Source organism: Pseudonaja textilis, chromosome 5 (genome assembly GCF_049901715.1).
Source record: "Pseudonaja textilis isolate UNSWEBS1 chromosome 5, rPseTex1.2, whole genome shotgun sequence".
NCBI lineage: Eukaryota > Metazoa > Chordata > Lepidosauria > Squamata > Elapidae > Pseudonaja > Pseudonaja textilis.
Genome location: NC_141994.1, coordinates 34,193,517 through 34,315,412, shown reverse-complemented (window position 1 = coordinate 34,315,412; position 121,896 = coordinate 34,193,517). Strand labels below are relative to the sequence as shown.

At 36.1% G+C, this 121,896-nt stretch overlaps 1 protein-coding gene across 6 annotated transcripts; it reads left to right on the top strand.

Annotated features, from left to right (window-relative positions):
- Positions 1-4,079: 4,079 nt before the first annotated feature.
- On the top strand, positions 4,080-75,669 carry KCNC2 (potassium voltage-gated channel subfamily C member 2). Of its 6 annotated transcripts, none has more exons than XR_015743821.1 (6): positions 4,080-4,635; positions 5,646-6,393; positions 68,601-69,525; positions 70,629-70,796; positions 71,741-71,899; positions 74,521-75,557. XR_015743821.1 is itself a non-coding variant. In XM_087934461.1 (6 exons), exons 2-5 carry the CDS (start codon positions 5,665-5,667, stop codon positions 74,580-74,582), a joined length of 1,884 nt encoding a protein of 627 aa, XP_087790587.1. In that variant the 5' UTR covers positions 4,080-4,635; positions 5,646-5,664; the 3' UTR covers positions 74,583-74,615; positions 75,582-75,669. The 6 variants fall into 6 exon arrangements, 4 of the variants coding, with proteins under 4 accessions (XP_087790587.1, XP_087790584.1, XP_087790585.1 ...); XR_015743820.1 differs by lacking the exon at positions 74,521-75,557 and adding an exon at positions 73,688-73,787; XM_087934461.1 differs by lacking the exon at positions 71,741-71,899 and adding an exon at positions 75,582-75,669 and having other exon boundaries at positions 74,521-74,615.
- Positions 75,670-121,896: the final 46,227 nt, after the last annotated feature.

Below are 121,896 nucleotides of genomic sequence, written 5' to 3'. Positions count from 1 at the left end.
ACTACTTTCCATGAGTAATTTTCCTAATATTCAGCAGATACTGATTAAGGGTGTTGTGAACATGTACATAAAATATATACAAAATACTGTAACCTATATAGAGAAACAAAGTTAAGAAATATATTTGATAATTTTTTAAATGATAAAAATATGATTATATCTAACTATCTCTTTCCTTCTTTCTTTGGCAAAAAGGCATAGATCATATTCTCAGGAATAATTGTAGACAACTTGGATGATAAAAGTTAAAAATGGCCCTTCACGTTAAATAGAAAGCTATTTGTAAAAGTACCCCTCCCCCCAAAACCTAAAGCTTCTCAAGTGAATTACATATCCCAACCTGGCCATTTCAGAGAAGCTGTGAACCAACTTTTAGCAGTATCTGAAAGAACACAAATACCTCATTGGATCTGAACAGTAGATTTGCTCATTGATTAGAAACAAACAAGTCATAATACAAAAGAGAGACAGATTCAGAAAAATGGAATGGGCATTTCACTGAAAGAAAAGGCTTACAAAGGGACAAAAGACCTGTCCTGCTTTCTACTATATGTGTGGACTAAAAGGAGACAGGAATATATTGGCCCCACCTGTTGTGTCCCATATGTATCTATTACTATCCTTCTGTGCCATATCTTGTTGTGCTGCATGGTTCAGAATGATCTCAGACAATAACAATATCACATAAAGCAGTGGTTGCCAACCAGTGGGCTGGGGACCACTGGTGGTCCACAAGAAATTTTTGGTGGTCCGCAGAGAAATGTCACTCCCAAAGCACCCCCAAAAGCAATTAATCCAGGCTGCGTAGGAACACAACGCTTGCATCGCTTGCATTGCGAACAACACGAGATAGTGAGGGGAGGGGGAAAGGGCAGAGGGGAGGAACTTGCCCCACTTGCCCCATGCACCTGGCCTGGCCATCGGGCTGCTTCTTTTTGCTTCTTTCTTCTGCTTTTGGCTGCATGCAAGGAAAACAGCAAAAGTCTGTCTTTCTCTCCCCCAAACTCCACCAGAAATGAGTCTTTGGGACCCTGCAAGGCATCCTGCTCCAAGAGGCTGCGCCAGTGCGACAAGTCTCACAAAGACTCATTTCTGGCAGAGTTTGGTGGAGAGAAAGAAAGACTTCTGCTGCTTCTGCTGCTTTCCTTGCATGAAGCCAAAAGTCTCTCTCTCCCTTCTTGAAAATGGAGCTGGAAACAGTATCCTGAAATCCCAAATAAAGAATGATCAGCTGGTAGAAAAATGGGATGGGGAATTTTCCTGCAGACTTTTCTGGGGATTTTCCCAGAGTCTCTGGTCCATGGGATTTACAATTATGAGTTTGGTGATCTCTGAGGTCCAAAACATTGGCGACCCCTGACATAAATGGTTTTATTTTTCAACTGAACAAAAATATAATTTATTTATTCAGTTTTAGCATACCACAGTCAATCAGCTCTCAGTGGGTTATAATTCATGATTTGTAATAAAAACACCCACACCATATCATAGTAAACAGCTGAAAGCTAAAAATCAAAAAATGACACCAAAAATATAAGTTCTTACAATAATAAGCCAAAATGAGAAGTAAATAATTAAATGGTCGCATTCAAATATCAAAAGCCTTCTTGAACAACTTGTATTTTAATTATTTCTTAAAACTTTATAAAGTAGAATCTTCATAGTTCCCACTTACTGTGAGGAAATCCATGCCTAAATAGGCAGATGTATAAATAAGGAGCTAGCATGAATAGCCATATCCCCTCATATTGTGTTCACATCCTTATTCACAACTAGAATTGCTCCACAAGTGAAAATAAAGATGTGTAGAAAAATAAGATGGGTAGACATTCCTTTGACAATATTTAGGTGATCTAGTTATAGAAAATGTTATTGTATTGTAGTTAAAGAATTTCAGCACAGGAAAATATCTATTATAAGTTGTAGCCTTAACAGTACATATTTAATCAGTTCTCTCTGCACAATAACGATTGACGTTCAAAAGAAATAAATTATAAGAATGTGAACAGAGTTGTTGGGCAGTGTACAAAATAATTCAATGTGCCTCACATCTATTGCTTCAGTGAGCTTGTGCTTTCTTATATGTAATATTTCTGTTCAGCAAATTTGTGGAGAGATATGAGAAAAGGCAAGAGGACACCACCTTCTCACAGATACTGATAGTTACTGACATAATTCATAGGATGCCTGAGAGCAAAAAAAAAACAACAGTTCTGCAATGCATTCCTGATGTTATCTTTCATAGCAGGAGTGTGGAGCAGATAGGTTTGATCTATCAGCTACCCAGATGATGTGAGTTTTGATTGTTTTAAAAATAGCAGCAGAAATTAGATCTTTGGCAGTGTTGGATTTTTCATGGCAGCATTGTGACTTACATTCAGTCTTGGTATACCAAATAATTTCCTGAACTCAAAATGCTCCACATTTCTTTTCAAAATGTTTGTTTTGCACTAGGCTTCTAGCTTAAAAACAATTATAAAAGAAAATCAAAGTGGACAATGAAGTGGACTATGAAGCTGAACATATTAGGATAAGACATTAGGAAATGGTGTGCGGGGAAAAAAGTTGTATATCATGTTTTGTCTTTTTATTCTCTTTTACTTACACTAATAAACCTATATGTCTGACTTACTTTGTATTAATAGACTTTCACATACAGTTGAAGCAGACTATTACAAATGTACTTCATATTTTAATTTCTTTTCAAATATGAAAAAGTGCTAAGCAAATTCTTTTAAACTATCTTTCAATAACATTTGTTGCTGAATTTTCTGTAGTAGGAGTCTCATGTATTTTTAATTCTTAATGGATTTTTCAAACTGGGGACTGCTTGTGTTTTTTAAAATATATTATGTTTTGATTTCTTACGCACTAATAATAGTGAAATAAAAAACATAATATGCAAGAGTTTAATAATAAGTTTATAGTTGAAAATATAATTCTGAAATCCATTATTAACAGTTTCTTTTTAAAAGAAGTTGATATAAAGAAAGAAGCAAACAAAAAATTCCCCAGGGCCTGACTGGTTAACCCAAAAACATCTCATATACTCACAAAATGTGTTTCTAATAAAAAAACCTGGAAGGAATGAACACACAAGCAGAGATATAAATTTGATTCAAGCAATGCAAAGTTACCTGCATTGCAAACAAATCCCTAGACTTTATTGGGTGCAGGCAGTTTCTAAGGGTTATTTGGGACATTTCTCTCATGGTGTCTCCTATGTATATTTATACTGTCTAGTGAAAATATACATTTCCTTTGATATCCAGAAGATATCAGAGATTATTTGGGAGATCAAACTGATATTTGATTGAGAGAGTATGTAAAAGATAGTAGTGCATTTAAATATTTCATAGTTATCTTCAGGAAGTTCTTGAGATTTTCAGTGACAAATGCCTATCAAGTACAAAAAAGTTTAACTGTTTAGAATCTGAATAGGATGCACACATCTCAACCTGATATCCTTCAGATTCCCTGAACTCTGTTCAAAAGAGGAAATAATTATCAATGAATTGTACTACTTTTTATGATTGCATCTTTCTCCATATTCATCACTGAAAGATATTTTAAAATATAATTGTATGATGCAGTGATTTCTCTTCATTTTCTGAAGGAGGCAGAAGCATTCATCTTATTCTTCATTTCACGGTACTTTTAAAGGATTCTCTAGAACTTTGAAACCATTAAGTGCATGCTACTAAATTTGAATTTCTGAGTATTATGGCAGGGTTGTGTTGATCCAAGTTATTTATTCACAGGGACAGCTAGAATATTATAGAGAAATTATTTTGCAAGATCAGTGGGATTGGGATGTAAAATTATAAATAGATACCTAAAGAAATATCATCATCACCATCCTCACTATTATGTTTCCTTCAGTGTTAAGTTGGCCAGTCATTGAATCTTTGAAACCATTAAGTATTCTGCCAAAGTGTTGAGGTTCTCTGTGTCATTCGCACATGTAGCTAAGTGTCACTTTTGCTGCTCCCATCAGATCAAATTAGATGCTCCTATTTTGGTGTAATCAGCATGTAAAGGGAAAAGAGGGAGATGATGCTTTCTTTAGAGCATTTTTGTATCTATTTTAATTTTTGGAAGATTGTTTTTAATGATTGTGGCAGTTACACTAGCCAAAGAAAGAATTGCAAAAGGTCTGTCACGAACAGTAATTTCTGGAGAGTGGTGCTGAAAGGACAGCTCTCTTCCTCCGACGTCTGTTAAAAAGCGAGGAGCCGCGTTTTCTGGTTCACATTGGAGTCATAGCAGGGGCTAGTTGAAGAGTCGTCTGCTTAAAGCAGCAGTGAGTCTTTCCTTTGCTGGGAGCCCATTCTGTTGATACGCTTTCCATCCCCCATGTTTTTGTGGTGGTTTTTCTCTGCCTGATGCTAAAGCGTCTCATCTATTTTGCACAAGGACAGAAGATAGGTTTCCTAGCAGCAGGTGGGGGTTGCTTTTATTGCGTTCGGAGCTGGCAGTCAAGGGCGCTGGAATGGCCACCTGAAGATGGACGGAAAAGCCACACAAAGAGGAATTCTTCGTTTGATACTGGCACACAAGGAGTCTGGAGGCAACTGAGAAAGGACAAAGAGCGACTGGGACGTGAAGAAAAGCCTCTTTCTCTCCGTCATTAAGGTATTGAGATGGATGTGAAAATGGGGGGGGGGGGAGTGACTATCACAGGATGTTTCTGTTAATCAATTGACAAAATCTGGCGAGGATGTTGGCGATAGGAATCTGCTAGTAAGGTTACATTAAGATTGATTCTGTTCAGGGTGTGCCTAGAGATCGTTGCTGGGGAGGGGCATAAAGACTGTTTTTGCCACCAGTCAAGCTCTGGTGTCTTCTGGAGGTATTTTATTTTTAAAATTAGAAGATGGACAGATGCCACCTTTTAGTTTAGACAACTTGATCTCAAGAATTCCAAAGAGGAAATATGACTAAGGTTGACCAAACTGACCGCTGCTAAAGGAAAACAGCGTTTTAGCTTCGACTGTATTGGAATGGGTGGGCGGGTGCACATTTATAGGAAGAGTCCAGACCATCATTGGAACAGGAAGGAGGGGAGGAGACAGGGATGAGGAAAAGAAGCCACCTGATAATAAGCTAAATAAGGATGCTTTTGCAGGAGTATGAGGACCCTGCGCTGAATTTTGCTCAGGACAATAGCTATTAGGAGTGCCAGGTTTGCTCCTGAGTCGATGGAGAGTAACTTTCTCACTGCTGAGGTCCAATAACCTGCCTACTATCCGCACTTTGGAAAGAACTTTGAAGGAACAAATTAGGAGATGCGGTAAGAGATTGGGTTTGGTCAAGGACAAGCGTGTGGAACGGAAAAATAGGGGAAAGGAAGACTTCAGAGTGGGACGATTTCACTGTGGGTACAAGCAGGAGCTGGATTCCAAAGGAGGTGTCTAAGTTGGAAAGAGGGCTCCCAGTGCTATGGCTCTGGGATTGTTCTTGTCCCCGGGTGAGGGACTTTCCTTTAAAATGCCTTCCCTTTCCCCATAGGGCGCCCTGGGAGAAGGCTCCTTTCTCCTCCCGCTCCCCGCTTGATTGCTTGGTACTTAGTAGTCTGTTGTCTTTTCCACAGGCGGCCTTAAAATAAGTGCCTTGCACATCTCTTCTCTCCTTCTCGCCCGCAGTCATGTCTGAGTCACAGAGATGGGGAAGCTCGAGGATAACGAGAGGGTGATCCTTAACGTCGGGGGCACCAGGCACGAGACCTACCGGAGCACCCTGAAAACGCTGCCGGGCACCCGGCTGGCTCTGCTCGCCTGCCAGTCCCAAGGCGACTCCCCTGGCGGCGGAGAGAAGCACCACCAGCCGCCGCTTCTGCCCGCCCCCAACCCGGCCCCCAACCCTGGAGGCGGCGGCGGCGGCCCCCTGGATACCGTGGGCGGGAGCGGCTGGAGTTCGCGGGCCAATGGCGGCGGCGTTACACGCGGCGGGAGCGGCGCGAGCTGCGAATTCTTCTTCGACCGTCACCCGGGGGTCTTCGCCTACGTGCTCAACTACTACCGCACCGGGAAGTTGCACTGCCCCGCCGACGTGTGCGGGCCGCTCTTCGAGGAAGAGCTGGCTTTCTGGGGCATCGACGAGACCGACGTGGAGCCCTGCTGTTGGATGACCTACAGGCAGCACCGCGACGCCGAGGAGGCGCTGGACATCTTCGAGGCGCCCGACCTGATTACCGGCGAGCCTCCTGGCGACCCCGACGACGACGAGTTAGCCGCCAAGCGCTTGGGCATCGAGGACGTGGGTGCCCTGGGCGCCTCTTCGTCTTCCTGTGCTAACGGGTCTCCTCTTGACGGGAACGGCGGCCGCTGGAAGCGGCTCCAACCGCGCATCTGGGCGCTCTTCGAGGACCCCTATTCTTCCCGCGCTGCCAGGGTAAGCGAGAAGAGCCGGGGAAGGAGGGAGAGCGCACCTAGACAGAGAGTAGGAAGCGCTCCTAATCTTTGAAAGGCCCCTGCTACACCATGGTACATGGGCTTGTTCAAAAGAATCTCCTGGAGGAAATAGAGTTGCAACTTTTACTGTCTTTATTTTATATATCACCATCACAATCACCATAAGAAGCGCTTTAGTGTAACCTTCCCAATGTGGTTTCTGTCTAAAATCTAGCCAGTTTGGGGAAGGCTGCCTTTTCCCCTTCCCCCCATTTATGTAAGGCAGATCAAGGCTTATAATGGTGATTGGATGTTGCATCGGCACAGGTAAGTTTCTTGCCAGCATATACATCTGTTGCCATGTACATTAGCCTCATATATCTGTGGCTATAGTGCTCCAGGGATGGTTATGCACATTATTTTGATATCCAGATGTTGCACAATACCTGTCCTGTTATATTAAGTGGATATGAAATTAGAAGGTAGACCTATCATACAAAGGGAGAGTAACCAAGGTCCCATTCCCTTATTGAAGACTAAGCATCATCTAAGTACATTGCACAGAAGTCCAAATTCTTACATCTGTATATTTGTCATGATTGTTTCCCTAATAGCTCAGATTGGCATATATTTGTGACATTATTTTGTATGATTAGATTATCTGTTCAATTTTTTTTTAAAAAATGATAGTTGTTCGATGTAGGAATACGTTGAAGTCTGGATTTCTCTTGTATGTGAAAGAAGGAAATGGCTTAGTTTTCTAGTATCCTGAAAATCAGGTGTATAAAAGAGAACACTGTTTATAAGAGATACGGTAGGAAAGTCTTAATAGTAAAAACTGGCATGAAGCTATGTAATATTTCACTTACTATGTGTTTAAATAACAAAGTTGTGAAACTTCAGAAGACTCTATAGGCCTATCCACTGAAGCAAGTCTAAATGGGAATAGAGTGTCAAGTGTGTAACAAATAGTATAATCTGATTCCCCCTCCCTTCCTTGCCCAGGTGCTGCGTACCTAGCAGTTCAAAGCGTGCAAATGAAGTAGATTAATAGGTATCACTTTGGTGAGAAGGTAACAGAGTTCCATATGCCTTTAGCATATAGCCATGCTTGCCATATGACCATGGAAAATGTCTTCGGACAACACTTGCTCCCTTGTCCAAGAACTGGAGATGAGCACCACCCTAGAGTCAGGCACAACTGGACAGGGAAACCTTTACCTTTATTGAAACAAACCCTTTGATCCTTAATAGAATGGGTAATTTATATCTTATAGACCTGTACTTATCACTGGCTAGCACACTTTTGCATGAACATCAAATGATAAAAATGCAAATATGCCAAATAAAGTAACAGTCAGTTTATGAATAACAAAGTGGCAAGAGTTTTCCTGAATTATGAAATAAGTACTTCCTCATCTAAAACTATCCACAGAAAGCTAGAGAAGCATTCTGTATTACCCTCTGCCTATAAGTTGGACCTCAGTATGAAGATATATGCTTGTTCAGATGCATTAAAGTGTTGTATCTCGATGTGTAGTCTGAAATAATAACCACTAACTTAGATAAGTTAAAGGATTAAAACTTTCATGGAAACAAAATGCTACCTGAAGAAATCTATTTACAGGCAGTTTATTTTGAATATTAATTATTGAGGTACAAATGACAATGGAGGATTTTTCTAAGAACAAGAAATCAAAAGAATATGACTTGGAATTGAAACATTATTTTAGATTAATTCAATTTCAGAAAGTTTTACACAGAGGAAAAAGCCAGGCGAAACAAAATAAAACAAAAGTATGACCATTTATGTATTAAAAGACATATTAACATAGAAAGGTTAACCCCTGCAGCTAGTTGTTTAATGGATAAGCTGTTATTAAAAGTTATAGAAGTCCCTGATAATGTTATAGCAATTAAGCAGTTTACTTAAATTACAAGAGTCAATTTTGTAATTAAGCCAAAAAATTAAACTAATTTCACTTCCACTTTAGTGTCATAGTCAGATAGGTAGTGTTATTTCCGAATTTCAGTTGATATTTCTGTTTCATTTGCTCTTTACTATAGTGTTCCAGTTGGGACTGTGAACTTTAGTACTTCATTTCTCTACCTTCTAATGGAGAGACCTTCACTGGGAAGAGTTGTCTCAAGGGAAATATGGTGTGAATGAGAAAATGCAGTTTTAGTTATATTAAAAGCCACCATTTATATAAAAGACCTCCAGTATTCCATAGGTATGGTAAATTTGTTCCAAGGTCAATTGTTCTAAGTGTAAGCAATAGGCGCATACAAGAACTATGATGTGCCATAAGCCTAGTCACCCATCTTCCACTTCATCTTCCTTCAGGTAATCTGTTTATTCTTCCTAGCTATGGCTGGATATGACCAGCTAGCATATCCTACATATGACAGGAACGTCTATTTAGAATAGAATAGAATGGCAGAATTGGAAGGGACCTTGGAGGTCTTCTAGTCCAACCCCCTTCAGGAAACCCTGTACCATTTCAGACAAAGGATTATCCAATTTCTTCTTAAAAACTACCAGTGTTGAAGCATTTATTTACATTGTGCTAGTGACTTTGGAGGATGAATAGAAGGGAGAATACTAAGAAATCTCAGTGGTTTCACTAAATCTCATCTCGCCAACTTCCCTGCTTCATTTTTCTGGTACTGTAAAATAATTTTCATTCAAAAAATGCTTGAACTTCACTGTAGAAAGACAGGATGTAGAACAAGGGGGTCCCTTTTTTTTCCAGACTGTGGTTAGGATGGCTGGTGACCTACAGCAACGACCTAAGACTAAAGTGTTGTAAAATGTGTGTGTATACACATGTATATACATATACATACAAAGGTTTAGGTGTGTTTGGGTCTTTCCCGTGTAAGATTAAGACTATCTTGGTGATGTTATACATATACATATACATACATACACTCACCATTGCATGATATGAATAGAAATTTTAAATTACTAAAGTATCTTTTTCAAAAATACCACATATACATAAGAAATAGATATGTGTACCTATCAAACTTGATACCTGGTGACTATGTGGACACATCCATAATTTTCTTGGTAATAATACTATTTAGGAACAATATAGAATCTATTCCATTGGCTTTTGGGGGGGATATAGTTCAGTTTTCGATACTAGACTACATTCTTAAAAATCCCAAGAAGTGCCCCTCCAAAGCTAATTTCAAGTCACAGGTCAACTATGTATTGTTATTTTCTGACTTATGTAGAATATAATAGTTTGAAAAGAATACCATAAAATGTTGCTACCAGTATTAAATTATAGATACAGTAATTGTATTGCTGTCTATTAGCATGATAAATAATATAGTTCAACAATATTATGGGAGTGAATGAAGCATACATTTTAAAAAATGTATATGAATCTCACTAAAAAGTACATGATAATAAAATTACTTAGAAGTTTGATAACCCTAATCAGTATTGCGTTGATTGGAGTGGGATTGTGTTTAATTTGAAGTAGACTTTTGATTAGGAGTTGCTCAGAGTTGGTTGGAAGATGGGAAACAATATTAATTTTTAAATAAATAAATACCATTCTTCTTTAACTAATAACTTCCTGAAATCCTGAAATAATTTTTACCATTCAAAGATAAAAAGATGTGAAAATTATTAAACTGAAAAGGGTTGGTTGGTTGATATAGTTCTTGCTCCTCCATGATAGAATGCTGAAAATTTTAAGAAATATATCAGAAGATTTCCATTCGATTTTCCTTACTGATAACTAGGTCCTATCTTCATATACCTGTAACTATCTTTTTTTCTGCCTTAATTTTATTTCTAGATCCACAAAGATTAATATTAATATTAATCCTAAATACATTCCCTGGAGAACAAATGGTGAACTCAGAGGGATGTGGTTTTGAATAAGCAGATTTAGATTACTATTTATATTGACATAAAATATTTGTGAGATCAAGTTTAATATATGGGTGTAGCACTAAACTAGAAACCTGAAAACTCATTGGGGACCATGAGTTCTACTCCTGCCTAAGGCACAAAACCAATTAGGTAATCTTGTACCAGTCTCAGCCCTGGGAAGCAGGAAATCGCAAACCTCTTCAAAAAACCTTGTCAAAATATTTTTATGTAATTGTCCAGACTGCTTCCAAATATCAACAATGACTTGCAGGCACACACACACACACAAAAGTTCTATTGGGTAAGCCCTTAACTCACAAGATGATTTGTAATATAATTTCTATTACATGTAAAAAGAAAGGAACAAGTGATTGCAGTATATTAGAATTTCTTTTTCCTGCTTTTGAATATGACACCGACCTTAAACTTTTTAAAATTTTCTATGTAGTTACAGTCATCTATATCAGATCTCTTTCATTTGATCTATATGATTGGTATTTTCTAAAGCAATCACAAAGGAAGGGAATAAACATCTTGAACCATATGAAATTAATTGACTACATTTGCCAGAGGCAGATGATGCTATTATAGTTCATGTGAGCAGTTAGATTCACCTCAAACAGATTTCAGGCATGGAAGGTTTCTACATTGAGAATGACTTTAAATAGCAATCAAGCAATACATTTCAATTGAACCTAGATAAAACAAATAATTAATCTCCATGCTTCATACCAAGTATTTAATATTTTTTTTTTCTTAAAAAAAACACAGTTGCAACTAACTGCTTATAATGAATAGCAAAGTATTTTGGATCAGGGATCTGAAGATCAATGTATGAAGGCAGTTGATCCTCATGGACTAACATTTGATTGGGTGTGGGTGAAGAGTGAGCAATTGCTATAGAAAAAACCCAGAACTGATGACTAATTTTAGGCTTCCCATGACTAATACTCTTGCTTCATATTTATTAAAGATACTTGCTTTCATTTTGTAACAAAAGTAGTTTTAATGGTGTCTTTTCTGTCCGAAACACCTTACTCCATGCCTTAGCTATAATTCGGAAGATTTTTTTAAATTATTAATTTTAAAAGCAGAAATTAAAAAACAGCATTAAGCTAGCATTTTAAAAATAGATAATTCTGATTTTTTATAATATTAATTTCAGTTTGTCTAACTCAGGAGATTTTTTTCTTTAGTTTATAATATATGGTTATGTAGACTAAGATTTTATCAGAAAGAATTGTTTCAATTCCTTGATGAAATTGCCCTTTTCCCCATATTTTGCAGCTGGACAAAATCTTTTCTGAAAAGTGAAATCCAAAGTTGTATGTATCATTCTTAGTGCTTTTGTACTACAGATTTACACAACAGTATTACAATATTAATAATTCTACTTTTAAATTCTTTTCTCTAATTAACACAAAAATAAATTTGTCTTTACCATAGCAGTCATTTGTCACTTTCATGCACTTTATTACAATTTGAAAAGATCTTTTAAGAACTTTTTAATTGTAACCATTGGCTGCCTCATTTTTCATCCCTTTTGTAAAATTATAGACGGAATAACAGAGAACAAAGGATTATCTATACCAAGAAGTTGCTGCAATTGATATTGTAGTCTTATCTGCTAATTGGCACTTCTACGTCCTGCTTCCAGAAACGTCTCCAGATGCTTCTTGAAGGTTAGGATACAATCTCTCCATGACAAGTAATTCCTTTAATTCCTTGGTCCAGAAGCCACTAAGACAATGCTTCCATGTAATTCATCCTAAAGTCACTTATCAGTCCTCACAACTTCATTCAAGAATCAGCTGAAGCCATGTCAAACCTTCCCAGCTTTTGACGTTAGACAAATGCAGCTGCGTGTCATTAGACACTTCCTTGATTCACTTAAGTATAAGAAGAGTACAACCAGACTTGCAAGATTCTGCTATTATAGCTACTCTCAATAAAAGTAGTCTCTTTTAGAATTGATTGTTGGTCTAATCTATTTGGTAAAGTAATCAACTTGCAACCCCTTTGTCCAATTCCAGTAAAATTATTCTATCAGGCAGGCCCAAGCTAATTCTGTTTTATAACTAGATTAGAATCCAGATAAAAATGGATCTGACTAATCCATATCTTTAAAAAAACACTAGAAGCTTCATACTCAACAAGTTTTAAATAGTGATTACCTATATTTTCTACTGGAAAATGGTTTTGAAATTGTTCCTAGGAAATGAATTTGGGTACATTTATTTATTCAATTTTATGTATTATGAAATACAAGTTTAATATACATTTTTAGAAAACCATTTTTTCAGCACTGACTATCAACTTTCAATCACACTATTTGACAAAGACTATTCTTTAGAGTTTGTGGCATGAAAGGACTATTATTATATACAACAATGACAATACAAAATATTTATTATGGGTCTGATTATGTTATATTCATATTTTCCAGAACTGGTACAAATTAAAATTGAGGGATTCTTTTAACATTTTTGAAATAGCTTGAGAGAAAGCAATCAGAGGGCCGGCTCTTTTTGTTAGAGAGACGGAGGGAATGAGATTCCTTAGTGCCCAGCATCTCCATTTTCCCTATCTTTGGCTTAACTGTCTAATGCTCCTCTTGTTGTCATGGAAACATATCAGCTTCTGGCTTGTTTTCATCAAAAATAGCACCCTTCTGCCATTTATAGTTCTTAGAAAATATTTCCCATTATTTTGCCATAAATGTTTTGTGGATTATCTACAATGACATTTCAAACAATGGTTGCATATGAATGTGAATGCATATATCCACAATCAACTGTGCTATAATAATCCAGAGAAATACTTCAAAATCATGATTCAACCATAGTTTGCATAAGTCTATCTGGAACAGAACTTGGGTTTAAATGTTCATATAACTAGCTCCAGATAAACAAAATGTGGGCTTCTAATTTGGAAAGCTTCACAGACAATAGATAGATAGATAGATAGATAGATAGATAGATAGATAGACAGATATTGATATCAATATCGATAGTGATATCGTGTGTGTGTGTGTGTGTGTGTAATGGGCACTTTCTCAGATTTTAACACTTGTTTATATTTAAATATTTTAAAATATAAACTCCATGTTAATCAGCATGTGAAATGGAAAGTTCAATAAAAATAACCGAGAAGAGTCTTGACTGTAGTCACAAACCACCATAGTGTAGGATATACCATAATCTTGCAATGGTGGGATTCAAGAAAGGGAAGCTGATGGAGAAACACATTTATTTTGTTGCCAGTGTAACTAGAAATGTGATGCTATAATCTAGAATTAGCTAAGATTTTTTCTAAGCTTCATAAAGAGTGTAGTGAAGATGATGTCAAGTTAAAAAAAGCATTCTAAATAATTAATCTGCTCTTACAATTACTTCTTGCCCTAATTTTAACTACATGAAGTCAATATACTGAAGGCACATTAAAATGTATTTGTTTTACAGTATATCTAGAAGTATTAAAATATATAACCTATATTTGCTATTCATTGAAGTTGGCTATTTCAGAATTCTAGGTACATTTTATAAGTTAGCATATTTGTGTCCTCATAGCTTCTACCATATTACATTGGTCAGTATTTTTAGTGTTATGAAACTTTTTTATAGTTATTTTTACTGCGATAGATTTAACATGGTAATTCCATTTAGATCAACGGTCCCACATTAGAGCAAGGCTGACTGGAGATTTGAACAACATATTGATATTCCACAGAAAAGCATTGCTAAAGTAGTAGAAAAACTGAGGTTGTTTGACATTTATTGAACTGAAATCAGAATGAAGAAAAACATAAAAAGTCATGAAATGTAGTATTGACAATTATAAAACTAGCCTGTTTTCAGGGAGTCACTATGGTAAAGCAAAAGCAAAAATGATTACATATTTGATGTACTGACAACTATAAGCAAACTATTTGGCATTCTACCAAATATTTCTCCTCTTAGTCTACTCTTTAATTGTTTAAGTTAGGAGTTACAATTGGAATCTAGCATTTCATCAGCTTGGCTTTATAATTTATGTATAAAAAGCATTACAAAAGTAATGCAGAATACTGTTATTATTGCATGTCAGTATTCATGAATGACTTCAAACTAATATTCAAGAAATATGTAGTTTATACTTTATATACACATTTAAAAGTTAGCTTTCAAATTCAGCATTTCAAAGATATTTAGACACCTTTTACTAATTCAATTCTGATGTGGTGTAGTTCACTGACATCAGTTTGTACAGCAAATAAATCACTTTACTTAACAATTATAATTAAACTAAAATACTTCCTTCATAAGTAAACATTAATGGAATGGGTAGAAGGTAGATACCATGGATTAATTCTATGAATTTCCCTGAAATGATTAATTCACAAGACACAGATCTGAATTAAATCAATTATTTCTTTTGACTATAGGTAGTCCTCAACTTACAACAGTTCGTTTAGTGACCATTCAAAGTTACAATGGCACTGAAAAATGTAACATGACCATTTTTCAAACTTATGATCACTGCAGCATCCCCATGGTATGGGATCAAAATTCAAACACTTGGCAACCGACTCATATTTATGACAATTGCAGTATCCTGTGGATATGTGATCACCTTTTGCCATACTCTGACAAACAAAGGAGATGGGGAAGCCAGATTCACTTAACAACCATATTATAAAAATATGTTAAGATTTCTAAAATAAATACAAAAACTAAATGATTAAAATGATTCCATAAAAGATAATTAAGGATGCACATACAACCTGGAAAACAAAAGAAAGCATAATAGAATACAACACAAAGTTGTTAATACTATTAATAAAATTATGAGCTATTTGATTCAATAATAAAATGCACTGGAAGTTTAATAAGTGGAATTATTAAAATTCTAATGTATATAGTAGAAAGGAGACATTTAAAAATAATTATGGTTTAGACAGTATTTATTTTCATAGTAAATAGACAGCTAACAAATGAACCACAAGTTAAAGAATATAATAAGATAAATGTATATTCAGTGAATATATAGCAACCACAAATAAGAACCATAAATAGTTAAAAAAGCATAACTTTTGGTAAACTAATGAACTGGGAATGGAACTTCAGGAGGTCACCAAAGGTTAAGATTGTTACTATACTAGTTATCATAGCTGGTTTTTCCTATTCCTATAACTATTGCATTTCTTTCTGAGAAGTCTGTTTTGAAACTGAAGTAATCTCCTTAAGTAATGAGATAGGATATGAATGGCTGCTGAGAGAGGAAAGAATTGCTTTGGAAAAAATTGGAGACCATCTGATTTTGAATGGCTTTTCCTCTTAAAACAGCCACATCCTATACAATTTGAGAAAGACCAAAATCTGGAGAGCGATTTCAAGGACACAGCTCAAAAGTACAGGAACTTATTTCCACATTTCTTTTAAGAAAAAAAATATTTATCTCAATTTATTAAATGCTTTAATTTCTTTTAAGAATTCATGTATTAAATAACTAGATAACAAGAAAGGTAAATGGTAGTTATATTATACAGTATATAGAAATGAAAGGCATCATGGAATTATGTGAAAAGAAGAAAACTAAAACAAATAATCACAAATATACCACATAGTCTAAGTCAATATGAACCCATGAAGCTACCACTAATGACATTCTAAGATTACAAATTTATATATACCCTATTAAGAGAAGAAATCCATTAATTTCACAATATTTCACTACCATTTTAATATCCATATATTGTATTCAATTGCAATTCTAAAATTGCTTGATATTGCATTTAACATCTATCTGGTGTGCAAATCTGTATAATGCAATCATATCTGAGAAAATGATTGATTGAAGCTCTCCCTTATATGCTACAAGAGGTGATCTTTGATTTACAACCATTTGTTTAACGATCATTTGAATAATAGCACTGAAAAAAAAAGATTTATGACCATTTTTCATACTTACAATCATTGCAGGAACCTCAAGGTCACATGATCAAAATTCGGGTACTTGGCAACTTGATATGTGTTTATGACAATTGCTTTGTCCCAGGTCATGTGATCACCATTTGTAATCTTCCCAGCCTGCTTCCAACAAGCCAAGTAAATGGGGGAAGTCAGATTTGCTTAATTACTGCATGATTCACTTAATAACCGCATTGATTTGCTTAACAACTGTGGCAAAGGGATTACAACTCACTTAACAATTACCTTGCTTAACAACAGAAACTTTGGGCTCAATTGTGGTCGTAAGTCAAGGACTATCTGTATCTGAACTAGTATTTGAAAGAAGAGGTTGAAGGTATTAATTCTGTTGGCCTGGGCCCTTTGAGTCAGTAGTTGTTTTGGAACAGTTGTGTGAAGTTACGTAGTACCTTGTGTTTCATAAGGAATGGAGATTATTTTGAAATCTTGCAATTCTATAACCATTTTAATTTCATATTGGTGTACGTTTTACATGGGAACAGCAAGAAGCAGAGAATGTCCATCCAATTCATTATGTACAATAACTTGAATATAGAATTCTGGTCACAGCAAAGTTCTGGTTTTGATACACATCATCAAGGAAAAGTTGCTATTTGTTAAATGGATAAAAACATAAGCATTCAAATTTATGTCTGTGGAACTAGAGATGTGATAACAAAAAAACATCCCTTAAAAAGCATTCATGTTTATCACAAGTCACATTGCCTTCTATAATACATGCAGCTGTTTGAATGACTCATATGTGTGACAACATCATCTTGTTACTTGTGGGCTTCTTATTTTTTGAGAAGAAAAGTCCACAGCTTTGAAATGTGATTATAAAGTAAAAGCACCTGGATTTAACTATCATAATCATCTTCTTAAAGGAACTTTTCCCCACGAAGAGCTTAGCTTTAGTACTAAGTGACCTTATAGGACCTAACAGCATCAGAAAAATACTGATTGATTGAAGTAGCATGAATGGACATTTAGCAGATGTTTTTCGTATAGTTTCTTACATTAGTCTATGGAGTTTTAATTACACAGTGTACTTCCCAACTGAGAAATAGCTTTGAAACTCCAAGCTATAACAGAGAAAATAATATAAGCAGAAATAGAACATGGAACATTTGAATATTGTAAATTCTATAATCTGCTTTAATAGAATAATAGCATCCACTTACAATAAATAATAGCACAACTCTATTTTGCATTATTCAGTCAAAATGCACTGGTAACTGGAATAAAACTAAAACAATGAATCACGTGTCTAGATGTCACAATGCAAGCAATTATGTACTTTTGTGCAGCACTGTCACATAAGTGCAAAAGGGTGGAGCTTTTGTAATGATTTCATAGCACACATTTTGTCACTTCTCCTTTTAGCATCCTTATGTGGACATCCATGTTTGGGGAACATATCTTAGAAGGATATTTGCAAACCATATTGTGTCTAGACAGGAACAGCCAGGAGTCTGGAAATCAAAATCAGTGAGAGATGATTGAAAGAGCCTGATATGTTTAGCTGGAGAAAATAAAATCAAGGAGAGATGTAACAGTAATATTCAAATATTGCAAAAGCTGACTTGTGGAAGAGAAGTTATATGCTATTCCATATAACTACCACAGAAGATCTACAGAACTACAACCAGCGGGTAAAATGGCAGAGAATTGGAATTTGACTCAAAGGTGGAGGAAATGAAAGTCATTATCTGTGGAAATAATTTAAAAAAAATCCTGAACTGACAATATTTAAATTGTGGGCTTGACAACTATCTGTCAAGATAGACTGTTTAAATTATTATACAAACCTTTTTGTTATAAAGTTTTCCTTATATTTAAATTCACTCTAGAAAGTTGTACTTTATACTAATCATTTTTGATCCTAGTTTCTGTGGCAATGTAAAATGTAGAGTAGTTCCTGAGCTTTGTTCCTATGTCACCGTTTTATGTGGTTGAACATTGATATCCTCTTTCTCAAGGCTGAGCATCCCAATTTTTTCTCACCCAAATCCATCAAGCACTTTTGCCACTCTCCTCTAAATCTGTTGTAACATATGCAAATCCTTTTGAAGTGGTTTCAAATTATTCAAATCCTTTTTCTGGAATACACCAGAAGCAAATACCAAATACAAGTCAAGTTGGTCTTACCAGTGCATAGCAGAGGGGAATAAGGCATTCATATTAACACAACACGTCTTATACAGCTTAGAACTGTGCTAGCTTTTCCAGTAACCGTCTCACATTGACAGCATTCATCTTGCTGTCAATGACTACACCCAGTTCTTTCTTGGGAAGTAATATTCCAAAGCTATGAATTCCTAAACTTGTCTCTGTCTTATTTTTTCTTCCCCAGTTTTATTTTCAGTCCAGCCTTTGAAGAGGTCCAGATTATAGTCACATTCCACCTTCCTGGGCATTGGTCAAACCTTCCAATTTTGCAACATCTCCAAATTTTATAAGCAATTCAACAGTCATGCTATCTAGTTCATTAAAAAAGGTGTTTAATGATATTGTACCAAGAGAGACCTACTGGTTTTTGTTTTCAGTTTGATCTAGACAATTACTGCTGAACCTCCAAATGTGGAATATGGTTTTTGACCATTATGGACTCATCCTACCATAATTAGTTGTTCTACTCTCTGTAATGCTGCCACCTGTTCAAAATTAGTATAAATGATTGCAAGGACATTCTGATTTGAGAAAGGACCTGCCAATATCAGAATCAAAATACTTTGACACTTTCAGAATTGGGAGTATTTTTAAGAATATTTTTTCCTGTTGAATGTGTTTTTTACTTAGTGTGCTATATACCCAAACTAACTCGACACTCCTGCTTCACTACGAAACTATGTGGTCGGGTTTAGTTTTTGGGGAGGAAAGTAATGAAAAAAAATTTCTGCCTCTGCCTACCACCATCTACTGTTATTCATCTGGCTAGCATCCTGTCAGCGTGTGAGAGAGTTAAGGGCTGTTTGAAAACTGAAATAATATTTGCTGTGTGAGCAACAAGGAGACAGTAAGGATCCTGGGTGTGGCTTAGCTCAACTATTCTGTACTAAAGCTGGTTGCTGTTGTGAAACTAAAACTGAAACATGGGAACTGAAACTCCTGTCCTCTGCTTGTGTTTTGCATTTGGAACAGAATTCTTTTTGGGTGGGGAGGGGGAGTAGAACTCCTTAGCATTAGAGTATGTTAATAATAATATACAAAATATTAATACTGTGATGGTAATTTCAAAAAATCCTTTCTTAATGTGCACTTAGAAGCCACCTAACATGCCAAATGTCAACTTTGTAGGCTTTACAATTTTGGAGATGATGCGTGAGTGGCATTTCGCTTTTATATATATAGAATACATATTGGAATGTGAGAGAGAAACCTCAGGACAGGATTGTGAATCAGGCAGAAGATGAATTAGATATCTCCAACCTGTTTTGCGTGCATTAAAAACTATCCAAAATGGCCCCATATGCTCTGGGATCAATTTTGTGATAATCTGTCAGTCCACAACTGTATTCTATGTAGCCTTTGAGGTCAGTTCTTTTTATCTGACAAAACTAGTGCCTGACATAAAGCTGGGAAATAAATATAAACTAATCTGCCTTTAACACAGAGAAAGCATAACTATTTCTGTAGGTAAATTGCCTTGAATATGTATCCAAGAACCAATAGCCAGCTGCAACCTGACAGTCTGATTTGAAAGAAGCTCATTAGCTATGATATGTCTTTGAAATCCAAATGAAAAACATTGTAGCCCAAGCTTAGCATTTAGACAGAAATATAAGCAAAGGAGTTATCAAAGAAATAGCTTTAAAGTGGCACAGAGAAGTTCAAGTTGTGATGCTTTGTGTACACAGTGAAATAAGGAACGTTTCATTTTTAAACCTTATTATGGAATGGGGATTTCTTTCTGCATAAATAATATGATTTAATCTTTAAAATACCGTTCCAACAATTCATCCCTTGATTTATTCATGTAGGTTCTTAAAGAGATATTTTTATATTCTTTGTGCATATCTAGGCTGTTTAAATCTCATTGCCTTATACTAAAAGTACAGAGAACTACAATAATTCAAAAAAGTTGTTTATTTCAGTTGAATTAACAGTCTTTCCAGATTATTAAAAAGGAAATAAAAATAACTAATGAAGATACAATGAGAGTGATACAAAAAATGAAATATTTAAGATTTAAGATTGCAGAGAAAGGTATCTTCCCATATTCAAATAATCCCATTTACCACCTCCCATATATTATTTTTCATGAAAAACCCAATTAAAAGTTTGAGACAAAAAATATTTCAGTCAAACCTACAATTCTTTTTAATTTTAATCATTCCCATCATCTCTTTTCCTCCTTCATGTTCTATAATAGTTTTTAAATTAGCAGTAGAATGAGAAAGAAAAATGGTTAAATTTAGGTTTGCTCCATTAAGTAAGCCCTTTTCTCTTAGACTTAACTTTTATTACATCGCTTCTCACATCTGCCACAATATACCCTTCCAAGTAATCTGAGCAGGACTTATTTCAGGACTGTTGAAAAAAGCACTAATGAGGTAGTCCAAATTCTAATAAAGAAACCAATTCTAACAAATTCTAATAAAGAAATTTTTCAGTTGTTGGTGTAATAACAGGCTTGTCTCAATATAGATTTTTTCCCCATGATAATCTGTCCCTAACCTTTGGGTCTTTGGATCTTTAAATGATGCATTCGTTGCCCCCATAACTGAGTCAGCTCACCTTGCTCCTGGCGATTATCTTCTATTTCCTTCTATTTTTTTTTCCAGAATTAGAACCTTTTCTAGAGCATCTTTGTATAAAGTGGCCAAATAGGGATAATTTAAGCCTAGTCATTTGTGCTTGAGTTAGGACTCTGGATTGATCTGTTTGATGAACCATTGGTTTGTTGGGTATCCATTTTATTCTCAGGAGTGATCTTTAGCACCAAAATTCAAAGGGGTCAATATGCTTCTTTGGCTTCCATAAAGTGTCACAGTGAATACTATGGCTTGTACAGTTCTGAACTTTGTATATGTGAATACATTATATCTCCTTAAAAATAATATCCTAAAAATCCTCATTGTGTTATCACAGAGAAAGAAATTAAATAATACAATAGACCATTTGATCTCTTTATTGTTACTTATTTCACTTTTTAAAATTTTCTTGCATACTGTATATATTTAAATAACTTATTAAATTATCCCTTTGCATACTGTATTTGAAAAAGTATTCTGGAAAATACTCTTATTTCCAAATAGAATAGGTGACACAGCCCATAGTTAAAGATCTTTTCTTTCATAACATAAGAAAGAGAAGTATAGCTTCTGAATCTATATGTTTCATATCTATGTATAAAACTGATCTTTACATCTTTGACAGGATTTTTGTTTGATATGGGTAAAATACAATCTCCCATCTAATATATAAAAAGTCAGATGAATATTCATAGGACAAGCCAGCTGTACTGTTATGTCTGTCTTCTGAGAACTCAAATTATCATGCACCAGTTCAGTTGCCTGCTTAATGAAAATAAATAAACATAGAGATAGACAAATGTTTTGGACATGACTGAAGGAAAATATATTTGCTCACAGCACAAGGAACATTTTGTTGTTAATGCCTGCAGTTCAGAGCCTTCTCAAGGTTAACTTGCTGTAGCATATATTCCAACAGGAGTGTTACATTTCTGGTAACTGAGAGTTATATCTTATAGCAGTGGTATACATAACAGATAACAGATAATTAGAGTTGGAAGGGACCTTGGAGGTCTTCTAGTCCAACCCCCTGCCCAAGCAGGAGACCCTACACCATTTCTGACAGATGGCAGTCCAATCTCTTCTTGAAAGTCTCAAGTGATTAAATCTCTCAGTTTCCATCCATTATATCTTGTCTGGCCTTTGGGTGCTTTAGAAAATAGATTGACCCCTTCCTCTCTGTGGCAGCCCCTCAAATATTGGAACACTGCTATCATGTCTCCCCTGGTCCTTCTCTTTACTAGACTAGCCAAGCCCAGTTCCTGCAACCATTCATTGTATGTTTTAGCCTCCAGTCCCCTAATCACCCTGGTTGCTCTTCTCTGTACTTTTTCTAGAGTCTCAATATCTTTTTTATAGTGTGATGACCAAAACTGGATGCAGTACTCTAGGTGTGGTCTTACTAAGGCTTTATAGAGTGGTATTAGTTGATGTTGATTGTATCTCTCTGTTGATGCAATTTAGGATTGCATTAGCTTTTTTGGCTGCTGCTGCACACTGCTGGCTCATATTTAGATGGTCGGCCACTAAGACTCCAAGATCCCTCTCACAGTTACTGCTATTGAGCCTGGTTTCACCCCGTCTATATGCATACTTTTTGTTAAATATGGCCCAGTGTCCTAGTCCAGGGGTCGCCAACCTTTTGGACCTTAGGGACCACCAAACTCATAATTTTAGATCCCAGGGACCACTAACCAGTTCTGTGGTCATGGTCTAATTTGTGGGTGTGGCTTGGTGGTCATGTGACTGGCTGGGTATGGCTTGTATGTAAATATTATAAATATTTATATAAATATTGATTTTTTTATTTTAAAAAAGAGCAACTTTTACCCAAAAACAGGCAAAGCAGGCGGGCAGATTGAGTTGCTCACAGAATCACAGATTCATTCAGAGATCTATCTATCTGTCATTGGCTAGCTCAGTCTGTCACATAAAATTTGCTTGTAAACAAACTCATAAAATTTGCTAGCAAGCAACTCACAAAATTAACTCCCAACACACCATGCATGTAAATATTGAATTTTTTTATTAAAAAAGAGCAACTTTTACCCAAAATCAGGCAAAGCAGGTAGATTGAGTTGCTCACAGAATCATTCAGTGATCTATCTATCTGCCATTGGCTAGCTCAGTCTCTCAAATTTGCTTGCCACGACTCTGCACTGAATTTGCTTGCAAGCAAACCTTCAGTCCTAAGGAAGGTTTGGCTGTGCTGATCTAAAGACTAGCCAGAAAGCAAGAAATCCAACCATTTCCTGCTTCCTAGCTAATCTAAATCTCCTGGCACAGCAGAACAGATGATGGTCGGAAAAAGGAAAAATAGCAATTTAGCAGGCAAGTTTACCGGGTAAGGAGTGAGTGGGCGGGGAGGGTTCCAACGGGCCATGTAGGTGGCGCACCCTTGTGTTTCTGTGCAGCTTGGATTAATTGCTTTGTGAGGGTGCTCTGGGGGTGAGATTTCTCTGCGGCCTACCCAAATTTTCTCCCGGCCCACCAGTTGGTGACCGCTATTCTTGTCTATCAAGATTCCATCTGGATCTTGAGCCTATCTTCTTGGTATTATCTTAATATTTCTAATATCATAGAATACTTCCTCTACTTAGAACAAATATGTGACCTTGTTGAAACATGGACAGAGAAATGCTGAAATTATGAAAGCTTGTAATCTTGAAGATAGAATATTGTGAACTAGCATAACTGGTGCCAAGAGTAAATGTAAATGAATGATATTTTGGAAAGGAAATGTCACATAACAGAAACTGATGTTTTACCGCCATTTTCCTTATTTTTGGTGGTGCCAGTTTTATTATAGCCTGTTATACTAAAAGCAGATGCTTGGCATTAGTATGATCCACAGTAGGGCCAACTTCTGCATTTTTAACAGTCTTCTTGCTGTATTTATTTCTTTTTCTAGTCATATATAGAAAGATATATGTATGTATAGGCTAAGGTTGCCTGCCTACAGTTCAGCCTAATTAAAGCTTAATTAAATATCATTGGATAACAAGGTTTTTGCTTCCTGAACACTTTTGGTTGTATTTTATAGATTTTTGGCTGCTAAGTACAAAAATAACCTGTAATTTAATCAATCCCTTACTGTTTTATAGAAATCTTCTGTTTTTACGTAATGGCAATGTACACTCTTCGTGGTCATGTTGCACTCATGAAAGAAATATACAAAAACATGGATATGTCATTGAAGCACATCCAACACACCAAATACAACTAGAGTAACTGTAGAGATCTAAAAGTAGTGGCTCTGCTGCTTTTAATACAGTTTGGATATACTAAGTACTGTTGTTAAATATGCAAATGGAAAAGCCATTCAAGAGTTGCATTATATTTAAAAAACGGATACTCCAAAAGAATTTTTAAATAGAAAAACATGATACTGTATATGAGCCACTTTTTACACGACAAGGCATTTTCAACAACAGGTGCACGCACATCATCAATAACAAGCAGTTCTAAGATCTGCTAGTGGGAGCAGAGCAAATCACCAGGATGTCATTGAGAATTTTCTTGGCAACTACAGAACACCAATCTACATTCAGTTGGTTGACAAACCTCTTATAGCATGCAAAATCATGAAATATAACATGTCACTGAAGATTTGTTTTCTGCATCCACATAAACTTCTTTCCTGAAAATTTAGCTAAAGACAATGATAAACATGGTGAAAGTTTTCACCAGGACGTTGGCACAATGGAAAAACAGTATCACGGCAACTAGAATCCAACAATGTTGAGTGCCTATTTTGGTACATTACAGCAAGATCCATTGGATACTGAGTATAAACAAGAATTGGCAGCAAAACATTTTTAGACCTGTTGAATTCATGCAACATTTCAGAAACATGATTAAATACATGATAGTCATTAAAAGTTAATTTCATATTTCCCAAGGTTCCTATGTGATACAATTATTCTGAAATTATATTAATTTTCAGTTTGAAGGTGTCTATCATAATCACCAAAAAGTTTCAGGAAGTAAAACTTTAGAAAAACAAATTGTTATCCAGTGTATTTTTATCAGATTTTATGTGATTACAGTATATTGTAGATGGTGGAAGTATTTAATATTTTTATTCTCATTCAAATGATAATTCTGGTACAAACATTAACTACCATATCAACATTAGGCATATGAGATACTTAGAAATTTTGAATGAATATAATTGCCCCCAAAGTCTTAATTCATAACTTAACTCCTTCTACAACACTGAAAAATATGGTTTAATGCTTCTTCTTTGATAAATGTTCTTTTCAGGAAGCAAATTTAAATTATTTCATACTTTCACACCCTTCTAGGTTTTTTTGCAAATTCCATCCCATTCTGCTAACCACAAAACATTTACATCTGAATATGTTTTATAAAATGATAATTATTGGAGAACAAATTTTGTAGGCCAATTTCTCATTTCTGATAATGATCCTGAGCAGGCCAGGCTAATTTTATAGCTCCCAATTCCACCTTTAAAGCAGGCTGAATGACTTTTGTATTCTTCTTAATTTTGTGGTAATAGTAATTTTGGAATACATGAATTCCACTCACGTAGTAGATAAAATATTATGTTGTATGGTTATTATGTTCAGCTGCTATTCCTGACACCTTTCTATATGAAATCTATATTCCCACACTGAATACTAGCCATATTCATCTGCCCAGAAAAATAGTAATCCTGTTTTAGAGGAATGAAATCTGTTATGGGTGTTCATTCATGGAATATGATGATTGTTAACAGTACTGGGGAAAAAACAAATTTTAGCAATCCAATTTTCTGTGTTTTTTTCCATTGCTGTTCATATAATCCTTTATTGTTTAGAATAGAGGTAAAGATTAAACTGTTTTTCAGGAATTTTACCTTATAGAATTGAATGCTGTTACTGGATGCTTGGGGTTTGATTTTTATGATTTTATTTTTATGGAATTACTGGTTTATAGTTTGCTAAATTGTAGCAGCCTATAAGCAGCCTATAAAAACAGGATAGGTTAATAAATAGTTGTATCTTATTTAGAGCTTCCTTCCAGTACACGTAATGCATAAAATTATTTACTAAGTTGGCAAATATAATACCAGTTCAAAGCTATCAGTACTGTGGTCAGATTTGCTATTGGTATAATATTGATATGTTTGGTTCCAGGATTAGTTGGGTATGTATGTGTTAGCTGATATGGAAATGGTAGGGGGAGAATTTTGTTTAGGGTGGTATAGAAAAACTAGTAGTATATATATTGCCTACATTTTGGAGGATTAATATTTTGCACTACAGTAAATGTATTCTAAAATTCTCTGTAGGTGAATCACAAGACAGTGTTAAGAAAAAATACTCTATTATTTATTATAGATTGTTGTGTAGAGGTATATTTAACCCTTCATTTTAAAGGATATTTCATTTGAAAATTAATATTGCAAATTGAAGCAACTGAAAATCCATACTAAAATTCCAATAACCCCATATCTTCTTTTATATATGTAGGATTTTATTTTAATTTAATGAAAAGCTTTTATTCAATTTGAATATAAGGTTAGAATATGTGAATTGCAGTGCCTTTAAAAATAATTCTCAAATGATAATTGTATTATTAGGAAAATTATTACTGTTATTTTAACTTCAGTTTGAGGAAAATTATTACTGTTATTTTAACTTCAGTTTGAGGAAAATTATTACTGTTATTTTAACTTCAGTTTCCTTATATCTAATTAAACCTTAATCAAAACAGATTAGACAAAGATATCTCATTTTCTACAAACTTGTAAAAATAGTAATGGAAGAGATGATGTATTGAGTAACCCACTTCATTTTTATATCAACTAAATATTGGCAACTATATACTGGTATTGACTTGCTTTGCTATATTGGGAAATATGTGTACATATTTACTGTATACAGAGGATAAGTTTACCTAGATATTTATCTATATGTAATTTATTTAAAATATTTATATTTTATGTAAATACAGAAAACTCCCAACCAAGTGATTTTCATATGATATTGAAAAAAACATTGCTAATTTGAGTCTGTAATAAAGCTAAATATGTTCAACTAGAAATGAATTGATAGCAATATGTGGCAGCAAAAAGGCATTATACATTTAGATTGGTTTAAGAAATATAGTTTCTGAATCACTATGTAATTCTCTTTTTGACAGAATAGCATCCCTTTCTGGCCAATTCATTTTAAGAAGAAGCCGGAACAGTTTCAGTGAACAATAAGAAGGATACCAGAAACATTTTTTTGAGGAAAGAATTGAAGGAGTTGGAAATATTTATCTTTTAGATGAAAATATCAGAGATATAATATAATTTTTGAATATATGAAGGGATGTCATCCAGAGGAAAACAATGATATACTTTCCTCATTCTATAATGCAAGATATAGATATAAAAATGGATTCAGTTTACAGAAAGGTGGATTCTAAATGAATGTACAGCAGTGGACTGAACTATCCAAGGGGTTGTGAGCTCCTTTTCATTGGACATGTTCAAATGCAGACTTGAAAGGCATATGTTATAGATGCTTTAATTTGAAGGAACAAATGCACACCAGTATTTGTGTTGAAAAGGCATTGGGAATATTGGTGGATAGGTTGGTTAGAAAAGGTATCTTGGGACATTGGAAGCAGTGGGATAGGAAAGGAAGATATCACAAACAACAAAGAAAAATGCTAATGGAATATGCTGTAACAAAGCAGTGAAAGTGAGAGGGTACAAACTTACCCTACTTTTCCATGATAACCCTGTGGGATTCTTTTAAATTTTGTTTGGGCTGCAAAACCAAAACCAACCAAAAGTTCCAGGTTTGTTTCTTTCTCTTTCTTTCTTTCTTTCTTTCTTTCTTTCTTTCTTTCTTTCTTTCTTTCTTTCTTTCTTTCTTTCTTTCTTTCTTTCTTTCTTTCTTTCTTTCTTTTTAAAAATTTTAATTATAAGAATACAACATGGTAAAGCCATTCTGGCATTACAATTGTTAATGTGGTATGGGCTCGGAGTTCCAGGTTTGTTTCTGATGAAGTATAGTTGATTAAAAAAATGGTTTGGCAGAGCTTCCGAATATGATGGACTGTTTCAGATCTAAAACAAAACATGGTATCCATTTTGTGTTAATACATTAATAAATTTATGAAACTGATTACATTTATTTCACCGTTGTTGTGTAATAGAATTCAGTAAGACCAAGAAGTATATTGAACTAAAAGAACTTTCCATTAAAATAAAGTTCAATAAATAAGTGATTAAATTTTCAGTTATGTAAGTTCGATGGTTAATTCTGATATTTGAGTATGACCTCTGCTTATGTTGCTGTTCATTGTTCAAAGTTAATGCTATAGAATTAAAAGTGTTTTATGATATTTGAAAATCTATATGGATTGGGGATCACATTCATACATTATAAGTACAAACTATGAATATTCACAGATACATACAAATTACACTCCAGATAATATTAGTCAAGATATAAAATAAAAGCACATTTATGGAGCTGAGAAAATGAAAGGAGCCCAAAGTACTGCTACCCTTTATACCCCCCAAAAGGAATAGGCAGAGGTGTGATATCAGATTGTCTAGCTTCTCATCTCATGTAAAAAAAAGGTCATTGCACTTCCTTAACACCTCCCACTCCTCACATTTATTCTGTATTTGAACTGGTTGCAATGTTGGATGCTGCCTGAAGGAAGACCCCAAAGGTGACTCTGGGTGGACCATAGATAGTGTATTATTTTATTTCAGAAAGATGTATCTGGAACACTCCAGAAGATAGGCTTAAGATACAGAAGGAACTTAACAGACTTAAACATTGGGCCCTATCTAACAAAATGAAATTCAGTGGTTAAAAAAAAGTAAGATTCTACATTTAGGCAAGAAAAACCAAATGCACAGGTATCGTATAGATAGTGCCTGGCTCAATAGTAGTAATTGTGAGAGGGATCTTGGAGTCCCAGTGGACAATCACTTAAATATGAGCCAGCAGTGTGCTACAGCTGTCAAAAAAGCCAACACAGTTCCAGGCTGCATTAACAGAGGGATAGAATCAAGATCACATGAAATATTAATACAACTTTATAATGCCTTGGTAAGGCCACACTTGGAATACTTCCTCCAGTTTTGGTTGCCACAATATAAAAAAAGATGTTGAGACTCTAAAAAGAGTGCAGAGAATAGCAACAAAGATGATTAGGCTAAAACATATAAAGAACTGTTGCTGGATTTGGGTATGCCTAGTTTAATGAAAAAAAGGCCTAGGGCTGACCTGATAGCAGTGTTTCACTGTCTAAGGAGTTGCCACAAGGAAGAGGAGAACCTATTCTCCGAAGCACTTGAAAGCAGGACCAGAAGCAATGGATGGAAGCTAATCAAGGAGAGAAGCAACCTAGAACTAAGGAGAAATTTCCCGACAGAACAATTAATTAGTGGAATAACTTGTCTCCAGAAGTTGTGACTGCTCCAACACTGGAAGTTTTATGATGACATTGGACAACCATTTGTCTGAAATAGTATAGGGCTTCCTGCCTAAGCAGGGGATTGGACTAGAAGACCTCCAAGGTCCCTTCAAACTTTGTCATTCTGTTATTGTCTTCTGAATTTTATTGTAAATGAAAATTCAATGTACTTTTAACAAGCAACATAATTTAGCCTCTGGTCATCTGGGTTTATACAGAAAGTAAGAAGCATAGTCTATTTCTTAGACCAGTAGTTATTAGGGAAAGTAATTTCGGCAGCCAACCTGTACTGGTGTTGTGGTTAGCTGGCAGCAGGTTTAGACGGTGGAGGAGACTGAGGACTCAGATGAGGGGCCAGGACCATTAGGAAGTGGACTGCTGCCTTCAGAGATTGTGAGGGCTGGCAGCAGTGATGAGGAAGTTCCCAAGGAGCTTGTGCCAAGTGCACGTGCGCTCAGGATTGCTCGTTGGAGAGAGCAGTTACAGCAGCACGGGCAACTTGGGAGTAAGGCTGCAAGGTAATGGCCCCTCCCTCAAGAAGATAAAAGGCAGGTTTGAAGAAGAGCTCTGAAACACAGACTTGTGGACATTATACTGTAGTTAGTATTTGAAAACTCTTGTAAACTATTTCTTATCTGGGTTTTTGGCAGCCTTGAAAAACAACTTGGCAAGGCTTTTTTCTTGTCAGAGCTAATTAGTTGGAAGCAGCCTTTTATCTGTGAAGAAACAGATTCGTAGATGAAACCTTAAAAGGTGGGGGCTGCTGCCTTTGTCTGGTGTTGGCTCTCTTGGAATCAGATTGGGTCAGAACAGCTGGTCAGCTGATGCATTGTGAACTTTTTTACCTAAAAGGACACTGTCAGTTCAAATAAGCTTGATTGAAGTCCTTCAATGTCACTTGATAGCAATGTAGATCAGTTTTCATGCAACTGAGTTCTTTGGAAGTAGAGTTAAATTTCCCTATAAAGCTCTATTTCAGAAAATTTTCTGTTGTAATGCATGCTAGTAAAATGTCATCCAATTGCTCTTAAAGCTCTTTGCCATATATCTTAAAGAAAGGATTTCTTGAATAATAAACCAGTTTTCAACTACTAATCAACTGCGTCGTTTGGCTAATCCAGGCTAAGCCTAGTTTAATACTTTGTGTCAAGCCCGAAATTAACATATGTGTAGCCATTTTAGTTAGGCTTAGTATATATATTTTTTTCTTACTTTCTCTTGGCAGTCATGGGGGGAAGGGTTTTGGGCTTGCCACATTCCTAAGGGGGGATGAGTGGAAAGAGTTGTTTTGGCTAGGTGATTCTTCTTCCCGTGGGAAAACAAGCTGTCCAGGCTTAGGCCCCTTGAAGTGGAGATTTATAACATCAAGCAATGTTGAATTACTTCTATTGGAGAATGTGACTTTGCGGGGTTGTTTCTAACTTTTAATATTGTGGGGTAATTCCGGGTTGTGTCAGATCTGGAATTACCATGGACTTTGCCAATTTGATGCTTTCCTAAATAAAAGAAATTGTCTTGGAAGATGGACTTTGCTCTTTTCTTTTTAAATAGATTTCATCACTTGGAAACCTGACACCTTGTCTTCCTCATGTGTTAATAAAACTGAAATTGTACAACCTATTACTTTTTGAATATGAGCATTAACACCAAAAACAATTCTTCTTAGAATTTGGAGTTCTGGAGTGCAGATTTGGCTTAGTAAATATTCACAGGAGAGTACTGTGTTTGATTAGGCTTTTTTATGCCTGCTGAACATCTCTTGCATTACAGGTTTTGTTTCCTTTTTTATGTCTAGTAGCATCTTTGCCTTGCATTGCAAGCTAACAGAAACATCCACAATTACTCTCAATTTACTTTTAGCAAGGCTTGCAGGCCATAGTCCCCTCCTTACATCAGGCTTATAATTCTCTATATTGTTTGTCCTTGTTTGTAAGTAGCATATAGAAGTTGCTTTTGAATACTGAAGTTGTATTTCCCTGTCATGCTAATAATAATTATGGATAATCTCATCTTCTTGTGAAAATGTATTAATACTATTCAAAGCCATCAAAGCTAACAGCCATTTCAATCATTTAATATACGTTATATAAAGAGATATTTTCAGACTGCAGCTGGTGATTCACAGCTGTTAATGTTTCATCATGGAAAAGCATCCTGGCCAATCACTTGTACGTCAGATTGAAAGCTGGAAATTTTCTTCATGTGCTAACATTCTATATAGCAATACATTAAGAAAATTCAAGACGATTCATCACCTGATGGTTGTTGACTTTTGGCCTAATAAATGTATTTCAACTCAGATGACTTCTGGGATGTATGTTTCAAATTAGAGGCATAAATTGCCCACTCCATTGCATTCTGCTCAATCAGCTTTTCTGTAACAAAATTTTCAACCCGATCTCATGGCTATTTGCTGATTAAAAATATTATGCTCTTTTAATTGGATCATTTTCCCAGAGTGCGTATGTTTGGACTTAATAAAATAGGAGATTTGCAGCAGATTCTATTTCTCCTGTCATATGCTTTATATATCTTTATATATCTACCCAATCAAAAGTCTGTTTCCCTGTTTCCATTTTTTTAAAAGTGATGTTTGTGTGTTTTACTAAGTTACATTATTAGATTTAGGTAGACAATCCATCCTATATTAAGTACTAAGTTGTTTTATATATCAAATGGGTGGAGCCAAAAACTATGCGTAGTCAACAAAAAAAATTGTATTGGTCTTAATTGATAGGATGAAATTATATTAGCGGCTTTTATTATTATTGCATAAATCTTTTGCATCTTAACTGGATCATAGACACATTAGTTTGTCTGGTAAAAACATATATAAAATACACAATGATACTATAGAGAGAATAATTTTACTTTTGTAGCTACTGTGTTTCTCCAACAATATGGCCTCCACCAATAGGAAGGCCCAGCGTGATTTCTAGGCATGAGGCCTAAATTAAGCCCCCCCCCCAAAATTTAGGCCTATTTAATCCATACGTTTCCCTGCCATTTCTCACATCGTTCGTTAAAACTACACGAAGTAAAGAGAAATGAGGGGGAAGGGGGGGAGAAAACTTGCCTTTAGGAGTGCCCTGCACATAGAATACCCCAATCTATTACCGATAGAACATTGGCCGATAGAAGTTCCCCGAGGCAGAGTCACCAGCCGCTTCTTTTGGCTGGTAGAAGCAGCCTCGGGGTGAGCACCCACGCGCACTCCCCTTGCCACAAAGCCATTTCTATCGGCTGATGGAAGCTCCACAAAGGCAGAGTCACCAGCTGCTTCGCGGTGAGGTGTGGCTGCCTGCAGAGCATTCCTGACAAGAGCGCTCCATGCACACTCCCCTTGCCACAAAGCCATTTCTATCAGCCGATGGAAGCTACCCAAATGCAGAGTCACCAGCCGCTTCTATCGGCTGGTAGAAGCAGCCTTGGGGTGAATGCCCACATGCACTCCCCTCACCACAAGGCCCTTTCTATTGGCTGATGGAAGCTCCCCAAAGGCAGAGACACCAGATGCTTCTATCGGACGGTAGAAGCAGCTGGTGACTCTGCCTTTGCAGAGCTTTCATTGGCTGATAGAAACGACTTAGTGGCAAGGGGAGTGCATGTGTGTGCTCACCCGGAGGCCGCTTCTACCAGCCAATAGATTTCCTCCTCCACGCGCACCCCCACCTAGAGCAGCCCATGAACAATCAACTCCCCACAAGGCCACTTCTACCAGCTGATAGAAGTGGCTGGTGACTCTGCCTTTGGGGAGCTTTCATCAGCCTATAGAAGTGGCCTCATGGAGAGGTGACTGCGCATGGGGCACTCTAGGTTAGGGTGCATGTGGGGATGGAAAGATGTCCTAGCCATTTTTTCGGGGCTTAAAAAAAAAAAAAAGACCTGGCCTTATTTTATGAGAAACACGGTCTCTTACCAATTAGTTAGATTCTTAAAGTGCAGATTCTTGTTGTGAGCTTTAAGGAAACAAATTCCATATTTGTTAGCTATCTGGCCTCTAATTGCTAGCATTCTTATAACTAAGCAAAATCTGAATAAGCCCCAAATCTATTAGGTTTTGTTAGGTCCTACTAGTTTAATTGAGATCCAGGAAGATATACAGCAGCAAGTGTGTACCATTTGATTATATTTGCTAAGTAGGGCATCTCTCCCAGGTACTGCTTAACAATTCAGCCAGGGCAATCTTGCTTTGTTAGCCGTTAGCCTCATTACATTCCAGTTTTGGCATCCTGAATTGTTCTGCTCTATAGGACTGAGGAGAAAGACAGAATTTCTAGCAGTTCTTCACCTCTAATTATTTTTTCTTCAGGAGAAAATATTATCTTCAGTTTCTTCTTGAGGGGTGACACTGATTGTATCCTGTGACTCCTGGTCCTGAAGTTGCATCACGTGCTTTTATCAGAAAATTCTTTGGACACCCCAGTGTACTGATAAGCCCTTTAACATAGAAATGTTTTAGCCAGAGATCAGCAGGAATCAATCATTACCAGCATTCTAAAGGATACTTTTCAAACTTAGTCTTAGTCATGAATATCAGATATAGGTCATTCAAGTACTCTAACAGCATGGCTATTTTGCCATGTCTCCTAGATGTTTCTCTCCCACCCTTCCCAATCTATTTATGTTTATTGAATTTTGTTAACACTGACTCTCTTTTCCCTTTCTGAATACAATTTCCCCCATTCATAATAGTACAAAAAGCTCAATACACTGTCTTCTCAGGATGTTGGATTGTAGTTGGAAATAAATGCAATAAAATAACATTTTAAAAATCGTGACTAAACGTCTATTTTTTTAAAAAATAATTCTATTGGTTTTAACATTTATTATGGGCTTTAATCTTAGTTAACATATTGTTCCTAAAACAGCTATCCCAGAGAGTAGGAAGAGGACTATGGTATGTGGTGAGAGAAGCTTGCAGTTTTTTTTTAAAAAAAGTTTTGTAATGATAATTTTACTTAGTTCTGATAACTTAAAAGACAATGGACTAAAACACTCAGATCAAGCCTAGTCTTGATCTAGTGCCCCTGGATCAAAAATTCAAATAGTTTTTCCTGGATCCTGGCATTTTTTGTCAGGTTGCACAGCAAGTACAAGTTGTTATTCTTTTGTGTTATAGAAATTAAATTTGGATTTTTGGCTGCATGCATTGTGGACTATGTACATTTCTTTATAACTTAAGGTAATTTTCTTAGTCCAATATGAACAACATTTTGATTTATTCAGATCACACTGTATAAACAGCTTTTTTCAAAATAAAAAATATCTGCAGTCTACCCTTTGATTTTAAAATGTCATATGTAGACATGTGTAGATATGTGTTTTATTTATTGGTATATCTTATTTGATAAGAAATAAGCTATATAGGTAGTTCTTAATTTACAATGATTCATTTAGTGACAATTTGAAGTTACAATGGCACCTGAAAAAGTGACTTAGGACTGGTTTTCCCGCTTTCAACTTGAAACATGCCCATGGTCATGGGATCACATTTTGGGCACATGGCAACTGGCATGTATTTATGACAGTTGCAGTGTCCCAGGGTCATGTGATCAGTTTTGTAATTTTGTAAACTTGCAATCTTCCAACAAGCAAAGTCAACGGGGGGAGGAGAGCCAGATTTACTGTACTTAACGACCGCATGATTCACTTAATAAGTATGGCAAAAAAGATTCCCAAACAGTCCCTCGAGATAAGCACCCACCTTTCTCTCCTTTGAACTGCTGCCACAACTAAAGCGCCAAATGAACTATAACAGAAGTTATACAGAAGTACAAAGTCCACACAGAGCTTTAAAGATTAATCCGAACAGAACAAACAATTTTTCTTCCAACAATGGTTTCTTTACCTTTGCCTGTCTTTTATACGTTATGGGAGAGGCCATCACCTCCAAGCCTTACTCCCGAGTCCTCCCCTTTTGTCTCAGCTGCTTTTGTCTTCTAGCAGCTCTGCTCACATGCACACTGGGAATAGGCTCCCCTTGTTCTTCTGCCTCGCTGCTGCCAGACTCTAGAGGCTCCAGAGTCAGCATACCACTCCCAGATTGTCCTAGCCCCACCTTTGCATCAGGCGCAGGACCCTCGTCCGAGTCCTCTCCAGACTCCCAGACTGGTCCCCATTCTTCCCCACTGTCCGATTCTGCTGTCATCTGCACAGGCTGCCAGTGAACATGGGTAATGCATTCAGCTATGTAGAAATACAGCAGAGCTTGAAATTCATATTTATTTATTCAATTTCAACCAACCAAGTCTTACTTATAAGCCTTTAAACAATGATTTTATCAAGATATTTATATCTTTTTCATTAAGAAGCTCAAGGTGGTATAGAGTGCATTCCTAATTTTCTGAGAAGAATTATGGATGTTAGCTATTTGGATCATCATAAGGTTCAACAAGCAGTTATTGCACAATCAAGCGTCTAACTGAATGTTAAAATTTTATTTCTTACATGGGTAGAAATAAACTTGGATTGTCACTGTATCATTGAGCTAAGTATCTTTATTCTGATTCTATAAAATCGGATGAGGCAATGCTGTGAATATTTTCCCCCAATGATTTATGAATCAGGTGTTATTTGTGAATGTCCCAGAGACATCTGCTTTGTTATTGCAGAAAAATACTTTGAAGTGTATAGTTTATGAACTAATATAACAAGAAAAATCTTACCTTAAGAATCTTCTTGTACTTTTTAATATCAGTGCTTTAAAATATTTCTAAAGGCAACTTCAATTAGCTTTTCTTTCATTCATTCATTCTTTTTTTCTTTTAAATATTTTAATGGATATAATTCTTTGGTGTTGTTTCATTTTACATATAAAACACCAAGTACAGGGGAAAGTAATGTTAATATTCTATGCTTATACATGCAAATTAGATGGAATTTCATATTCAGAGTTGTTAGAAGGTAGAGACATCATTATCACTTTGTGGCTTGGTTGGCAGCTGTATATTAGTAGACATCCAAGCGTGATTACGGTTATTTTAGATACTGGAACAAAGCTGTTTTGCAGCTGCAGTGCTCATATAGTGAAAATAATCTGTATCACCAAGTTCTTCCTTTTTTCCCAAATTAATACCCCAGTTCTTTTTTGAAATGCAATTGCACCTCTAATTCAGTGCATAATAAAGTACACTGAAATGTCATTGTTATATTATAATAAGTTTATTTGAACATTAAAGCCTTTGATCAAATATAATGAAAGCATAAGGGATGCACAAGTCAAATTGGAATATTGATGGCTACATGGTCAAGTCCATATAATTTTCTTAGCAATAGTATGGAAATAGTCAGCCAATCCTTTCTTCTGGGATGGTTTTTCAACTTCCCAATTTAACCTACAGCCTTATGATTTTCTGGCCAGCTCAGATTTTTCAAGACCTACCATGCTGCTAAGTGCTGCTAGTGTATGCTTTGTTAAATATGAACAGAATAGCCCAATCAAAACAATTCAGTTTTGTGCTGCAAACTGTAATCTTGCTAAACACGTATAAAACTCTTTTGCTGTACTCCAAATGTTATTGTGCAAGAAATATAACAGTTAGTAAATTTTAACCTTATGCTAAAAATAACATTACTTCATTTCCCTCAAAAGTTACCTGTATCTGTTTATTGTATCAGATATACATCTTGCCTTATTTTATTTATTTATTTTGTTGAACAAGTATTAGATAACAGGTATAAGTATAAACAGGGTTATATGAAATGGATATGAATAAGAACAAAGATACAATAGGACAGGGATGGTAGGCACGTTTTGGTGCGCTTATGCATGCCCCCTACAGACCTCTTAGGAAAGGGGTGAGGTCAATAGTACATCTTTATATATTTATTATTTTCTAAGAATCTACATATTTCATTACTATATTTTATTGTCTAACCATTGATAGAATAGATCCCAAATTTTATAAAATTGTTGATCATCTTGTTTCTCTAATTTCAAATGTCAATCTACTCATTTCAGCACATTCCAATATTTTCTTAATGATTTCCTCCTGTGATGGTGTTTTCTCATTTTTCCAGTTTTTAGTGAATACAATCCTAGCCGCTGTTAATGCATTTACAATCAGGTATTTCAAGTCTTTACTATATATTTCAGGTAAAATTCCCAATAAAAATATCTCTGGTTTCAAATCTATATGCTTTTTTGTCATTTTTTCCAACCACATGTGGAATTTAGTCCAATATTTTTTAGCATCCGCACAAGTCTTAGCAATAGTATGGAAATAGTCAGCCAATCCTTTCTTCTGGGATGGTTTTTCAACTTCCCAATTTAACCTACAGCCTTATGATTTTCTGGCCAGCTCAGATTTTTCAAGACCTACCATGCTGCTAAGTGCTGCTAGTGTATGCTTTGTTAAATATGAACAGAATAGCCCAATCAAAACAATTCAGTTTTGTGCTGCAAACTGTAATCTTGCTAAACACGTATAAAACTCTTTTGCTGTACTCCAAATGTTATTGTGCAAGAAATATAACAGTTAGTAAATTTTAACCTTATGCTAAAAATAACATTACTTCATTTCCCTCAAAAGTTACCTGTATCTGTTTATTGTATCAGATATACATCTTGCCTTATTTTATTTATTTATTTTGTTGAACAAGTATTAGATAACAGGTATAAGTATAAACAGGGTTATATGAAATGGATATGAATAAGAACAAAGATACAATAGGACAGGGATGGTAGGCACGTTTTGGTGCGCTTATGCATGCCCCCTACAGACCTCTTAGGAAAGGGGTGAGGTCAATAGTACATCTTTATATATTTATTATTTTCTAAGAATCTACATATTTCATTACTATATTTTATTGTCTAACCATTGATAGAATAGATCCCAAATTTTATAAAATTGTTGATCATCTTGTTTCTCTAATTTCAAATGTCAATCTACTCATTTCAGCACATTCCAATATTTTCTTAATGATTTCCTCCTGTGATGGTGTTTTCTCATTTTTCCAGTTTTTAGTGAATACAATCCTAGCCGCTGTTAATGCATTTACAATCAGGTATTTCAAGTCTTTACTATATATTTCAGGTAAAATTCCCAATAAAAATATCTCTGGTTTCAAATCTATATGCTTTTTTGTCATTTTTTCCAACCACATGTGGAATTTAGTCCAATATTTTTTAGCATCCGCACAAGTCCACCACATATGGTAATATGAGCCAGGTGTCTGATGACATTTCCAACATTTTTCCGATTTGTTCTTGAACATTCTTGCTATTCTTGTCGGGGGAAAATGCCACCTCTAAAACATCTTATACAAATTTTCTTCATATGCTGTTGACATTGTCATTTTATAATTTTGAAACCACAATTTTTGCCATTTCTCTAGATCAATCCCATATGCAAAATTCTTCCCCCAAGCAATCATAGTTTCTTTAACTTGTTCTTCTTCTAGTTTAATTTCTAATAAATATCCATACAATTTTTTAATCACCTTTTCATCAGTACCTGTATTTGAGTATTGGTCTAGCAAATGTTTTATATGCTCTAGTTAGTAGAGTGATATTACCAGAGAAAAAGCTATGCAGGATTAGGTTAACAACTCTTAATGCCTTTTTGGCTATGTAGTTACAGTGGGCTCTAGCACTTAGATCATTTGAGATGAGTACTCCAAGGTCCTTGACAAAGTTTTTGTCATCAATGTCTTGACTATTCAGCTTGTATTGTATTTTTTGACTTTTTTTGCCAATATGTAAGATAGAGCATTTATTTGATGACATTTGAAGTTGCCATTTGTTTGACCATTCTGACACATAGCCAAGGTCTTTTTGAAGGGTAGCAGCATTGTCAGTGGTGTTGAATAGCTTTACATCATCAGCGAAAAGAACACAGTTGTTCTTAATATGATCACAGAGGTCATTTATGTAGAGTGTGAAGAGAGTTGGTCCTAGAACACTGCCTTGGGGGACACCACTGTTGACAGGTACAGGATTTGATAGGATGCTCCCAATTTTGACCATTTGTTGCCTTTTTGACAGGAGTGCTTCTATCCAGTTATGCAGGTGTCCAGAGATACCATAAGACCTTAGTTTTAGGAGTAGTTTGTCGTGTACCACTGAATCAAAGGCTTTACAGAAGTCTATGTAAATTGCGTCTATTGCTTTGCCCTGATCAAGTTGTGTAGTCCATATGTTTTTACAATGCAAGAGTTGCAGGTTACAGGACAGTTTCCTTTTGAAATCAAACTGTTTGTTAGAGAGTAAGTTGTTTGTCTCTAAGTGGAGGATAATGGATTGGTTAATAATTGATTTCATGGCTTTACAGGTGACACAGCATAAAGAGATTGGTCTGTAATGTTCAACTAGGCTGGGGTCTCCCTTTTTGAAGATGAGAATGACTGTGGCTAGTGACCATAGATTTGGCAAGGATCTGGTCCTGAAAGATTTTTCAAAGATTATGCTTAGAGGTTCTGCTATGGCAGTGGATAGCTTTTTTAAGAAGTAGGCACAAACTCTGTCCAGTCCAATAGATAGGGATGGTTTTAGATTTCATAGTGCTTTTTCAACATTGTCTTCTGTAAAATTGATATGTAGTAGATCATTGCAGTTGTCTGTGGTTCAACTAGGAAATACTGGGCATGATCCATTGCTGTTTACAAATACTGAGCCAAAGAATGTGTTAAAGAGGTTAGCTTTAATGGAGTCATCATTGCAGTCTTTATCATTTGGTTCTTTTAGGGGTGGGATGGACCTTGAGTCTTTTAGTTTGTTGTTTACAAAATTGTAGAAAGCGCAGGTGGAATTGGTGCTTAGAAGGTTTTCCTCTTGTTTAGTGTGATAATTGGTACATTCAGTCTTTATCTGGTGGCATAAATTTTTGTATCGGCTTTAAAAGTTGGCAATGTGACCAGATTTGTTTTTCCGCCAAAGGGATTTCTTTTTGGATTGGAGCTTCCTTATTGTTATGGGTAATCTGTTTTTTTGGGGGGTGGGTGGGTTGGGAGTTGTTATTGGCACATATAGTTTGATGACTCTTTTGACTTCAAGTATAAATATGTTGTAGTGGTCTTCAACAGTATTGCATCCAGTGAATAGAATTTGCCAATCAAGAGATAAGAGATCGTTGTCTATAAGATCATAGTTGCCTTTTTTGAAGTTATAATTGGGGATCCTGTCGTTATGGTGATTTTTGTGAGGACATATGTTGAGACAAAAGTCAATCATGCTGTTGTCACTGTTGGAAAAGGATTCATTTATTTGTATTCCATAAATTGAATTCAAACTGTTGCAGAAGATGGATTGAGGCAGTTAAGTCTAGTATTGTTGGTTACTAGTTGTTCCAGTCCTAGTGTGGTAACGGCATTGTACAGGGTTGTATGAATGGGTTGAGATGTACATTCATTTAGTGTCCAATTTATAAGAGGTAAGTTGAGGTCACCAAGAAAAATGAGAGGGTGTGGGCAGGAGGCAGCCCATGTCAGTAGTGAAGTTAGCTTGTTTGCATGAATTATATCATAGTCAGAGGCACAATAGCAAAGTAAGAAGCAGATTGAGATTTTTAAGGACAGTTCACAGATGATGGTCTCAGGAAGAACAAGCTCTTGTATAATTTGGATCTTTTTTAGATTTAGAGACTTCTTATAGAATATAGCAACTCCACCACCTCTACGGATTTCGCGATCTGACCGAAAAACTTGATATTCTCTTGTAGTGGTAATGAAGTCTGGGAAAGATGCATTTAACCATGTCTCACAGACAAATATAATGTCAAATGTGGTTGAGCTTAGAAGGATGAGGAATTCATGCATTTTATTTGTGAGGCTTCTTGCATTAAGTAGTTTGCATTTAAGATGTGAAGTAGTGGGTCTGGAGGAAGTAAGCATCCCTAATGTTGGATGTTTGGGTGATGGATTTGTGACATGGGTTGAGGCTCTTGCTTTTGATACAGTCAGCACGGTAATCAATGTATAGATTTGTATTACCTAATTCATGTAATCTTTTGAGCTCAGAACGTAGCTCATGGATCATACACGTTGCTGTAAGGCTAGATCATGGCAAGAACGAAGGTTCTTATGGTTGTTGTTCTTTGTGAGTGAATTTATTGAGAAAATGAATTTGCGTTTGCTTGTTTCATTTTTGAAAACAACCCTGCAGAGGCATGGGATCAACAAGCCATCTTTGTTTTTAAGCTCAGGACCAACATGGGAAATATCAAGTATTTCTTCAGGGGAGATGGTTGATGCTTGATTTTCTCTGATGATGTTTTGAACATTAGAGATGTCATCATTGTCATTAACCTCTAGACCAAATAAGATGGCATTTGGTTGCTTCCGTTCACGCTCAACAGCATCCTTTGATGAGGACGGGGATATCAATATTTGTAGGATTTGTTGTTTTTTGTGGATTGGGTTTTGGTTGTGGTTGTTGAGTAGAGATATGGTCTGTAGATGTTTGATGTTTGTTTTTTAGTGCGGTCTCTTTTTTTTCAGGGTTTGCCAATCTAGTTTGTATAGTGTCCAGGGATGCTACAATGGTGTCAAGGGATGTTATCCGTGTTTCAATGGTATTGACTCTTTCAAACAGGGTAATGTATTTTTCTAGTTTGGGTCTGCATGGCAGACAGAAATATGGAAAAGCATTGGCAGATGTTTTTAGGAATAGAGCCATTTGCTTGGGTAATCCTAAGCAATTATGGTGAGCGTAGTTGTTACAAAGAGAACATTTGATGTAATCTTCATTCTCCTTTAAAGATTCTTTACAAACAAGGCAAGAGCAACAGTCTTGTGGTTCTTTAGTAGGGGTTTCTTTCTTTTTAGGTTGAGGTTTGACATTGGATTGTTTTCCTGGCATGGTGGGTTTGTTGAGATGGTTTGTTGATTAGGTTGTTCAATCAAACAAGGTATTGTGGTAATCAATAAAGTAATATTGTGCCAAACAGTCTATTATACTAATCACACTAGTCAATTAATTTAACTAATCAATAATCACTCTAATAATTCATTACACTAATCAATAAACACACTAGACAATTAATTGTCCTAATCATTAATTTGCACTAAACATACTAATCATACTAATATTCAAAATAGTTAACTAAACTAATCAATAACCACTAGTCTATGATAATATATAATAATATATTACTCACTAATGATAAATAATTGTAAAAATTAATTAATCATTTAGTAAGACCAGTTAATCAATTAAACAATTATATTGTGAAAAATTAGGGCAGGAAGAGAATAATGGGAGAAAGAGGAGAAGATTTAGTTTGGATGGTCCGGGGGGGGGAGGGGGGATAGGGAGAGGGCATATATTAGGTTGGAAGTATAGATGAAAGTCTTTTGGCAGAAGGTTACTCTTTACTCGTTTCTTCAGATCTTCAGTTAGTGATTTTGGGGAACCAGATCGGTCTTCACATGAATCTTCTTGTCTTCAGGAATATATTAGGCTGAAGGTAACTATGAAAATCTTTTGGCAGAAGGTTAATCTTCACTTGTTACTTCAGATCATCAGTTAGCGATCTTAGGGATTAGGTCTGTCTTCTCACGGATCCCCTTGTCTTTGGTCAGTGATCTTAGAAATTAGGCTACTGTGTGAATTATCAGGGCTGCGCTCCTATTTCCAGAAAATTTCCAGAAACTCAAAGATGATTACATAGCCCTCTTCCAGTTTTTCTACCAACAAAAACTTGAAAAATACTGTCTGGCGCAAAGTCACCGGGACCTTTTAGGGCTGATAGTGATCCTCAACCTGCTCTCATTATTCCTTTTAAACATAATGTCACTGCACTCTGCTTCAACTAAGAATGTTAGAATGTATTTCAGTACGCCACTTTAATGGATGTCAGTTTAGTGGGCTAAATTTTTTTTTAAATTTGTGAATAAAACAGTCACCTGGTTAGCACCTGAGTTAAAGGATAAAGTCATTACTTGGAGAAGCAGTCTGACAGTAGTTATAGTATGCTAAAAACAGATATGGTTATGTGCATATTTCTTGTTTAAATTCCAGAGAAGAGAAAAAAGATCTGGTTGATCTGCAGGTCCATGGAAAGATCAGGCATATATGTAAAATTAGAGTATCTGTTGATGGGCGAGATACAAGATGCTAAGGAAGATTGAATGGTGTATTGGAGCAATTGAGACAACTGGGATTTAAGGGATGCCATAAAGATGCTGGGAGGATCAGATGGGTGAGTGGTGCACTGGACAAGTAGCTGAAGAGAAATGGAGAGAAGGTTCTGGGAAGTTTGATCAATTCAGAGAATGAACTATTGGGGCTAATGGCAATAAGAGCAATTTATTTCTCCTAGCTTAGCTCTTGCACCAACCAGTTTTTCTTGCTGAAGAATAGTGTGAGAAAAAATGGTCCTTCAATAGTCTTTAAAGCTTATGCTGATGATGACATTCTATTGATGGCTGTCTTTATAAAGATTGCTGGTCAACTTCGTGAAGACAAAGGGAACCATGAGAGAATTTGCAGATAGTTTTGTTTAATAGATCTCTCTTGACTTTGGATGATGTATGCTATTTTTTCATGATGATGGTGGGGGTTGCAGTTGCTCAAAACCTCCCATCTTTTTTTATGTGAACTTTCAGGGGAAAATAGTCCTTTTGCTTGTCATCCAGCAAGATATACTGATAATGCAGATGATAATAATACGGAAGATGTCAGGGTTCCAAGTAACACCCCTAACCGAATAAGATGCTGAGAAATAGCATCTTTCCCTCTAATCTTGGAAAAAGGAAAACACTGATGTCCATAACTCCTGTACCTCTCACTCCCAATCCTTGACCTAATGTAGAAGGACATCTTAGTGATAGTATCAAAAGACTTTTAAGAAATCAAGGCGATCCAGGAGCAATATAATTCTCTTATCCTGAGCCTACCATAGATAATCAAAAAGTATAACCAATGTTGTCTTAGTATTATGTTTTTTCCTGAATCCCCATTAATGGAACTTCAGACAATCAATTTCCTGCAAGATACTTTGAAATTAAGAAGGTTGGTTTCTGGGCAAAACCTCACCACCCTCAGCCAGTGAAGCATCCTTTTTCTCAAACATGCATTCCCTACCACATGCCATCTCTTGCAAGGTCTTGACCAGCCAGGAAAGTGTACTCATCTTTTTTAATTGTTGTTTTTGTAATACCTATAATCTATTTGGTTTTGATTTAACTGTAGGATTCTTACATAAGTTCTTAAGTTATAAGTTCATGTCACTTTGATAATGTTAATACTTTACCAGAGAACATGGTTTGTTATATCATGTCTTTTCATAAGTGCTAAATTTCCAAGTGAAAAGATGGGATTTACGTGCATATTTTATTATGTTCCTTAATTTTGTATTAGAAATTGAGTGAATATGTATGTCATCAGGGTGTGTGCTAATACGATACAGTGTTTGTATTGATTGTTTCCCATTATTTTAATGTACATATGGATTTCATTAGTGATTTTTAGATTGAGAAATCAACTTCTGGAATTATTTTTCCAAAATGAACAGATGCAAATCTAAATTTGTGTATATGTGTATAAAATGTGTGTGTGTGTGTGTGTGTGTGTGTGTAATAAATAAATGAAATTGTGGACTAGCTTAGTTTCTATGAAGGAAGAATAATACTGTACTTTTGCTTAGAAACAAAATATATAAACAAATAGGACTCATATTTTGAAGTGGTAAGTTGAAAATAACTTAAATGTATCTCATCTAAGTCTTAACATTTGTTGATTGCTTCTCAAATAATGTTTCCTCCCAGCTTTTCAGCTGAATTATTAGAAAGTGTAGCATGGCTTTGGCAGCTTAGTTGATATAAACAAAAAAACAAAAAAGTTGATGCAAACAAAAAAACATGAAGAACAATAATGAATTGGTGGAAGGCAGAATATATAATAAGCTGCTCTTTACCAGTTCTGACTTTAAAACAAATAAGCGAGGTCAACCCACCTGTTTTTATCATAGTTGCTGAAAAATATATATTTATATGAGGAGAACTTATGTGAAGGAAATAGTTAAATTATTTAACTTTTCAATTGTGCAAAAAAAAAAAAATTTCCCACGGTATATTCTACTAGAATTAGTTTGGATCCAATAACAGGCAATCCATTTGGGACTTCTTAGATGTATGGCTGATAGTTCAAAACTGATAAACAATATAGCCCTTTTTTGATTTGCCTACTTTGCAGAAGGATGAGTGGATGTAAAATCAGTGGATGTTATATTGTGACTGCCAGGGTTGTTTATTTCCTGTGCTTCAAAATATTATGTTTCTTTTTTTCTTTGTTCTCTTATTATAAATTGTTAAGCTCCATAATTTTGTATTGAAATAATTGTGGTCATATCTAGTTGTGCTAGATATAATGTCTAGAATTATATATGTAATTCCATTTTCTGATGTTGCCTGTCAGCTTCCCACAAGCAAAATCAATGGGAAAACCAGCAGGAATTCAGAAATTGTGGTCATGTGAAATCCTTGCTTAATAATCTGTGCAGTCCTCGCTTAAACATGACAACCAGGACTGCCAGAATGAGAATGTGACAACTTACCACAGCCAACTCGCTGCAGGACAACCTAACAATTCTATTTTATTATTTAAAATAAATAAATAATTTTAATTTTTGCCATTCACTTTTCATTCTGTCCCTCCTTTAGCATCCTTTCTTTAATGATTCTGTTCCACCATTTCTTTAGTATTAGTGTAACTCTTGTCCAGCAGTGGGTTGTCCTGTGGCGAGTTGGCCATGGCAAGTTGGTTGTGGTGAGTTAGCCAAGGTGAGCGGGCGGTGGTGAGTTGGCCATGGTGAATTGTCATAGACCCTGGAACTGCCATTTCTAAGCAACACAGTTAGGTGATACTGAATTTTGACTGATTTCTTAGTTAAGGCAGTTCTGGTCCCAGTTGTCATAATTAACCAAGGCTATCTATAGTGCTCAGTATTGCTTTTTAGGGCTGGGATCATGCAAAGAATATTACATTATATTTTGTGAGATAAAATCAATAAGCAGTGAGCTCTCAACAGCTTAGGTTTTCAGCTGATATATACAGCAGTATATCATTTAGGCACAGTTTTGGCGCTACTATAGAAGCAAAGAAAAATCAGACTATGAAAGACATGGGGACAAACTCGCATCCAGAACAGGGAAGGCTTATTCAGGAACACATGAGTTATCTAAGAAGTTAGGTATACAGAACATAAAGAAATACCAATTGAAGATAATGAGAAATGGTACACTGCAATCTTGTAAGTGAAGAAGACAATTGCATAGTGCTTTGTTTAGTGGAAACAAGGACACAAGAAGAAAATAAAGTGGCTTAGATTCTTCTACTCACTTGTTTTATCTATTCTGTGTTATGGTTTTGGACCACTTGAAGAAGGGAGAAGATTTAAAAACTAATTGATTAGCATGCAGACGGACTGTATATGTGCATGTTTCCATTTTCTAAAAACAATGGTTATAATAAAGACTAATAGCATAGTAGAAATTTTCTGCTCAGTTTGAACCAAACACACACAATTTGCACTAGAATAGAATAGAATAGAATTCTTTATTAGCCAAGTGTGGTTGGACACACAAGGAATTTGTCTTGGTGCAAATACTTTCAGTTTACATAAAAGAAAAGATACATTCGTCAAGAATCATAAGGTACAACACTTAATGGTAGTCATAGGGTACAATAAGCAATCAAGTCATATTAGGAAACAGTCAGTATAAATCGTAAGGATGCCAGTGACAAAGTTACAGTCACAAGTGGGAGGGGATGGGTGATAAGAAGTGATGAAATTAACAGTAATAGTAGGGCAGACTTCGTACTAGTTGAACAGTGTTGAGGGAATTATATGCGGATAAAGGATAAAGATGCATGATAAAAGTAGAACAAACAGTGGCAAAAGTACGAGGATAACCTGCTGTTTTAAAGAAAGATCTAAGATTCTTTTATATCTCAAAAATCTTAAGTTTTTTAAACCTTTCATGTTCCTTCAAGAAAAAAGTAAAACTCAAGAGCAATTCTACAAAATTTGTTTTAATATTCCTCCTGCGGCAAGTACTGTATTTAGAGAGCTCAGGAATACTAAATGTCAAAGGTGTAAATCACAAAGTATCTCTTTTCCTTCACTTCTGAGACTGAGAACTTAAAAGTAAATTAATCAATTTTTGCTGACACTATCTGTAGCTATTTATGGATACTCTTTTTTCCACTGTGGCTTGTCTTGAGTTAGAGAAACTGTTCCTGTTTGATAGTTGAAGACACAGTCACAAGGTTTCTTAACGATGAAAACCTGATTCATCACAATGTAATTTTATTTAATTGATAAGAATCAGGTTGTGTTTTGAAAACAGGAAAATGATTTTGCTGGAGAACGGGTAAAGTATTTTAAAAGTGTTATTTTGTATCCGGTGTCCTCCAGTTCCATAACAACTATTTAATATATTAAAATCTAAATGGCTCCCAAGGGGTAATTTGATCATAAAACCATACAGCTTGAAAGAAAAAGTGTCATATTTAATTTTTGACTAAAAGGTATGCTAGCCTGGCATAAATCAAACTCTGCAGTTCAACAAATTACAATAATATGGTTTGCTTACGCTATTTATATATAGTACTTCATCTAAATGCATATTCCAAGGCAGTTTACAATGTAGTGTTATTATAACTGTGGGGGAGAAAATAGGACTACTATAGAAAGGCTTTCATTTCCTATACTATTCATTTTCCTTTCACTGAGGAAAAATATATATGGTTTAGAACAGGGCTCTCCAACTTTGGCGACTTTAAGACTTGTGGACTTCAACTCCCACAATTTCTCAGCCAGTTTGCTGGCTGAGGAATTCTAGGAGTTGAGGTTCACAAGTCTTAAAGTTGCCAAGATTGGAGACTCCTGGTTTAGAAAATCCCAAAATGGCAGAAGAAAATAAAACCCAGCTGATAAAGTGTCAGAGAACATTTGCAAACCTGGGAAGGAAAAAACAGTGAATGCAAGTTCACATCATTAAGCTCACATAAATGTACCTGGGTTGCTGCTGATATAGATGCAACCAAAGGAGATCCAAAACCACATAGGTGAAATACAGGTTTCCCTCCTCTCTTCCTTTGGAAGAAAATTCTGAATTGGAAGTAACAGTGAACAAGGCATTTGTAAACAAATTACTAGGCTCCCAGAGTTTCAATCTCAGGAATATTTTTCACCCTTTTCTTAATAAGTAACATGCATTGCAAAGTGGGAGATATGTACCCCATTTGTAGCAGCAAAGGTCAACTCAAGTTCTTGCTTTGTATGGTAACAATATGTTTAAATACCATTGGGAACTAAGCTTCCATCAAACATGTAAAATACAATGAACTGACAAGGCAGCAATAGAAGCAGAATTCTTTATAGAAATTAAGCCCTGATGATTTTTTAAAAAAATGCTTGGGAACCTTTTCCAGAAGAATGTTACCTTTTGGATTATGTAACCCAATGCAGTGTTAATCTAGATCCAACCAACTGTAGTATGTATGTATGTATGTATGTGACTTCTTCGGTATGTGAATTCTCCAATCTCAGGTCCTGGGAGTTTGAAGGTTTTGCATAGGATCTTAGCTATTCCTAACACTGCACTCTTCTGGACAGAGAGCTCTGATATTCCTGGTATCTGTTAAAGTTACTTTCCCAGCTTAGGAGTCAAAGCCCCAAATGCTCCTACCACCACTGGTATCTCTTTGGCCTTTACTTTCCACATCCTCTTCCAATTTCACTTTTAGGCCCTGACATTTCTCCAGCTTCTAATACTCCTTTTCCTGATGTTGCTGTCATTTGATACCATTACATCTCTCTCTTTCCCCTTTCCCCTTCCTCCTCCCACTTTCTCTCCCTCCCTCCCTCCCTGTGTGTGTGTGTGTATGTACACGCATATGCATTGGAGTAAAGTTTTAAATATTCATACTAATGTGGTCACTACTTCCAATCCAAAGGAACCTGTGATCAAATTCTGCTGGGTTGGGGACAGAGCGATACAGTTACACACAATATACTTTATTCACATGACCTGTAAGTTTGCTAATGGAGGTATAACAAATCTTAATGTATAAATCCGTGTTTCAGGACATGGCCAACTGTTTTGATCATCTGAAATTATAACGGTAAGTGCTGTCATTTATATCCTAATATATCCTAAAAGTGCTGTCATTTATATCCTTATATACAAATCTGCATTTTACCTCAATATCCATTTGGAACACTCTTACCATGCACAGTAATAGCCCTTGGGAAAAACTACAATAGAAATTAATAATTCCCTGGATATACTGGCTACTAAATGATGAATGGGTACTGTTGGGTATATCGATACACCAACTAGGTTTGGGTGAATAAATATATAAACCTAGGTTTAAGTGTTTGTAGCTTTAAGCACCAAACTGCAATGTAATTAGATAATTAAGGGTGCGGTTACAAGTGGCAATAAAAGGCAGTGAGAGAAACGTAACAGTGCTGGTCGCCGCTGGTCTCTCTGCTCTCTGTCTGCCTGCTGCTTACTCCTGTTTGAGACGTCTGCTTGATACTGTTTGTTGGCTACTGTGCTGGATACCGTTTCTGCTGAACAAAAGGACTATTCCCTTGGTGAGCTGATATCCTGTGTATACTCAGCGTTGTCTTCGAGAGAAAGGTATCGGGAGGAGAAGATTTACAAGCAGATAAGGACATATTACTGACTAGCAAATGGACTAAGTTACTGGATGGATATATTTGTGAATGACATATGGACTGATTGACAATGCTTAAACTCTGAATGTATTAAACAACTATTTAAAACTACAAACAGTTTTTGTCTCCAGTGTGTGTATACTCTTGGGCCCAGCCTCTCTCATTTGGCTGCCTGGCTTGACTGCTGCTGCACACTCTGCTTGGGGGTTTGTCCCCAATCACTAACAGGTACTACTAAACCATATGTCATCAATAGACAAATCAGTAGACACATAGAAGTCAGTCATATTTATTACATTACTCAAAAAAAGAGAACAAAAAGCTAAGATCAGAATGCTTTCCTTGCAGCAACTAACGGATAAGCAGGAATTAAAATCAGACAATCAAGCAGAAAAGAAAATTCTAATCAATGACCTGCAAAGAAGAAAATCACATCCCCATCAAGACTGGAAGAACAAGTAACTGTATATAAAGAGGGAGCAAAGCCCACACTTACACTGGTATTGTTTAGTTGGGTAATGAAACATCTACAAAAACCAAGTTTACAGGGCATCAAGGACTTCCCATATGATATCAAATAATAAAAACTTTTCATTTTAGAGATGGACAAAAGATAAATGTCCTAACTAGTGAGCTTTAACTCCATTCAAAATGAATAAATCAAATAAATTTGCCAGATGTGCTAAGCAAAAGCCTGCCAAATTGTAAGTCTTCTTTTTGGGAGAAGTGTGCAGGAAAATAAACTACATTCTCAGTTGTAGGGAGAAAATTATGATCTTGTAAAAATAGGCTCTTATTTTTATACTTTACTCTGGAACTCAGATTACTATCATAATTGAAGTACGCTGCTGGGTAAATGGATAGTGAATTATCAATATATTTCAATTCAGGTCACATTTGCTTAATTGCCAAATGTAAACATTGTGAGGGAGATAAATACATAGTTATTAGGAAGAAGTAGAATTTAACTCAATTAGAACTGCTATAGCTCAATGGACACATAGAGAAAGATTAATAATTTCTGTTTGTAAACCTGTGGAGATAAACAGATCTAGCCCAGCACTTACTCTGCCACACTTATTAGTTGAAGCACTGATCCATTTTGTCTATCAAATTCTCCTGAAGCAACAGAAAAGCACAACTGTATAATAAAGGAAGTGTCTGATCTTTTACTAACAAGCAAGGCTCCATGAGATCAGGGAAAGATTATATGGCAACAGTATACATCAAGATAGATGATATTTTGCAAAGTTCTGGGAATAGGATTTGAAATCTGAGTCATCTTGCTGGCTAAATAAAGGAGGATTCTCCAGAAATCCTTGCAGTTACAGCTAATACTTGATGACAGGATAGAATCTGCAGATGAGAATGATAAACACTGATAATGAAAAAGAATGCCCCATACATCTTATTCACTGTGATGACTGCAAAAGAAACACCAATGTATCCTTTGCTAATTCCTGGAAGACTGATTCCAGAACTGGGGCTTCTGATTTAGGACTCTTCAAATGGTGGTGGTGTGAATCTGTATTGTGGAGACTATATTATATTCCTGGTACAGGTTTATATAGAATCATAGGGCTGGAAGGGACCTTGGAGGTTTCTAGTCCCCACTCCTTGCATGAGGCAGGAATCCTTATATCATCTAAGAGAAATGATTGTCCAATCTTTTCTTGAAAATATCCAAGCATTTAGATTTAATGTAGCCTCTTCATAAGTGGAAACCAGAATGATATTAGAAATAGAGATATCAGGTTGAAATCAGGTTGGGTTGGGACATCCTTAGTTGATGTTATAATCCCTGTTTCCAGTTTCCATTTGACTCTAATGCTGCTGAGCCCTGGAAGAACTCAAAGAACATACTCTTAAAGTCAGGGAGACACTCTTATGTGAGAGAAATTGCCATTTGTTTTAAGCATCTAAGCTGGTCCCAGGATAATAATATCCCCACTCTGTCAGTTACTTTTGGCTTTAAATGTTTACATGGGATCTTCTCTAAGATGTCTTCAGTCATCTCACTTTCTATTTCAAGAGTTTTTATAAGTGTTAGTTGAACTATCTGCAAGAATGGTTAAGCCTTTGATAATTTCCAGCCCTCTTTCCTTCTGATTTATATTTTTCAATTATGTAGAGCTAAGTCAGTTAAAGCATGGGTCTCCAACCTTGGCAAGTTTAAGACTTATGGACTTCAACTCCCAGAATTCCTCCTCCAGTCATATTAGCTCAGGAATTCTGGGAGTTGAAGTCCACAAGTCTTAAACTTGCCAAGGTTGGAGACCTCTGAGTTAAAGGGACAGGGTTATCTACCCACTCCTTCTCTGGTTGTTGATATCATGAATACATTAGAGCAGGGATGTCAAACTCACAGCCCACAGGCTGGATGCATAACATGCTGGCCCCACTCCCACCCGGTTTAGCGAAGGAGAAAAAAGTCCCAATACATCACATGATGATGCCGTGACGATTTGAGTTTGACACCCCTACTTATGAAGCTGCAAATTGATTCATTGCCTCACTCTGCTAAGCAATGACAAGCTGCTGATTTTTCTTGTTGTTCCTGGGAACTCCTGGGAATTAAAGTGCCTCCAATTGACCCTAAGAGTTTTGCTGTTAGAATTCTCAGTTCAGATCAAATATACATTAAAAGATCAAATTAAAAATAGTTAAATAATTGTATAAAGACTAATTTAATTTTGTCCGGATGAATTTTATTATATTAGTATAATTAACCCTTATAAGAATATATACAAAATATATGTACATAACAGTATATATTAAAAAGTAGTTGAACCAATGAAGGAGAATATGAAATGAAGTGGTCCTTGTGGCTCTCTGAACTTGCTTGTTTTCTTGCAGACATTTCATTACCCAAACTAGGTAACGTCATCAGTGCTAGTCTGTGTCTGTGTCTGTGTCTGTGTGGGCGGAGCGATCTTAGGGATTCTTTGGTTGGGCTGTTTACTGATGGCTTTTCGGCAGTTTCTTGATTGCTTACTCGATTGTTGGTCTGAAGTTGACCAACTTCTTACTAGCACTGATGATGTTACCTAGTTAGGGTAATGAAACATCTGCAGGTGCTCAGAGAGCACTAAGGACCCATCAAAGTAGTTGAAATACTGGCATTTAACACTTAAGCATTTGGCTTCTCTGTCACTATTTATCCTTATTTTGCAAAAATATATATGTGTTGGTGGAAAACATTGTACTGTTCTTTGAATATATTTTAATGAAGTTGGCCATTTTCCATGTCACAATGGATCTAATCGTTGCCCTTTGCTGAATATTGAAAGGCAGGTTTCCATAAATGATTTTCAAAGATGAACCCACACTATAAACTATGAAGGGATACTACTTTAAGACTGATAAATGAAATCCGCTGCTATCCTTCTCCTTCTTTTCCACTACCATTGTCTTTTTTAATAAAAAGAGCAAGTGATATAAATATTATGCAATCTGTACTATTAGACTAGAATAATTCAGCACATTTATTATCAGTTAAAAATGTGAATAATATATTCCATCAGAATATTGAAATAGAGACGACTCTTATAATAAACCATGTAAAGCAGGTAAATAATTGCTTGTTTTCTTAAAGACATTTGGTGTTTTTTTTTCCTTTCTTCATAATGTCAGGTTCTTATATGAATCATCTGGAAATGATGTGCCCTGCCTGTTAAAATAATAAAATTATGATTTTAAAATACAACTAGTAGTCTATGTTTTTAAATGCTTTCTTTGCTAGCCAGAAAATTAGCAGAGAAATTTAAGGATGCTTCCTTAACTTCAATTTAAAAAACTGGATGTTTAAGGTAATCTAATTTGAAAGATTTATTTCACAGATGAAAGTTTACTTTCCTTTTTTTAGTTTCTGAATGTTAGTGAGAAGTAATAGTTAACATATTATATTAGATGAGTGGATCCAGACAAAAACTTCCTTCAGCCACAGTAATTCATTGAATGACTTGGCTAGACACTCTCATCTAACTTACTTCTCAGTTTCAATATTGTGGGGAGAAAATGAAGAGAGGCTGCTATTGTATGCTGCCTGAATTCCTGAAGGAATAGGAACCATGATAGGAAAAAAATGTAAAATAAAGCTGTACACTATTTCCCCTTCCTCTGCCTCTTTCTGCCTGCCCGTAGATTCTCCACCATTTCCCTTTGCTGTTTGTGTTGTCTCCCCACTTCTACATGCAAACTAGACCAACCTAGGGGTGGGGTTCAAAAATCCCAGCAACCAGTTCACTGCCCAGTTGCTGGGTGGGCTTGGCCATGGTGGGCATGGCCTACCAGAACTTACAGGAGGGCCGTTTTTCGCCTTCCCAAGGGGCCGCAGGCTTCCCTCAGGCCTCTGGGAGGGTGAAAATGGCCTCCCCAGGCTCTGGAGGCCCTCTGGAAGCCAGAAACAGGCCCATTTCCAGACTTCCGGAAGGGCCATTTTTTCCCCTCCCAGAGCCTCCGCACAGACCCTGCACTTACCTGCATTGAAAATGCCCACGTGGAGCCTCCTGGGAGGTGAGGGACAGAAGGGGCGGGGTTAGTTAAAATACCACTTCAGTAAACCAGATGCAAATTTAACATCTGGTTCACTTGAACCAGTTCAAATTGGTAGAATCCCACCCCTGGACCACTCCCAGCCTATTGTATAACATGACCACATTTCTGATTCCTATCACTAGGAAAACAATAAAGTCCTCACCTAAAAGTTCATCTAGAAAACAGGAGATGAGAAACCGCAGATATTTTATTCTCATCAAGCATGTACCCTTGACTATCTCAACATGCCACCCACTTCACAATGGAATTTTTACCTCAGTTATCTTGTTACAAAATCACAGTTTTGCTTTACATTAAAAAATGCATTATCCTTTATTTAAACACTTATGCCACTTGCTCAAAATCAGTTCTTTTTAAATTTATATATATAGGCTTAATTTCCAAGAAACTTGCAGGGACCACTTTCCATATGGGTCTTAATGTTTCTTTGACATTTGTATTTGCATAATAAACATAGGATTTTTCCTAGAGGAATTATTTCTAAAATATTTCAAAATGAACTGTTTTCAATATACTTAATTTCTCTAAGGCAGTTATTGTTTCGTAATACTATATATATGGCAACTGCTCTGAATAAAATTCTATTGGCTCTTCTATTATTTTACTGGTTCTGTTTGCCTTTTTTGAAAAAAAAACCATCAAAATATTTCAAACAAAATTAAAGTTTTATTTTCTTACTTCAGAATGCGATTTGGATAATCCATCAAGAGACTTAATATGCATTATTATTTGTATTTCTTGTTATAATCATGTTTCAAATTTTCCTAACTAAATGTCAATTTTGTTATAGTTTGTCTTAATAAATATAGATAAAATGAAGATAAACCTTTATTATGAACCATAACATGTTTATGGAAAGAATGCGACTTCATCACTTCTAGAGCACTAGAGCTGAATTGCATTGTCACTTTTTTCCCAGCTGAAAATTAAATATGAAAATCATTGCACTGTATTACATCCAAACATATAATAATTTCATCATTAACATTCCACGTTAGTGAAAGTTTATCTCATAACAACAGTGTGAGAGGAAAGTTTTCTGGCCTTGCTATGTGGCCAAGAGTTTGGTTTTTTAAAAAGTCGTCCCCCCCCACCCATAAGCATAGAGGTTTTTGAGAAAGCTTAGGGAAACTTTGAATGCAATCTATATCCCCATTATTCCCCTTTTCTCAGAAGTACTTACCTCTATGAAAGGATCAGAAATCTGTAATGGAAGGGTTAGTTGTTAATAGGACCTATCTATATGCTTTAGTAATTTGAACCTAAATTACAGCAGTGAGTGGATGATATACTCAAGGGATAGAAGAAAATGTGGGAATCATCAGGTATTACTTAGAAAGAACCTAGTGTGTTGCATTGATAAAGGAGTCATCTTTCTTGATGGATGTTGAAATCAAAGCATTACTCACTGTAGCTGTGAGGAAGATGGTCAGAGCTGAACAAGTTCAGATTCATAATGTATTGCTCAGATACAAGACTCGTATTTTTAGGTATCACTCAGAAATTAATGAATAAATGATGACACTATGCTTCTTACTCAAGCAAAAAGTACCAGAAATGCTAAATATTTGGACCTTAACAACTAAGCCTATATAATTTCATTTTTCACTGACTTGTTTCATTATTACTGGATCCTCCTTTAAAATCACATTTTTTTTTCTTCACATGTGCTGAACAAAAACCTTGTAGAATTACTAAACAACATGACTAATACTTAAGCTGGCGAGGCATTGTAACTGTTATCTGGAAGACATTGGGGAGGGTTGCCATAAAATGAAATTATATAGGAAGGGAATGATGTACATTGTGGCCTTTGTTCCTATTAGAGAAAAAGTTTCTAAATTTAAGAAGTTGGAAATAAACACTGTTCTTGAAATATTGTACTATCTCAATGTACAGCTACATATATTTGGAGTATAGATGCTGATGTATCAGCATGTCTGGAAAAATTTCTTTTGGAACTGTGAATAATAACATTTACTAATGTGTTATTATACTGCAAAATGATTGTATAATGAACAAGGTTGCTGAAGATTGGAACTTTGTAACGGGAATCTCACAAAGGCCAACAGAGTTTTTGGAGGAAAGTCTTGTATATAGTATTGGTTGGTTGATTATTGCTTGATTATTTGAAGAATGCAATTAGAGACATAAATTCATAAGTGTACATTTATTAGATCTGTATGAATTGTTTGTACAGGTGCTTCAGAAACTCTATTTTCTGAGTATGCCTATGCATCCACAGAATATAATTCTGCTGGGATTTCCTCACATCGATAGCAGAGGTGGCATTCACAGGTTTTTCTTCTTGAGCGTTCTCAAATTGACATACTTACCCATTAGTTCACTCAAACATTTATAGATATATACAAAAAATAAAATAAAAAATAAAATAAAATAAATAACCAAATAAATAATTAAATAAATTAAAATAAAATAAAACAAATTTTCAAAAAAGAGGGAGAGAAAGTTCATAGGGTTCCTTGCCCCTGTGGTGGTGCAGGACCCCAGACACGCCAACTGTCCACATACAAATATATATATTTATATATCTATCTATATACAGTTTCTCTATAACACAGATTCCCTCATAAATTGAGGTATCGAAGAATTGCAATGGCAAACAGAGAGGGCACGGACCTTAGATAAGTCCATAAAAGCTAAGGGCCATCAAAGGCCGCAGAGAAGGATGCCACCAGATGCCAAAAGGCACTGGAAAAGCAAATTGAGAGATGTACTAAGGAGTCTGAAAGGATTTCCCAACCTCCTCCCCCAACCCAGTTGCCTCAAATTCCACAAACTCCAGTGGCCCTAGACTTATCCATGCCATCCAGACCTACTACCACTGTGCAGGCCCCATCAGCTGTTCAGGCTTCAAGGCAGGTCCCAGAGGCAACCTTTACACCAACAGCGGCTGGCCTATGTCAGGAGGAGTTCCTGCCAGATGAAATTCCGGAAACAATGAGAGCTTGGATGGAACTGGCAATCCGCAGAGGAATCGCAGCGGGGGTGCAACAATGATGGCCAGACAGAATCCTCTGTCAGAATGTGATTCACAGTCAGTAAGATCCCTATGCAGAACTGACCTGCAATATCCTCAGGTACCTCCCCAAGGGGAGTTTTCTATCATTCCACACACACAGTCACATGGGGTACAGGAAGAGGGAGAAGGAGAGGATCAAATGGAGCAAATAGATACAGTATCAATTCAAGATAGTGAAGCCCTATAAGGCGGATTCCCCAGAAAGAAGAATGTCAGATGACGAGGGCATCAAACCTGACCAACCTATCTTTACGGGGCTGTTCTGTCCACAACTTTTCAAATCTCTCCTTTTCAAGGGCAAGGCCACAGCTCGTCTCGAGAAGGCTCCTTCTATCCAACAACCTGAATCTCAAGAAGAGTCAGATGATTTGATTTTCTCACAACCCATTAATGAGGTTGGTATCATTCCAGTTCCACAAATGTTTTCAGATCTCATCCAGAAACAGTGGGCCTCAGCAGCAGGTTATCCAGCCCCCACAACATTTGATAAAACATCTTTAATCTAGCTTCAGAATTTTCTAATTCCCTGAATACCCCTGAAGTAAATGAGCCAGTAGTGGCCTTGGCATCCTCCTCCACCATTCCCACCGAAGCAGAGGAGGCCCTTAAGCCAGAGGAGAAGAAAGCCGAGATAGCTCTCCGAAAGGCACATCATTCCGATGCATGGGTCATAAGGGCGGCAACAGCCGTGTCCTTCTTCACTAGGTCCTCCCTCAGATGGCTCCGTCACCTGAGGAACACCATACCAAATTCTAATGTCAAGGCACATCAGGACATTGCCAAACTAATGGCAGCAGCAGAGTTTTCTGTGGATGCTACATACAATTTGGTCAAATTTTCAGCTCGAGCCATAGCATCGCAGGTTACTGCCCGTTGCTTGTTATGGCTTAGACATTGGCAAGCTGATACCAAACACAAATGGAAACTGGCCTCTTCCCCAATTTTGGACAATAAATTGTTTGGCGCTGCTCTAGATCTGCTGCTGATTGAGACCAGAAGCAAAAAGAAGATTCTCCCCTCCCTCCTTTGTCGCTCAGACAACAGAACCTTTCAGCCCTTTCAGAGAGGCTCCTATCGTCCCTATTATCCTATCGTCCATTCTCACCTAGATTCCAGACAGTCCCAGGATATAGGGGCACCCCACAGTCGGATAGATCAGAATTTGCTGACAGAACGCGCAGGGGAGCACAAGGGAGAAGATCCTTTAGAGAAACAGGGAGCAGGGTTTCTGATGCCCAAGATAGCTCCAGGGATTTCGCTCCTATTGGAGGACAGTTAAGACACTTTGCAGACCTTTGGGACTCCTCTACATCAGATTACTGGGTCTGTGACACTATCAGATTTGGCCTAGCTCTGGAGTTCCACTCCACTCCCCCAGTCTTTTTCATGAAATGCCGTATCTCCAGGGATCCTATTAAAAGGAACTTGATGGAGACAGCGATCAAGCATTTATTGGAAATCAAAGCCATCCAACCAGTAGCTTGAGATCAACAAGGGCGTGGGTTCTATTCATTACTTTTCATACTCCCTAAAAGTTCGGGGGGATGGAGGGCAATCCTAGATTTAAAAAGACTAAACCATGCTCTAATCTATCGCAAATTTAAAATGAGCACGTTGCAAACTATTCTGCTTAGCATAAGGAAAGGCGACTTTTTAACTTCCATTGACTTAACAGAGGCTTACTTACACATTCCAATTAGACCTTCTCACACCAAATTTCTCAGGTTCTGTTACAACAACCAACATTTCGAATATATCGCCCTGCCCTTTGGGCTGTCATCTGCCCCATGAACTTTTACAAAGCTTCTGGCAGCGTTAACTGCCCGCCTAAGGGGCACTCCTGTCAGACTACAATGCTACCTGGATGACATTTTGATCTTATCTTTCTCATCTAGGCAGGCAGAATGGGATTCTCAAATTACATTGCAAACTCTTCAGCAACATGGTTTTTCCATCAATTGGGCAAAGAGTCAGTTGTATCCTTCAACTCGATTATCCCACTTAGGCTCAGTAATAGACATGATGGAAGGAAAAGTTTTTCTACCCCCGAAAAGACAAGGAGAGCATTAAAATTTTAGCTCAGAATATCAGAAACCTAAAACGGGGTTCTCTAGCTGATTTATCAAAATTACTTGGGAAAATGATCTCCTGTATTTCTATTATTCCTTGGGCCCGGTTCCATGCTAGATTGCTCCAATGGTTACGTACCAAAAATTGGGGCAAAGCAACTCCAAGATTTGAGTCCTAGTACCTGCAGAGTCCTGGTTTCTCTGCACTGGTGGACTGTTCTGTTCATAAACAAGGGTTGTCCATTGAGGGAGCCCCACAGACTCACCATCACTATGGATGCCAGCCTGTTTGGATGGGGAGCACATTTCCAGTCCCTATCGGCTCAAGGGTGTTGGACAGCAACAGAACAATCAAACAGCATAAATTGGTTGGAGCTCAGGGCAGTCCACCTAGTTTGTCACAGCTTTCTGCCACATATTTGGACAAAGAACATCCTCATACTTATAGACAACGTCAATACAAAGGCACATATCAACAGACAAGGGGGCACTCATTTGAAACAAATCATGAGAGAAGCAGACTGTCCCTTTGGGCGGAAAGGAATGTGGCTTCCATCAGGGCAGAGCATATTTCAGAACTAACAAACACACAGGCAGACTGGCTAAGCAGGGCTACAGTCGACCAATCAGAGTGGCTCCTGTACCCGGAGCTGTTTCAGGAGGCGGTACAGAGGTTCAGCCTGCTAGTTATAGATCTGTTCGCTTCTCCCCTGAACTCGCAGCTTCTGAGATTCATTTTGAGATATGCTTCCCACAGGGCAGAGAACATCAACGCCCTTCGTTGCTGATGGCCACAGGGACTCCTATATGCTTTCCCCACCACCGATACCCAAGGTGATCCAAAAGCTACTGGACAAGAAAGTGGAACTGATCTTGGTGGCTCCATACTGGCCCAGGAGGCCGTGGTTCACGGATCTAAGATTTCTCTCCACAGAAGAACCGTGGAGAATCCCACTGCACAGAATTCTGCTCACCCAGGGACCGATCCAACACCCGACTCTCAATGGCTACACCTACCCATTTGGAGGTTCAGCGGAGATATCCAAGAAAGGAGAATCTCTCGACCAGAGTAATCAACACCATTCAAGCTGCTCGGTGACCTTCACGAGCTGCATATATAATGCCACTTGGAATATTTTCTATAAATGGTGCACCAAATCCAAAGTGGATCCATTTTCTCTGTCAGTGCCACAAGTTTTAGAGTTTCTTCAAGATGGGCTTGATAGGGGTCTCACACCAAACACTTTAAGATGACAGGTGGCAGCTATTGCCTCAGTGGTGACCTAGAAAGGTCTAACATCCATCTCACATCACCCAAGGATAAGGAGTTTTCTTTGGGGCGTCACAAATTTATGTCCACCACTGGTGGACATCATTATCCAACCTGGGACCTCAACAAGGTACCCACAGCGCTCACGAAGGGCCCATTTGAACCGCTGAAAACTACCAGTCTCCATTTTCTCACATACAAGGTAGTTTTCCTCACAGCTATAACATCAGCACGACATATCTCAGAAAAAGCAGCTCTATTGGCCCGTAAGGACCTCTGTATTTTACATACAGACAGAGTGGTTCTCTGTCCAGACCCCATATTCATACCAAAAGTCAATTCTGCTTTCCACAGGGCAGAAGAACTTGTTCTCCCAATTTTTTTCTCCAGGCCTTCTCAGGGTCTAGAACATCAGTTGCACCGACTGGATGTCCGCAGAGCTCTTCTTACGTACTTACATTGAACAGCTCCCTTCAGGAAAACTGAAGCCCTCTTTGTATCTTTTCAGCCATCCACTCAGGGCCATAAGGTCTCACCTTCTACTATAGGCAGATGGCTGAAAGCCACAATAGCCAAGGAGTATGGGAATCAATCATTACCCATGCCTAGGGGCATCACAGCGCATTCTACAAGGAGTGTGGCAACTTCAGCGGCCAAGCCACGCAAGCCCCTATAGCAGAAATATGTAGGATGGCAACAGGGTTTCCCCATCTCCTTTCATTAAGCATTACAAAATTGATGTCTTTGCTTCTGCTGAGGCCTCCTTTGGAAGGAGGGTGTTACAACAAGTCCACTCGGACAGTGGGGGGGCTCCAGACCAGATGGAGACCCTCCCATAGGACAAGCCAAGCTTTCATATGTCCCACTCTCTGGATGCTCGGAGCAGCTCAATGGAGAAAGGGTGTTGGTACTTACCTGATACGCCTGTTCCCAGTGAGCTGCGACGAGCATCCAGCCCCACCCAATATCCGTCTGGGGGGATCCTATTCTGGCCAACGACTAATCTGGAAATATGTAAATAATGATAATAATAATGATAATAATGATAATGGTAATAGTAATAGTAGTAATAGTAATAGTAGTAGTAGTAGTAGTAACCACAAACAAGCAAGAGATTCAAGAGGGCGGGGGTTGCATCACCTCATCTTCACCAAAACTGCGGGATGCTAGGGAGGAGCCAGGGAGGAGTAAGAGCATCCTAACAATTAAGCCCAGCCTATCCGAGCAGAGACTAAGCACCTCCCACTCTCTGGATGCTCGTCGCAGCTCACCGAGAATGGGTGTATCAGGTAAGTACCAACGCCCTTTTGCAGTATCCTTCCCCTGCCACGCCCACCAAGCTGCACCACACCCACCCAAGCTATACCACACCCACCAAGCCACACCCACAGAACCAGTAGTAAATTTTTTTGAATCCCACTGCTGATTGGTAGTAAAAGGTCTCTTCTGCTTCAGACAATAGGAACATGCTCTTTAAATACTTCCCTGAGCTTTTGAGACAACAGAGGGTTTGGCAAAGTACTTGTGTGTGTGTGTGTGTGTGTGTGTGTGTGTGTGTGTGTGTTCTTTGAAACATGAACAAATGATTTGCAACAGTAACATTTAAGTTTTTCTTAGGCCAAATTGCATTTCTCACTTGCATATTTCCTATCATGTTTTTGACTACCATTATTTCATTTGACTACCATTATTTCATTTGACTACCATTATTTCACTTATGGAATTAACGATAAATATTCTTAATGCTCATAATGAATGTTAGCAACTCAATTTGGTATAAAGCAAAAGACAGGTGGTAGTCAACAAATTTGAATTAGAAACCAAATTTCTAATAGGTGAATGACTAGAAAAAGATGTATGTACTGTAGAACTATAGCATCCCCCAAGCTAAGTAAGCTTCTGAATGTGCTTCCCTCTTCCCTCCCACTCTTTATAATTGTGCGAATTAGGGAGGAGCTTGCCAGACGTTTACTAATGTTATTTTCTTGGCAAGGTTCAGCCCCCTTTTATTTGACTATTGCCTTGGTAGTACCTCTTCCTCCTGTCTTTCAAAGCCACTCTCTCCACCTTTTACAATATGTGGAAAAGGACAGTCATTTTCTGTTAGCATTTCCTGTTGCTATATGTAATAACATTGAGATCAAAGAATTCATAATACAATAATATTTTCTGTAGCTTTTACCAACATAGCTAAATGTAGGGTATCTGCAAGGTAATTATGGTGCTACAAGAGTGGAAAGGCTTGATTATAGCAACTCATGCTCTTATCATCTTGAAGCTAGACATAGGCAATGTGCTTAATATTAGACTCAAAAACAATTTAAACAAAGTGGCTCAACCCCTTGCTGGAAATAAGAACTATTTCAATCATATAACACCAGTTTGGAGTTCCTGCATTGGCTTTTGGAATTCAGAATGCTGCTTTTACTTTTTCATGGTTTGGCTCTGAAATACCATCACTTTCATATAGAATTGGCCCATCTTGTACACTTATCTTGGAAAAGGATGCTTAAGAATCCCTCCATATTCACTCAAAAGATTGGGAGGCTTTGGAACAGCCCTCTCTGAGATTCGGTTGATATCTGACCTTGATATAATTTAGAAAAACTGTAAAAGCAATGTTTCTGCAGTCATCTGCATTCTTTACTCTGCAAATAAATTAACCAAATTTTAACAATGGCTAGTGAAGCCTATGATTGCAATCTGCAATTATATTGGAAAGAAAATAGAAATGGAGGTCATGAGAATTGAAGGCAGTGTATTACTCAAAGCTTACTGACTAATAAAGAGAAATATATTTATTAAAAACATCATAGCAGCTTATTGAAAATAAAGCTTTTTACTAATATCTTTATATTGCTATAATAATAACTGATTTCCCCTTGAATATTATCTGAATAGTCTAAAATATATATTGCAGAAAATCATATCCACAAAAGAAATGTTTTTATATGTAGATTTACTCAACATGGAATATGAAAATTATTTAATAATTGCTGAAAAGATAATTCATAATCCCAAATATCAGTAGTAAGTTAACTAGTATGATATTTTTCCAGTTCTTATAAAGAATGAATTCAATCAGGTAAAAATTTTGGAACAGTACACAACATGGCAAAGTGAACAGAATGTTAAGCTCTCTGCTATGCTGCTACTTGTAATGAATTAGGTTGATAATTGGCAAATTAATATAGTTTGAGAGAAGGATGATATTACACATTTTCAATAATTAAATTTCTGCCAAATCTGCTAGAAGGTGTTAAGTTAGCTGCCTAAGGAAATTAAAAGAGCTACCGTTTTCTCCAGCATGACAATTGGAGAATCCACAGACGGGTTGGCACATGCTTTTCTGCCCAGAGACTGAGTCCATAATCTTTGCCACAACCCTTGTCAACTGTCACTTTTCCCAGTTCACGACTCAGTCTTGCCCTAAGAAGTTGTGGCAAAAGATTGGCTCTTATTCTTCGATCAGAAATGCTTGAAGATCAATCTGAAAGTTTTTCAGCTGTCAGGTTTGATTCACAACGTTTTTAAAGGCTTTTTTTGGGGGGGATATTTTCATTGTTTGTCTGTAGCCACAGTTAGCCACTAGCCTTGCAGCCTTGAAAGGAGCATTTTCCTGCATGAGGGCAGCCTGCCACTTGCCTGCCAGATTGCTAGCTGGGCGCTGCTGTTTGAAGCGCCGCAGCCACTTCTCAGCTGTTTTTCAGTTTTTTTAATCTTGCGGTTTAGCAGTTTCTTTACGATCTGCTTAATTTCAGTCCCAGGCTGACTGCCAGCCATCTCAGGGACTCCCAGCTGTTAAAATCACCAAATCAGCCCTTCGGTAGCCAGACAGCTTAGAAATAAGTGTGGCTACAGGGATTGTGTGCTGGCTCGCCGCCACTGAGCCCATTGCAACTTAGCCCCATTTTAAAAAGGGAGCAACTGCCATTCAAGCGGGCAGCAGCCTTTTTTCCTTTTGCAGGCAGAACAGCTCCTGGGCTAAGTAAGCTGTCAGAATGGTTGTACAGTTTCTGTCGGCTGACAGCATGGCAGGACAAGAAGTCTCTTCATCTGCTCCCAGCAGGAAGTCCAGCTCCAGAAGAGGCAGATCAGCCAGGCAGGATGCAGCTGACAAGATTAGAGCCAAGGCTATCTACTCTAGAAAAGACGATCAATGGGGGCATGGATTTTACTCAATTGTTTTCCTCATTCCGAAGCCCTCAGGGGATAGAGACCAATTCTGGACCTCAAAAGGTTAAACATCCATTTGACGTACAAAAGGTTCAAAATGCACTCCCTGCAGTCTATTTTGGATGGATCAGGATGGGTGACCTTCTGTCTTCCATTGTCTTGAAAGAGGCATACCTCCACATCTCCATCCATCCCCAGCACCGATGGTTCCTCAGGTTCTGTTACTAGAGTCATCAGTTCCAGTACAGAGCCCTGCTGTTCAGCCCAGCCTCCCTCCCAGGTCCTTCAAAAAGAGCCTGGCAGCACTGGTCGCACACCTGAGATCCATCCCAGTGTGCCTCCAGTGCTGCCTTGACGAGATCCTCATCCAATCGTCCTCATCCCAGCTTGCCCAGAAGGATCTGGAAATGACAATCTGTGTTCTTCAGTAACATGGATTTTCTATAAATTTGCAGAAAAGTCATCTGGTACCTACCACTCGACTGCTCCATTTTGGAGCAGTGATAGATACCAGGCTGTGTGAGGTCTATCTTTCCCAGGAGCTACAGGACAGTATCAAGTCCTTAATCACTCAAAACAGGACGGAACATCTTGTTCTATTGGCAGTTCTCTCTCAGCTCCTGGGAAAGACAGTCTTGTGTATAGCCATCGTCCCATGGGCCCGATTGCCCCCAAGGACTCTGCAATGGTTCCTCCTACCATTCCAGAGAACAGGGGGCAGCAATTCCAATGCCAAAGTCAGGGTTCCATTGGAAATACTCAGGTCCCTCAGATGGTGGGTGTCCCCAGCAATAGCCAGGGATAGAAGAGATCGGCAGGGCAGTGACATGGTCCTCACCATCTCCCTTTGTGTGCCACTATAAGTTGGTCACTTTTGCCTCTGCTGAGGCTGCCTTTGGGAGGCGAGTACTTCAGCGAGTGCATGTAGTTAGGGGGACTCAGGACTACAACAATCTCCGCCCATAGGGACACCGGTATGTCCAATCCGTGGATTCTCCAATCATCGTGCTGGAGAAAGAGCATTGTCTTACCTGAACGCTTCTTCTCAGCATGGTGATGGAGAATCCACTCCCTCCCTGGAAGGCACTCAGGTCCTTCATCCAGCACAGAAATACTGGAAGAGCCAATGCCACCAACAACTCCTTCAGTTTGCCGTGCCTTCGTCGTTAACTGGGAAAAGTGACAGTTGACAAAGGGTGTGGCAAAAATTATGGACTCAGTCTCCGGGCAGAAAGGCATGTGTCAACCCATCTGTGGATTCTCCATCGCTGTGCTGAGAAGAAGTGTTAAGGGAAGACAATACTCTTTTTCTTATGGTTATATTGCACTTGTCTATTATTATTTTTTAACCTCCCCAACCCCCACACTACTGGATAGTATATTTATTTATTGTACTTAAAGTAACAGGGGAGAGAACCAGTTTACTACACACAAAAAAGGAAATTACAAATAATAAAGGAATGAAGAATGACAAATTAAGTCCAAGAACATAATATAAATCAAAGGAGCAATTCAGAAAGAGCTCTTAACCACAGATATATTCCACATGTTCTAGATAACGTAAAATAGAGGAACTAGCTACTGTATAAAGAAGTATAGAGTTACATTACTTTCTAGGCAAGATTTACTCTCTAGGCAAGATTTCCAATCTTGGAAAATAATAATATTAACTCTTTACTGAGGCATCTTGTAGTTGTAAGATGACCGTGGAAGCGAACAGGTTATAGCACTGTTGATCAATCTGAGATAAGATGCCACATTCACTCTGAAGGTCAAATTACAACAAAGACAACATCTCCAAGAAGAAAAGGGAAGGTCAGGAGGAACTGATGGATAAAGTACTGGTAAATGGAGGTTGCGGTGAATGTTTGAGCTGTTTAAAATTTTTTCCAGCTTGAGCAAAAAGAAAATTTTATATATTGAAAGCAATAAAAGTAATAATGAAGTGACATGCTTGAATATTTTTTATCAGCACAATCTTTTGATTCAATTTTAGAGAGTTATAATACTGTAATACAGTGTAGGAATTACAGAAGTTACTAGTATTAAAATATTTGTGTTACCTCAAACCATGGTTAATTATAAATTGAAGTTAGGAAAACACTCACTGCCAACTCTAATGCCCATAAGGCTAATAAAAGTCTAATATTTTTGCAGAGTTTTCTAAACATAAGAGACTTTACAAACAATTTCCTAAATATAGGTAAACAGCCAATACAAAAGGTATGATTATATTTATTTGGTCAATAGGAACTAATGACTTTTTTGGCATATCACAGTGGATAATCTTAATAGTAGACTGATGTTTTTGGACATTGCACCCTACTGTAGATTGGCAAAAGGTATTTTATGGAACTATACGGAGATACATAATGAATCAAAGAGGCCCCACTATACTGCAGAGAACCAGCTGCTTGCTGGTGGTAATGATTGCAGAGGTTAAGCATTTAATTACATTAAGTAAATAAAATGAATGGAAGGCTCTAGTTTGAATTAATCCCATCTCTGATTCCCCAGATAATCAGGAATAATAAGAATTGTGAATTTCCATTGTGGTCTTACTATCTGTGATCAAGCAAAGTTGTATCTTGAGGGTTTGGAGCTTGCAATTTCTATGGTCCCAGTTTGTGTTTCTAAATCTATAAGTAGTAAACATGCTGGAAAAGATAATGGCAAACCACTTGACACCAGCAAAAAAGCCTTGTGACTACATGATTGCGTACATGTAGTCACTAGACACTGAGCTCCATTCAAGATCATATATACTTTATGTTTTACTTAAAGATGGAATATATTATCAAACACCAAATAAATATTAAATTTGGTTCCACATGTGAGGACTTTTTTGTGTGACTTTGTCCCACTGTTTTCTGTTAGCCAGAGAAAGAAAGTATATAATACTAGACCTTAACATTTATCCTAGTTCCATTTTATGGAGTTATTGCAAGACCTTCCAACAAAGCTTCTAAAGAAAAATGGTAACGTTAGGAAAGAATGAAGATTCAGTCTTGTAAACATTCTACTTTGATGTAAGCTTCAGTGAATTTAATAAAAGACATGTCTGTATATATTATTGCATTACTACAAAATATTGGGTTTGCTTAAGTTTGCATACGGTTTGCATACTTTTCTATCCATTGTTTTTTATTCTTTTTTATTCTTTAAACTTGTCAGTAATGTCTTCTTCTTAGTAATGTCTTCTTTGACAGATAGATGCTACATAAATTAAATTAAATTAATTAATATCAACAATAACCTAGATGACATACATCCTGTTCTACACTTTTAGCACTTTCATTTATATTACTTAATTATTAATTAATACAAATTAAGGCAAAAGTTCTAATTGTAATATTGCTGGGGACTGTTTTTGGATTTTACTGTCTTTTTCTAATGTATTCACCTTTCTTTTTCTTTACAGTTCATTGCTTTTGCCTCTTTATTCTTCATCCTGCTCTCGATTACCACCTTTTGCCTGGAAACCCATGAAGCATTTAATACCATCAAAAATAAAACAGAACCTATCAAAGGTAGTGACCCAGTTCTACAATATGAAATAGAGACAGATCCAGCCCTAACATATGTTGAAGGAGTCTGTGTGGTGTGGTTTACATTTGAGTTTTTAGTCCGTGTTGTTTTTTCACCCAACAAACGTGAATTCATAAAAAATCTCTTGAATATCATTGACTTTGTGGCAATTTTGCCTTTCTATCTAGAAGTGGGTCTGAGTGGGCTCTCCTCTAAAGCTGCTAAGGATGTTCTTGGTTTCCTCAGGGTGGTGAGGTTTGTGAGAATATTGCGAATCTTCAAGCTCACTCGACATTTTGTTGGCCTCAGGGTGCTTGGTCATACGCTCCGTGCAAGCACCAATGAGTTTTTGCTGCTGATAATATTTTTGGCATTAGGAGTGTTGATATTTGCCACCATGATCTATTACGCTGAACGAATAGGTGCCAAACCCAATGACCCATCAGCTAGTGAACATACAGAGTTCAAAAACATTCCCATTGGGTTTTGGTGGGCTGTGGTCACCATGACTACTCTTGGATATGGAGACATGTATCCAAAGACTTGGTCAGGCATGCTAGTGGGTGCTCTGTGTGCTTTAGCTGGAGTGCTGACCATAGCTATGCCTGTGCCTGTTATTGTCAACAATTTTGGAATGTACTATTCTCTGGCCATGGCGAAACAGAAGCTTCCAAGAAAGAGAAAGAAGCACATCCCACCTGTTCCTCAGGCAAGGTCCCCTACATTTTGCAAGACAGACTTGAATATGGCCTGCAATAGCACACAGGGAGAAGTCTGTCTTGGCAAAGACAACCGGCTGATGGAACATAATAAATCAGGTAGGACACAATTCCAGGTGCATGTCTGGTATGTCTGGCAATATAAAGAATGAGAAAACATTTAAACTTTCTTCAGCTGAAGAAAATAGACCATGCACTTCTCTCTTCAACCACTATTTGTGTGCCAGTCCCATAAATGGCAAAGTAACTAGATCTCTGAATCTAGCAATCTCTGAATTGCTTTCTATATGGTGTTTGCTAAATGTATTCTGGATGCTAAGTTGCTTTTTGTTCCCTCTTTTTCTTTTCTAGTGGTGGCTTCCTCTGTTTTTGCTTATTGCATTGTACAGATGTTTTGTTCATGCAATTGTGCCTTCATTCTGTTGAATTTTTATCTTATGTAATGTTTCCCTTGTTTGCTGGTGTAACAAAATACTAGCATCAATCTTTATATTATTTAAACATAGGTTAGCTTTGGTCGTCCTATCCCAAATGAATGGCTTTGGGGTCTTTGGATTTGAGCTACATTTAAATTTGTGACTTGCAGTCTCCATTGAAGAACATTAAGTTCATCATTAGTGTCTTAGTCTAACATTATGCTGAGTGACAGATTGGCCTTAGACTGCAGGTGTTGCATATATAAAAGCAATAGTGGAGTATTAGAAAACAGAACTGTGGATATTATGCAAGCTATCTTGTGAAATATACTGTCTCACTGCCAGAACTGAAGAAAGATCATAGTCTCAGTGGCTTTTCCTCATGAGATTGCCACCAACTTTATTTTAAGCAGCAAAATATCTTGGATGAACCCGGAAGAATTCCCTAATTATCAAATGTAGACATATAATATCTGCTGTTGTTAATGCCAATTGATTCCTTTGAGTAGTGGATGAAATGCTATAGAACCAACATTTTTGAAATACTGAAGACACTGAGGCAATATATAATACTGAAGACAGCATCAGTCTAAATGGCCAGTTTGTTTGTTTCTTAGGAAATCATAGATTTTCAACTTTATGAGGAACATTTTTTTTTCATTTCATAACTTACTACTACTTATTGTTCTTTTCCACCTTCAATAGTAAGAGTATAAGGCAAGTTATTTGTGATGTCTCGTTTATTCATTGGCTATATGATGTAAATGGGCATGGTGCTTTGACCAGTGTTATCAGGTGAAGACAGTACAGAAAGTGAGCAGCCATTGTCACCTATGGAAAGGCCCCCACCAATCAGACGCTCTAGTACCAGAGACAAAAACAGAAGAGGGGGAACATGTTTTCTACTGACAGCAGGTGATTACCCGTGTGCTACTGATGGAGGGATCAGGAAAGGTATGGAGTCTTTCATTAGACTATAAATATTATCACTATTCTTCTGAACAAATAATCCTGGAATAAAGCAGATACGAATTCATGCTATAGGAAATACTATAGTCAGATCAATGCATTTTTCCTTCATATTTTCTTTGTTGTTCCTTGTTTCGTATTAGAAATGTCTTTGGCTCATTAATTCATTGAAAAATATGTCACTGTTTCATTCATGATTTCATTTGTCTACCTGAAAGAATGAAGATGTAGCTTAGACCATTTTCATTCAATCGCTTTCTAAACAATTAGAAATTGCTGTGGGATAGCTTAAATGTAAGTTATTGTAAGTACTATTGTAATTTAGTTTATGCTGTAGAAGGATGATTTAATTAACTCTGAGGTAGAAAAAACAAAGTTCTGAAAAAATAAACAAAAATGTTAAGGTACTATTTTTTTTTTACAAAGTGTTTATATTGAAAGAAGGAACATGGTTACTCAAAGCCACTAAGTTAAGGATAGGTCCACTATGTTGAATAGAAAATTGCTTCAGCTACACCGGTGTTACTATATTTTTCCCTGCAGCAAACTAATGAAAGTTCAATGGCATGCCTAGGTCACGTGCATCTTTGAATCACAACCCAATCTTTAAACCCCTCCTCCCCCAAAAGGTTATTTGTTGCTTTATTTGTTTAAAAAAATTACTTTGCATTAGGATCTGCAAGCAGCATTTAAAAATCCATATCCACTTTTGTTCACAGTTTTCCATAACATATGGCATTTTAGTATACACTTTCTATTGCTGTACTTAGTTGTTAATGTAAATTCCCCAAGAAATCATTTTTAAAGCAAATTTCCGTGATGATATTTCATAAATTTCCCAAGTACTTTTTAAAATGTACATTTCCTTAATATTTATGTAACTACCCCTTTTTGTATGCAACATTCAGAAACATAACACTCTTTTTCAGATGCATCTTTCACAAACAAATGGAATTTTTATGCGGATTTTTGACCAGAGAAAGATGGACACTAGCAGACTCAGTTCAGAGCTACTGTCTTTATTGCAACAAAGTCCATACTGGGGAATCTTGCAAATCTGCTCCCACAGATTTCTTTTACATCCCTAGGTATGTCATCCATATTTTATGTGTTTGTTGTGGGAAACCCTGGTGTATTTGCAGCAATTATGGGTGCTATCTTAAAGGGCTATTGCTTCTGAGATCAAATAGCATTTGTATTTCTATTCATCTCATTCTCTATAGTTACTATTGACTAGATAACCCACATAGTTCATTTATAGACCAAAACCAGGAGGTTTTGGACCATGTTCAACCACTGCTGTGGAAGCTCACATTCATTCTCTCTCAACCCAACTTATTTTAGAGGATTATGGTTGTGAAGAGAAATGTCAGAAAGGAGTACTGTGTATTTTGCTTTGATATCCTAGAGAAAAGGAATGATATAAATTTAACAAAAATAAGTAATACATAATTGTTTACATAAGAGTGAGATTAGATTATAGCTAAAGAGACTATTAGTACACATCTTATGAAAATTGTGAGAATTTTCATATTTATTTTGTGTATACTTCAGTTACAATATATATTTTAGTTGCTTTGCAATAGAATCTTTATAAAATAAGTGGAACTTATTCCCAGCTAAATTTATATGAAATTGTAATCCAAATAAGAATGCCATTTGTGTATATTGCATTTACCTGAGAATTAGTTGCTTTGATAAAGAATTCATTGCTGCTTTAAATAGATCAATTATACTTAATGAAGTAGGCCACAGACTAAACTTGTTTAGCAAATTCATGATTCACATATGGCGAAACTACAGTTTGTGAAATATTAGGTGACTCCTCTATTATCTTTGCCCAACTCACATGGGCATAGATTTTAGTGGTGGATCCTCTGGTGTGCTTAAATTAACCTCTAACTTAGATAAGATAATACAACAGGCTCCTACTACAAATGAAGAAAGGGCAAGCACCCAACCTAATGCACACTTCCAACATGGTTTTATGATCCACCAAAAGAGAGTATTTATAACTCTAGATATAATGATTACTTAATAATATTTAAATACTGTTTATTTTAATGTCCTAAATGTACATTCTTTATTTTTTAAATAGCCATTAGAAAATTTTAATACTATGATTTTACTGAATCATTAAACACTAAAAATATACACATATTTTAATGAATTTCAAATCTTGTAAATAGTTCAAATATATCAATTTTTTAAATAGTATTAGATGTAGGATGTTGGATGTCTGATGGGAACACTTTCGCAAATGGAACTTTTTAATAAAATGTAACCTCTGGGGTTATAAATAAAAAAAAAGATTTTATAAATGTAGATATAGAATGTACTAGGTCACAAAAATAGTCTAGTGCCACTATACTTATTAATAAAATTCTCCTGGTATAAACATATATATATGTTTTCTTAAGTTTTCGCGGGTACTTACATGTATGGTATTCAGCTTTGTTCGGGTATTTGTTTGTGAGATTCTGCCGAAACGTTTCTACAACTTTAAAAGCACAACTATAATGACGTGGGAAAATACCAGAACAAAGCTGAATACCATACATATGTATGTATGTATGTATGTATGTATATTACATTATAGGAAAGCCAATTACAGTATTTCTTTTAAATATTATTGATGAAACCAATAGGCATAGCAAGTATATGCCAGTGGTTTTTGCCCTTAAAATGTACAGGAAAATATAAGTTCATTTAATTTTATTGATAAGTATAATGGCATCTTATCTTTTTGTCTATTATTTAAGAAAATATTAGAACTTTTTATAAGTACCCATTGAAAACATATTATTACATTGCATTGTGTTGTTTGTCTATTTTCTGACTTGAACTCAACTAATGTCTGAATTTTCTCATGAAAGGCTATGAAAAATCCAGAAGTTTAAACAACATAACTGGCATGGCAGGCAATGCCTTGAGACTGTCTCCAGTAATATCACCTTACAGCTCACCTTGTCTAAGACGCTCTCGATCTCCCATCCCATCTATCTTGTAAACCAGAGGCTATAAGTTGATTACATTACTGCAATTTAAATGCTGCTTATTAACTAATGGAATAGCTATAGCGTTAATCAAGTTCTACTGCCAGAAGTATAAATCTGTGTTATACTTGTTAATATCCAGCAGTAGCACTTGGATAGTTGAATATCCTAATTTTGCTTGTAAGATCCTCTAAAGTACAGTAGGTTTGTTTCCTCTTCACCGCTATTGTCCTACATTACCACAGCAATAAAATAATCTGAAGAGTGTAAATAAATGACCATATTTTCAGGGAGATATATTTAAATAAATGTGCTTCCATTGATAATTATTCCATTGGACTGTCATTTCTTGTGATTCCAACCTGTTCAGAATATGTCTGAGATCTTGTCATAATTGCATAGGATGTGACTTCAGTCTAATCATGTTCATTGACCATTCTGTTTCCATTACCTGAAATCCATCTTGCAGATTAATTAGAATCATAGATGACCTAGGATTGTGTAGATTTCTTGTTGTTTTAATTGTACCATTTTATTGAAATCAGAGTGATGTTTGATGGGTCTGCATGTGGGATTGGGCAGTTTGTGTTTATTTTGGTTCTCTTTGATTTATTTTAAGTTATTTTTTTCAAAAATGTTATTTCTTGACTGATTTATTTTAGTATTGGGTTAATATATCAGAGTTCTGAATATTTTCGGTTGTTTGCACACAGATAACTACAAAGAGGTTGTCATTACTGGGTACACGCAAGCAGAGGCCAGATCTCTTTCTTAATGGCTTGGGGAAGGCACAAAACATGAAAGAAAGGTAAACACAATCTAGGCTTGCAATATTAAATTAGCAAGTGCTGCTTGGTAGTGCAGTCGTATATCTTCTCCAGGATTCTTCAACATTTTCAGATGCTGAGCGCCAAGTAAACCAATATATATAGCTGTAAGAGGACAATGGTTTCAAAATGGGCTTTTGACCAGCCTTAAACCTCTAACTAAGGCTTTCACAATTTATTTGTCAATATTTCTTTATTTTTTCTTTAAATGCTTTGTCTTATGTGTTGTGCTATTGTTTTTTTTGTCTGTATTTTTCATCTGTCTTCATGTTCCACAGTTGCCTTCTTCAAAGCTACTCTTTTCATGTAAGTTTAGCTGCTAAAAGCATTTGCTTCCTTGCCCCACTTTTTGATACATGTATCTATGCATATGCCAAGTATAGCTTGATAAATGGCCACTTCCTTAACATTTTTCAAAATGTGTGATTTAGCAATGGTTTTTTCATTTCATTAGGATTGCCGCTTCAATCCCACATTTTTACAATCTGCATTCATTTTTATGTTCAAATTTTATTCTCTATAATTGCTCTTTCCTTTATAATGAAAACAAGGTAACATGGTTTAAGCAACATCATGAACTTAGTTGCAGATATGAAGTTTTGGGCTGGTGAGGAAAACACCCAACAATGTGAAAGACTTAGATATCTACAGTTTTTTTTTTAAAGTATTATAAGAGATCATTCAGATTGTTGAAAATTCCCAGATTTTTGTCTGTTTAGGATTGCAAGGAAAACAGGTGCATCTAAACATGTAACATTCTTTATATAAGATGCATGTTATATAAAAATGTACAAGGTTGTATTTGAATACTTATATTTCTTGTATATGGAGATGTACCTTTTGTTTTGGTAATAGCACTTGCAGTTATAGCTGTACAGTGCATATGTTTAATATGAAAATAGATTCATCAAGAAATTAATATCTGATGCTGCTATTATTGGCTACAGTGTTATACAGAATTTATCATGGATTTTTGACTGCTGAAAAAGGGACAATGGAATTTAGCCATACCAAGGACTGTACTGGAAAGAGATTGCTCCTTCTGAATGGGCCCCGATTATCACCTAACTCCTTGAAAAAAGTCTTCTAATTTTCTATGGAAGTCGAGCTTGTTATGAGGATTAAGGACCAATTTTAACAGCTGCTGCCAGCAGATGCAGTTATTAGTCACTATTGATGAGTCAACTGTAAATAAGATGTGTGCATGGAATATCAGCTTTAGACGTCTATGCCAAGGGATGCTGCATCTCTGAAATCCCATGAAAAAAGACCAACACAACTCTTTGTGTATTCTTCTTGGTCACTACAACAGGCCATACTGTGGATCATAAAAGGCACACAATTTAACAATAGTGATGTTAGCACATACGTTTCCTCATAACAACTGTATTTTTGCAAAGTTTGTAACTTAAGAACATTAATGTCATAGGATTTTGCAAGAAGTCTTTGAACTCTCAGTTTGCTGTATCTATATTTTTATGAAACCTAGTGAATGTGCCAAGAGATGGTTTAGTTTTGATCTAGATCAGAGATGTGTGAATGCAAGTGAAAGTAGGAAACTGAAGAAAAAAAATCACAGACTTTGCCAGAATTGTATAGATGCTTTCTGTTGTTGTTTTGATTTACTTCATTGTTACCTCATAGATATTGAAAGAAATAAAATATGGGCAGTTAAATATATTATAGTTTTTTTATTGAAATGATCACAAATCAGTATTAGTAAATATAAAGTAGAAAATATGAAATAGATCTTAAAATGTATATTTTGCATAACAGAGAGATTTACTTTTTTGTGATTTTTGTGATAAAATTGTTCTAGTCTATTAAACGTCTATGATGCTTTGTTGCCAGGTACTATGTGATAACTTATGTTCTCTCCCTACTGTTTAATAAGACCTTCTCCAGAAACTGTTTGTCACCCTATTTTGAATGTAAGAACGTTTCCCACATATAAAACTCTGTATTGTGGACCTTTTTGTGAAGCTGTCAAAAGGTGCATGCAGAAGCCAGTGGCCATGTAACTAACCAAAATGGAGAATAAAATGCAAAAGATCTTGGGGAGGATGTTGGAACACAACTCAAAATTGCTCATATTTTCTTTTCTCTACTGTTTCCTTTTTCTTGTCCTTTCGTTTAAGCAGAATTTGGTCATTCTGATTACAGTGAGTATCTTTTATACAGATTATTTCAGGGTGAAATCAGTGTCCTATAAAACAAGAGGACAAATGCATGAATGAAGAGAGTGCTGTCATGCACCTCTCTTTTAATTACAACCAATCTGTTACCTCTGAAACAAATTGTTCCCTGCTTCTAAATTATGTTCCAATTCTGTACAGTTCATTAAACTGCAATCCTATAGATATATCAAATACATAGCAACTAGTTTCAGTGATATTTAGTAAACTATATTATGATTCTCATAAAATATTTTCATATTCAATACTTTACTTAACTGTGGAAAAACTATCAAAGGGAAAGAGGTTTATTTATATATGCTTAGTATGCTTTCCAATAAATTGTTTATATCCATATATACTCCCTTTTATATAAGAGGAAGTCTAAAGGAACACCACTCTTTTTGTTGGTAACTATGCATGAAGGAGGAATATAACGTACTAACTGTGGCTAACAATAGACAAATGATAAGCACTTCCTCTTGTAATACATGAAGACTAAGTGAAGTTTGGAGAGTCCAAATAGCCAAATAGGCAATCACAGCAATACAACTAAATTAGCACCTGTTTTATACACGTGTTCATGTCAAAGATATGTGCAAGGGGGACAGGATTCAATCATGCTGCTTTGACACTCACCTTATCTGCTTTGACAGCTCTCTTGGAAGCCTCTGGCTGATGACCTATATGTAAAATCACGAAGCATAATATATTATTCAATGTTCATTGCTAAGTTTATTATTACAAAACACTACAAACTAAACTAAAATAAATCTTTCTTTGGATTAATAGGACTGAAATGTGAGGAATTACACTAGTATAAAATTACTGTAACTACTAAGAAAGATGAAAAATGGTACAGTGAAGAACAATTCTCTAATAACCATAATTATTTATAGAAATAATGTGTTTCCTATAACTTAGCCTCTCTTATCTATATGTTGTTCTAGTTTAACATGTTAAATATGGATGGCATATTTGTGTTCTGCTGTAATACCAAATGTATTTTCATAATTTTGTATACATACCTGAATCATACCCGCCCAAAAGGATGGCAATACCGAAAATAAGAAGATCTCTGGCTCCTAAAAGATAGTGTAGATACACATTTTTTTTTTATAAACCCAGTGGCAGTGTTCAGTGGTCAGTTTTCCTATCTGTAAAATTAAACTGCCAACTCAAGCTAAAATAAGCCCTCCATCCAGTAAATTTGTGTATATGTGTGCACGTGTGTAATTATATATTTCAAGAATTGAATTAGTATTTATTAAATTGCTTGTAAAATAAGATGCTCTGCTTATAAGGATATCCTATCTTACAAACTGTATTTTTCTTCTAACAGCAGAATAAAAAAACAGGAAGCAAACAGCAAGGTTGGGTTTACAAAGGAAAGGAAAGGAAATTGTTGGGAAAAGAGAAAAACAGGATGAATACAGAGAAGTTTAGGAAAAGAGGTAAAAGAACAGGAAATAAATAAAAAACCAGCTATGTTTACCCAAAAACTTAAATGTAAGGAGACAAGCAAACAAGCAATCTTTCCCAAGCAACAATATCAGCCGTGATATTTGAAATCCTGCCTATTCATCTTACTCCTATTCTTTCAATTTCTTCTATTCATATATATATTCACTAGTAGTTGCTCTGTGTTTGTGTGAAGGGAAATGTGTCTTCCTATCTGATTAATATATTTCAAGTCTCTCTTTCATTGTGTGTATATACATGCATCTTCTCTGTAATTATTATTATTTTGCTTGAGTTCTGTATTTTTATTCTGGAAAATGAAATATGTTAAAGCAGAACTTGCTTCAAACAATGGAGGAGTGGGAAAATATGTAGCTGAGAGACATATGCAAGATAATTTGGATAATTGGAAACTATAATGTCTCATTAAAGCTGAATTGGACCCTCTGAGTGTGTCATTTTGTAGTTTTAGCTTTTAATGTATTCAAGATCACATTTAGGCCACAGAGTAGACATAATGTTACAAGAAAATATATTTTTCCTTAATGAGAGAATCAAACATTTGATCCCTGACTGATAATCTCTATTGGGTATTTCAGGATCCTAGAAGTTTCTGAAAATGCTTCAATATCTTTCCAAGATACATACATTAAATTATTTTGCAAGTTGTCAAATCTGAAAGCAGCACTATTTCCCACACAATCACCAGATCATAGGAGAATAATTTCAAATCCTTTAGAATATTTTAGCCAACTGTAAAATAAGCTGCTATTATAAAGATCATTGTCATTTCAATTACCAAGTATTCAACCACCTATAATCAGGAGCTAAGTGAAGTGTCCTGTCATCTAAAAACAAAACATTTTAGTAATTATGATTATCCTTAAGGGACCTGAGTTTTCATATTTCATTTCTTTAAGTTATTTTTATAAAAACAAAATTAGCTAAAACAAATTTATGAGTCTATCCAATGGAACTCCATTCTCTCTGAAGCTATTTCTGCTCTGATGTCATAACAATTGTAATTGAGAGATGACAAAATGTATGGTGTGGGAGGAGGGGTAGAAAAACATGCCTGAAGAAGGCAGGCAAATTCATGAAGAAAAATAGATGAGCTCCCACCGGCTGGCATCATGCTGAAAGGCATGCAGGAAAGCCAGAGAAATAAATACAACATTTAGGTTATACAACTGAAGCTTTGAATCATTGTGAATAATTTTGTAGCTCATGTAGATCAAATGCAGTCTTCCCAATGAAATCCTCTCAGCAGGTAAAGCTTTTATTAAAAAAATATACTGGCCTATGATGTAAATTCTGCAAGTTCATCCTAGTATATTAAAATAACTCTGGAACTGTTGTCATGATATGAGGTAGTTAAATCATCATTTAAATATGTCAATTTAAAATGAATCTTGAGGTATATGTATATATTACGGTATTAGTATTCATAAGTATCTCAAAAAACAAACTATAATAAAAATACCCATGTTCTTCACTCATTTAGGAATTCCAAAATGATATGTATTCTACTACCATTGTTTCATTTATTTGTTTATTTGATATATCAAATTTGAAGACCACCCTTCTCACTTTGGGTGGTGGACAAGTACAACATAAAACTCTATAGAAATATATTTACATAGGAGGCAATTAAAACAGGAATTAAACATTAAAGGGGAGGGGGGGCTTTAAAATGCTAATCAATATCACTGCAATTTTTTTTCATGTACTCACCACATAATTTCTTGCAAAATATCCACATTCAGTTTATTAGATTAGTTTGGACAATTTGTAGGCATTATAACACAAATAGTTCTTAAATAGTATTTGTTAGATTTACATTCTACCTTTTCAGCAAGAGCTTAAGATGTCATTCATAGTATACCAATCTTCAATTTTTCTCCATAATAACCACCCTGGGTTAATGGTGGTTCTGAGACAGGATAAAACCTAAAGTTACCCAGTCAGTTTCCACTGGTAATAGATCTTTTCAGTTTATTCCAACCTCTTACCTTTTCCAGTGCTAAGAGGTTCCTGACAGCAAATTTATTAGCAGATACAGATTTGCCTTTTCATACCTTAAGCTCCATTTCATGAAGATACATCTGAAATTGGCCCTGGAACATCTGATACATCTGAATAGACCATGAAAGTTTGCACACTATAAACTGCCCCGATTATTTAAATAGAAATTAGATTTCCTCTGCCCCATTGCATTACTTTAAATAGCTATAATAAAATCCTCTGTAGAGGTTTTGGAATTAATTTGTTCCCTTCTATCAGCTGCACTATAATGATGGAGCACTGATATTTTCCAATTTACTAGGGAAAATAAAAGACTGAAACGTTAATAAGGCATTGCTCCGTAAATCTAAATGTAGGTTTGCCTATAAGTCCACCAATGGATGTGTGTTATTGTCTAAGAAACAATAATAAAAAAGACCATATCAGTAATTTTCAGGCAAAATGTTAAAATTCATGTAGTGGTGCCTGGTGGAAATATTTATTTTTATGAAAATTCTTGAAAAAGGGAGGTTCAGCATAACTTAAATATTGATTTTAAAACTGAAAATTAGCAGTAGAATGCCTGTAGGAGACAGTATTAATTAATAGATTAAAAATAACAAGAAACATCTGGTGTCTAAAGACAGAAATATACACAACTCTAGAAGACAATATAGAAGATGCCATTTAAAACTCTTCTAAAAGCACACACATCAGAGGTGATATTCATCAGGTTCTGACCAGTTCTGGAGAACCGGTAGTGGAAATTTTGAGTAGTTTGGAGAACAGGCAAATGTATAAGAGATAGATAGCCTGTCTCAAGCATTCACCATATGACAAAAAGCTAAAGAAATTCCAGTGGAATAGAATAGGAATTCTTTTATTCTAACTGCAATTTTGTTAACTGAATTACTAATATTAGAAATAAAAGCACAAGAATCCTTGTGTAGCTATTCTTATATATTCTGAACAAATAATCGAAATATAGCATATAAAATAATATAATGTGCTTCCTTAGTTCAGATGAAAATTGAATGCAATTGGTAGAATTATTTTTATCCATTATTTCCAATGGCTGTCTCTGGGCTACATGGGTTCCTTCTAGTAGAGCTATTGGTAATGAATTAAAATGTGCTAATTACAAACCCTCCTGCATTTTTAACTTTGAAATTTTCTTTGCACTTTGCTGCCTTCTGTTTGGTTTGGATGAAGTAATGGTTGAAGTAAAGAAATAAGAGCATTTTAGATTTAGAAGATCATGGTCTGAGGTTTGGATGGCATGTTACTTGTGGCCAAAGTAAAAGTAGATTTTAAAAATCATTATATTAGGAATGCCATACTACAAATATGGAATAAATACAAACCCAGGCTATGGCTGGAAATTCCTCTGTTGGCCTCAATTCAATAATCATTTAATAGAAAAGAAACAGTAGGCAAAGATAAATAGTTAATGTTGCTAGCACCAAAAAAATAGGGACCTTAAGATGAAATCAGAGAACAATTGACTGGAGAGGGATTTAGTTTTCAGTGGTTTTAATATGTACAACTAAGAAAAAGACTGGATTAAATGTTCCAGGAATAGAATGTGATAAAATAGAATTTGCAAATGAATTATTATAAATGATGAACTTGTTATTGCTAAAGTGTATAAACTTTTGTTGAGATTTGAAATGGAGGAAGAACATGCTATAGAACCTATAGTGAAATGGGTCAAGAATTTTAATTATAATATTCAAATAGATAAATGGGATCAATTGTGGTTAAAAGTCTGAAATTCACATTGTTTTATAATTTAAAAGAAACCTTTTAAAAGTGATAGACTATTGGTATATGACAGCAAAAATGTTTAAGATGTAAACATAAACTTTTAATCAGAATTGGAAATATGAAAAACTTGAGGGAATATTTTATCCTGCATGGTAAACTGGAAAAAAACCAGAAGGACATATGATATAAATATATACTGATCAAAATGTTAAAATTTAATATTCAGATGAACTGAAGACTTTCCTTATTAGGATTTATGTATACTCAGCTAGAAAAGGTTCAACTGGTTTTATATATGGTAATACAGTGAGATCATTATATGCAGAAATATGGGAGACAACAGAAGCATCACTGACAGAGGAATGGATTGTGAAGATGGTTGCAGAAATGGCTAAATTTGCTTGTTTGATCAAGTAGGGAACTACAATTATTTTTATACACTAGAAACCCTTTATAGACTTTTGCTGAAAATGGATAAAAATGAACTTCTGATTTCAGCATTTATTGATTTAAAATATTGGTTATGGGAACTATGCTTTGCAACATGGGAGGGAGAGATGGTAATTACTGCATTTGTAACTACTGCAGAGAAGACTGGAAATTGCTTCTTTAGATATCTTGCTTTTACTTGCCTTTTGTTATTCTTCACATAATATTTTTTTCTATTTCTTCTTTTGTACTGTATTTCTGTAGTTATTTTTAAAAAAATCTTTGTAAAATCTTTTAATAAAAATCATTTAAATAAAAGTAAATTTTAATTTGACTTAAATTGGAATGAATTCCTAACAAAATAAATTCCTTTAGGCAGAAAAATTTGTACTTATTGTTCCTCTATATTGAAAGCATCTTGCGTTAGCTCTGAGTTGGTTCTTATCATAGCTAGTAGATATTCATGTGAATATCTGCAGTAATATAACTTATATAATATAAGAAGCCCTTTTTGTTTAGGAGTAAAATCCTAAAACTAAGGAAATCAGAGTAGCAGGGGAAAAAAGATATTAACCCACAATGTAAAATATTGAACAATCACATAGTTTCTACTCAGCTTATGCATGTTTCTTGGCTCATATCTGGGAACACATTTGCATTTATTGGACATCTCAGTAATGGGGTTGGGTGTCAACTTTTTTATAGTGAAGATGTAATGTATTTGAGGGGTTCTGACACATGTCCCATTTTGGTCTAATATTCACATTAACAAAGTTTGGGAAATTAAAATAAGATATAAAATATTAATTAGATCTTGAATTGTGTACCCCCAAATATGGAATTTATTCATTTATGAAGAAATGTATACTTAATGAACATTGAATGCAGCTCAAATATATTTTTGATTTTTTGGAAATAAACTCCAAAATTTCCAGCCTAAAATTTTGGACTAAAATGTTTTCAATCTCAGCTTTCTGACTGACACTTTATGATATAATGGCAAGAGTGATCAATTTCATTCCACAGGGAAAAACTTACTTTTTAAATATTGGTTAATTTCTGGGTTTTTCTATACTCTCTCTTTGTGGATTATTTTGTTGATTTTTTTTTGGTATACTTTTGGTCTGGGATAGTTCTAATTATAATGCATTGCTTTAGTTTTTTATCTGGTAATTTTTGTATATTATGGCAATACAAATTAATTCTTTTATCACTTTGAACAAGTTTTTTTTTAATTGAAGGGAGAAATTTATAGTAAAATGTCTTCTAAGAGTATAACTAGGGCTCAATGATTGCTTAGGTCTTTCTTTTTCAGAATTAAAGAGAAAAATCTATCAGGGTCTTATTCTTAGTTCAGACTCTATAGAAATACATTTGCAGATGCCCATCATCTGCCAATGAATCATCATCTACCAGCAGCTATTTAATCACAATCCTGATTCAGACATAATTTTCAACTGCATGCAATATAGTTAAACCTCACTGCACCAGAGCAGCATACTTGCTTTTATTGTGGAATTATCCCAAAATAATACAGATAAATTTAAAACAATAAATGAAGCTGTTTAGATGTGAAAAACAACCAGCTTTGAGTATATTTTTGAGTCTGGCAATCCATCATCATGTTTTATTTATACATCATGTTTGCTACATCATTAGACTCTCTTTCAGATGAAGCAAGGGAGAACAGCAGATTGTATATATGCCAATATCTCCAGATTGTGCAGCTGCTTTTGTTTTCAATATCTACAAATTTAACATTGACAGATTTTAATTTCATCTTTTTTCTGGTCCTTATATTTAATGTTTCTTCCTTCAGACAATCACTGAAATTGTAATGATACAAAACTATTTCTAAATAATTTTCTGGCTTGTCAAGCAACTTATAATTGGTTCTTCCCATTCCATGAAGGAAAGACTGACTGGAAGATTTACAAAGCATTTTCTTTTTTTAGAAAACAAAACAATAGCTGTTATCTTATAGATGCAGGCAACATATAGCAGGGTATCAAACAGATATTACTGTTACAGATATTAATCTGAAACAGATTAATTCAGGCTATATAGTGCTGTACCTTTTGTGCCATTTATAGAGGGTTTTTTTTAAATCTTCCACCAACCATGCACAGCAGTTGATCTAGGAATAACAGATTTAATAGTGCAGTTGCTACAATTGATTACTAATCTGCTTCTGGGTCCAATTCAAAATTGATTGTCAGATCCTGCATGTCTTATACATCTAAATTCCTACAGCATTATCTTCCCGCTCCAAATTTGGCCAACCTTATGCTATCTTTAAAAGAAGGAATATTCTGTGTCCAGATTTCAGAGTGTGCGAAGCAACAGGGCCCAAATACAGACCTATGGAAAGAGTTCTCCCTGACACTTTCTGCTGAAATTTATTTGAGGTCTTAATTTATTTGAGGCTAAACACAAAATCTATGAATGAATTTCTTTTTCTACAGCCAAAAGCCAACCTGAAACAAGTACATACATTTCTTGCCCCAAAGAACTTGCAATCTAAATGTAGGTAATAGAAAGAATACTGTATGAAAGAATAATAGCAGATGCCAGAGAGAAAAGTGAAAATCTCCCACACCAGATATTATCAACAACAAAGAAAAAAATATCGCCAGCTACAATAAATTCACAAAGAAAGAAAAAGGAATAGAAGCATGCAAGTAATTTAGAAAACATTCCTCATTCATAATCAGAATTGATAGGCAAGCAGAACACCCAGTGGCTTTTCTATGATCTACATTGGGAATACAAACACAATTCTCAAACAGTGTTAGTTATTTATGTTTATGATTGAATATTTTCAGGCTTAAGTGAGAAAATCTTGGCTGAAGGTAACCTGAACTGGCGATATGTGGTTGGCTTATTCATTCATTCGTTTATTTATTTTGATTTGTCAATCACTTACAAGATAATAGGTATAAGTATATACAGTACATAGTTATGACTACATGAAATGGGTACATATAAGACAAATAAAAGAAATAATAGGACAGGGACAGTAGGCACGTTGGTGAGCTTATGCACGCTCCCTACAGACCTCTTAAGAAAGGGGTGTCAATAGTAGACAGTCTAAGGTTAAAATTTTGGGGGTTTGGGAAAGTTAATCAGTTAATCAGTGTAAGGAAAATGTGTTCATTGGCTATAATAATTTGGTAATGAATTATATAGTAAAGAGCCTGGCTTCTCCAGTTGCTTTCTAACCCAAATTCTTGAAGAACTGAGCAGGCAGAACATGGCAATTTCCCCATTGTTAACTGGAATGACTTACCAGGGATGGCTACTTACCTCATTTTTGATAGACTTTAGGTATTCATATAATATACTGACCTCCATCTCTGAATAAATTAAGGATGTCATACCATGTGAACATAGTCTAGATCAGGGGTCTCCAAACTTGGCAACTTTAAGACTTGTGGACTTCAACTCCCAGAATTCCTCAGCCAGCTTGCCAGGAATTCTGGGAATTGAAGTCCACAAGTCTTAAAGTTGCCAAGGTTGAAGACCTCTGAGTTAAAGGGACTGGTCTAGATAACATTAAATAAGGTCAGAAATTCAGATATTTATAATAGTGCTCTTAATGATATATGAGAAAGCACTTATGTCAGAGAAGCTACATGACATATGGTCTTAGTATCAGGACCTGTTCTAACAGAGAGGGTATTACTGAATTTACTTTAGGTCATCAAAATCTAAATTTAAACTATATTTTCTGAAAATGTTGTCTAATTTTTCCCCTTCATGCTGACCCTTCTCATATTTCTCAAAGGAAGTTAATCTACTGGAATAATGAAGATCAACAATTACTAGCAGCTCTGTTTAGAAATAGTTTCATTTAATATTGTCATCATTTACAGAGATTTATGTGCTTTTATAAGAGCAATCCAACAATATATCAAATACTGTACAATTTAATATAGGAAAAACTAGAAAAATATATAGGGACATGTTTTTTTTTGAAAATTTTATTTGGGTTTTCACAAAAACAAAATACAAATAAAACATCTTTTTTGAAAATAGCATGGTCCCAGGTTATCACTTCTTCATACAGACACAAAACTCAATTTCATGCTCATTTTTTTTAATAAAACAAGTTTTATTGATTTTACAAACAAACAAACAAAACAAAACATCATTAAACATTAAAAACATAAAACCTCTTTCCATTGTAGATCTTTACAAGGCAGGTAACATATTGCTTTATATCACGTACTTATAATTTATCCCATTTCCATATAAACACGTAAATTCCCTTTACCAAATTCCACATTGTTTCTCTTTAATCATTATTCAATCATATTTCCTTTCTAATTTATCTGCTATTCAGTCATCACATTTATATTTTCCTCTGGCTTGTTTATAATTATTCTCATCTAGTCTTCCTCCAATATTTTATTATTTAATTCTTAATTAAACACACACACATAAGACATAAACATAAAAACATAAAACTTTCTTCTATAAAGTAACTTGGCCCCAGATTACCTCTTTTTGTATGGACTTCAATTGAATTCATGCTCTTCTTATATATTCTTATATACCATTACCCTCATTGCTCATTTTTATATTCTATTCCATATCTTATTACCATTTTATATTTTCTACATAGTTTTTCCCCTCTTCTAATTTTCTCAACTTTGTTTTAATTATCTCAATTCAAATCATCATATTTATATTTTGTCTGTCCTGTCCAGCCTCAGTCCACTCCTTGTGAAAGTCCCCAACACTTTTGAATGCCCTTTTCCTGACAATCCTCTCCAGGTTGCAGTCATGCCTGCTGCCTGTGCACCTTTTTCTTCCACACTTTTCCCTTCCACATAACTTTCTATTAATGTGCTTTGATACAGCACTTTGGGAACATCCAACTTGTTTTGCAATTAACTGTTGAGGCTTTCCCTCCTTACAGAGGGTGCCAATGATGGTTTTCTGCACAACTGTCAGGTCAGCAGTATTGTGATTCCTACTGAACCAGACTGAGAGACCATTTAAAGGCTCAGGAACCCTTTGCAGGTGTTATGGCTTAATTAGCTGATTAGAGTGGGACACTTTGAGCCTAGAATATTGAACCTTTTCGCAATATTCTATTTTTTTGAGATTGTGGATTTGGGGTTTTCATGAGGTTTAAACCATAATAATCTCAATTATATCAAATAATGGCTTGAACTATCTTGTTTTGCATGTAATGAGTCTATCTCATATTTTAGGTTCACCTTTTAAGTTGCATTCCTGAAATAAATGAACTTTTGCACGATATTCTAATTTTTCAAGTTTCACCTGTATGTTCTCTCATCTGATTCTTATCAGTTACAATCTGGAGAGGCAGATGTTTTTATAACACATCCATGGAACCTGCTCACAGAGAAAACAATTTTCTAGGAAATGTAACTGTTGCCATCTGCCACTAATTCCTGCTTGGCCAGATAGCGTAGGATGGGTCTTCCTCCCTTTGCTTTGTAAAAGTGGGTTTACATTTTTGATACAGTATTGGAGAACTTTCCAAAAGGAACTTAACACTGCTGAGGAGAAAGGGGAAAAAACGGGATTTCCCCTTCTCTCCTCTCTCAAATAAGAAACAGCAGTATGGCAGTCAAAGCAGCTGGTAGCATTCGCCCCTGGGAAAAGGCTAGACAGCACCATTCCAATTTGCTGGAAAATTATGGACACTTTCCAGTTTAATTTGGATCCAACACAAGCAATCTCTATATTCAGTTTATATCACTAGCCAAAAATATAGCTTACAGCTTATTTATTAAACATAAATAAACAATAATATGAGCTAACTGGCAAAATAAGACAAGGCAAGCAAAACTAAGGAAAGAGAGAAAAATGAACCATGGGGAAGAATTCATAGTAACTACTCTATGTTAAAAGGCTCACTGGAAACAATAGTGTGAGTAATTGGCATGAATAGTTCAAAAGGACTGGCTTTTGGTTGTTCCAGATTTTATCTTTTAAGTGCACAGAGGCAGCAGAACAAAAATAGAAAGCGGGGATTCCTCTTTTTTTTTTTTAATGTGCCACTAAGAAAACAATTTGGTAGACGTATATTAGGCTTTTCTATGGACAACACAATTAGTGCTGGGCTATTTGCACTTCACCTTGGCCCACTCGAAGAAAGAAGCAACTGCAGATCTGAAGAAACAGTAAAGCTTTAGATTTCTTAACAATGACCAAAATAAAGGACATAAATCTGATCATTTTATATAATAGAAAATATGCCCCTATGTGAAAGATAATTATAAGAACGATATATTACATCTACACAAAAAACAAATACTTTGCTCGGTTGTCATTTAAATGTATACATAAATCATTCTAAATCCTGATTTAGAAGCTTAGGTTTCATTGACAAGTAGCAATCTAAAGGAACTATTGCTTGTATGAATTTTTTAAACCCATCTTTTAAGCAACTTGATGCTTCTGAATCATAACTTCCAGTAGCAGAAGCTAGTAAAAGCTAATAGTGAGAGATTGTGAAAACTGTAATACATCAGCATTTGGAAGCCCGCAAGTTCTCCAGTCATATTTTAAAGGAAGTTCACATGATATCCTTCAGCATATTGTTTAATATATAGCATTGTAGCATTGTTTTGTCTTTTTGCTGAAGGAGAATTTCCCCCATCATTGTTTTGACATATAGTTCTACACATAGTACATATAGTCCAAATAATAACATGTTCAGTCCTGAGCAAATAATGGAATAGTACTTAAATAATATTTTTGAATTTTATTGACCATAAAAGGAAACTGGAATAAAATGTTCAAAAGAATACTTTGTCTTCTGTAAAGAATTACCTTTATAAAGATATATTGATGTTGATTTTAGCAGTACTCTCCCTGCAGTATGAGCTGCACATATGAATTACATTAACCTATTTATAGCTTCAAAGGCTGTACAAACAAAGCATCAAAACAGAAGAGATGAACTTTTTGAAACCATTTCATGCTGAGAACACTAGAAAAGATACGATGAGATTAAGGCAACAAGATCGAATAGCCAGAATGACACGAAGTGAAAAGCTGTGATGTTTCAAGCAATCACATCCTGTTGAAAGAAGCTGGTTGCCATGGGAAAGAAGGAAAGGAAATGGTGATTGGATGGCTGACCTGAATGTGTGTATGTATAGCCTGGAGGAGTAAAAAGGTTACAGGCCTCACAAAGTGTGATGGCTTTCAGGGAAAAAACTGTTCTTGTGTCTCGTTGTTCTGGTGTGCAGAACCTAGAAATTTGAAGGTCTCTACTGTTGATACTGTGTTGTCTAGTATTGTAAGAGGTGGTAGTGTGGGAGGGTTTCTTCTAAAGTCTACCACCATTTCTACGGTTTTGAGTGTGTTCAGTTCCAGATTGCACCATTCAATTCCGGTTACACCATGAGGCAAGTTGTATAACCTCCTGCCTGTATGCAGATTCATCATTGTCTTGAATGAGACCAGTCACTTTTGTGTCATCAGCAAACTTCAGTATTTTAACAGATGGATCGTTTGAGATGCAGTCATTGGTATATAGGGAGAAGAGAAGTGGGGAAAGCACACAGCCTTGGGTGGGGGGGCTGTGCTGATTGTACAGGTATCGGATATGATTCCACCTAGCTTCACCTGCTGCTTCCTGTCTGTTAGAAAGCTTATGATCCACTTACAAGTGGATCAGGTACCGCTAGTTGGTTTAATTTACTTAGAAGAGTGTCTGGAATGATGGTATTGAATGCTGAACTGAAATCTACAAAGAGGAAACTTGTGTAGGTATTTGGAGATTCAAGGTGTTGTAGGATGTCATGCAGAGCCATGTTAACAGCATCATCTGTCGATCTATTTGCTCAGTATGCAAACTGCATGGGATCTAACAGCGGATCCGTGATAGTTTTCAGTTGGGACAGCACAAGCCTTTCAAGGATTTTCATAACTACAGATGTTAGAGCAACTGGTCTATAGTCATTCAGTTACTTGATGGAGGGCTTCTTTGGCACTGGGACGATGGTAGAACGTTTGAAGCAGGAAGGAACATAGCATATCTCTAGTGATCTATTGAAGATTCAGGTGAAGATAGGGGCCAATTGATCAGCACAGACTTTTAAGCAAGAAGGAGTTATCTTGTCTGGCCCCGGTGCTTTTCCTGGCTTCTGTCTGTGTAATAGATCTTGCACCAATCAAATGGGATTGGCATGCTCCACTCACTCCAGCAGAAGAAGCCTTCCATGGACAATGTCAGCCAAGGAATTTTGGCTAGTAGGATCAAGGAAAAGAGCCTTCTCTCCTATGGCCCTTGGTCTCTGGAACATCTTGCCACTGAAGATGAGATCAGCCTACATCATTCTGGTTTTCTGCCTTAAAACCTGGCACTGCTGAGACTGCACTGTGCTGAAAGTGGTTGATTGAATAAGAGACAAAACTCTTTTGTGCTCCTGGTTTTTCACCCTTATTTAGGTGTTCTTAATTTTAATGTTTCTAATGCTTTTATATTTATGTTTGTATGCAGTTGTAAGCTGCTAAGAATCATTCTGCATAGTAAGACAGGTGGCATATAAATAAAATAAAATAACTAACTAACTAAATAACCAGCATCTTGAATTTCATCTTAAAAAAACTTCAAGTCAGTACAACTCATGCAGCAGTGGTGTAACATGAGAAAACACTGGCACTGAGAAGTGTGTACACTATTGAATTTTGGACTGCTTGATAGTTTCAGATGGTCTTCACAGGTAGATGCATTTAGAGCACATTGCAGTAGTCCAAATAAGAAGTGACATAGGCATGGGTGATCGTAAGCAAGGCCTCCCACTCTAGGAATGAGCACAACCAACTCTCTAGCCATGGCTGCCACCTGTTCCTTGAGTAAGAGCAGGAACATTGCTTTGCCTTAGATTAGATATAACAAAGCCTTTACGATGGCTTTTCTACATATTTTCTGCATTAATTACAGATTGGAAGAGAAAAGAGCTTAATATGTCTATGTTCTCTTACTTCACTGTGATTACTCATGTATTTGTCAGCATTTCAGAAAACAAACTCCAATTCAAAAAACTCTGAGACAAGCATTTTCTCAAAGTCCCATAGTTGTCATACTGGCAGATCTGAGAAAACCTGAATGTGAGAGTTCTGGGTTTTCCCTCAAAATCAACCCCCTGCATCCATCAGTCCATCACATGGCCCAATCACCATCCATCCCAACTGCAGACATCCTTTCAACCACTCCTTGTCCAGGTGCAGAAAGACATGACCTTGACTGAGAAGAAAAATCCTATTATGTCTAACTACAGCCACTCTATGAAATCCCCCCTCCCAATTTTCCAGACACTGGAATGTGGCAGTGTGGAAGCTACTGGTGCTAATATGGCTTCCAAGGCTGACAGTGGGCATGCTTTCTTCTCTGCAGATCAATTGATTCAGTTTCCCAGACATATTTTTTAAGTTCAGAGAATAAATTAAAATAGAGGTCTGGCTTCACATGTTGCACGAAGTTACATTGTACTTCGTTTGATTAAGGTTTAGTATATGGCAAGAACTCAGCCACTTATTGTAGTTTGTCAGAGCTTGGTACAGTAGTGTTTATGTCCAATTGTGATTTATTCAATGACAATGACTAGGGAAATGTGTACACCTAGCCTTCACTATTGTTGTTGTTAGTTAATAATATTGTACCATGAAGTTTGCTAGTGAATAAATCTGCATTTTCTTGCTTCAGTGAACCAGAAATTGTTTCTTAAAACTGAAACATATTAATACATAACAATTTAAGTAATACTAAGTAATATTTTCTTTTTCTGCAAATGGTTACTGATTTCTATCTATCCTCTCTCCCATTGAAACAAATGAACCAGTTTGAAATGAAAATTACTTTATTTTATATATAAAAAAGCATAACATTATGCAACATCATATCTGTTCAAGTGGGCAAATTCCATTCTTTTCTTTCATGGAATAATCAACTATATTATGATTCCATGGGATCACTGAGGAATATCCAAATTAGTATGTCTTGCTCATGTTACTAGTTTAGGAATCTCTTGTTCTACTTAATTTTAATCACTTGAGGCTGGGATTGTGTTAAAACAAGGAAAGTAAAATAGTATTCTGAGACATCAATTCAGCTGTTTTATAAAAAGCCATGAACATAAGCGGCCCTTTCATTGGGAAATAATTCATATTTGAGCTACCTGATCTAGGAAGTTGTGTTACCAAATTAAGCATAAACTTACCTGGCAAAAATATTTTCCAGAATGTTTTTTAAACTACTTTTAAATATGGATTATTCCAAAGAATTTCTCATGAGAATCAAATGTTAAGTTTTGAACCAAATAATGTCCAAACGCCTTAAATATAGGGAATATAACATAATTATTATTATATTAGGAACCAAATACTTGTCAAGATTTCAGGAAAGCCCAATAATAATAATACTTCAGCTAGCCCATAACAAAGCATATTCCATATAATTTCAATTCACTATCTTACTGATGTTAACAAATATTTCCAATAGTGTAGTGTAAAATCATGAAAATTAACATATCTATTATCACATGAATATTGTAGCTTTAAAAGAGAAATTTATGATGTTTGACTAAAATAATTATTAACATACCAATTTGTATCTGAGTGAATGTGAACCTCATGATATCATCAGGATATAGCAACATCTAGGTTCAGTCCCTTCTTCCCAGATTACTGAATGTAACTCAATTGTCTTATTAAGCATGTCAAAGATTCCATCAAAATTAAATTTTAAAGGGTGTAAGAGACATGATTGACAAGTTCAATGTCACATCTTCATTTCAGAGGAAATAAAATAATATTTTGAATTTGTCTTTCTTAAAACAAAATCTTATAATTGATCTAAAAGGTGTTTTTTATTTAATATTTTTTTTAAAAAAAATTAATCCTGGAGGATGAGATGGTGACACTCAGATGAATGTGAAACAAGGCCTTCAAACAATGCAAATTCTATAAATAATTTATGTAATGAAGATTAAATTCAACAGAAATGCATCAAATTTACACATGACTTTGCAGAACTTTTCATGTCAGATGAAATAAAGGTGAAATGTTGTCACTATAAAGATAGTTAAGCTAGGGAAGTCATGGTGGACTGAATTCATTTTCATCTGGCACTATTTTTATATCCATATCCTGCCAAATACTTTGAAGCAGTCTTACTAAATAATCTTTGTCCTACTAACTGCAGAATGTTGAGAACACATGGAGGCAGTAATAAGTCAATTAATGTTTTGCCTTCAGCTAATCAAGAAGTTAAAAAAAGAAGCATTTTCATTAAATCTCTGCCTTGCCTAATCTACTGGCAATCTTGAAGCAACAACAAGATTCTCACCTCTTTCTACATAAAAAGGGAATTAAATAAATCTGTATCACAACTCTCTTACCATCCACATTTTCATTACTATGTTCTTCTGGTGATCTGTAAAATATCTGAATATTTGAAAGCTGGCGTTTCTTATCTACCAAACTGTCATTCCTCCTTTATTAAATCCTGTTGAAAGTTATCAAAAAATCATTATATTAAATAGGAAACCTTGAAATAAACAACAAATCATTTTGGTTTATGAATCAGTTTATAACTTAAGTGTTATGCAAATTCAGTCAATTGTATTTTATTACATAAATCATAATTAAATACATGGTTAAGTAAAATGTATAAAATAAAACTCTGCCTCCTTCTACATATGCCATATTTGTTTGTTTGTATCTTTCTGTTCCACTTGGTCTTGATTTTGACTTATTGCTATAGCTAAGCCATTATAGATTGGCATGCCTGAGAGTTGACTTGGGGAAACATGACAGCCATGTTTCTCTTGCAAGTATTTGTTTGTTCAAGAATGGTTCCTTATGGCTGCTTATTGCAACATTGAGATTCTCATCCTTCAGTGATGAGCTACATATTTTATTTATTTTATCTACAGTTGACATGTCCAAATATGGGAAGAAAGGATTTGCAATCTAACAGACAGGAGCAGTGACAGTAATAGCCTATTGTTCCTTGCATTCAGTAAGTTATAATGAGCTAAGAGTCAGTACATCTGAATTTTTAACATTAAAATTAATCCCAAGTGCTGTTGACATGGAAAAATTAAAAGTTGCTTGCATCTTTCTGTGTTTACCTACCTGCTGTTCTTACGGGTTTTTTTTCAAAGAAATGCTTGAGAACAGGTCTTCATTACGATACCTTTAATATATCTGATGATAAATTAGACAGCTCCAATGCTCATCTGGGCTGAGCATTCCAACAAATCTAGCAAATTTCTCTGGATTTGTAGTAGATTTGATTGACAAACTCAATACACCTCAGGACAAACTATCTTGTGAAAATGTCATTGCTTTGAATGAAACTGAGCTCCCCACCCCCTCCACTTAGCTATTAGAAAAGTCTAATCAAAATGCTCTCTGAAAAATTTATTTTTATTTTATATTTTTTTCTCACCATTTTATTACTTTTACAGAACATACCTAATATTCCTTCATCTTCCTGTTTTCTCCACAACAACAGTTCTGTGAGGTGAGTTGGCCTGAAAGAGAGTGACTGGCCCAAAGTCACCCAACTGGTTTTCATGGCTAAGGCAAAATCAGAACTCATAGTCTCCTAGTTTCTAGTCTGGTACCTTAACTACTGGACTAAACTGGCTTTGTTGGAGTTCTATATTCTTCAGTCCTTTCTGGTACAAGTAGTAACTTTAATTTAGAAGTCCAAATGCATAAAAAAATAAAAGCTTAAAATAATATTTCCTTGGTTTATTGAAAAAGTGCATTCCGTCAAGGCCAGATAATTATTTTAGGAGGGCAGCTGTGGGCTGGCAGTTGCTTGTCATTTATATCTGCCCTCACCAAAAGATAACTCATTTGATTTAGCATGCCGCTGAAGGGGAAGTCCTGTTGAATTCTATCAGCCCATGCTTCAGCTGGAAGGGACAAAAGCACCTGCCCAGAGCAAACCATTGAAAAATGGAGCAATGACTCCCTTTGTATAAATCATCAAAACATTTTAATGGTAATGTATAGACCTGTCATAAATGATTTAAAGAGATATTTTCAAGATCACATAAAATGGGAACAACATGCCTAAAACCTTAAGACTTAATTAAACAACTGAAGATAATATTTTGTTGGAATCATTTCCTGTAGAAAAGACTATACCAATATAAAAGTAACTTAAAATGTTTTTGAGGGAGTTTGAATTATAGATTAGATAGATAGATGATAGATAGATAGATAGATAGATAGATAGATAGATAGATAGATAGATAGATAGATAGAGATAGATGGATAGATAACTTTCCTAATTCTATTTTAGTGTTTCTTCATATCTGGTTCTTGTCCATTAATAAAAGTTGACACATTTTTAAAAAAAATAGAATAGTTAATCTCTTATAAAGTCTATAACTATTACTTTTAATAAAATTGGGTTAAAAATGAGTAAAAATTTCCCCAATTTTTGTTGATTAATAATGCTGCAACAATAATAATGGGAAAAATTAGTGAAATTTTACTTCTAGATTTTATGGAAGATAGAAAATCTAACAGGAGAAAGATTTGGAGGCTAATTGTGAAACTATAACCTGAACATTTAAATCTCTGCAACTAATATTTCTGAGCTGGATAATATAAGTCCTGGTAACATGTTTATTTTGGATTTATAAATGTTTTATTGTGTATCCTATTTATTTATTTGTTTGGTTTTCATTCTATCACAGTTGCATAAGGCTCAGCAGTTATAATGTGACGATAAAAATAACAATAGTATTAAAACATGCAATTGAAATTACAGAAACAAAACCCAAGACCCAAGAAACAAAACCCAAGTTGGGAAGAAATGCAGATAATATTATTGGAAGATTCTTAGAAAAATGTCTGTTTTTAATAACTTCCTAGAAGCCACCAAGCAACCAGTGGGGAATCCATTGTACAATGTCAGCACTGCTGTAGGTAACTTCTAGCTTCAGCACCCTGACATCTTAGAAATGGGGTGGAACAGAGACCTCTCCCTACACGACTATATCTGTTTGAGAACATGCCCATGGTCCAAACCATGATGGGCTCCAGGGGTGGGATTCAAATTTCTTAACAACCGGTTCTATGGGTATGGCCTAATTTGTGGGTGTGGTGATTACTAGCTGTGGGGAGAGGTGATTATCAGCTTATATGGGGTAAAATCAGCTCAGCTTTTGCTCCAGAAGCAATACAATGAATAAATTTTCCAACATTTTTCTGAAACGACAGGATGAGATGTTTCTTAATGGTTGAGATTCATGGCTCATCATTTTATTTTCTATTGTTCACTTATTAAAAGTTTAGAAATTATTTTTTAAAATTATTTGTGGGTTTATAACCAACTTTTCTGGTGGATTTAATATTGTGCAACATGCTTGAAAATAGTATGATTTTATAAATGTTTGAATTCACAAAGTGTAGGATGTATTTGTTTTTCACTATATTCAAATGTATAGTGTCAGTTTGGATATGAATCATGGCAGCTGCTAGGAATAACATCAGAAAGTATGAAATCATATATTACAGTCAAATTTATTTAATCACATCCACTGGAATGAGCATTAAACCTTAACTGTGGCTGATAACAATGGAATTTAAGTGCTATTACTTAAGTTTAAATTCAGGCTTAACCTTCTCTCTGGTCAAGGTGAGAGTCTCACTTCTGACAACAGGTTGGTGATGTTCTGGTTATGAGTGTAAAGACTACTGACACTGATACAGATAGAAAGTCTGTCAGTTCAAACAACCCCAGAGCACTGAGATACAGATGCTCTTTTTGTCAGGTACACATACCAGACAAATCCTTCTGTGTGGGGGACATTTTTTCTTTCTTTTTAAAACCAAGCCAGAAGAGCTGAAAATCAAAAGGAATTAAAACTGATCCCTACAGGCCCAAACCGACATTTGGAAATTCTAGGAAAAAAGGAGATCCAAGTAGAAACATCTAATTTCAAGATAATTCTGCTTTTGAAAGAATAGATAACAAGTCTAAAAAAGAATATGCATTACCATTTTGATGTTTATTTTTCTGTGGCATGTAAATTTCTTTTATTTCTCTAGGTTGACTGAGGGAAAACATGCAAAAGCTGTATGTATTACAGCTTTTTATGCTTATTCTCATTTGGGTATGGGAAAATACCTTTTCTTTAGAATCTGTTATGATTTGGAATAAGAAACTGAAATGTTATTCCAATCTTTAAAACAAATTATTATTAGCAATAGCAGTTAGTCTTATATACTTCCCTCTACTGCTTTACTGCATTCTCTGTAATATGTATTTACATATTGTCCCAACAGTCTGGATCCTCATTTTACCAACCACGGAAGAATGGATGACTGATTCAACCTTGAGCCCTGTCAGGATTGAACTCCAGGCTGTGGACTGCAATACTACACTTTAAACACTGTGCCACCATGACTCTTTTGTGGCACACCAGTGGTAGGACCAGATTCTTGCCAACTACCATAGAGTAGTACATTTTAGATTAGAGTTTTGTTCTTAAAATTCATGTGAAAGCAGCTATTGTGTTGCAAAATATTTGTATTTGTTTTCTCTGAGGCTGAATGCTTATATTCTGGATGCTGAAAATTTAAAAATATAAAATATAAAATTATATAACAGACACTGATTATATAACTGTTTTGGCTGCTACATTTCATTTTTCGGACAGAAAAACTAGGACACCAATGTTTGAACTTATTTCAGCACCCAACAACAAATATGACATTACTTGAGGAAAACACATAGTTCTGTTGTCCACCATATTCCTTTGAATTAAAGGTTGCTAATAATATGGTTTGTAAATCATTTGTGGAGACCTATATCAGTGTTCTCTCAATTCTCAATCTGCAGCACATATTTTGTTAAATTCATTTTAAATTACTTTGTGAGTCTCCTCTCCCTGAAGAACTGATCTTTTTACTCTAAAGGAAAGTGAAAAGGGAGGAACAGTATGATCCTATGTCCTCAGAAGAAAAGAAGTTAAGCATGTGGCCTCTTCCTTACTAATTGGTACTATTTCCACCATTTCATTTTCTAATAACATATCCTGTTGTCAACTTCCAATATTTCATAAGATAGATATGGCGGAGTTCAGGTGCCATGCCATTGTGATTTCACAAAATGATATGTTGCTTTTAATTTAATATAATGAATGCTTATCACAGAGATGAAAACCTTTATGATGAATATATTTTTTAAAGAAAGGCAAACCTGTTGATGTTGTAGTACATAGAGAAAACCCTTTTATTGCTTGTACAAAGGCCAGTTTTACAGACTCCATGGACAGATTTTAGAATTAGGGTAATGAATTCAGATTAAAAGAATATTTTAAGACCTGTAATAATTTCTTCCATTTTCCACTAATCATGGTTCTTTCTTCCATTTTCCACCAATGAAGAAATTTTGGGCATCTCACATGATAAACAGTGGAATTTGTATATTTTTTAAAATACTGGAGGATTTACAAAATCAAAGTAGATATACAGGTAGTCATTAATTTATGACTGTTTGTTTAGTGACCTTTCAAAGTTATTATGGTACTAGAAAGTTTCTTATGACTGGCCCTCACACATATGACCATTGCAGTATTCCTGCAGTTAATCAAAATTTGGGTGCTTGGAAACTGGGGTGTACTTATGACAGTTTCAGTGCCCTGCAATTATGTGATTGTCATTCCTAACCAGCTTCTTACAAGCAAAGTCAGTGGGAGAAGCAAGATATACACTGCTCAAAAAAATAAAGGGAACACAAAAATAAGACATCCTAGATCTGAATGAACGAAATATTCTTATTAAATACTTTGTTCATTACGTAGTTGAATGTGCTGACAACAAAATCACACAAAAATTATCAATGGAAATCAAATCGAGCAACTCATGGAGGTCTGGATTTGGAATTACACTCAAAATTAAAGTGGAAAAAAACACTACAGGCTGATCCAACTTTGATGTATGTCCTTAAAACAAGTCAAAATGAGGCTCAGTAGTGTGTGTGGTCTCCACGTGCCTGTATAACCTCCCTACAACGCCTGGGCATGCACCTGATGAGGTGGTGGATGGTCTCCTGAGGGATCTCCTCCCATACTTGAACTAAAGCATCCCCCAACTCCTGGACAGTCTGTGGTGCAATGTGGCATTGGTGGATGGAGCGAGACATAATGTCCCAGATGTGCTCAATTGGATTCAGGTCTGGGGAACAGGCGGGCCAGTCCATAGCATCAATGCCTTAGTCTTGTAGGAACTGCTGACACACTCCAGCCACATGAGGTCTAGCATTGTCGTGCATTAGGAGGAACCCAGGGCCAATCGCACCAGCATATGGTCTCACAAGGGTTCTGAGGATCTCATCTCGGTACCTAATGGCAGTCAGGCTACCTCTGGTGAGCACATGGAGGGCTGTGCGGCCCCCTAAAGAAATGCTACCCCACACCATTACTGACTCACTGCCAAACTGGTCATGCTGGAGGATATTGCAGGCAGCAGAACATTCTCTACGGCATCTTCAGACCCTGTCATGTCTGTCACATGTGCTCAGTGTGAACCTGCTTTCATCTGTGAAGAGCACAGGGCACCAGTGGCAAATTTGCCAATCTTGGTGTTCTCTGGCAAATGCCAAATGTCCTGCACGGTGTTGGGCTGTAAGCACAACCCCCACCTGTGGACGTCGGGCCCTCATACCACCCTCATGGAGTCTGTTTCTGACCGTTTGAGCAGCCACATGCACATTTGTGGCCCGCTGGAGTTCATTTTGCAGGGCTCTGGCAGTGCTCCTCCTGTCCCTCCTTGCACAAAGGTGGAGGTAGCAGTCCTGATGCTGGGTTGTTGCCCTCCTATGGCTTCCTCCACGTCTCCTGAAGTACTGGCCTGTCTCCTGATAGCACCTCCATGCTCTGGACACTACGCTGACAGACACAGCAAACCTTCTTGCCACAGCTCGCATTGATGTGCCATCCTGGATGAGCTGCACTACCTGAGCCACTTGTATGGGTTGTAGACTCCGTCTCATGCTACCACTAGATTGAAAGCACCGCGAGCATTCAAAAGTGACCAAACCATCAGCCAGAAAGCATAGGAACTGAGAAGTGGTCTGTGGTCACCACCTGCAGAACCACTCCTTTGTTGGGGATGTCTTGCTAACTTCCTATGCTTTCCCCGTTGTCTATTCCATTTGCACAACAGCATGTATAAGTGATTGTCAATCAATGTTGCTACCTAAGTGACAGTTTGATTTCACAGAAGTGTGATCGACTTGGAGTTACATTGTGTTGTTTAAGTGTTCCCTTTATATTTTTGAGCAGTGTACTTTATGACCATTTAATTCATTTAACAAGTATGACAAAAAGGTAACAAAATTAGGTGCAGTTCACTTAATGATTGTATCACTTATGAGAGAAGGTCTAGTCCTGATTGTGATCATAAATCAAAGACTACAACTACATTTATAAGATTTCCAGAGAATGGCTGGCAACCAATTTGCAAAGAACACCATTCCCTGGAAAAAGAAATATGGCTAATTTTTCCTAAACAGGAGACAGTTTGTAATCTCAATGAAGAACAGAGGGTTGTGTCAGCCAGTTCCGGAAAGATAAGTGAATTTTCCTGGATATGTTATACAGTAGTTCTTGACATAAAAACATTGCTGGTTTGGGAAAGAGCAGAGTGTTTTAAGAGTGTTATTCCCTTAACAGGAAACCATTATTTTAAAGAAAAAGAGAAAAGCTGTTATCATTTGTGCTAGATGCAATTAAGGCACCTTTCAGAGGCCCAGATAAAAGCTTGGTGTACTTATCATACTGTTTGGAAATATAGCCAAATTGATTCAGATTCTGGCAGAAGATGCAACTTGAGCTATCTCTATAGCTCAAGCTCTATAGAAATAGTAGAACATACTAACATATACATATGCACCTACCTCTTACTACCTTCAAGACTTATTCAACTTCAGGAGAGTAGTTCTATCACATTTGGGCTGAAGAAATTTAATGGTGTCAAAGAGATATAGAATTTTTTCCCCTCACTATCAAAGGAATTGTCTCATTTATTTTCAAAGCAGCTGTGGTAGCCCTTTGGCAAATAAAAAGCTGAGTTCACAAAGAATAGAATAACAAAGCGAAAGAACCATTAAAACTGTCCTACATAGTTATGGGTATCTCACCATTCTTTTAAAAACAATCCAAAACAGATGATTCAGCAGTACCACCCTAGTAATGTGGTTGAATGATGGTTCCAGGCATGAGATTATGCCATAGCAACATAGTCAATGCTCGTGATCCGTGCTGACAAAGAATTGCTTACTTTCAAATGCTATCTGGGCCAGTCATCATAACAGCCAATAAACAATGTCTTTTATATTTTTTGAGCAGGCTGTTTAAGCTAATTAAGTATAACTGTGTCATCATATATAATTGTTGTGTACTCTTTTCTGCAATTTTGGGTACAATCCATTCAGCAATTCACATATGAGGGCAACAGATATTGTAACAGATTGGGCTTCCTAAAATAGCTTATCGGGAAAGTACAGGGTACAAATGAGCAACACTGTTTATGTTGTAAGCAGTGTGTTCAATCTGTTGAATGGGAAAAAAAGAAAAAGAAAAAATAGAAAAATATATGACTGTCTAGAGCTGAGATGATAAAATAGAAAATAACTAAAGTATTCTTTCTGCTTTGCCATGATTTGAATAATGGCGCTGAAATGGGATACCTGAACATTGATAAAGGAGATTTTTTTGATATTTGGTTACTTCTCATCCAAACAATGGACTGAGTAAATTTGCAATTCTAATAGCTACTGTTGATCTAGAAGCACCTAGCAACACACTACATTTTCGGAAACAGTGATGCCTATTGTTATATTCCATTGCCTAAATATTCCTTGTTAACATGCTCTATGGTGAAGATAATCAAAACATTGTTGGAGACCCACATATTGCTCAAACCTACATTATCACCTGCTGGCACAAGATATTTTCTCTTTTTTCTACAAATATCTTGCCTTTTACTATCCTATTGGATACTCCTATTAAGGTAACTATGGTATTAAGAGTGTGATTCTCTCAATCTATAAGATGTTTATTATTGCTGTACAACCAAGGCTATTGGTCAAAGAAGATACCTGAAGTTACTATCTTGCAAACCAACCAACCAATCTGTTTCAAAATTCACCACTTATACCGTATATGTATACTTATACTTTATATAATCATCTACTTTTTGAGAAACTTATTATAATTTTAACTGATAAGTACTGTTCTTACTAAAATTATACCTCATTCTATTATTTCAGATTTAGTATACTTTGTTGAGACTTACTCCTGAGTAAATTCATGTATGATGTCCAATGGCATTTCTTGGAGGAAAAAAAACACATTTTAATATATTTGACAGCAAACATCATGTTCTGACACGTTTCTGTGATTGATTTGATACCAGCTTAACCTGGGACTGTGTTCACTAGCATCTAGACACAGATTGTCCAATGAACATAGTTCCTTCATCATGATGAAAATGCAGGAATTAGCAAGTCCTTGAGCATTGATTGCTATGAATTTATTGTTTCTAAATCCAGAGACTCAGCAGTTTTTCTTGGTGGCTCAATAATTTTGCTCTTTTCTTCCAAGAAGATGGAAAATAATATTCTGATAAGATTGAAGGCTTTATTTTATTCCATTCTCCATCTATCTTATTTAAGTATTAAATACTGTTAAGAGCAATTACAACACTGGATTCAGTGGTAATGGAAGCTAGATTCTCTGTTCGCAAAATGGCCATGGAAGGAATGTGACCAATCCCAGATCTACTGGAATGCCAGGTTTCCAGCTCTTCATTATCCTATCAAATACTTTCTAACACTAGGCTGAGGTGACATTTTAAATATTGTTTCAGAATTTCTAGAGGTTTTAAACAGAATCTGTGATCATTCTTAGAAATAAAGATATTCCTGGGGCTGATGCCCTCTTTTGCAGCCAACTATAGTTTGCATTCCTTCACGAATCATCACTTTGTTTTAAATAAGGGCTTTAAAGATTGTATTACCCAAGAAAAAGGAAGCATCAGTTTATTCCAGTGTTTTGCCAAGAAAATGGACATTCACAATCAGGATAATATCAGCATGACACTGGAAGATGAGGTCATTGGGCTGGAGAATGTGCAATGAACTCCTAGAGAAAAGCAGAGGCTAAATGCAACTTCACTTATATTTACTATGTGGCTGGATTAAAGCTGAAAGAATATCCAGTTACTGATGTGCCCAAAGGCAAAAGAAAAGAAAATCTTTGCAACATTAGGCTTGTGGAATTTGAGAACTATGACCCAAGGCAAATATTAAGTTGTCAGAGTAGAAATGTCAAGATTTAACATTGACATTTTTGGAATCAGGAAACTGAAATGGACTAGAATGGGTCATGTCATATCAGAGCAGCATGAAAACTGGATAAGAAAAATATAAAACCAATGAAATAGCCATCATTATTAAAAATGGCTGTCAAATCCATTGAGGACACAACCTCAAAATGGCGGAGTGGTCTCAGTTCAAATAAAAGGGTTAATAATATCAAGTCCATTTATTTGTAATAAATAAATAGATAAATATTAATAATTTTTAGTTTATCTTTAACTTGTAAAGATAGGAAGAGCAGGGTTGTACAAAGTAATTGAAATCAAAATTGAAAATAGCATATCTCAAATAGTTTGTATTACAAAAGATAAAACTTTATTCAATGACAATAAAGAAGGCTTAGAAGATCTCTCTCTGTGAAAGCAAAAGTAGAAAGTGAAAAGTGAACACAAAAAATCATTTCAATCAGCATGCTTACAGAACTCACAAATGACACTGAAAAGGGGATTGTGGTAAATATCTTTGATTTCTTGCATTCAGTAATAGATAAATAAGGACAGTGACTGGAGAAATAACAGGATTTAGGTCCTATGTTTGGGGCAATTATTTATTTGGAAAAGATTTTGGAGGTTAAATATATTTTGTGGCAACAAAAATCAGAAAAATGAAAGCAATGTAGTTTTCTCCAACGAACATATAGTTGTGAAAGCTAAACATTTGGAAAGAGTGTCAGAATCACACATTTAAAGATGATTATTGTGAATACTGTGAACTATAAGAAATACTAATCAAACAGTTTTGGGCTACATGAATATTGATGGGGTGATAATCAGCAAGTAGAAATTCATATATTTTGGCAAAGTTGAAGGAAAAAGGAAAAAGAGGAAGACAACAGGTAAGGCATCAAAGAGATCCACAGAATACCTATGATAGACTTATGGATCGTCACAAGGGAAAAATCAAATTGTTAAGACATTCGTTTATATATTCAGCTGGGATAAGGTTCGATTCCATGTTACCTGGTTTACTGATATAAGAGGAAGTTACAAAAGCAAAGAAATATAGAAATGTTAACCTATTTGACCTGAAATAATACAATCTATCAAGTAAAAATCTCAAAAATAAAAAAAAAAATAAAAAATAGTAAAAAATAGCAGTAAAATTATTTTTAAACAATAAGGAACAAAACAAAAAAGAAGGAATGAAAATATGTTCTTAGAAATATAGTACTAAATTAGAAAAAAATGCAGGCTGAGATAGCTCTAATAGTTCAAGGAATATAATAGATGTCAGCAGGATTTAGCTCAGTTAATATATTGGATAAAATATGGGATCTATGTACCCAGATTTTCCAAAAATACAAACATTTGCCCAGATGTTGGAGTAGATTTTCAAAGGAGCCAATGAAGATAGGAAGCTTTATAGATGTCTTCTGAAACTCTAATGTCTTCTTCTCAAGAGTAAATAGAATAAGGAAGTACAGGTTACAAAAGTCATGAGGAGCTATAGGTTATAATAGTTACATAATTTCATGCCTGCAATATTTCTGTACCATCTGAATTTTTTATGATACAGTTGATCTTTAGAGACTGAAAAAGCCACTCAGGCATGAAAGTTTTCATCTAATGAATGTGTGCCATGAAAGAGTAGAAAAACATCGACAAATACTGCCAAATCTAATCACATTCTGCTACAATAGCCAGGTTGTTTCATTTAACAGACCTTTTTTATTTATTCATTTTCAAAGGACGTGGTTTTTTTGCTACATAGAAACTTGCCATATCTAGCTTGTGTTTTAAAGAGCCCATTTTAATTATGTATCTGGGTCTGATTAAAACTAAGACATTCTAGAATGGAACTATTGAAGAATTGGAAATTGCTATTAAGGCAATACAGTTATTAGGTTAATTGAATATCTGCAAAATAAAATTATATGGACCGTTTAAATAAAAGCCCACAAAAATGAGAGATGGAAACATATGTAAGTATTCTTTAATTTATTTCCTCCATCCTCATATTGTGGTTTTAGATAGAAGTGTTTTTAAATATATTTATATTAAATTATTTTTCATACAGAGATGTATGTAACCTATCAAAGTTTGCTAAGAAGAAAAACATTCTATTATGGCTATAGAAATTAAGAAAAGCATAGTATTATTTGCATTGGAGAGAATGTGGGAAAATTATTAATGCAAAATAGGAAAGCTAACAAAGTAAACAACATTGCACACTAAAATTTGGACTCATACAAGATAATTAGTCTGGCCATGTTTATGGCAGGATGTAAGGAATAATTTCAGAATAATTTGGAATTCTTAGGCAGTTTAAGATTACAGAAAATGTTTATTAATGATTCATTCAATGACCCTAGCACATCTTGTCTGTAGGCGAGATATTAGGATTTTACTTTGAATTTTGGGGGAATTAGTATAAAACTGCTAATTTAATCTTAATGTGTCAGACAATGAAACAGTAATATTTGGCTGTAATTGGGAATATGGTGGTAACTTTATCTTAAGTAGGATTTATATTTACTTTTCTTTCATTTTACTTATGGTTCCCCAAGGGATTCAAGGTAGCATACTTAAATTGTGCACTCCATTGTTATTCTTATGACCAACCTGTAGGATCAGTCAATTTGAGAGATAATGACTTACAATATTAGCTTCATGGCAGCCTAGATTTTCCTAATTCTAGATCCACTCCCCCTTTTTATTTAGAATGCTTATGCCCATTATTATTCAAGTTTTAAAAGTCTTACCAAGATAAAATAAAAATATCCAGTTCTATTTCAGTTTATAAGAAATAATTTGATTTTGACAACTGAAGATAATTTGCATAAATTCTTTGTATTGTTATTATTGTTATATTATGCACAAAAAAGACAGTGTACAGATAACGAGATAACTATGCTGGGTTTCATATCACAAATCAGTAGTCGAACACTTCCCAAGCGTTTAGGACTGTGTGATGTATCAGCGGATTATGCGAGCAGATTCCAGTAAACTGATGATTTTGTCAGTGCCAATTGTTTCCAAGTGCTTGCCTAGGTCTTTAGGCACATCACCCAGTGTGCTGATTACCACTGGAACCACCTACACTGGCTTATGCCAGAGTCTCTGCAGTTCAATTCTCAAGTCCTGACATCTGGTGACTTTTTCAAGTTGTTTCTTGTCGATTCTGCTGTCACCAGGTATGGCAATGTCAACGATCCACACTTTTTTCTTCTCCACAATGTCAACGATCCACACTTTTTTCTTCTCCAACACAGGGAGTTGTGTTCCAAAACTTTATCAGTCTGTATTCAGAAGTCCCACAGTAGTTTTGCATGCTCATTTTCGACCACTTTTTCAGGCTTATGGTCCCACCATTATTATTATTATTATTATTATTATTATTATTATTATTATTATTATTATTATTATTATTATTATCATCATTATCATTATCATTATCATTATCATCCATCATCACCATCATCATCATCACAGTGAGCTAGATTAGTTTGGATTGATTTTGGTATTTTTATCAAGTCCTTCCCCAAAACCTTGGATAGGAAATTTTATATATGTAATAATAATAATTATTATTATTATTTTGATTCAATCTTTAATTCAATTCACGATCTGGAATTGGTAAAAACTCAACAGTACATGTCCTAACCAAGGACCTAAGAGCTGTTAAGGTAGAGTATAGAGGCAGTTCCAAGAAGGATGGTTTTTTGCAAAGTCAGGATATTCAGGTCTAATAAGTTCAAAATTCCCATTGTATCTAGGCAGCCCTTCGGGTATTGCTCCAAGGATGCCTATTACTATTGGTACCACCACTGATTTTTTTCCTCCATAGTCTCTCAACTTCAATTTGCAAATCACAATATTTTGTTTCAGTCTTGTTTCCAGTAAATCTGGCTCCCTAGTCAGTTTAAAATCTTTCCAAAATCAATATTCTAATCATCCTTTTGCTACTTATTTCCAAATTAAAGAAGCTTTCCTTTAAGTTTTGAACTTAAATAAATCTTTTGCTACAGGTTGAGGAAAATCAACCAGTGTAATTAAACTTGTCTTTCTGGATGTTCTTCATGTCCAAAAAGCAATTTAAAAGGCATTTCCAATAAAGGTGATTAAGAGAGAAGGGCTCTAAATCACACTGGAGATCACTACTTTACAGTACCATAATGGACAATGTTTCTAAGGGGCCCTCTGGGCAATCCCAAATTCAATCCCCTTCTTTGAGAGGAATTTAAGCAGTTGGTGATTAGGAGACTGGAGGTTAAGACATATAAACAATGACTGCAGGAATTGGATATGTCTGGTTTAATGAAAAGTACCAAGGGTGATGTAATTGCAGTGTCCCAGTATGAGGAGCTGCTACAAAGAGGTGGCCAATCTAATCTCCAAAGTACCTGAAGGCAAAACAAGAAGCAATGGATGGAAACTAATCAAGCAGAGAGAGCCAACCTAGAACTATGGAGAAACTTCCTGACAGCTAGAACAATAATCAGTGGAGCAACTTGTCTTCAGAAGGTATGGGCACTCCATCACTGGAGGTTTTAAGAAGAGATTGGACAGCCATTTGTCTGAAATCGTACAAGTTCTCCTGCTTCAGCAAGGGGTTGAACTAGAAGACTTCCAAGATCCCTTCCAATTCTGTTATTCTGGTTTCTTCATCAACTCCAATTTCCATCACTATTATTAGTTTTGTGAAAAGTGAAGCTATCTTGCCATTACTTCCTGAAAGTCCAAAATCCATGGGAAACCTGTGCTTCAATTAAATCCCAAGGGTCCTTTTTCAGATTGGTAAGTGAAGGCAATGATACATTTCTAACAAAAAACAATATATCCGTCATCTCAAATAATAGCATAACACATGAGAAAATTGTTAAAAATCTCAAACATCCTAAGCCAGAACCAGACACTGTTTAAAGCGAGGAATAAAACTATAAACTTTAAGGCAGCACAGTATTTTTCTTTTAAATCCACAGTTACATATTGGGGGTGGGGGAAGCTGCAAAGGAAAATGTTATCTATGGAAAGATAACTTTGTCATTTCACTCTGAATGGATCTAACTTAAAGCTCTTTTTTCTTAGAAGAAACAACTGTCAGAGGTTTCTTTAAAAAGTCACGTGAAGTTATTCTTAAACAGAAGTTTATTGAGAGAGTTTGATTTGTTCCTTGCAACTTTCAGTTAATTGGGATTTTATTCTGTGTGATTGATCATGAACTGCTAGAATGTTACATTATTTTCCATGGAATTGGTGTAGCAAATTATACAAACACCTTTTTTTTCATGGGTCACTAAGACTATGCACAATAATAATCTTTGGAGCTCTTCTAATTTACCATTTCTATCTGCTGATGTTGCTAGCTCCAGGGTGCCTGTGACTTTTTAAGCAGGACAATATACAGTATTTAGTCTCTTAAAATCTTCAGAAGGTTAGCATGTTGTTGAATAGAAAACAAATTTGTATTCAGAACCAAATCCAGTAAGACTTTTCAAACATTTGCAAACATATGATTTTTTAAAAAAAATGATATAGATAAGGCTGCATCAATAAACTGGAAAACTGAAAACAACCTGAGCAAAAATGCATAGCAAGGCAGTTCTTCAATGTTGTTGAGAGAATAATGTGGATACATCCCTGAACTTAGCAAGGGTCAAGCTGAGGAGATTTAACCTCTCCTGGAGGTCCAAATGGATCAGGTCCAGAGGGGATGGGTAAATAAATGTGATTTATAAAATGTGAAAATTTAAAGCCAGTTTGATCTAGTGGTTAAGGCACAAGGCTAAAAAGCAAAAGACACTGAGCCCGCTTTAATCATAAAAACCAACTGGGTGACTTTGGGCCAGTCACTCTCTCTTAGTTCAACCAACCTCACAGGGTTATCGCTGTAGGGAAAATAGAAGGGGGGTTGTATTATCAGCAAAGCAGTATAAAGTTACACAATTCAATTTCAAATATTAAATTAGTTCAAGGTATTAATTCAACTTTAAGAAATGTGGACTTCAATTCCCAGAATTCCCCAGTCAGCCATGCTTGAGTTAGTTATTAGAATACTCATTCATGCTTGGCCACCACCACAGAGCAGACAGATATACCACACATATTCACACATACTGTACATATAAACATTTTACATGTATTGATCAGAAATGTATGAATTTATGGTAGATAAATATATGACATGGATATAGTGGTAGATAAATATATAACTTGACCATCATTTAACCATGGACATGTGCTGTCAATATAATTGGGCAGCATTTCCAATCCATAATAAAAATGAATCAAGTGTTGAAGCAATATAGTTTGCTTTGGTGCTGCTATAATTTCAGGCTTTCCCCCAATCAGTAGCTGGAGTACATACAGTAGTTGTAAGATAGTCAACTAGATGCAAACACTGTGTTCCCCCCAAAATAAGACCTGGTTTTATTTTCTTTTGAGCCCCAAAATAAGTACCAGGTCTTATTTTCAGGGGAAGTCTCACCCCACTTACCTTGGGACCACCACAGCCAGGCCTCCCATGCCCTGACACCTGTCATGCTGCTGCCTGACTTCATCACTCCGTTGCTGCTGCTTGCAGCAGGAGGCTGCATGGTATGTTGTGTCGTGTGGTGCATGAGCAGTGGCATTGGTGCAATGCACCATGTGTCCTCATGACACGAGCCACAGCACTGTTGCAATGAGCCTCAGTATTCCTGTTGCGATTGCCATGTGGTGTCCAGTCACGAATGGCTGCAAGAATGTATATGTCTATATGCCTGTTTATCTCTATACATCTCATATCTAGTCTTGATAATTACCCAGAATAAAAAAAAAATCCCCAGAAGGTATCTTTCATCTTATGTTATGCAAATACCAGTTTTATAGATGGGATTTCCCTCAGAGATGCAGTAAAGGGAGGCAAAGTTTAAATCCTTTCACTATGCCTGCTATGATATTCGTTACAATAAATGTTTCTGATCTTGTTTCACTATAGGAAAATAAGAAGAAACCTGTACATCAGCTACCTATCTGGCTGCAACCTTCTGCAGAAAATTCTTATGTCTTAACTGACATTTAGTTGTTTGTATTTTTTGTCACCCAGATATTGTATTTTTGAAGATGGGGATTGTGGTCCTGGCATAGTATTAGATCACATTCTTCAAAGGAGGTTTACAGAAGGAAGTTGATATATCTTGACATATCTATCACTAATGGCTTTCAAACGAAGACTGAATGATCATTTCTCTGAAATAATACTACTCTGAAGTAATATAATCCTACTCGAGCAGGGGGTTCGACTAGAAGACCTCTGAGGTCCCTTCCAACTCTTTAATTCTATGTTTTAAGTAAGTTGTTCCTATATCTCCAATAGGAAAAGCATTTTTTCTCTCCTATATTGAATATATACCCTTTTTAAATGGTAATATTAGTGAATGACATACTTAATCTTAGTAATGTGCATTTTTCTGGCACATAGACCAGAATGGTGGGGTGGAGGGGGAAGCAGATGCCAGGGAATTGACAGCATAGTGACTTTTGCACCATTTTCTTGACAGAACAAATTAATACCTGCCAGCAAATGCCCTCTCTGTGGAAAGTGTTACCATACCCTGCTGAGCTGCATAATAATATCCATCTACCTTACAGATGGGAAAAGGACCCATGGCTATCGTCTCACAGAGAGATAGACAAAAAAAAAAAAAAAAAAGAGAAAATATGAAAGGTAAAACTGATGTTTATGTAAATGATTCCTGATTTCAATGCTGGTGGATTCATAAAGCAAAGGCATGAACCAAGATATCGGTTCTACTAACTGCAGTGGATTATTATTAAAATGTAGGATTTTATTTAAATTTATTTATTGATGAATCAAATTTATATGGCCCCCATCTCATGGAAAGTGACTCTGGGCAGTGTACAACAATAAACAAATAATAATAATAATAATAAACAATAAACAAATAAAACAACTTTAACAGAAACAACTGCTAGTTCCACTACATCTTGCGCCAAATGAAATTTCCAGATACTCCATAGCAATTGGGGGGGTGACCAGGGTACAAGTGATTGTGTTCTGACCCAACCCTGTTACCAGCAAGAAAATCTCAAACAAACACAGCAACTTAAACCTTCACAGCTTTAATCTACAAATAAACTTCTTTGTAGATAAAAGGTGGCTTGCAGCCAATTAGTCCAACCAGAAAAGCCTTGACAGAAATTTTTAGATAAGCCAGAGTCTCTACACACAATTCTGGGTCCTTAGAGCATTTTTGCCTTCTGCAAAGGCAAAAACCTTTTGAAACTAGGCTTATATTCCCTGGAGGGAGGGACCATTACATTGCATCCTTACTCCCGAGTAGCTTGTGGTGATCTAGCTGTTCTGTTCTACGAATCATCCTGCGCTCACGTGCACTTGGCACAGGCTCCTCGGGAACCTTCTCATCACTGCTGCCAGCCCCCACAATCCCTGAAGGCAGCAGTCCACTCCCTGATGTTCCTGGCCCCTCATCCGAGTCCTCGCTCTCCTTCACCGTCTGCACCTGCTGCCGGCTAACCACAACAGATTGTGAATAGGGTCTGTTCATCCAAGAACAGACACAACTGGCATACAATATATACTTGTGGCCCTCCTAGCCACAACAGCTACCTGGCTTTAAGCAAGAGTTGTCAGTTGAGGAGGATGTGTCTATTTGGGGCAGCACAACCTCATCCAGCAACGAAAATGGAGAAATTTGTCTTGACTATGAGATTAACAATCTGCTGTTTGCTTCTGAATATAGCTTTTTGCTATATTCATGAGTTGGCATGGCCTTTGTATTGAAGAAATAAAGCATATCTAATAGCTGCCATTGTAAACAATGAAACAGGACAGCCCTATGAGAGAAACTGTATTTTCATCATACAAATTAGGAAGTTCCTGAATCTTTTATCACTGAACCACAAAAAGTTCAAGAAAGGACTTCATATAATATCAAATGTAAAACTGGTAGAATACTGAATTTCAATTACTTTTAATATTTTAACAAATGTAAGTAGAATATTGCACAAACATTACTGATATGAGAGTACACTTACACTGTATTTTACACTAGTGATAAGTTCTACTGGAGTATGCAGAGCTGATAGTGTTCTTAAATGAAAATCAATGTCTTTTCTACATTAGTCACAAAGAAAAACTTACTTCATATTTATCTGCAAAATGGTACTATTAACCAAGTACTTCATACATTTTTAAGGAAGAAAGCAGACTTTCACCTTCCTGCTGAATTCAAGCTGTTTACTATGTTCAGAGAGATCAAAATGCTTTTTATGATGGATCACTCAGAACTGCTGTGCCCTTTCCAAGAAAGCAGATGCCATACCATTTAACATACCGTGTGCTTTGATTAGGGAAATTGCTAGATTAGATAGCTATGATTCTTTGACTGAGCATGCAGCCCACTGTTGCTGCAAGTTTTTCTGCTGGGTGAGAGCTGTAATAAATGATTGCTTTTTAATTAGCATTCCCAGAGGTTAACAAAAGATGAGTCATTTGTCAAAAGCAATTCAGTAAATGTGAGAATACGCTAGGTAAAAACTGTGCTTTTGATATAAGTAACGAACAAGAAATATAATTTTGTTTTCAATGAAAGATTAATAAGAATTAAAAATTAAGGCACTCTTGGGAATAATATATCTTGGCAAATTACTTTTATTTTATTTTTTGTTATAATCAAAATGTTACTTTGGGTTGAAAGACTGATACCAGTGAAATCATAAATCAATCAAAGTGATGTTCATGCAATGAATAGAAAGTTTTGAATTATATTTTAACTCAAAATATAAATGTAAAATGATCCCTAACCTGTGTGCATGGGTATAAAAATCCAGGCATGGAAAAAGAAGTGTAACTATGTGGAACATGAATATAAAATATTGACCCAAAGTTTGCTTTCTCCTAACTAAGCTGTATGAAATCCCTATTCACAATGATATTAAAGGCTTTATCCTATATGCAGCATTATTTTATTTAACAACATGACAAAAACATAAAGTAGTTTGAACATAAATAAAAAAATATGGACTTTTGCCATATTTCATGTACGCATGCATGAGCTTGTGTTCACGCTCAATTTCCAAAGAAAAAACTAAAAATTACTATCAATCTTCAACCCCAGAATCTGGCAAACACAATATAATATTCTAACTAAAAAAATCATAGGATGTAATAAATTAAATCAATACCAGAAATCTCATTTCTCACAGAATGAAAATCAGACTCTAACTTTCACAAAATCTAGATGAAGTGGGGTGGGGTTGGTGCTAGAATGGTTTACACTAAATACTGAATTATCTTTTGAAATTTTTCTTTTTATATACAAAAAGTGTGTGTATGTACAGTTTACCAGTATATATAGAGAATAAATTCACTCTTCTTCCACTGAAATACTTTAATGGGATGCGAGAATAACCTTGAGAGACAAAAGAAAGGGACTCAGTTAGACAAATATCCATTGTTGCATTTCTATTACTTCATTCAAATTCTGCATTCATTAAATTATAGTGTTTGATCTATTCAGATTCTTGATTTGTATTCCACATTACATTACATCCGGTAGATGTTCATACATTACATCCAGTAGATGTTCAAAACTACATAAAATTTTCAAATTACACAAATTATTTCAATATTTATCCTTTTTTCTGCAATTCTTTTAGTCCTATATTACTTATTTGAAGCTACTGAAATCAGTCAAGTAGATCAGGCTATTGTAAGATAAGAGATTCCACTGATTTTATTTTTAAAGCATTAACAAGTTAACAAGCCTTGTAATCAGGATAAATTATTAACTTTTCAGTGGATACATTTTGTGATGTTTTCTTTTCATAAAAAAGACATTTATAATGAAGCCAGGGGTGCGAAAATTGAGTTTTCCCTGTATTTGTCCTTGATATTCAGTACGCTATTATTATACGGTCACTTATTAATGGCTTATTCATATCAACCAAAATATATTTACAAAAACATCTGAAAATCCAGCTCATTCCATACAAATAGCAAAGTCATAAGAAAATATATGGATAGAGCCATGAAGATGACCTTGGAGAACTTATGGAATAATGATGGTTACATTGTGAGCTGGGGATGAAATGAAGAACATGTGAATGAGAACATGGCCTCTACAGAATGGTTAGAGGAACATAAAAATAACCCATCAGAAAAAAAGCAGAATGCTTATTTAGATTGGGCATAATAAGAGCGACAACATACAGCCTGTGTCTCTCAATAATTAAACATATATTTGTCTATTTTTGCCTAAAATAAAATATAGATGATTTAACAATTCATTGGCAGCCACTCAATTTTAAGAAAATAATAGCTGCATGCTTTTATATTTCAGTTAGAAAATTAAATTAGATCAAATAATATCTGTAAAGGGCACAGAGTTATTAAAATGAAAGAGAAAATTGACCTTGTACAGCTTCCAAAGAAACAACATTTTTCCCAGTATTGAAAAAAACAGAGGTTTCTCGTATTTGACTAGAATGCTAAAAGATTTTTAATTGCATAGGCAATATTAATATAATGTCAGTTACATTGCCCTACTGTATATAGGCTTTATATGTATAAAAGATCATCATGTTATAAGTCATTTAATACTGTGTTTCTTATACAATAAGGCTGGGTCTTATTTTTTTTGAGCCCCGAAAAAATGGCTAGGCTGTCTTTTTGGGGGTGACTTAATTCCTTCCCTTGCATCCTTGGGCGGGTGGGCAGGTGTTGTCGGCTTGGATGTCGGCCTCGGCGTTGGTGGGGCACTTCGTATAGGGAGAACTTCTGCTGCCATTGCTTTCCCTTCTGCCCATGCTGCCGTGGCATTTGGAACATTGCCGCAGCATGTGGCACAGCCATGTGGGGACAGTCAGGGCTCCTTTGTGCAACTGGAGCCCCGACGGAGACACCTGGCTTTAGGTGCTCCTTTTGCCGCCTTTCCGGGCATCGTTCGAAGGCAAAGTCCATTCTTTTAAAAATGACATCCTTCTATGACAAAGCCTCCTCCTCCCGAGAGGGCAGCCCAACCCCATGTGGGGAGGTGAATCTCCTGAGGCCACAGTGCAGGACCGGCCCACCCTGGGAGAAGCGCCCAGCCACCGTCCTTGCCTGGCGCTGGGCAGAGCGTGAAGAGCCTCACCTGGGGCATCCCACAAAGCTGACAGGCAGACCCTCCTGCCTGGCAGCGGAACTCTGGCCGATGCAGAGGGTATCTCCCTGCCCGGCCCTCCATTCATCCTGCCTGGGCAGACCCGGAAAAGCAAGCCGCGGGTGTGCGACCGCCTACCAAGCGAAAGAGTTGGGCCGACCTGAGCTTGACTTCCTGAGTCCCTCCAGCCTGACCCCAAAGGGGCCACTGGGAGAGGCTGCCCAAGGCAGTGATAGCGCCCACCCATCTGTGGACAGGGAGGCAAGGAGACAGCAGCACTGTTTCCCTGGCCGGTAGGTCTGGCGGGGGGACCCCGTGGCCACCCGTCCTTTCCGCCCCTTGCCTAGCTCGTTCCTGTCCCCACGCATCTCCAAAAGCGCCGGCATCTCCAAATGCTGCAACAGCATGGGCATTGGGCAGAGGTGCTTGCTCGGCAGGGCTTGGCTTGGAGGAGGATGCAGGCTGTCACCTCGCTTTCCTGTTTGCGGACAGGTGGGCGCTATCTCCCAGTGGCCCCTTTGGGGTCGGGCTGGAGGGACTTGGGAAGCCAAGCTCAGGTCAGCCCAGCTCTTTCACTTGGCAGGCGGGTGTGCACCTGCAGTTCGCTTCCCTGGCTTTGCCCAGCATGCCCAGCTCTGGTGTGGCCCTGGGGGATGAATGGAGGGACTGGCAGGGAGGTGCCCACTGCCTTGGCCAGAGCTCCGCCACTGGCAGGAGTGCCTGCCTGTCAGCTGCACGGGGCACCCCAGATGAGGCTCTTCACATTCTGCCCGACGCCAGGCAGGGACAGCAGCTGGGCACTTCTCCTGGGGTGGGCCGGTCCTGTGCTGCAGCCCTGGGATATTCGCCTCCCCATGTGGGGTTGGGCTGCCCTCTTGGGCGGGGGAGGCTTTGTCATAGGACGTCATTTTTAAAAGAATGGGCTTTGCCTTCGAATGATGCCCGGGAAGGTGGTGACAGGAGTGCCTAAAGCCGAGTATCTCCTGCAGGGCTTCGGTTGCAGGGAGGAGTCCTGGCCGGCCCCATGTGGCTGTGTCAAACACCGTTGTGATGCTCCAAACACCGGGGCGGCATGGGCAGAAGTTGAAGCAATGGCAGCAGAAGGTCTCCCAATACGAAGTGACCTTCCAATGGCAAATGACCATCCACGCCGACTCCACCCACCTGCTGACCCAGCCTGCAGGCAGCACCATACCCAGGTCTGCAGCAAAAGTACTTGGCGAGAGTAGGGAGGTTGGTGGTGAGACATGGTGGCTGCCTGCGTGGTGCTCCTAACGGCAAGCCCCCCGCCCTTCCCCCCATTTCACATGTTTTAAAATAGGCCTACATTTGGGGGAAGAGGCTTAATTTCATTTTATGCCTATAAAACATGCCGGGACTTCCTATTGGGGGAGGCCATACTGTTGGAGAAACACGGTAATATATACGTTGCAGTTTACCTTTAATTTTATTTCTTAATCAACAAGCCATCTGAAACACATAGAATAAAGAAACTCAGCCCAAAAGTTGTGTGTGTGTGTGTGTGTGTGTGTGTGTGTGTGTGCATGCAGTTGTGTACTTTTTTTCTTGATTATGATTATAGGGTTGTTGTTTAGAATCTTGTTGTTTAGATCTTTTTTAGAAACAAGAGAAGGCTAATGTAGATGTGTGGACGCACTGTTTCATCTTGGCCTTGCATCATCCATTTTTAACACTCTGTATTTAGGAAACTATCTCAGTTGTCACTGTAATTTAGGCTTCTAATCCATATTTTGTTTGTTTTGACAATGGAAAGCATAGAAATAAAACTTGGAAAAGAAGAACAGATGGGGATTGATGGAGCAACTAAAATAATTTATTGCCTTGCCGGTTTCCTACTTCTTTATGGTAAAATAAAGCTTGAAAGATTCCTAAGGACAAATATAATCCATTCCCTACCTTCTATCTTCTAAGCTACACTTGCAAAGTTATCCATAAAAAATTAGTATTTTGAAAATAATTTTAATCATTTAATGGACAAGACATTTTACCCATATTTTTTTCAAAGGGAAAATTAAACTCACATGGAGAATTGTTTGACTTTAGTTCTGAGGGGAATTAAATATATGTTTTGTCTTTGAATATTCAAAGTGGCATAGAGATTATGTTGTGAGGCAGAGAAATAAAAACAAAGAAAGCAGCACCCTCTGTCTCCTCACTAAAATAAGGCATATTCTTGGTATAAGAGATGTGAAAGATTAACAGGCAATACCTCTGGCTATGAGATTGAATTCCATTCATATAGGTTAAACTCATTTCATCGTCGTATCTGCATTTGTTATTAGAAACATTCAAATTAATACCAAAATATCTGCAAAAGTTTAGTACTCTGAAATGTTAAAGCCTAGTCTTACAATTCTCCCCCTGAAAAACAAGCAATGGGAAGATGAGAGAGAGGAGAGCGGGAGAGAGAGAGAGAGGGAAGGGGGAGAGTTAGTTATTTTCAGTTAGCCAGGTAGACCAAAACAAAAACAAAAAAACACCCCATCTTACAGCTCTGGAAATCTAAGAGCAGAAGGCTGAATGTTGTTATTTGTCTATGATTACTCACACAGGAATTTCACCTTGCACAAAAGAAACAGTTAGTTTATGCATAAAATAAGAAATCACCGCTATCTCCAATAATGTTGGAGATGATACAGAGGAATTTTATAGCAGTAAATCTGCATTTACAGTGGTTTCTATAAACTCTCATAAGTGAAGACAGTTGTTTTTCAATTCTAACAAATTTATTTATTCACTTTCTTAGATTATAGAAGTTTATTATTTGGAGAAAGAAAAGCCTGTTGCCTTTTCTCTACTAGCCCTCAAATATATATTAAAAAGTGCAAAGATTCCAAGATTGTGCCTCAATGCTGCCACCTTGTGAGTTTAGCAAAATAAGACTGAATTTAGGAATGTATCTGTATCTATTCATTAAAAATAGCTTTATATATAAAAATAAAATAAAAGGACTACAGGTAGTCTTTGACCTACAACCACATTTGAACCCAAAATTTATGTTGTTAAGTGAGTTTTGCCCCTATTTATGACCTTTCTTGCCACAGCTGTTAAGTAAATCATGAAGTTGTTAAGTTAGTAACATGATTGGTAAGTTGACTTTGCTTGTCAGGAGGTTGCAAAAGTTGATCACATGACCCTAGAGCACTGCAACTGTCATAAATACAAACCATTTTGATTACATGGCCATAGTGATGCTACAATGGTTGTAAGTGTGAAAAGAGGCCCTAGGTCACTTTTTCCAATGCTGTTGTAATTTTGAACAGTCATTAATGAACTGCTGTAAGTCGAGGACTACCTGTACTTCTAGCTATCACTTGTGGTACCAAGCTGATTCTGCTTGATTGAGGGAATGACTTTGATAAAAATTTATATTGCCTTTATCAGAAAAATGCAGCAATACAAAATGTGTATATACTTTGTCAGATCTGAGATAGTTTAGGCAAGAAACCAAAACCATGAATGCTGATGTTATTTTTATTGTAAGGTTTCAGTGATGAATTCTTGCAAATTTGAAGCACTTCTTCTAATCTCTTGCCTTTATTTTTTGGAGAACTAGGGTATTGTGTAGTGGGCTTCAGTAGGCAAGAAGCAGACCAGCATAACTACAACAACATTTATTGTCTCAAAACTGGAACTGAGAAACAGCAGGCAAATGCCTGTAATTTGGACAGAGAGAAAGATTTGAGAAATTTATATTTAATTTAGCTTTGATATTTTGTGAACTGCCTTGGTGTTTCTGAGACTTTTGGGGTCACAATCAGATATAAACAATAGGTTTCCTATACCATTCTGGCCCAACCTGGTTCTTTTCAGCTTTTTGGAAAGGCAATCCTCAAAATTCTCAGTTAGTACATTTATTCGGAATTCTGAGACTAGATTGCTGACATTGTTACTTCTTATTTAATTTTATTTATATCCTGCCTTTATTATTTTTATAAATAACTCAAAACGAACATATCTAGTACTCTTCCTATTTTCCCCACCGCTGCAAGGTGAATTGAGCTGCCAGAGAGTGATTGGCTCAAAGTCAGCCTGCTGGCTTTCATGCCTAAAGTGGAATGAGAACTCACAGTCTCCTGGTTTCTAGCCTGGTGCCTTAATCACTCAACCAAACTGGCTCATATCTGAAGGCCTTTTATTACTAATATTACTATTATTAGTAACATTTTAGTATTATTATCACTATTAGTAGTGGGGTATCTCTGGGTGTGTTTTTCTGCTATAGTTTGAAAGAAGTCTTTATTTTATGTTGCCTCAAGTACATTCAGTTCATTGACCACTTTGCAGAGAAAGGAACACCCTTCAGTTGGAACAGTAGTTGCTCTGATATCTAAGAGTTTATAAGACTTTATTAACTATTTGGTCGTGACCCGAATCTAATTTTGGAAATTTGGTGCTTACAAAAAAATTGTGCAGAAGGAGAATTCGGCCGTGAAAAAAAAATTGTGAATCTTTTGTTCAGAACCTGATTTGGTCAGCGTTCATGACCAGAGGTTCTACTGTATATTGCAACAGTCATGGAACCAAGATAAATCAAATGGGATAATTTACAGAAAGCTGGGACCCATGACCCACTTCCTTGGGAATGAACTTTGGAAAAGTTGGAGAAAGGACTCATGTGGAATAGATAAACTAAACTTATTAACCAAAATATTTATTGTCCTTCTCCAGTGGTTATGTTTTGATTATATAAGCCCTATTTCATGCTGCAGCTTTTTATAAACATAAATAATAATAGGAAAAGCTAAAGGCTGTGTATTATTTGAAATATACTGAACAGCTGTAGTAAGAAAGATAAACAAGCAAAAAAGGAACCTACTGCTAATAAAAAAACAAATGATATGTACTTTAAATTCATCATTCACATGGAGCAAAATGTATGTATTTATGACGATGATTTTATCTTAACTTCTTTTTTTGTCTGTTAACAAAAAAACCCCCAAATTTTCTTAATTATATTTTTGTTTATAATTATGAAACTTTTTATTTTGACACTTTCATTATTTAAGAACACTCCGGCAATTATATTACTTTCTTTAAAAAGCTTTATTCTGTGATTAAAGTATTTGTATTTCCCCAAAATAGAATGAAAATAATGAATAAATAATATCTCCTTCTCTAATTTACTGTAATGTTCAGCTGCATTCAAGACGATGTATATTTATAGAATCCCATATCAAATGACTAGGAATAATTTATTAAGATATATAGAACTATTGCTCAACAAAGAGGCACAGAATGCTGTTTAAAATATTCTCTTTTCACTTTCTTTTAAAGAAAAGAAAACCGGAAAAAGAATTGCTCTTCTCCCTATGACAGCTGTGAAACGAAAGCTCCAGAATCTCCTAAACCTACATTATATAGAGATCAGTAAAGCAACACATGCTTGCATATGGAAGGTCCCAGTTTGTCATCTCTAGTAAAACTGAGCCCTTATTATTAGGTTATTTGATAAGACAATCAAGATTTCAAGAATCTCTTCCAGACTGCTACATGAAGTAGCATTTATTTATTTGATTTATACATACATATGTAACTCTGGCAGCTTCCAATAAAATATATAAATAAATAAAATATATAATATAAAACAACAATAGCATGTAAGCTTATACACTGCTTCACAGTGCTTTATAGCTCTCTCTAAGTGGTTTACAGAGTCAGCATATTGCCCCAATAATCTGGGTCCTCAGAAGTATGAGGCTGAGTCAACCTTGAGCCTGGTGAAATTTGAACTGCCAAATTGCAGGCAGCTGGCAGGCAACAGTTGCAGTACTGCATTCTAACCACTGCACTACCACAGCTCTTAAAACATATAGCAACTGACCACCATAAGCTAGCCATCAACAAAGCCAAGATCAGACTCTATCACACTTCTGGGGTTCTAAGCCCTAGCA

Coding starts and splice junctions, on each gene's coding strand:
- KCNC2 (XM_087934458.1), top strand. CDS start 5,665: ATGGGGAAGCTCGAGGATAACGAGAGGGTGATCCTTAACGTCGGGGGC. Junction 6,394..68,600: donor ATTCTTCCCGCGCTGCCAGG/GTAAGCGAGAAG, acceptor TTTTCTTTACAG/TTCATTGCTTTTGCCTCTTT. Junction 69,526..70,628: donor GATGGAACATAATAAATCAG/GTAGGACACAAT, acceptor TGCTTTGACCAG/TGTTATCAGGTGAAGACAGT.